Source organism: Danio rerio, chromosome 13, assembly GCF_052040795.2.
Source record: "Danio rerio strain M-AB ecotype USA chromosome 13, GRCz13ab, whole genome shotgun sequence".
Lineage (NCBI taxonomy): Eukaryota > Metazoa > Chordata > Actinopteri > Cypriniformes > Danionidae > Danio > Danio rerio.
The window spans coordinates 20743339-20887517 of NC_141033.1; the positions used below are offsets into that span (position 1 = coordinate 20743339).

General features: G+C 41.1%; 3 protein-coding genes and 2 long non-coding RNA genes across 10 annotated transcripts; 3 read left to right on the top strand and 2 right to left on the bottom strand.

Moving 5' to 3' along the window:
• Positions 1–11894: 11894 nt before the first annotated feature.
• On the bottom strand, positions 11895–72511 carry LOC147834182 (uncharacterized). Of its 2 annotated transcripts, XM_087279183.1 has the most exons (5): positions 72310–72492; positions 15133–15243; positions 13710–13755; positions 12832–12983; positions 11896–12246 (listed from the first exon to the last, which is right to left on the bottom strand). In XM_087279183.1, exons 2-5 carry the CDS (start codon positions 15140–15142, stop codon positions 12209–12211), a joined length of 246 nt encoding a protein of 81 aa, XP_087135309.1. In that variant the 5' UTR covers positions 15143–15243; positions 72310–72492; the 3' UTR covers positions 11896–12208. The 2 variants fall into 2 exon arrangements, 1 of the variants encoding a protein (XP_087135309.1); XR_015505861.1 differs by having other exon boundaries at positions 11895–12246; positions 12832–14362; positions 72310–72511.
• A 15659-nt stretch (positions 72512–88170) lies between these two features.
• Positions 88171–108953, top strand: LOC141377006 (uncharacterized). The gene is made up of 4 exons (XR_015505895.1): positions 88171–88252; positions 88348–88510; positions 90180–90863; positions 107900–108953. It is a non-coding gene; the product is annotated as an uncharacterized LOC141377006 (long non-coding RNA).
• LOC147841032 (G2/M phase-specific E3 ubiquitin-protein ligase) lies at positions 91557–101061 on the top strand. 4 transcript variants are annotated; one of them, XM_087279161.1, is made up of 17 exons: positions 91557–91602; positions 92370–92403; positions 92504–92649; positions 92959–93184; positions 93278–93353; positions 93458–93538; positions 93614–93735; positions 94272–94373; positions 94851–94933; positions 95165–95221; positions 95304–95509; positions 95633–95732; positions 96092–96239; positions 96385–96482; positions 98780–98924; positions 99023–99143; positions 100031–101061. In XM_087279161.1, the coding sequence occupies exons 1-17, from the start codon at positions 91577–91579 to the stop codon at positions 100333–100335; spliced, it is 2076 nt and encodes a 691-aa protein (XP_087135287.1). In that variant the 5' UTR covers positions 91557–91576; the 3' UTR covers positions 100336–101061. The 4 variants fall into 4 exon arrangements, with proteins under 4 accessions (XP_087135287.1, XP_087135286.1, XP_087135289.1 ...); XM_087279160.1 differs by having other exon boundaries at positions 93458–93735; XM_087279163.1 differs by lacking the exon at positions 92504–92649.
• LOC147841033 (uncharacterized) lies at positions 99793–107207 on the bottom strand. Of its 2 annotated transcripts, XM_087279175.1 has the most exons (7): positions 107162–107207; positions 105254–105937; positions 103326–103371; positions 103148–103239; positions 102661–102771; positions 102300–102576; positions 99793–101420 (listed from the first exon to the last, which is right to left on the bottom strand). In XM_087279175.1, exons 1-7 carry the CDS (start codon positions 107185–107187, stop codon positions 101214–101216), a joined length of 1443 nt encoding a protein of 480 aa, XP_087135301.1. In that variant the 5' UTR covers positions 107188–107207; the 3' UTR covers positions 99793–101213. The 2 variants fall into 2 exon arrangements, with proteins under 2 accessions (XP_087135301.1, XP_087135302.1); XM_087279176.1 differs by lacking the exon at positions 102661–102771 and having other exon boundaries at positions 101056–101420.
• Positions 108954–110715: 1762 nt separating the features above from the next.
• Positions 110716–113324, top strand: LOC147841034 (uncharacterized). The gene is made up of 3 exons (XR_015505919.1): positions 110716–111387; positions 112553–113144; positions 113200–113324. It is a non-coding gene; the product is annotated as an uncharacterized LOC147841034 (long non-coding RNA).
• Positions 113325–144179: the final 30855 nt, after the last annotated feature.

Sequence of the window (144179 nt, forward strand, 5' to 3'; positions counted from 1 at the left end):
ATTAGTTAACGCTTTCCTAATGTCTGTTTCTAAATTAATAACTGAGTCCATTGTACCTCTTCCATTTCTGAATCCACTTTGATAAGGGGAGAAAAAGTTATTTTTCTCCAAGTGATACCAAAGTCTGTCAGTGATCATTTTTTCCATTAATTTACACATGGACAATATTAGTGCTATTGGTCTATAGCTTAAACGATTACTAGGGTCTTTACCTGATTTTTTATGGGTTTAATTAATGACTCCTTCCATTCTAGAGGCAATTTCCCTTCTTCCCACACCCTGTTATAAAATTCCAGAATTTTCCTTTGTGACTCTTCACTTAACTTTTTTAAAATCACATAGCTTATATCGTCTTGTCCTGGAGTTGATGTCTTGGTGTATTTTAATGCCCTTTTCATTTCTGAGAAGGTGAACAAGACATCTAATGTACCTTCGGTAACTTTCCTTTTTTCCATTATATTACAATTCCCGGATAACACTCTTTCTCTCATATTCTTACTTTCATTTGTCAAGTTATTGGAGCTGTTTACTTTTAAGAACTGATTTTTAAACATTTCTGCTTTATCTTTATCATATACTGCATTCTTGCTTCCTACATTTAATACTGGGTATTCATATTCTCTTCTAATACCACTCATTTTTCTTATCATATTCCATACTTCCTCAACCGGAGTACTTTTCCCAATTTCATTACAAAACGATCTCCAATATTCTTTCTTCTTTTCTCTGATTATTTTCCTAGTTTCTGCCTGAGCTTTCTTATATTCTATCAAGTTTTGCAAGTTATGTGTTCTCTTTAGAATTTTAAATGCCTTCCTTTTTTTTCTTACTGCTATTGTACACTGATCATTCCACCATGGGACCATTTTCCCTACTCTTTTTCCTGAACTCTTTGGAATACTTTCATTTGCTGCATGCCGAATTACATTACTTAACTCTGCATATAACCTTTCAATTTCAATATCTTCATTCATCTTAATTTTTTTCAACCCTTCTTCACTTATTTCTTTGAATTTCTCCCAATCAGCTTTCTCATACTTCCATTTTCCAGAATTACCTTTATTAACATTCTTATTCTCACTATTTATAATTGAACTAATAATAGGAAAATGGTCACTTCCAATTGAGCATTTCCTTATGACCTCCCATACTGTAATTCCACCCAGTGAATTTGACACAATTGTTAGGTCAAGTGCTGATTCTTTGCCTGTATTTACATCCATTCGTGTATATCCTCCATCATTCATGCATAACAACTTTTTCTTTTCTATAACCTCCTCTATTACCATACCATTTCTATCTGTTATTATTCCTCCCCATAGTGTATTATGTGCATTAAAATCACCACACCATATAACCCTTTCTTCATTTAGACCTTTAATTTCTTCCATACTATCCATTGTTAGTTTTTTACATGGGTTATAAAAATTTATTATAACATACTCTTTTATTCCATACCATATTTCTATCACTATATATTCCAGGTTTACTCCTTTTTCCAAAATTCTATAAGGCATTCCTTCTTTTATAAACGTGACACAACCTCCACCTATACCTTCTTCCCTGTCCCTTCTTACACTTACATATCCATTTAAAACAAAATCTAACCTTGAGTTCAACCAAGTTTCCTGAATACATATTACATTAGGTTTTTCTTTCATTTTACTTAAATATCCCTTAAACTCTTGTCCATTAGCACAAAGACTTCTAGCATTCCATTGTAGGATTCTCAACATAACCCTACTAACCTATTCCTATCTTCTGACTCTCTTGAAAATCTGAACTGAGGCTTCTTCTTATATCATCACTCTTCAGACCCTTTATCTCCAGATACCTTTCTGCTGCTTTAATTATTATTTGTATCTTTTTTGTTCTTCTTTCTGTTTGGGCAGTGCAGTTAATTACTTCTACCATGAAGAGTACAAAATTTTTCTCTTCGCCAAATCCTCTGATGACCTACTTTCACCAATTCTTTCTTCTCCTTCATTTTTCTTACCTGAATCCAATCTTACTGTTTCATTTGACTTCCTCTTTTCCCTCACTACCTTTACTGCTTCAGTGTAAGTTAGATTGTTTTTTTCTTTTTCCTGCTGAACTTCCACTGCCCTTTTCCTTGCCTCACAACCTCCATATGCAGCATTATGTCCTCCTCCACAGTTGCAACATTTCACCTTCACTCCTTCTTAACACTTTCCAAATTCGTGTTTCCCTCCACATCGCGCACATCTTATTTTTGATTTACATAAAGCTGCTGTGTGCCCATACCTCTGACAGTTGTAACATCTCATTGGAGGTGCATTGTATTCTATAACAGGGTAGCTAATGAATCCCATTCTGACTTTATCTGGCATTTCTCTTCCTTCAAATTTAATGCGCACTGACAGACTGTCCAATCTTCTTCCTTCTCTATTCATCTTCAATCTAACTGCGTCTATGACTTTACCTCCATCAAGATTCTTTTTTAATTCCTCCATTGTTACCCCAATAGGAACTCCTTTTATCACGCCAAATATCCATGAATTCTGACCTATGATCTTACTACTCGTAACAACCTTCTTCCCCACTGTTTTTACTTTCATTGCCTTATTTTTCTGTTCTTCGTTTTTGCACACAATCATTAACGCCCCATCCTGAAGCACCTTTGCGAATGCGATTTCACCTACTTGTTTCTTTAATTCATGTGTCAACATCATTGGATTTATTCCTGAAACTCCCATTTCTTCCTTGAATTTTAATATTATCTAAATCCTAATTTGGCTTTTTCTCCAACCCCTTCCTCCTCACTTGCTAGCGAACTACTTTCCGATGCGTCCTCCTTACCTTTTTTTCCTTTTCCTAGATGCTTTTTTCCCGTATCGTCCTTCTATTTGTGTCCATCCTATATCCATATCATCCTCTTCCTCCTCTTCACCACTATTCTCTACTCTTAGAGTCTCCGATCCATTCCCAACTTTATTTTCTTGATTTCTATTCTTTGGATTATTTTGATTGTTTGAATTCGCCGCCATTACTCTGTCGACGTCATCAACCCGCACCTCCTTCACTGTTCACAACCCTCTCCGTACTTTGCCGCTCTGCCTCTTTATAAAGCCTGGAAGCTCAATCAACAGCAACCGATCCGATTTGCTCTGATTGAAAACAGGTGCGGCTGGTTTGGAACGCTGCTCAATGAGAGAGAGAGAGGCAGAGAGACAGAGAGAGAGAGAGAGCAATTAATAAAACAAAAGGGGAGAGCAATAAGCTGCCACTCACACCAGCAACTTATTACCTAAATACATCATAGGATGTAACATTAAACATTTGAAATTTACAGTTGCAAATATTTCATAATAATAAACTTAATGTTTATTTTACAGTGTGGGAATGCACAGAGAATTGCTGTTTGCCAGAGGGATGACCAACCATGAGGACTTCTGCATTGTCTTGGAGGATGAGTGAGTCATGGCTGGCTTGGAAAATCTAGAATTGCTGAACTGAATTTATACAGGTATTCCTTAAAATAAAATCACCCCAAAACAAACTTATAATACGTTTCTGACACAAATTCAATGTTACAAACTTTTGGGGGAATTTTTACTGCATTGACTGGTTGTGTTGCTATTATGTTGAGATACAGCTTTTATACTGGTTTTGTATGTTGTGCAATTCTGTCAGATTTTGTCTAAAATTTGACTACCTACAAAATAAAGTTGAAATAATATTTTTTCCATGTGTGGAGAAAGGACTTTTTTTAGAGCTTCACATTGCTGTAAATTTTAAATAGATTTGTTAAACAAATTGTATGTACCATTTTGTTATCAGTGGAACATGTAATAAAATGATATTTGGCAAAAATGCATTGTGTATGTATTTCATTAAATGATATATATATATATTACATTTTATGAATGAGTAATTTTTATAAATAAATATGAGTAAAATGTGTTTAATTTGCTTAAATTATAAAAGCACATTTCCCTAATAATATTAAAATCATCATCTATCACTCAAAAAAGTTTTCACATGATTCATTCAAGTGTTTTTGCTAAAAAAATGAAGTTTTCAAATTACTTAAAACTAATAGTGTTACCACAATTTTTTTTAAAGTAAATAGCACATAAGATATTTTTACAGTGTATTATTTAATATTACAGTCGTTTGTTTCACTGGTTTGGCGACCGTCAAACGTCATTAGGGAAACGGTTTGAATTTCCGCTTAGTAAAAAAACATTAGTGTGCCATTTGGGACGACACTACATACATATACTATCCTGTTGAGTGTGTAAGTGCATAAGTACATAGTGCATGAGTGCATAGTGTATAGTGTGCCATTTGGAACGCAGCTATAGTCTTTCTCCCCTGCGGCTGTGTTTGTTTTTCCCTGATGAAAATTAGTGATGGGTCATTCATGAACGATTCGTTCATTTTGAACATCCGCGTGTGCGCACATTTGTGCAGGTAGTATCGTTAATTTCAAGTCTACAGCACATTGGCAGAAGCCAATCATATGCGTTTAGAGCCGGAAAAAGAATTAAACTGCTCACCACGAGTCACTCGTTCATCACGGGCCAATCATATGCATTTAGAGCCGGAAAAATAATTGATCCGTTCATCTCTCGAGTCCTCTATCGGGTATGAGTCACTCGCTCCTCACGGGCCAATCATGCGCGCTTAGAGCTGGAAAAAGAATTGAACCGTTCGTCTCTCGATTCCTCGGGTTTGAGTCATTCTGTCACGTGATGAATTTGAAGACATGAAGAGGTGAGCTGAGCAAAGAGACAAAAATGCCTTCATAGTTAAAAGAGCAGGTAAACAATTATTATTTTGTCCTTCTTATATTCTATTTATGACTTATTTGTCGTACAATCAACATTTTGGGCTATGACAACCAATCATTTTTGGAAGCAATTCGTAACATTTTAATGATATTTTAATGATATTTTGGCAAATTGAACCAAATGAACGAAATGACTCGGAAAAAAGATTCGTTCATCTTGATGAATGAGACTAAAAGATCCGAGTCAGTAAAATGATCCGAACTTCCCACCACTAGTGAAAATCAGCGCGTGCCCAAGTGGGAACTCCCATTTTTATTAAAATCCTTCCCCTTTTCCCTCCCCTAACACTCCCACTCAAACAGAGCTTGACATACCCACTTTCCTGACTTTTTTCCAAACTAGAGGTGTGAAAACACCCTGCTGAAATGAGGGTTTCATGGCCCTTTTAAGTTGTCCTTGCGCAGCCACCGTAGTTCAGCAGATTATGACTAATGCTACTACTGGTAAGCGTGCTCAAAACACAGGAGTGAAAACATAGTGATTAAATTGTATCACATTATTATTTTTGGATATAAAGAGTGATTAAGTTGTCAACAAAAACTTATAATGCAGATTAGACATTACAGATAGATTTAAACGGCGAATATGTATTAATATATGCAATATTATTGAGCTTTGTGTTTCTCATGCTATGTACACACAAGACGCGGAAGGCGGGTCAAGCGCAAGTGATTTACATGTTAAGTCAATGCAAACGCGCAAATAGACATCCTGCGTCGCTATATGTGCAAATGGTACGGGGAGAATGACGTGAATTGCACGATACACATGAATGACGCAACGCGAATTGAGCATTTTGCGCAAAACACTGGAGTTCAAAAATCTGAGCTTAAACTAACATTCGCGCCGCGTTAACGGATCAGGAGCTTGCACTTGTGGGGGCGTGATTGTGACATAGGGCCTGTTGCTGGTGTCCCGGGGGAAATCCTCCAGCTGACACCGACAACAGTTCATTAAACTGGGCTTGGCTAATTCAGAAGCACCGCTGAAAGCCTCCGTAATCCAGGTACAGTTTCTGGAGGAGTTCATGATCTCACAAAGCTGGATGCACTTCTGAAAGGATCTGGTCGACTTAAACGGCCCTAAACGTATCAATGCTGTTCTTTAGCCTTCATAAAGCACATAAACACAACTATTTTCTTCATAAAATCCATGTTAGCCATTTAGCAACAATGCTAAAGTCACCGGGCAGACAGAAGCCCTGCCCATCACAAGAATCCGTGTCTGTTCTGAAGTGAATTTGACACACGAATAAGGCAAGTAAACTAAAATGTTCAAATGGCTATTTACGCTCGAATATCATGATTTGTACGCGTGTTCCGCATCTAGTGTGAACACAGCATCATAGTAAAAATCTTATGTTGCTATCATAGCATTGAATTAAGGAATGACGCAAGACCACATTTAAAGTGAGAGTGTTGTTTATTTTACATCTTTTCTTTATTTTAGTTTTGTCTGCAGTATATTGCTCTGTGTTACATGTGATATGCAATTTATATCAATTACATGTGATATGTTTCTCAGAATGAAGAGACACTGAGAATCACTTTTGGAGGGTTTCGTTGCTTTAAGTTGGTGACAATTGCAACATAACACAACGCAGAGCTCAACAATGGTTACACTGGTCAAGGACAGTCTGTCCCAGTGATATTTGGGAATGTTCTCAGTGGGATTAGCCTAAACCAATTCATCCAACATCCACTTTTGTGATATCACACAAGCTCAATACAAAACTACATAGCAGTGAATAAAAGACATAAACATACTCTTAAACTCAAAACCATCTCAAAACTGATAGGAAAATACCTGAGAACTTCAAATGAGAAAGAGGAAAAGCATTTTCACTGTTTTTCTTCAGATGCCGAAAGATGGATTCTAACTGGAACCTGCAGAAAATTGGCAGAACATACTGTATAATGAAGACGCAACTAAAGAAGAGATAAAGATATGGTGCAGTGGGAAAGGCTAGTTTATGTCTGTCTACAGTCAAGGTGATAGGATCTAAATTGAGGAAGTTGGACACAAAGAGTCGTCTCTGATGTTATTGAAATCCACAGTAAAGACAGAGATAATGCTGCACTTTATCATAGAATGAGGCCCAATCCAACTGCATCTCACCAAACACTGCCACTAAACACATAAGCTGCGTCCCAAATGGCACACTATACACTATGCACTCATGCACTATGTACTTATGCACTTACACACTCAACAGGATAGTACATGTATGTAGTGGCGTCCCAAATGGCACACTAATGTTTTTTTACTAAGCGGAAATTCAAACCATTTCCCTGATGACGTTTGACGGTCGCTTAAATCAGTGAAATAAATGACTGAGGTATCAAGTAATACCTGCCGCGAGTATTGCCGCATTCACCATCGGGAGGCGCTATAATCACTCTCGTAGGAGAATTTTGGTTTCACAATCCAAAATAAATAAAGTTATTCAACATGTGCATCCGATAGCTCCGCCCCTTCCGCTATGTAAGCAAACCTGCGGTCGTTGAGTGCGTGAAGTGTCCATCATTACACACTTCATTTTAGCGGATGAATGAGTGCATCATCTGGGTAATTAAAGTGCACTTATTATTTTTAGAGTTTTCAGTGTGAACACACTACTTACACTATTTATACTACAAAATGGTGTAGAATAGTGCACAAGTATGCGATTTGGGACGCAGCTATACACACACACTTTTCCTGCTTGTGTTTCATGAGCAGGTGTCAGCATTGGGCCATAATAACATTGAGCTTGCAGCCTTCAAACAAATACAAGTGCATGCAGGCATTGACAGCTGTTAACAGAGTGTAAACACAAACTTTCAGCCGTTTGCATGACTACTGTGACATTTTTAACTCGCCAAAGGGAAAACTCAAGCCATTTCAAGCTTTATTATCATCATCATTTCCCTACTGTCGATGGGTTTAGAATTCTACACAGTGCAGGCACGCTGTGGGCTTTAGAGAAACAGATGATTGGTGAGTGTTTGTTGTCACAATATTACACTTTCTTATAGAACATGATAAGATTTTACATTAGAGCATTCACAAGTACTCCTATTCTGTCCCACAAGCTTGATAACTGTACCTATTTTCTTCCATCATATTTGTTTTTCCTACTATGCGTGTCAGTGGTTACTGGTTTGCAGCTTTCTTTAGATTATCTTCTGTTAGTTTTGACAGAAGAAAGAAATTTGGCCTGGCTCCAGGGTGGGGCCCCGGCTTCGCCATACTGAGTAACATCACAGTCCTCAATGTTATAAAACTTATAAGGGGTTTTGAACCGCACTTAGTCTGACCTGTCACCTAAACCCTGACAAACATATCTCTCAGGATCACTCAGGCACTTAAACCCTTCCACCACGATAAGGTGGTGGTCTATGAAGGTGCCTTCGTGTATATCAATTAGGAAAAATGTATATATGCATTTAAATATCTACTTACTAATTTAACTTTTCTCTTTTGTCAGATGGGTTCAGGTAATGCCTCTGTCCTGCTGCACTTCATCAGAACTCAGCATTACAAGCAAGATGACCACCTTGTGTCATATATATTGACCAATCAAGGCAGAATTTCAAATGCAACCAATCATTATCAACAGAGACATGGTTAAACAAATTAAAATGTTAAGTTTAGAGAACTTAAAATATGAATACAGTTTTTTGCTGCCTAATGAGTGTCACACCCACAGCTCGTTTATACTCTCCCAATCATCGCTCTCCCTTGCCAAACACCTGCACTTGTTTCCTTAATCAAAGTCCCCTATAAAGACTCACCTTTTCCAGTTGTACACGGGCTGGAATCTAAGTCATATGGTTCACCTCACCTTTTCCCTTGCTTGGCTTCTTATTTGGATATTTCCCTTTTCCTGTGGACGCTTCTCCTAACCTGTGGATGCACATGCTGTGATTAAGGGAGGTGACTTTATACATTGATGGTTAAATGAAGATACTTGTTTACAGATAATTGTGAACAACATGCATCCAAGAACATCACTTACCTGCTTCTCCTGTTGAACTATCCACTGTGTTTTGACTAAATTGATGAAAAGAGATAACCATCCTTGTCTTCATTGTGTGACTGTGACAGGATTCCAGGCCAGAAGACAAACACAGACAGATATGGAAGCTAACTCTTTGCTAACTGTTAGTTCATCAGACCCACAAACGCCCCTTGCTCACCCTATGAGCTACTCAGGCGATTCTAATACCTGCAATGGTTTTCTATGGCAATGCTCACTCTATATATAGGCTAATGCTAACCAGTTTCCCAATGAGATTTCCTAAGTTACTTTTATAATCTCCCTTCTTGCAGGACAAGCTCTACAGTAGGCAAATGCTCTTTAGCATTTAGAGTTCCAGCAGTCCAGTGATGGCCACCTACAAGTAATTTCTAAGTCACTTCAGAGAGATGTTAGCTGATTTATTTATCCCCCTCTCCATACATCCAGCTGCAGGGAGCGTATTCCCCCGCGGTGTATGAGCCATCGCCAGCTAGAGTGACAGGGGGGAATACCACAAAGCTGGAGAAGCTCAACGATACGTCTAACCAGGAGCGTGAGCCAGCAACATCACTTATAGTAGGAGTGTTGATGGATATCATTGGACCGAGTGAGGGTCCCCACCAACCCCCCACTGCTGAGAGTGAGCTGTACCTGGACAGAGACCTATTGCTCATTGACTTTAGGAGCGAAACCAAACCCCTTCCGTTGTTCCCAGACAGCAAAGATCCTACTTCATGTCCATTGTTTATAGACAGTCACCAAGTCCCCCTGATTCTCACCCACTCCTCTGTAGTCCGTGATAAGACCTCCAGCCAGTCAACCAGCACTAGCTATTCTACTGGTAGCCTGCCCCACAGCTTACCCTCAAGCCCCAAGTGTGGAAGCTTGGTTGTGGGTCTACCAACCAGCGCTAGCTTGCAGAGGATGTCACTTGGCATCATCTCCTCTACCCTCTGAGCCACAGACTCCGCCTCCTTCTCCGCCCTTTGACCCAACGGCTTCACATTGGCTCTCTCCTCCATCTCCTCTGTTTACCGTCAGCTCACCAGCTCCACCAGGCTCCATCATTCCCCCGGCTCTGCCTTGGTCAGTTGTCTTTCTGCCTCCACCGCTTCTCCGGCTGTGCCTCGTCCATCCATTCTGCCCGCTCCATTGAGCTCCTCCTTCACTCCAGCTACGCCTCGGTTCTCTGTCCTCTGGTTTGTCTGCACTCACTTAAAACAGTTGGGTTAATAATAACCCAACAGGTAACCCATTTTAACCCAAACCATTGGGTTGTTAAGGTTAACCCAACAATTTGGGTTACAAAAACAACTAATTTGTTGGGTTATTTGGCCAAAAAGTGGCTTAACCACTATGTATTAATAAATTATTATTATTATTATCATCATTATTATTATTATATGTAACAGAAATTAGCTCTTTTTATGAAGATTAATAATCAACAATAACGGTTTATTCTTAATTATTAATATTCCGGCTCAGTCAATTTGATCAAACAAACACATGATTGTATGTAATCTTGCCCGCTCGACCGAGCGAACCCTCAGATTATGAATATTAATTATCAACAATAACGAATTGTTATTAATCATTAATATTCTGGATCAATTTATTGTCAGTTTGACCAAACAAACGCAAGCAGAGCCGCTGCTCTTCCGAGCGGACACGGTAATGACCAATTCATTTAGAAAAAGGGAATTTAATTGCTACTTCTTGCAAAGTAGATTAATCATTCAAAAGTTTTAAACAACTTATAATAGCTAGGCAGGGGAATCTGTATTTCAGTGACATTTTCTCGTGAGGCAAACAATACAATTCATTTGATTATAATGGAATTTATTGACTAGTCAGACGGATAACGAACAAATGCACAAACATACATTAAACACAGAACAAAAGGTAAACCACATGGAGATATCGGGTCTATAGAACGTGTAACAACAAAGAGAAATAGTAAAGCGAGGAAATAGAGATTTCAGGTAAAAGAGTGACAAAACTTTCAGTTCCACACGCACCATTAAGGACATAAAGATTATAAAAACAAAAACACCTTTTGTGATAAAAGGGGCACAGCTTAATCGCATAACTAAAATACCTGGTCTTTCATGTCTGGAGGTCTCTCTTATGCGTCTCTCTTCCGTCGTGATGAAAACTCCTTTTGATGTCCTCCTTGATGCGTGGAGTTTATAATGCAGTTCGGACGAACACGATCGCAAACTTTAAACTGAGTTTACTTTACCGGAAAATAAAGAAAGCGTTACGGGAAAAAGTCCATGCGGCGTAGAAAAGCCGCGTAGCCCTAAAAGGGCCACGTTTTGATGGGTTCTTTGTTTGGACCTTCTCTTTCTGCTCAGATGTTTGGGAAGAAGTCTGGTTATACCTGCGGGTCACGTGACAACCCGTTCAGCATTCTGACCAATGATTTCAGGAGAAAATTTGACCGCGCGAACCTTCCTTTGTCTCGAGGCTGCTCGTATGCAAATTTGAGTGTCCGCCCAAAGCATGCGGACAGGCATTTAATACAGGGGATTAAAGAATAAAGCAATGCTAGTTATGATCTTGCTCTATGCATCATGTGTTGTAAAATGTCAGCAGAAACCCATCGGTACCAAACATGGGGGGTTTAAAACTACATCAACATAATTTTTCACATCCTCATAATATTTATGCTTCAAAAAGGCCTAAAAGGAACAGGCATACAGGTTATAAGAGAGGTTACACAGGTAAGAAAACTCAGAAATGAGATACAAAGTTTACAAAATATAACACTTTAGTTTTGTGCTGTTTTAGGATTTCTGAGTGCATTTTCTTTCTGTCAGAACAGCCTCGTGGGTGTGTGTGTGTGTGTGTATTTGGGCAGGAATGTGTTTGAAGCTCTAGGCTTAGTAATCCAGGGACACTGGAGAGATAAAGTCTGTTGGGGGTACCCAGACTTTTTGGAGCCAGGAGTCGTAAAATTGTCTTGTCGACTGAACCCAGATCGTGATAAAATCAATAAGTAATTTTATCTGTGGACTGTACGCTACATATAGTAGTAATCTTTATTATGTAAAAAAAAATACACAGCTTTTAATACATTGGCAAAGCTTTATTTAAATCCATGATTTTAGTGCCACTCAATAATAACAAACAACAATAGTGCAACAATAACAAACGTCTCAGAGCAGTTTAGTTCATCCCCAAGCAGCAGGACAAGAGGATTCTGTATCTGTTGCTCCTCTAAGTATACAAACATGAATGTAATAATGTCCAACATTTATTGTCATAAATAATGCACCTAGAGGTCGCAAATCAACAAATGTTTGTTTTGCCTCCTAGTATAAGGGCTGAACCATCTTGCTGCAAAATCTGTATGGCAGTGGAGAAAGGATAGCTGGCTGAGCTGTTAAAGCACCATCTCCAAAGTGGGATCGCCAAGGCTCTCTTTATATCAAACAGAAAAAAACACAATAGTTAAATTCAAAACAAGCTCCTTAAGCGTGCCAAACCATGCTTGTCCCCCCTCCCATCTCCCCTGACGGCCTGCACTGACACCACAAATGGGCCTCGGCACGCTTACGTCATCGCTGCTGCGCTGTTCAGTGAGAAGCGCTCTCTCACTCAGCAGCACAGTGGAGATTTCTCTAGTTATATCATTTCAGTCGTTTGTTATGCAATGACATGCAGTAAAATATTTCGCCAAACAGTCCTTAGGGATGCGGTGACACGCAGTCAGATATTTTGCCGAACAGATCCGCCACTTTTGGCGCTCATAAACAATCATAAAGCTCTCGTGCTGCAGGAATGAGGAGGTCTGCTAAAGCCGTGCAGCTGTCGTGCTGTGAGGAGTTCTCGTCTTTAATAAGCTACGGCAGTTTGCGTTCACTGAACAGAAAAAATGATTAATAAATCCATATGAAACAGTCCCTTAAAAGTCACGTCTTGCTTTCAGTTTCGGGCTTTGGCGCGTTTTGCACTCACACACAAGCATACCGTGCCAAAGCACAAGTGAACCACGCTCAGGCTCACCTCTTCCAACCGGGCCAGGGCCGGCCAAGTGAACCGTGCTTGAGCCCGATTCAGCGCACTCACACTTCTCAAACGATCCGGGACACGGGCCTGGGTACGGTACGGATGGCATAGTGTGAGTAGGCCCTAAAGCTCGCTCTGTCCAGACCAACCTACAATGAACAAACAAACAAAAAAATAATAAACCACAAATGAACATGAGCTGACAGACATTTATTAGTTCAGTGGTCACAGCATCACTAAAATTTCACCTGAATTGAAAACTGGGCAAGGACAATGTATGTTTAATTGCTTTATATTATTGTTTATTTGCACATATTACTACTATTATTATTATACCATGCTAACAGATGTTACAATTCTTATATGAATATATAATTTTTAAGGCTTATATTTAATTGCTGTATGACATGTATACCCGATTAAACATTTCTCATAGCATCTAACATTATCAGGGTGTGCTTTCATCCCTGTAGGTTAGTATAAGATGTTGGAAAAATGCAATTTTCAGGGCCTTTAATATAGTACACACAAACAGTAATAACATTTAACTTTCAATAGTTAATAATCAAGTACTTTGAAATGGAAAATGAATCCTATTCTGAGAAAAGATGATATAGCAAACTGGTCTTGTCCAGGTTCAAGGTTGACTTCTTCTTGACTAAGTTACAGTCTTCAGAAAGAAACGTTACGATCCATTCAGCGCCCTCTAGCGGCGAATAATAACCAATAATATAAGGCTCCGATTCCGTACTTCTTGGGAAAAAACAGCAACTTCCTGAATAAAATGTAGCATATTTATTTGTCTATATTAGCATTTAGATGTTACTGTATAGTTTCCTAGCGAAAGGGCAGTTTTTTAAGACAACATAGCCTACCTTAACCAAGACTGGACACGACTCGGTTTGATGCCTCCGCTGGGTCCTAAAAGTGAAAATGATGGCGAAATATCTCAAATACGTGTATCATTTCCTCCAAAACAGCTGTATAGATGGACACGGAGGTAGAAAAAGCGTTTTTATCCGCATATAGATCAGCTATGAAGCGCGAACGCTTGTATCATTAATAATTAAGAGTCCAGGTGAAACGGATATATATATATAAAAAAACAGGACATGGAAAGGCAATTTGATTAAAAAAAAAAAAAACATTAACTTACTGTGTTGGAGCTCACATAAACTTTAGAGCGCAAAACCATCATCACGTATGCATATTGATACAGCTGTCCTGTGTCAGCTCAGTTAAAATTCAAATATTTTTAACCCAACTGGTTGAGTTATTAAATAAATAACTCAATAAAGGTTTAAAATAACCCAACAAAGCACCAAATATTTTTAACTCAACCATTAGGTTAAATAAATAACCCAACGTTTTTTAGAGTGTAGGCCTCCAGACCTGTGTCGTCACTTCAGTCGGGCGAGCTGTCTGCTCCACCTCGGCCCTCCAGGACCTCGACTTTACCTTCACCCTACAGCTCTCCGTCTCCTCCTTGGGCTCCATTGAGTAATCCCATATGCATCCATAGAAAATACTGGCATGGCACAATCAAAACCCAAAAAAACTTATCAAAAACCATGCATTTTTGGAATTAAAAGGACAGTTCACCCAAAACTAAAATTCTGTCAAAATTTACTCACCATTTAAGTCATAAACCTGTTGGACTTTATTTCTTCTATTAAACACAAAAGAAGATATTCTGAAGAAAGCTGGAAACTTGTAACCATTTATTTCCATGGTATTTGTTTTTCATACTACTGATGTCAGTGGATACTATTTCCAGCTTAAAATTTTAAAATTAAAATAAAATTATTTTAAAATAATAAAATGTAAAAAGAATAATAATTAATTAATTAAAATTATGACTTTGAATATTCGACTTCAGAAAAATCTTATTTTAGATTCAGCAAAGGCTTAGATCCAACTGAGAGTGTGTAAATTGTGAGTAGGTTTTCATTTTGGGATGAAACTGTAGGAATTTACTTATTCATTATTTCCTGGAGAGTTTCTGATATAACAAATTTTCTCATTTAGAGTCAGGCCAAGTCCAATAGTGAGTTTAGATTGTAAATATATGCTGGCTTGTGCCATGAACTGTTCAATTAAGTGAACTGTTTTTTTTTCTACTTTCTAAAATGAACCAGCACAATAAACTGTTTTGTGGCAGTAGAAGTGGAAGAAAGTCCAATGGATTTTTCCTGTCTTGCTCATTCAGCAGCAGTATAGACAGCTTTACTCAAATTACATGGGTGGATTCATCAAAAAGTGATGTAACAGTTGGACTAAAATGGGCTAAGCACTTACCCGCTTCCATGCTGTGGAGCACAGGCCTGTATTGTGCCACTGGCTGAACACTGGCCTCCCCAAATTCAACAGGGGAAAGAATGAAGGCGGGATCCTGAGCCACCACAGCAGCTGTGGAAATGTTATGCTTGGCTGAGACAAGCAGCAACAGCCAAAATTTCCCATGGATGATGCATTGATTCTGCACAAACATGGTCATTATTCACCTAAAATGGCTTTCCACTTCTTCACCTTTTTAACTAAGCTACAGGAAAGATACAGTAAGTATACACATTTCACACATTCATTCATTCATTTATTCATTCATTCATCTTTTGGTTCATTTTTAGTTTGGACTAATTGAACATATTAAATTTGTAGTATATATATATATATATATATATATATATATATATATATATATATATATATATATATATATATTAAGGGTGGAGCCAAACCCGAATACAGTATTCGGAAAGGCACGAATAGCGTGTTTTTTTAAAAATTATTTGTATTCAGGAGCAAGAAAAACACTATATCAAAAAGCAGCGTTTCCTCATGAGACCACAGTGCATGCGTGAGTGAGTGAGAGAGAGAGAGAGAGAGCGAGAGAGAGCGAGAGAGACGCTCAGTCGGAGGGCGGGGCGGAGGTGTCTGGCACAATCTTCTCCACAGATACAGACAGAGAAGGCTCGGCTGAGCGAAAAAAATACTTATCTGCATCACTATTTTTGTTAAATAGATTTTTGTACCTTAATTGGGTTCCAGATAAAAAAACGTGTAGCGGAGTTTGATCGGGATCGGGAAGTTTGCAACCGGGTGCTCTGTTTACGCAACGTTAGCTCTGTTAGCGCGGTAATTTAGACAATAGACTGTTGACAGAGTAACATTAACGTTCGTTTATAAAGGTTAAAATGATGCTTGTGCTGTTGTGTCGAATAGTATGCACTTATGGGAGTTATATGGTACGTCTACATTACTGTCTTTTGCAGACAGCAAGATATATGCTATAGGCTAGTTAACCTTAGCATAGCTTCCCGTCACTTTTTATTAACTTGAAACTCCTCAAATACATTTGGGCACCCGAATAGAAAAAGAGTGAGACTGCTTCTGAGCCATTTCTCGGTCCTCCACCAGTCAAAAAAAAAACAAAAAAAAAAACATGTTCTTTGTGGAAGAATTTTACAGTCAGTGGTGCTGCAGATAAAACAAACTGATACTGTAACGTTGTGATGTGTGCAAAAGTGAAATCGGCAGAGATATTAAACATCTGTCAACATCTCCTATGCATAATCATTCATTTCTTTTCGGCTAAGTTCCTTTATCAATCTGGGGTTGCCACAGTGGAATGAACCACCAATTTATCCAGCATATGATTTACACAGTGGCTGCCCTTCCAGCTGCTACCCAGCACTGAGAAACATCCATACACTCTCTTTCACACACATACAATAGGGACAATTTAGCTTACCCAATTCACCTGTATTGCATGTGTTTGGACTGTGGGGGAAATCGGAGCACCCGGAGGAAACCCACGCCAACATGGGGAGAACCCAGTCATGGCTCGAACCAGCAACCTTCTTGCTGTGAGGCGACAGTGGTACTCACTGTGCCACTGCACAACCTTCTATGTAATGTATTATCACATGCACTAAAAGCATCCTCTCCTGATACTGTCTGTGAACCCCCCACAAGCATCAATCCCCTCAATCAGCACAGCTATGTTCTACTAAATCCTCCACATGCACCAAACCATCAACACAGCCACATTCTGCCCCAGCAAGTCAGTTTCAAACATAAAAAACAAAAAAAACAAACAAACTTTGTGTCTGTTTTGTGGCAGGCAGATGACAATAGCAGGGCTGTATCTTTTAGTATTATATAGAATACTTTTGTTCTGCCAGATCTCCCAGGCAGGGTTTTATTTAGATTTATTTAGTTAATATTAGTTTTTGGAATTCTGTCCATTGGAAAGAAGTTCTTTCAGAAGAAGAACAGTTTTTTGAAATATTATTTGTTTTTATTCTGTCTATTCAGTATCCTTCAACAGGAACGGTGGTGGTGGGGTTCATAATATTCACAATGGTATTTTATTAGTTGTTGGTTTAACCATGGATGAGATAATGGCTTCTAGGTTATTTTCTTTTCAATGACGTTTCTTGTCACATGTTCAAAAACAACAACCAATATTGCATGTCTATAATTTATATAATGGGTATAATTAAACAATACTTTCACTATAACGTAAATTACAAGTGTAATAGAAAAAATATATATTTTTGCGCCATTTTGAATTTTACTCGAATACAAATACAAATACAAATACAAATACTTTTCCCCCCTCAACAAATACAAATACAAATACTGGCTGCTCCGCACATCCCTAATATATATATATATATATATATATATATATATATATATATATATATATATATATATATACACCCCCTTAATTATATATTATATATATATAAACCCCCTTAATTATTAGCCCCCCTGTTTATTTTTTCCCCCTATTTCTGTTTAACGGAGAGAGGACTTTTTTCAACACATTTCGAAATATAATAGTTTTAATAACTAATTTCTAATAACTGATTTCTTTTATCTTTGCCATGATAACAGGTCATGATATTTTACTGGATATTTTTCAAGACATTAGTTTTCAGCTTAAAATTTATAGGCTTAACTAGATTAATTAGGTTAACTAGGCAGGTTAGGGTAAGTAGGGAAGTTATTGTATAACAATGGTTTGTTCTGTGGGCTATCGAAAAAACTATAGCTTAAAGTGGCTAATAATTTTTGCCTTAAAATGTTTGTTTTTTTTTAACTGCTTTTATTCTGGCCAAAATAAAACAAATAAGACTTTTCACGAATCAGTTCAATTACAAATTTTGCATTGTCATTACATCTCAGAGAGAGTGATGATTTTCTGAGATTAAATGAATTTAGTAACAGCCATTTCAATGAAATACTGTTCCACTTGGTAGAAAGTTTCAATTGCAGTTGTACTTCTATCTTAACTTTTTAAAAATGTTAATTTTTTTGCAAAGATATTCAATATGTTAAACATATTAATATATAATAGTGTTAACAATATATACAGATGAGCCATCACATCATGAAGATCACATAAAGCATAGACAAATGAGTGATGCTGCAGTGACTGCAGGGCCACAGTGCAACAAATCACCAGCAGTTACAACAGTAGTGACCAGAGCAATATGTCACAGCCCAAAGTTAATCAAAGACCACTGTGTAGAGCACAGCAATGGACTAGCATTGTTAGCATGCTAATTGCTAAAGAAAGTGGCTTGGTCTAATGACTCAAGACTTTCGTTATCTAATCAACGACCAAGCACAGATATGGCAAATTACTAACAAAGGCAGTGGAACTTGGATGCATAGCCCTAATGATTTCTTGAGTCATTTTGTGCTCTATTATCCCAACACCACAATTTCTGACAGCTGGGACCATGTGCCCCCATTCATGGCAACTGTGTACACTGTTAGGTATGTCTTTTACTAATAAAATAATGCACTCTACCACATTTCCAGAATCATCAAGGTTCTGTTTGGGAACATACTGTTAAATGTCTGTTAATGCCTAGGCCTCCAAATTGACCTGACATGAATCCAAATGAACATAAATGGTTTGACCTGAAAAAGTCGATTTGCACTGTAAGTCTTTTCAGTGTTTTTGATTGAATAAACTCTAGGGACTACCAACTCACATACACACAGTGTATTTAATGCTCAGTGGCATTTTGGTGAGTGACCTGTAAAGCACCGTCATTATCCGGAGTGCTAGAATCGAGCTAAATGGGGCAAACTCCCTAGAGCCAACACAAGCTTTCAATCTCTGACGAGTAATTCAGTGGGTTGTGTAAGGACAGTTGAGGACAGCAGTTAGCTTCTGTGTAAACTGAATATTTTGACTGGTGATGCTTAATCATAGTTGCTGAATAATATAACTCAAGCTGTGCTGCTGTCACTGATAGTCGCCATGACTGTCATTGTTAAATAAACATAAGGCCATGGCCAATCAATTACATTTGTTTTATTAAAATAAAATTTAAAAATACGACTTTTGAAAATTCAGGAAGCAAATAAGTACCTGACAACTTTGATGTCAAAATACTTACATTGATCTTGCCTGTGTTTGGAAAATCAATCCTAAACAAAGACATAGTAGTCAAAAATGTGAATTAAAAATGCGCTGAAATATTGCATAAAAGACATGTGAATAAAGCAGCATTTCCATCCAACAAGTCAAGACAAAAACCTCACTTCCTGATTAACTGGCGCCAAATATCAAAAGTGAAAAAGGAATTCGATGTGGTAGGAGAAGCTACCTGAATCTTTTCTAAATTTAGAAGGCCTCAAAAGATGATGCCAACATGTAATAAACGTGTGGTGGCGTTTGAAGGCATGAGACGCCAAGCACAGACTCTCTTGACATTTCTTGTCGCATCTTTTGTTATTGAATAAAAAGTTGATCTTACTCAATTATGTGCATACATTTTTTATCTGCATTTTCAAAACTTATGCGCATCACGGCGTTTCCGTAACGTCGTTTTTTTATGCACATATTCAAAATGCACATAAAAATAGTTGTATAAAAAACATACTCTTAAATTTTTTAATCAATTGGCATTTTGAAATGTTGAACAAATGGTTTAAACAAAACTGACTTATAAGGCCTTTTGTTCTTTGCTGAGTTAATCAGGTTTTAAATTAATCAGTTAAATAACTCTTTGACTCATTCTGTGACTCTCTGTTTCATTCTAAAATTAAATGGCAGCAGTGGTAAATAAATAATGAATAAATCAGTAAATAATAAAACATAGAGGTATGGAGACATGAAGGCATGAGTAAATCATAGGTTGCTTTGCCGATTTACCCATAGGTTGCTTTGCCGATTTACATGTCATCCTGATGCTAATCCTCTCTATCAATCATATTTTAGTATATGTGCCACATACAAATGTATCCAGTCTACCTTCATGTAAAAGATTTTTAAAGGCAACTTAGATGTATCTCTCACTGCCAATGAAAGCTAAGTTAAGAAATGTAATGGTGTACAAACGTTTGCTTCAAATCATTTCATTAAGGAACGTAATGTAGCGCAACCAGTCAGATTCAAACTATACTATGCAGATAGACAGACAGACAGACAGATAGAACAGGCGAGAGACTAAGGGTAAAGGTATATTAAAGTCTTTGAAGGACACTAAGACTCAAGGGAAGCTGTCATTCATTCAAGACCATAGAATTTAAATCTCAGCACTGCTATGTTTCTAGAAGCTTACCAGAGAGTGTGCGGATGATGTTCAATGCTGGAGTAAGTGCTCTGATAGTTCACTGCACTGATGAGAGGAGATGCTCAGAGACATGGGACCATTTGTTTTTAGTGGTTTACCCCTCTGTTTCACCTCCTTGTCCTTCCACTTTAGTACTTTAGTACTAAACCAGTGAAGGAGCATCCAAGCTCAAGTCTCAAAATAAAAAAAAATTGAGATTTTATTGCTGCTCTTAGGTAGTTATTACTTTATTTAAGTGTTGTTTTTGGGATACATGAGTTATATATCTATGTTTTAATATATACATGTTTTATATATTTTAATTAAACTACCAAATTTAATTTTAAGTTAACAATGTCAATTTATTTTACTTTTTGCAAAATGTGATTAGTTCCAGTCATTTATCTTTGTGAAGTGATGGATAATCCGTTCATTCATTCATTTTCTTTCAGCTTAGTCTTTTGTTACAAGAGGTCGCTACAGTGGAATGAACCGCCACATCGTCAGTTGCCATAGCACAATTTAGTTATATTAAAACATTTCAATAATAAGATATAACTATCACTAATGATGAATGAACCCAAATCATAGTGAACAAGGGCAAAAATCAGAATACAAGCAGCTTAACAAATGGAAACAACTCTAAAATCAGCTTCGGTCAGAATGTAGGATTCAACTGGACATCTGGTGAGACAAGCTGCATCTAATTTGACTATTGTTTAAGTTTCTTATTAGTTAATGAGAACTTCTGCTTCTGATTGAATCAGGCTGTTCCCAAAGTGAAAATATCATTTTCTTTTTATTCTTAAAAAAAGTATGTTTTTGACTAGATGTGTAGATGTGTAAACAAGATTTTAACACATTGACAACATCTACTGGTATACTTGTATTATACATGAAATCATTACTAATATTAAATGAATATTATTATTACAATTATTACAATTACCATTGCAAATGTACACAGAGATTGTACAGTAAAAACATCTACACTAATATACTTACATTAGCTTAGGTTCTTACACAGTGTACAGTTGAGGTCAGAATTATTAAAATCTGAAACATTACCTCCAGTAAGTTATGACATATTCACAACTCAAAAAACTTTTTATCATGTTAGTTTTTTGTAAATCAATCAAATGTGTTGCTGAATGGCAACACGGTGCAACAGTGGAACTTGTAATATTGCAATGAGTCAGCTAGATAGCAAGGTCAGCTGTGAATTTTAAGTTGTAACAATAACAACATGAAAGCTAGTAAATTAATGTTGAATAGTTGTAAGTTAATAGCATTTGCGTTATGGATAAAATCTGGTTTTAATGGCAATACTACTTTTGGTTAGATATAAATACAGAAAACAGTGTATTAGCGAGCACCACCATGTTTTATGGAAACAAGAAAAGGACAGAACTGGCTCTTCCTGCAGATGAAAGTGAGGATGAGATGGGTTTTTAGTGACCATGATAATGATGCAGATTGGACTTTTGATAAGTGCAGTAATGGAGACAGTTCAAGTAAGTTAGCTCTGAGGCAGATAATACAGGCGTTGTAAAATATGTAGTATAATATATAAATATTGTTAGCTAGTAGCTACATTATTTTGATGCATCTGGATATACTATACTTGTTATTTATTTGTTATAATATTTACCGGAGAAAATATTCATATTTACTGTATGTTGTATACATGTTAATACCATATTATGTTTGTTTTCAATAATATTCAGCAAAAAGAATGGAATAAATGAAAGCTGTAGGAATACCAGTTGTTGCAAAGTATGTATATGGTGTCGATTATAAGTTTTGTCTTAAAGCTTATAATACTGCAACACCAATTAAATAATTTCAAACAACAAAATTAATAATTATAATGAAAATTCTAAATTAGAAAGTTAGATCCACTGTTGGCCCGTAGCCAGCCTGGTGAAAGGGGTGGTTCTTTTTTTCTCCAAAAATTGACCTTTTCTTAGTTATACGCTTCAGTTTCTATTTAACTATGAGATTTAAATACTGCATTTTAGTGACTTTTTTTTTGCTGGATTAGCTAGCCAGATGTCATCATAACCACACTTTTTTGATGTACTAAAAATATTTACTAAAAAATTAAAACAAGACAAATTTTTAAAATACAAATTTATTACATCATACATCATTAGGAAAAAAAATAGCAATCAAAGTTAAAGTTTTAAAGTAAAAACTGAACAATTCCTCTTGAACTTTCCTGACAAGGAGTGGGTCCTCCTGATTTTCCCTGAGAAACGCCAACTGAGCCGAGGTTAGAATCAGCAACCCAGCGACCTTCTTGCTTTGAGGCGACAGCACTACCTACTGCACCACTGCGTTGCCCTTATCCATAATACATTATAAGCATTAGTCAGTGATTTCATGTGTAGTGCACTTAACTGTTTCATAATCTGGAATACACTTGTATGTTATTTTACATTTTTCATACACTTGTATGCTATATAAAATTATATATTGTATGTTAATGTTTGTTTAATACTCACATATTTTTTTACATATTTCACTACATAAGTTTAACATTTTAAGTAAATCTCTAAATCTAAAATAAATCATCTTGAAATCTTTAACCATTATCAAAATATCAGTATAAACTGCAACAGTATCAGCACCAGCTGCAACTGAAATTACAATTATTTACTATTACCAATAAAGTATACAAACATGTACTAAATATATTTTCTAATAAATCTACAAACACGTATTAAAGTTTTATATTACAGCAAATAATCAGTTACGATAAGTGTTTCAAATATATACGTTTGAATATGTACAAAGTGTGTGTGTGTGGGGGGGTGGGGGGTATATATACATATATAGTAATTAAATTTATTCATTCATATCAAATGAGAAAGCATTTTTTGAAATAATAAAAATAATATATTGTGATTTCTTAGGCAAGTAACTGCTGCAATTAAGGAGACACATGTGAGCTCATGGTTATTCTTGTTAAGTTGTTGCTCTTCTCCTACGTAGTCAAGAAAAGTTCAACAGGAGTCCATTGTTTTATGTTTTGTTTTGTTTATGTGTAATAAAGTCACAGAGAGAAGGAGTGTGCATCTGCCATAGTGCTATGTTGCTTGTTATAGCTGTCTGTAGCATCCAGCTTGTTTTTTTAGAGGTTAAACCGCTATACATTTTACCTTCTTTGATGGCCCAATATAACCTCACCGCACACTAAGCATGGGCCGGTATAGGATTCTGACGGTATGATAACCTTGGATAAAAATATCACGGTTTCACGGTATCATGTTATTATGATTGCTGCTCTAAAATATATATTTTTAAATGTATAAAAACTGTATTTAGAGTAAAAAGCTAAAACTTTTTTTCTCCTTTAAACACTATACATTTTATTTTTTTGAAAGATGTATAATATTTTGGATCAGTAAACATGTCAGGCTTAATAATTCAAATTAATGATTGACTTCTGCTATCTTCATTAGTTTCAAAAATACAGACTTCTTTACACTTTAAAATGGCATCTTTGGAGATCTTTTCTGCTGGAGATATTGTTGTTCTAAAAACAACAACAACAAAAAAGTAAATAAAACACCTTCGGAACAGTATAGCAGAAAATTTTGCCGGTTTTAAAATCTTGACTTCCAAACAGCGGTATACCATGAAAATGGTTATCATCCTATGCCTACTGCGCACACACACACACACACACACACACACACATATATATATATATATATATATATATATATATATATATATATATATATATATATATATATATATATATATATATATTTATATATAATAGTATTGCTAAAATATTATAATAAGGCTGTCATGTACTGGACAAATCAATAAATATACATGATGTCTAGGCCAATGCGACCAGTTAGCCCAGAACCTCATGGATAGGGACAGATTCTCATTGGAAGTAAGTAACATTAGCCTTACCCTGTTTAGCAGTCTTTTTGAACATATATTCAATAGTTTGCGATAAACACACCGCTGCCTGCTTTCTTTTCCGCCTCTTTGGCTTTTTTCGACCCATAGTGTTATTCAGCATGGATGAGGATTTCACATCAAAGTTTCAAACGTTAGTAGCACTAGGTGGGTTATGTCACATGACTCGCGTCACATTATTGTGGCTTTGAGGCTCTATGGGATTCGAATTACTGGCTAGTTATTTAAAATTACACTTTACCTTTTCGTTCGAACCACCCGAACCCCCCCCTGGCTACGGGCATGTATGATAAATTACCTTAAAATTACCTAAAATTACCTTGCTCTGACACCCATCTTCAGCAAGTTCTTTGAGAAGCTGATTAAAAAGCACATCTGCTCTGTACTGCCCGCCCACACTGATTTCAGGAGAGAGAAGAACACACCCCCATCACAATCTACGGGACACCAGTGGAGAGAGTCAGCAGTTTTAAGTTTCCTGGAGTAAGGCACAACAACTCCTCTTCTTCCTCAGGCGACTCAGGAGGTTTGGAATGAGCCCCACATCCTCTGCTCGTTCTACACCTGCACTGTGGAGAGCATCCTGACTGGCTGTATCACCACCTGGTATGGAAATAGCACCAGCAGCAATCGCAAAGGCCTACATAGGATTGTGCGAACTGCTGGATGCGTAATAGGAAGTGAGCTTCCCTCCCTCCAGGACATCTACACCAGGCGGTGCATGAGGAAAGCCAAGAGAATTTTCAGTGACTCCAGCCACCCAAGCCATAGACTTTTCTCTCTGCTACCCTCAGGCAAATGGGTCCGCAACATTCGGTCACGCACCAGCCGGAAAGTTTCTTCCCTCAGACTATTAGGCTGATGAACACTTAACACACCCCACACAGACTCTTCCATACACCTCACTGCACACCATCAATATGTAACATATATGCTGGAGATAAACATTTCGTTCAACATTCCATGAAAATGGTCTGGTTTCAATTTCCCGGGAAATTTAGATCACTCTGTGACAAAAAGTCTGGCCTAAAAAAAATTCCTGCTGACAAGTAACGAGTTTATGACGTTCCACAGAACAGTCCTAAAGTACTCTCTGCCGTCTTCAAAGGGACTTGGCAGATAAGATAAGAGGTAAAACCCATCTAGCAGCCCTCTCCTCACAGAAGAAAAAGACATTCCTCTCCAATGTTTTTTATTTATTTAAACAAATACATTTAGAACCCAAATCTCTTGTTTAATTACACTTAACTTTTGTAATGTGTACCATTCCTCATAGTTTATACAAATGCGTACATTTTAGGCCTTTGTAAAGCATAAATAATACGAGGATGTGAAAAATCATGTTGATGTACTTTTAAACCCCCCATGAGGCGGACACTCAAATTTGCATACGAGCAGCCTCGAGACAAAGGAAGGATTCGCGCTTAAACTTTCCCCTGAAATCATTGGTCAGAATGCTGAACGGGTTGTCACGTGACCCGCAGGTATAACCAGACTTCTCCCCAAACATCGCGGAGAACGTCTGAACAAAGAACTCATGAAAAGGTGGCCCCTCGGGCCACGCGGCTCTTCTAAGCCGCGTGGACTTTTCCCGCCACGCTTTTCTTTATTTTCTGGCAAAGTAAACTCAGTTTAAAGTTTGCAATCGTGTTTGTCCGAACTGCATTACAAACTCCACGCATCAAGGAGGACATCAAAAGGAGTTTTCATCACGACGGAAGAGAGACTCGCATACAAAGAGAGACCTCCAGACATGAAAGACCAGGTATTTTTAGTTATGCGATTAAGCTGTGCCCCTTTTATCAAAAAAAGGTGTTTTTGTTTTTATAATCTTGGTGGTCCTTAATGGTGCGTGTGGAACTGAAACCAGATTTTGCCACTCTATCTGAAATCTATATTTCCTCGCTTTGCTATCTCTCTCTGTTCATACATGTTTTATAGCCCCGTATAGACCTGATATCTCCAAGTGGTTTACCTTTGTTCTGTGTTTAATGTATGTTTGTGTGTTTGTTTGTTCGTTATGTCTGAATAGTCAATAAATTCCATTATAATCAAATGAATTGTATTGTTTGCCTTACGAGAAAATGTCCCTGAAATACAGATTCCCCTGCCTAGCTATTATAGGTTGTTTAAAACTTATGAATGATTAATCTACTTCACAAGAAGTAGCAATTAAATTCCCTTTTTCTAAATGAATAGACCATTCCCGTGGCCGCTCTGCCGTGCCGCGGCCGCTCTGCCGTGCCGCGGCCGCTCTGCTTGTGTTTGTTTGGTCAATTTAACAATAAATTGATCCGGAATATTAATGATTAATAATAATTTGTTATTGTTGATAATTAATATTCATAATCTGAGAGTCCGCTCGGTCGAGCGGGCAGGATTATATACAATCATATGTTTGTTCGACCAAATTGACTGAAGCTCAAGCTGGAATATTAATAATTAAGAATAAACCGTTATTGTTGATTATTAATATTCATAAAATTAGCTAATTTCTGTTACATATTGGTGAAGAGAATGCGGGCAGTTTTCCAAACATTTTCTGTGAAACAAACTTTCCAATTCATTGTGATTTATGGAGCGCGCTATAGAAGAAAAAAAAGGACCACGAGAAGCGAATTTGTTTTCTTCAAAGCTGGGAGGACGAAAAGCCTCCTCTAGCACTTCTGTTCACTAAACACAGCAGAGAGCTGCCCTGTGTTGAGTGTAACAATTAAACTGCAGTTCATAATATTTTAAATCGATTTTTGCAGAGACGCACGTTCCGCAAATCATTTAAATATATTATTGTGCCTGTCGGAAAAGTGACTTTCCCTCAGCACTTGTAAGACAGTTTGGAAACCCCAAACCTGTCCGTTTAAAAGGCCTTCTTATAGCTAGAAAACCTCTAGACTATTTCTCCTGTGGTTTCAAACTGTTAGATTATGAATGACGTAGCCACCACCCTAAAGCATCAGACCCGCCTTCAGGAGGCAGAGTGAGTGTCGCGGCTTACGTCACAGGGCAAAACAACTCGCTAGCTTCTAACTAGCCTTAAGTAAACTAACCCTTCGCGTCTTAATATTACCAAACTGTTAGCACAAGGCTAACCGGATGTGAAGCGTAACTTGTAACAACTTGCTAGCGGCTAACGCCAGCTAAAGGTTAAGCAAACTAACCCTTCACATTTTGTAACATTAACAAACTTTAGCACAAGGCTAACCGAATGTGAAGTGCAACTCGGAAACATCTCCCCCTGTCTCCTTCTGCTCTTCTCACATCAGTTCCGCCCACCATTGTGTCTCAAGTGGTCTGGAATGCTCAAATAGTTTGGATTTAATTTGTTTTAATTTCGATTAAGCATTTCATTTTCCCTGTTATCATTTTATCCGACCAATATTTTAGTTACCTAAGTATAGATCATTGGTCTGTTTTTATTTCTTTTGGTATTATGAATTATTTTGTTACTTTCAATTTTGTTATTAATTTTTCTGCCTTCTGTCTCTTTCATTTTAATACCGTTGTACAGGTTATTTTGTTATTATTTTATTTTAACTCAAGTTCCCAATAATCTATTCTAAACTTAGGTCATATTTAATTTAAATTTAGTTGGTTTTGCTATTTGGGGAATAGCCTTTATTCTTTCTATTATTATCATTAATAAGCATAATTTTTCTTCCCTTTTGATTTTTTTTTATTCCATCTTTTCCTCATGTCTTATCTATTCCCTCGCCGGTTAAGTTATAAGCTGCGTCCCAAATGGCACACTATACACTATGCACTCATGCACTATGTACTTATGCACTTACACACTCAACAGGATAGTATATGTATGTAGTGTTGTCCCAAATGGCACACTAATGTTTTTTTACTAAGCGGAAATTCAAACCGTTTCCCTGATGACGTTTGACGGTTGCCAAATCATTGAAATAAATGACCAAACTATCAAATAAAACCTGCCATGAGTATTGCCGCATTCACCATCGAGAGGCGGTATAATCACTCTCGTAGGAGAATTTTACTTTCACCATCCAAAATAAATAAAGTTATTCAACATGTGCGTCCGATAGCTCCGCCCCTTCCGCTACGTAAGCAAACCTGCGGTCGTTAAGTGCGTGAAGTGTCCATCATTACACACTTCATTTTAGCGGCTGAATGAGTGCATCATCCGGGTAATTGAAGTGCTCTTATTATTTTTAATGTTTTCAGTGTGAACGCACTACTTACACTATTTATACTACAAAATGGCGTAGAATAGTGCATAAGTATGCGATTTGGGACGCAGCTAATGGGAAAGTATTACTTTACATAAGGGCTCAAGTATTTGTCTGAAGCTAAACTCAGAGATATTAATCTATAGATCCCACATCTGATCAAAACATTTTGGGCTAACCCATTAATGTTTGTAGATGCCGCTGAATACTAAGGCACTCTTTCTACTTTTTCTAAGCCGTCCTGTACTGCTTTTACCTATAGAGGATTATTATGATTATTCTTTTCAATTCTTTTATGCCGATTTAATTTTCCTTTAGCCTCCCTCCATCACAGAGGATAACCTTCTCTATCCATCAGATACTACAGCATACTAAGATTCCTACTCCAACTGGCTTGCCCAGAATAGTAGATCCATAGTACTGCCCGTATCCGGACCCGAGTCCTCTGTGCTTGTGTGGTTAAGCGTACAGGTCATTCAGGTTGCAGATCAAAAGATTGGGTTCATCTGTCTGACATAACTGACCCCTGCTGAAGGATGCGTTAGATACCTTGCCGTTTTGTCACTCCGGCTTGTGTGGATCACTGTGGCATCAGCAATCGTACACCAAGAAGCACCGTCCGTGTCAACTGGCATACGGTCAATCTTGGTTAATTACCCTGTCATGATTCCACACACATGCCCGCCTAAGTGAGATTGGCCACCTCATTCTACAGGCCTACAGCGGCACCGGAATCATAAGGCAAAACCCAATTTTGAATCATGCCAGGCGGTCAGTGACTTCCTTGAGTGCTACGTATTGTGCTAAAAGCCTACGCTGTGTGAGTTCACAACCGAGTTACATTATGGGCAAGTAATCTGATAGCGGCTGCAGTAGGAGTTGGGGAAAGTCTAGCAAGATAGCACGCTCTTGCGATTTTCATCTGAATGCCTTTCACTCACCACCAAGTGTAAATAGCATGTAAAACCTAGTCTAAACCTAGCCCACGACAGGACTATAAAACGAACGTTTTAGACATGCCCATAGGTTTTGCTATTCTCTCTCTCTCTCTCTCGCTCTCTCTCTTCTCATCCTTGTCTGTCTTTTATTTTTATTTTTATTCATATTTACTGATATCCATATTAGTATTTTCTTTCATTTTTCTTTCCCTGTACACTCGTTCATCTGAGCGAGGTGCCTTTTTGTCTAACTTATCGTTAGTATTATTTATTTATTTTTGTTTCTGGGTTACTGTTATTTTTATTTACTTATTTATTTTTATTTACTTTGACCTGCTCAGAGACCACGCTACTGAGAACCACCAGGGTGATTTAAATAATTGATTGATAATTTGCACAGCCTGGCGCACAACTAAAAGCCTTGAGGCCCGTACGTAGATATCAACTGTTATCTAGCCACCTAAATTCGACATCCGAATTGTCCGGCCCCCAGTGGATCCTTAGAAGGACCAACGTCTAGCCGGCACATACCCCCTAGCTGACAACCCTGTCAGACTAATAATATAGCACAATGCTAACATCCACTCGATTTGGCCATGTGGGTCTCTCTCTCTCTCTCCCTTGTGATCTCTGTCTCACCCAACAGACCAGCATGTCAAGTGCGTCCAGCCCGCTGCTCACTGGGACCAACTGGAGGCCTGGTTAAGTGCTTAACCCACAACCTCCTGCCCAACGACACCATAGAGCTACAGCGGCCAAGCAGAGAACGGCTGGACATCTGCGTTAATCCGCTGAGGGCGAACGACCTAGCCCGGAGCCATAACAGTCAAACTCAGACTCAACTCTCCAGGGTCCTGACACACCTCACCCTTGCACCGGCCAGACCCATAGGAAAGGGGTCTCAACCAGCTGGAGCATCGAGCCCAGGACGCCTGCAAGACGACGAGGGAAAAGGATGCCGAACTTCTGGAGCAAATGGACGGACTACAGCGTGCCCCGATGGAGCTACAAGCGGACAACGGACACAAGGAGCGACGAGAGGAGAAAGCCAAAGATGAATTGAGTGTAAAGCTACAAGCTGAAACACTATTGTAAAGAGCAGAACTAAAGACAGTGAAGCTCGGGTCAAAGCCTCTAAAGTCAACGGCTGAGGGCCCGAGCAAAATTCCAACACGGAACCCAACCAAGAGACTTTAAGCATGAACTTGACCGAGTTCACCCAGAACTGTCACATTCCTACAACCCATGTGACTACCCGAAAGGGGAAGCGCCGCAGTCAGCCCCAAAAGCCAAGACTGGATAGACCAGCAGAGGGGGTTGAATCCAACTCATACTGCCCCGCCAGCCAGCATTCCAGCAACGCCCGTCAGCAACACAGGGCCAGGACTCCCTCCAAAGGGGTCCCCCATGACAGACATCATCTGTCAACCAAAGACTCGAACCAGCTGGCCAGGGAAATGCCAACTTTCACCCCAAACCCTGCTGGAGGCGACGACACGCACTCCTAATTCTAAGACATTGACTTTTACACAGACGAGGCCAAGTGCCACTCTCTGTGACAAATTGTATCTGCTAAGAATTACTTCGAGCGTGAGGCAAGAAGTTTCCTGAATCAACAGCCCAGTGCCATCAAAGCAGATTACGAGCCGATGCAAAAGCTCTTACTAGAGTGTTTTACCTGACCCTGTGTCAGAGTAAGGACTGATTGTCGCCATGGGTCTCAGAACAGCCACGAGACCTCACAAGCATACTGCAGTCGACTACACTAATCCTACTTCAAGACAGGAAATGAGCCACGGACGGAGGAGGATTTCAACTTCCAGATCCTCTCTCTCCCAAAAACCTGCTTTCTGTGGTGAGTCTGCACCCGGGCAATGCCCTGCCCGCACGCCTTGACCACCCAACAGCGGCAGAGTTTAGCTCATAAAATCTGTTTAAAACAAAGACTGCTTTAAAAAACTGTCAAACACCTACAAGCTACCCTGTCTCAGAATCTCATCCGGAGCTGACTTTAAAAGGCACGATACTGTTTCCCAGCCGCAAGACTTCCAAACAGTGAGTTAAAGCCTTTTTCCGCCAGCAGAGGACAGCACCGCCAGGAAGGCGCATGTCCCAACACCAGACAGGATGCTCAGAGACACACTGGGACAAGCCACTCTCCACAAGCAGCCCAAAAGGAGCCTAACAGCAACCAATGAATGACCAACCTGCAGTAGCTAGGAGCTCAAGCAACCAGCATCCAGCTAGTTACACGCCAGAGAAGCCAAAGGTGAAAACCTGACACCAAACAACAGCACAGTGGCGTCAGGAGCAGCAGAACTGCTGAAAAACTTGAAGGGGGCCCCACAAGAAGTCAGGCCAGACTACTTATGACTAGAGGGGGGGTCCAAAACCATTTACCCCCCTGAACACCTGCTTTCTGCTCCATCCCCGCAGAGTACTGCGAGTCCAATGTAACAGGTGTTATATTATTTTTATTAATTTCACTCAAAATTCTCCTTGTTATTCATCAATTATTTTTATTTAATTGTGTATTTTCAAAGTTGTTCTTTATATATCTTATATTTCAGAGTTAATGAAATCATAGTTGTGTTTGTTTTCAATGTATTGGTGTATTTTGGAAAATTGCGCGTGGCCCCTTTAAGTGTCGTTTTCCGGTTCCGCCTGCTCTCACTCAGTTCGCGGCAAACGCGATTGAGGAGAGGTGAGTTTTACTGAAGCTCCGGTTAAAATATAACATATTAGTGTTGTTTATCATAATAACACATGTAATGGTGTTCTAAATTGCATTACATTGATGTTTAAACATGTATGAGAGATTGAATGTATATGAGGCATGTATTGTGGGTAAAGTTTATAAGCATGAATGTGCAAGCTTTGTAGTGAGAATTATCCCTTTCACTAATAGGTTGGTGAGCTCCTAAGGAAGGCACATATACTCAGCTTTGCCATTTGTTTGCTTTATTCATACAGGTATGTGTTTACATATGTGTTTATGCTTCTGTTATGTTTTTGAATTTATGTATAATGTTTCTTTTTTTTTGGTGTATGTTAAACACACTTCAACTTTATTTATGTCAGTTCGCGGCAAACGCGATTGAGGAGAGGTTGGTGAGCTCCTAAGGAAGGCACATATACTCAGCTTTGCCATTTGTTTGCTTTATTCATACAGAATAAAAGCCTGTTAATTCCCATATGACTGGTTCCTTTCGCCTAATCACAACACAACGCAGAGTAAAGCGAGGACCGGTCACATTGGTGCCGTGACTTTCAACTGATGTGTCATCATGGATTCTGCTTGATCAACGCCAGTTTGGTCGCCGGGGTATACTGCATCGTTGGACATCTGATTTCTGCTGGTATCTGTGTCAAAAGGGAAGAGGTTGGACATTAACCCGTGCATACAAAAAAAAAAGAAGGCTGAAAGTTTGAAATTAATCTTACCAAAGACAGTAGAAAAAATATAAAGGACAAAAAAAAAAAAAAAAAGAAAGAAAAAAAAAAAAACAATTACTTGTGAATTAATTTTACGTTAATGATCTGACTATTCTTTTTGTTTTATCAACTGTTTATTTTTGGTGATCATTATTAATTAAGATGTCACAAGAGGGTGAGAAGACAGATCTTTCAGCTAGTAATGGGTTTGAATTGGGTTTTGCTAGGGGGCGTATCTTTGGTGAACTTGAACATACCCCACTAAGAACAGCTGTTAATTTTGGTAGTCCCAATTTTTGCTCTACCCGTACTTCTGATAGGGTGCACAATACTGAACAGTGTGTAAATGCTGAGTCACATGATAATAAGTGCAGTAACACTGACCTGAGTAATTTGATCACACAGCTGGCTCAACAAATAGGTCGGTCAATATCTGATCAGCTGAAAAAAGGTAGCGAAAAGAACGAAACTATTGATAATCAACCACAGAGCATAAGAACAAGCCAGGTTCTCACTGAGTCACCGTCTCTCAATTTAACTGGTATGAAGCTGGTTATGAAGCCTGATGTTAAGGCACCCCCCTGCTTCAGAGGGGATGGATCTGACAAATTGACAGTACATGAGTGGGAAGAACTCATGAACGTTTATCTGAGAAAGAAAGGCATCCCTCTACCTGAACAAGCTGATGAAATTATGTCGAACTTAACAGGCAGAGCCAAAGATATAATAAAGATTACTCTTCGTAGCAACCCATTATTGCAGCCACAAAAAGACCCAAGAGTTGTCACAGACATACTAAAGCAACATTTCAGTGACTTGACATATTCTTCGATGCCGCTAGCTGATTTTTATGGTACCTTACCTGTTTCAGGAGAAACTGCTATGGAGTATTGGATTCGGCTTAATAAAGCTGTTGATATAGCAGATGAGTGTTTGAGGAGACAGGGACGAAGTATTGAAGATCCCAACCGTGAAGTGACGATGATGTTTGTTAAATACTGCCCTGATCATTCTCTTTCTGCCATCTTAAAATTTAAGACTGCTGATAAATGGACTGCAGCTGAAATACAAGAACGCCTTGATGAATTTCAAGCTGAGAAAAGAGCGCAGATGAAGGCACAGTCTAATCGTTCTGCCTTTATGAAGCCTGTTGCCACTTATGCTCAAGCACCGACTTTGGATGTTGAATTGTCTGGGAATGAACCAGATGTATCAGCAGGTCAAAATGTGTCACCATTACCACCATCAGTTCAGTCAAGCGACAGTTGCACACAGTCTCTTATCAATTTGCTTGATCGTGTGCTGAAACAAAATGCACAGACTCCATCTGTACCTGAAGATTATAGACATGCGAATGCGAGACGGATGTTTTGCAAAGTGTGCAGAGCTACTAATCATTCTACAGTAGCGCATTGCAGAAGAGAAGGTTTGTGCCTGTCTTGCTTTGAATATGGACACAGAAAGAGAGAGTGCCCGAACTGGAGTAGTCGACACAGTCCAGACGTAAACTACTCCTCACAAGGAACTGGTCCGTTAAACCATTAGACCCACATTCGGTGAGGGGATGTGTGGGTGATGATGAAACCCTCATAATGGATCTGGAACGACAGTATGAGAATGCATGTAATGCAGTTTCTGATGGTACTCATGTTATATACACACAAAATATACAGAAAATAAGGCCTTTTGACGATTTATTCTATACCTCTGTGATTGTGAATGATCACTTCCACTTGAACGGAATGCTTGACACCGGCTCTATGTCCTGTACACTAAGTGAAGCAGCCGAACAAAAGTTGCTGTCTGAAAACGCTGTTTTGGATAAGAGAGCACTCCCGGAGAATATTGTTCTTGTGGGTGTTGGAGGTAGGACGGCGCAACCAAAATGTTTGTACGAAGTTAACATGAAAGTTTATGGCATTTGCTGTCGAGTTCCAATTCTTGTGGTCCCAGGTCAGCACGATGATTTGATTCTTGGTACTAACTTGATAAAACACATCGTGAGCAAAATGAAGAACACTGATGAGTACTGGGATTTCATATCACAGAGTCCCACACAGCTATCACAGGAAGGGGAACACTTTTTGGATGTGATGTCAAATATCACACGCTGGCGACATGATGAGATCCCTCACAAGATTGGAACAGTAAAACTCCAGCGTGCTGTTACTCTTGCTGCTAGACAAGAACATTTAGTGTGGGGTCGACTGCCTAGTAAGACTCCATTGTCCCTAGGGAGCACTATTTTGGTTGAACCAACAACTTCCAAGACTATGCCAAGAAACATCATGGTTGCACGGGTGATAACATCTATGTGGGGTGATAGGTGGGTTCCTATGAAAATAACCAACTTATCTGACCTACCTGTCACACTGAGAAAAAATCGTAGACTGGCAGATGTTTCACCTTGTCTGGCTGTCGAGGATTTCCCCATCTTGCAGGGCACTGGAAAGATACAGATGGTTAATTCAGAGACACAAGCGAATACAAGTTGTACTTCAAATTCAAAACTAAATGATGTTGGATTGGATGAAATTGACATTGATCTCTGCAAAGTCACGGATGCATCTAAGGAGAAACTTGTTCAGTTATTGATCAAGTACAATGATGTCTTTTCTAAACATTCGTTAGATTGTGGCGAAGCCAAGGAATTTGAACACTGTATACGACTTACAGATGAGAGGCCTTTCCGATTACCATATCGTCGGATTCCTCCTGCCCATTACCAAAAACTGCGGCAAGCGCTAACTGAAATGGAGGAGCAAGGGATTATTAGAAAATCTGTCAGCGAATATGCATCACCGTTAGTGCTTGTATGGAAAAAAGATGGAGGTCTTCGCATTTGTACAGACTTTCGGTGGCTTAATGCAAGAACGCTCAAAGATGCTCACCCACTCCCCCATCAGTCGGACTGCTTGGCTGCTTTAGGAGGTAATAATTACTTCAGTACGATGGACCTAACCTCAGGATTTTATAATTTGCCTATGAGGGAACAGGACAAGAAGTACACCGCTTTCGTTACTCCTATGGGGCTACATGAGTACAACCGCATGCCCCAGGGTTTGTGCAACAGCCCAGCTTCATTCATGCGGATGATGCTTAGCATTTTTGGAGACATGAACTTTAGCAGCTTACTCTGCTACTTGGATGATTTACTTGTATTTGCATCTACTGAGGAAGAAGCTTTGAACAGGCTGGAAATAGTTTTCCACCGGCTTAGGATGCATCGCCTAAAGTTGAGTCCCAAGAAGTGCCAGTTCTTGCGTGATTCAGTAAAATTTTTAGGCCATATTATTTCTGGAAGTGGCATTTCTGTGGATTCTGCTAAGGTAGATGTTATATCTAAAATGTCCAAGTCACAGCTCATGGAGGAGGATGGTTGCACTCCATCACCAAAGAGAATTAAGTCGTTTTTAGGAATGATTTTTTACTATCAACATTTCATTCCTAATTGTTCTGCGATTGCTAAGCCCCTATTTGCTCTAACTGCAGGTCAAAAGAGACGAGGTAAAGTGAGATCTGGGAAGCATGTTGGCACATTTCGGAAGCTGAATCCTAGTGACTGGGTAGATGAGTGCGATGTTGCTTTCAGCATGCTTAAGGAGAAGTTGTTGAAATGTGCTGTTCTAGCACACCCTGATTTCTCAAAACCACTCATTCTCTCTATCGATGCATCTTTGGATGGGCTTGGCGCCGTGCTTTCCCAAGTTCCAGCAGGGGAAGAAATAGCCAGACCTATTGCTTTCGCCAGCAAGACCTTGAGTGTGTCACAGAAAAAGTATCCTGCTCACAGGCTTGAGTTTTTGGCTTTGAAGTGGAGCGTGTGCGAAAAGTTCAGCCATTGGCTCAAAGGGCACACCTTTACAGTTTGGACTGACAACAATCCGCTTACTTACATAATGTCAAAGCCAAAACTTGATGCCTGTGAACAAAGGTGGGTCTCAAAACTAGCCCCTTACTCTTTTGACATTAAACATATCGCAGGAACAAAGAATGTGGTGGCTGACACTTTAAGTAGAGACCCGTTTGCGAGAACAGTTAGTCACAGACTCATGAATGAGAGCTACAACCATCTCCTGACTGAAGCTGATGCCGTTAAGGAAGATGGTATACAAGATGCATTTCGATTAAAGGTTGAGTGCCACAAGTGTAATGATCGTGTGGAATGTCTATCCAGATATGAGCAACCATGTGACTCAGTAGTCATCAAGTTACTTTGCCAAGTCCATGATGAGTGGGAAACTGCTACATTTACTCGTGCAGTCCAGTTGGCACAATCTGTCTGTCAGGTTGCAGCTGCTAACCAAATCTCTTTACTTGGATTTTCTCATGATGAGTTGCAAAGGAGTCAAGAGCTTGACAGTACTATTTCGAAAGTTCTCCCTTTAGTAATTCGGAAAAGACGCCCTTCTCGACGAGAAAGAGACCAGTTGGATATCAGAGCTCTAACACTCATAAAGCAGTGGGATCGTCTGAAAATCCAGGACGGGATCTTGTATAGAGTGACAAAGGACCCAGTAAGCAGACAGAAACGCCACCAGTATGTTCTCCCTCAATGTATGAAGGAAAAAGCTTTGAGTGGTCTCCATGATCTTGCTGGTCACCAAGGACAGGCTAGAACAATTCATTTAGCAAGACAGCGATTTTTCTGGCCCAAGATGGACCATGAGATTAAGGAGTATGTCAAGTGTTGCAGGAGGTGTATTCTGGCTAAAACACCTGAGCCAGCTGCTAGAGCCCCACTGGAAAGCATAAAAACTTCTGCGCCAATGGAGTTGGTTTGTCTTGACTTTTGGAGTGCAGAGGATAATAAGCAACGTTCAGTGGATGTGTTGGTCTTGACAGATCATTTCACTAAGCTCGCACATGCTTTTCCTTGCATTAACCAAACAGCTAAGCAAGTCGCTCGGAAGTTATGGGATCATGTGTTCTGTGTCTATGGTTTCCCTGAGCGAATCCATACAGATCAAGGCACAAATTTCGAGAGCGAGCTTATCGCTGAACTTCTGGCGCTTTCTGGTGTCTCCAAGTCTCGCACGACTGCCTATCATCCTATGGGCAATGGCATCACAGAACGGTTTAACCGAACATTGGGGACCATGATACGTTCATTGCCCTTGAGATCTAAGGACAAGTGGCCACAACAGATACAGACTCTGACGTTCGCCTATAATTCAACAGTACATGAAACAACTGGTTATGCCCCTTTTCAGCTTATGTTTGGGCGCATACCACGGTTGCCTGTGGATGTAATGTTTAAACAAGTTTTGAATGATCCTGTAACTGTTGATTATAGCAACTATGCTGCTGCATTGATGTCTCACCTTTCAGAAGCAGCTGAAATTGCCCAAAAACATGCCACACAAGAACAAAACAAACAGGCTGAGATGTATAACCGCAGGATAAAAGGGGTACATCTACACTGTGGAGACAGAGTGCTGATTGCCAACAAAAGCGAAAGAGGCAAACGGAAGTTAGCAGATAAATGGGAACCTACCGTATATACCATCGTGGATAGTGACCCTAAAACACACATATACAAGGTGGAGGATGATAAAGGACTGACCAAAGTGGTTCATCGGAACATGCTCTTGGATATTAGTTTCTTACCTGTAACACTTCCAGAGGAGACATCAGACGAATCAGCAACTGAGGAGTGCTCAGATGACTCAGAGTGTGAGAGCCTATTATCCAATTCCACTGATTGTCTGGAGGATGAGACTTCTAGGAACAAAACATATTCAGGGGCATTAAACAGAGAACATTCACCAAATTCACTGTCTGTTGACGAACCAATACAACAAGATGTTGATAGTAGTGACACTTACCATGGTGATTCCAATTCAGGGAGTCAAATCCAAATCCTTTCTGATGAGGCTTCGGGTCCATGTGATTCTAACAGTGACAGTCCATCTGCGAATCCTGTTATGTCCAATCCAGACGTTGGTGATTCAATGATTGTAGATGTGTTGTCGTCAGATCACGAACAAGGCAAAATTACAACACGAGCTGGTAGAGTCGTAAAGAGAGTCAACCGTCTTATAGAGACCATGGCCCAAAAGCCATTCAAAATGCCAAACTTGTCGAACAGTTTTCTAAAAAAGTCTCAGTCAGTTTTAAGTTTGTTTTGATGACACTATATTTTGACAAGTCTACTTTTTTTTTTTTTTTTGGTCATTTTGGCAGATAATCGATGCTGTTAAATTGCATATAAGACACTTTATTTGAGTGAGGATTTCACACAAATGATTACATGTGGTATGGTGTATTTGGCAACATACTTTACTAAGAGGTTTTGAGGCCTGATCAACCTCAAATTCCTCTGTATCTGTCAGGACAGATAGCTTTCAGTGCTGTAATTATGATGTTCATGTAATGGGATTTCTTGAAAACTCCTCTTCATAGATGTGCAGAAATTTTGATGAAATTAGGGGAGGTGAATGTAACAGGTGTTATATTATTTTTATTAATTTCACTCAAAATTCTCCTTGTTATTCATCAATTATTTTTATTTAATTGTGTATTTTCAAAGTTGTTCTTTATATATCTTATATTTCAGAGTTAATGAAATCATAGTTGTGTTTGTTTTCAATGTATTGGTGTATTTTGGAAAATTGCGCGTGGCCCCTTTAAGTGTCGTTTTCCGGTTCCGCCTGCTCTCACTCAGTTCGCGGCAAACGCGATTGAGGAGAGGTGAGTTTTACTGAAGCTCCGGTTAAAATATAACATATTAGTGTTGTTTATCATAATAACACATGTAATGGTGTTCTAAATTGCATTACATTGATGTTTAAACATGTATGAGAGATTGAATGTATATGAGGCATGTATTGTGGGTAAAGTTTATAAGCATGAATGTGCAAGCTTTGTAGTGAGAATTATCCCTTTCACTAATAGGTTGGTGAGCTCCTAAGGAAGGCACATATACTCAGCTTTGCCATTTGTTTGCTTTATTCATACAGGTATGTGTTTACATATGTGTTTATGCTTCTGTTATGTTTTTGAATTTATGTATAATGTTTCTTTTTTTTTGGTGTATGTTAAACACACTTCAACTTTATTTATGTCAGTTCGCGGCAAACGCGATTGAGGAGAGGTTGGTGAGCTCCTAAGGAAGGCACATATACTCAGCTTTGCCATTTGTTTGCTTTATTCATACAGAATAAAAGCCTGTTAATTCCCATATGACTGGTTCCTTTCGCCTAATCACAACACAACGCAGAGTAAAGCGAGGACCGGTCACACCAACACAAGCTAAATACTGTATATCTAACTGCAGCATCACGCTTCCCCGAAGAAGCAGCCAGTGCCACCATGCTTGCAACCTCAGGTACCAGAAAACACTGGTCTGGTTGTCTGTTTACCTCCTGAGTCACAGCCCACCAACCAGCCACACCTGCGTACAAACAACTGCTCAGGCCCCTGCACTTCAACTCTTAGGGAACCTGACCGAAATGGCGTGGCAATGATGCGCTACTTGGCTGTAACCATGGAGATGAAAGAAAGATGAAAAACGCGCGTCAGCACGGGAGCAGACCTCACATTAATGTCATCTTTCCTGTGTGAGTAACTCAAAGCAAGAGCTCAGAGACTAAAACGAACACTTAAATGCCAACCAGGCAGGCTGATGGTGCAAATCATACAGCCAAACTGAGGTTCAACTCACATACATCACTCCCATTCAAGTAACTACTGTCCCCATGACTGCAGTGCACCCCGTGTACCTGTCGCCAATGGGTACACACCTGCTGCTGATTGTAAGATCCGCTGGATATGTTTGAACCTCTTTTGAACTTTGAACCCCTTAAAATCTGGTCCCAAGTGCGAGAACTCTCTCAAGGCCGTCAGGTCAACCCCAACAGACTTTCAGGTCACTGAGGTTGTGGGAAACTGCTGGAACCCGCGAGAACCCAAACTCAACAACATAGACGGGGTCAAGGTCACTACTCTGCAGCCTTCAAACCAGCTAGCAACCCCAACGCTTGCTGCCCCAGGCCTCAAAGGGCTTAATGTTAAATAAACGGACTGTGAACGACACTGTACTTGCACTATGAGCAGACAACCCAGCAGCCATCAGCCTCGCACGGTGCGACACTCCGCCTGAACACACCCCAGACCTTTGTTCAATTAACAAGCATACACACTACTGTCCAAATGCTGAACTCTCGCACATGACAACTGCCAACAGCATTTGCACATTGAACTTGAACCGGAATGGCAGATGGTTTCCTCCAACCAACAACAAAAGGCATAAAACTGGGCCTCAACCTGGAAGCCATACCCTAAATTGAACTGTCCTCAAGAAAAGTATATGTCTTGTGTAATAACTGCATGGCAACTGACATTAAAATCCCCAAAGACTACCTACTGGGACGATTGGTCAGCTACGAGTTTCATGACTTTGAACTTTTGGGCCAATTAGTGGCCTCACCCTACATGCAACAACACCAGAGGGGAGCTTAGAAAACACAGACTATACTGTTCCAGTCAAGCTCGCCACACTAACGTCTGTCTTACCAGTAAACAAAGAACAGGCAGGCGGAAGTGAGCTCACCGAGGACTAACTCCTTGCCGTGTGCCCAGCCACTAACAAGGATGCAGACAGGGCACTTTCCTTAACAGGACGGACATGCTGAGGCCCCGCAGGATGATGTCAACCGACAAACATAAGCACATCCTGTATGATTACAACGGTGCCCTCTCTAAAGACTCTTTAGACTGCAAGTCCCACTGACCTTCACATGAAAATATCCAACTCCATGCTGGGAAAGGGACATCTGTCTACACAACAACACCATCTCGGCACCCATCTGGGCCGTCCTCAAGCCAAACGTCAAAGGGTACCTGACTATAGAAAGCTAAATCAGCAAATGCCATTGTCACAAGGGCCAATGACACCACTGGAACAGGAAGTGCCAAGAATTCAAGGACCAACCATCTTCTCAACGCTTGATGTGGTCCCCGCCTTCTGGACGATACCTGTACATCCAAATGACCAGCATAAGCTAGCTTTCACCTTGAACGACAGACACTACACGATCATGAGGTGTCCCGTCGGCTAGGCCAACTCACCAGCTGAAAGCAACACCCTCCAGAACAAAGCATATCCCGATGCTTATGTCAGAGGCAACCTCATCTAAGCCATCATAGACACCTGCCACCAACCTGTCATGTTACTGAACAGTCAGCACATCCGGGATGGCATAAAGACTAACGCCAGTACGACCATGCGGCCGATGGCCCCCCAGGGCCACTGTATTGACACGCGTTAAATCTTAAGCCACAAACCCATGCTGGGCAACGGCCTAGCTGTTTACCTAGACTGTACAACGGGCAGACCATTTGCAACGCCATCGAGGAGGAACCCCAGCCACCTCTGCCAACCTGTCATTCAAGTACTCCAAGAACTGGGATAAGAATGCGTGCCAAGGTATGCCCACAGCCCGTGTCGCTGGATGCTCCCACAAACATTGCAGTATGCAGAAATGGCAGTAATCATTGTAACCCTTCAAAGCACAGCAGCCCATGACATCAGAGTGCACTTAGCTGCACAGACTCCAACTTGTTTCACGTTCCATATCACAGGGTGGAAACAAAGGGCTTCAGAACTACCACAAGCCCGTGAAACATCAACACTTTTTCTTTTTCCCAAGTAGGCGACCACAACACTGACAATCACATCATGGTCAGCTACAGAAAAAAAAAGATAAGAATAGTTCAAACTTTCAGGCACTGACAAGGACCTGAATGACTGGACTGATGTCCTTACCAAGAAGGCGCATCACACAGTGGACCATGGTCACCACCCAACCAAAGCCCAGAGATCTGGCAGCTGTAACCGGCAGCCAACAACCCTGCCTAACCGAACACAGTTGCCACATCCAATCTCACCAGCCCGACAAATGTCGACAAACGACATTGCGAACACGTAGGCGTCTGACTCCTCATGTCAGACCAGTTTTATTTTTACTTTTATTTTGTCTCTTGTTTTGTTTGTTTTTCCACCACTCACCCCACCTACCACCCGATCCTTCTGTCTGACCTCAGCTTCATCGCAGATGTCACTCAACACCTCCTACATCTTAAAAAACAGGTGCGTGTGAATAATTTTGGGTTGTCCCTGAAGACCCCACAACACCACAGTTCGTGCTGCCTCAGAGCCAGAGGAGGGTAATGCTAATTTACTGACCAAGGGCGCTGATTCACCGGGCACCACAGCAACACAGAGAAACCATCCTTTCATGATCAGACACCCAAATGGATCGGGCGGGACACTTCCATGGGCTCACAAGGAGCAACAATTTTTTTTGTGTGTGTTTTTCTCTCCTTCGCTTTCTCTTCCCCTTGAACTCATATGCTAGTACACCAAGTGGGTAGAGTGTCTCTCAGCACCGATGACACAGCCCAGACCATGGCATATCTTCTGGTGATATAAACAACTTGGACCAAGGCACCCCCCTGCACTACCAACATCACACTGGAGGTGCAAAGACTCCTGGTCGTATACGCTCAGCTGCATAGCAGCCAACCCTCAAACCAACGTATCACAACCAGAGTAACAAACATTGGGCCACAAGCCAGGAAAGGTGGTAGAGACCCTGCAACCAGTGTCACAGTGAAATGCCCAGCCAAGCACAGTCATCACAGAAACCACCTACTCTCTCCCCTGTTCCCTTTTCCTCTTCCCACGCCGCGCCCACGCTGATCAAAACCAAACTCCGTCCAGCTGACTCAAGAACAGACATCGAGGGACCCTCACCTCCAGCCCAACCAACAAGTTAAGCTAGATCCCAACCAACCGGGTTTTCTCCAAACCACGTTGTCTGGGAAGAGGGGGGACTGTAACATATATGCTGGAGATAAACATTTCGTTCAACATTCCATGAAAATGGTCTGGTTTCAATTTCCAGGGAAATTTAGGCCCCGTTTACACTAGTGCGTTTTAGTTTTAAAACGGCGTTTTAGAATGAAAACGATCCGCGTCCACACTCGCGTTTTACCCAGCGTTTCTGAACTGCTCTCCGTCCACACCAAAACGCTGAAAACGCACATCACGTGACCACACTCACACTCTCGGGCAAGCGCTGCAGCCCATATACCCAGATAAGAGCTCTGCTAGTCGGACTTCTCATCAAGCATCTCCCGCTGGATCTAATCTCACTATATTTATTAAACGTGATATTTCATTCATCTTGTTGTCTTTATCTAACGACATATTCCCTGACTTTGGGCATTGGAATCTATTACTTTTTCTCAGGTAACGTGTTTTGGCTGAGCGCAAAGATAAGTTAATGATTAATGTAAGCACGTACATTCTGTATATTGACTGATCGCTTGCCTTTATTTCCTATAATGTATAAACTTATTGTATGTTATACTTTTATAATGGCCATTATCAATTATTAAAACTGATATTCAGCAAAAGAGAGGGTGTGTTTCGTATTTTCACTGAAATTGAAAGGAGGCAGTTGTTATCGGCTCCGTTTTGTTATAAATATCCACACAGTGAAGATGACGCTCATATATGCAGCACGAAGCCTCAACATGTCTGCTGTCTAAGTTGCTAATATTAAAATGAAAATAGGCAGTTCCTTAAATCATGTTTACATTTTATTGTTGAGAAAGTGAAACAACGAAGCCAGGGTGATGTGAATGAAGTTATAAAGTACACTGTTCCCTTTGAAGATATACCCGTGTCCTCGGTATAGTCTGCTTTTCCATATCAAACTGAGAAGAAGAGACTGCAGCCTTGATCAAACTTGCGAAGTCTGAACTTACACGGAGAGAATGCAGGACTGAACTGTGCGTGTTAGGCTACTTAATATTCAGTAAAAGCCCCAATCAGAGAGGCGAACGTCTGCAGCCCCGCCTCCGTTTTCAGATGTCTCCGTTTTCCATCATCCACACTGAGACGGAGCAGCAGCATTTCAGAATGAAAACGGCCTCTCCAGCGTTTTCGAAACGCTCCGTTTTCGGCGCTCGAGAACTCCGGCGTAGTGTGGACGGTTGGCAGATAAGATAAGAGGTAAAAACCCATCTAGCAGCCCTCTCCTCACAGAAGAAAAAGTCATTCCTCTCCAATGTTTTTTTTTATTATTTAAACAAAGACATTTAGAACCCAAATCTCTTGTTTAATTACACTTTTTACACTTTTGTAATGTGTACCATTCCTCATAGTTTATACAAATTCGTACATTTTAGGCCTTTGTAAAGCATAAATAATATGAGGATGTGAAAAATCATGTTGATTTACGGGTTTCTGCTGACATTTTACAACACATGATACATAGAGCAAGATCATAACTCGCATTGCTTTATTCTTTAAATCCCTGTATTAAATGCCTGTCCGCATGCTCTGGGCGGACATTCAAATTTGCATACGAGCAGCCTCGTAGGGAAGGATTCGCGCTTAAACTTTCCCCTGAAATCATTGGTCAGAATGCTGAACGGGTTGTCACGTGACCCGCAGGTATAACCAGATTTCTCCCCAAACATCGCGGAGAACGTCTGAACAAAGAACTCACAAAAAGGTGGCCCCTCGGGCCACGCAGCTCTTCTAAGCCGCATGGCCTTTTTCCGCCATGCTTTGCTTTATTTTCCGGCAAAGTAAACTCAGTTTAAAGTTTGCGATCGTGTTCGTCCGAACTGCATTACAAACTCCACACATCAAGGAGGACATCAAAAGGAGTTTTCATCACGACGGAAGAGAGACTCGCATACAAAGAGAGACCTCCAGACATGAAAGACCAGGTATTTTTAGTTATGCGATTAAGCTGTGCCCCTTTTATCAAAAAAGGTGTTTTTGTTTTTATAATCTTGGTGGTCCTTAATGGTGCGTGTGGAACTGAAACCAGATTTTGCCACTCTATCTGAAATCTATATTTCCACGCTTTGCCATCTCTCTCTGTTCGTACATGTTTTATAGTCCCGTATAGACCCGATATCTCCACGTGGTTTACCTTTGTTCTGTGTTTAATGTATGTTTGTGTGTTTGTTTGTTCGTTATGTCTGACTAGTCAATAAATTCCATTATAATCAAATGAATTGTATTGTTTGCATCACGAGAAAATGTCCCTGAAATACAGATTCCCCTGCCTAGCTATTATAAGTTGTTTAAAACTTTTGAATGATTAATCTGCTTCACAAGAAGTAGCAATTAAATTCCCTTTTTCTAAATGAATTGACCATTGCCGTGGCCGCTCGGAAGAGGCTCTGCTTGTGTTTGTTTGGTGAAATTAACAATAAATTGATCCGGAATATTAATGATTAATAATAATTTGTTATTGTTGATAATTAATATTCATAATCTGAGAGTCCGCTTGCTCGAGCGGGCAGGATTATATACAATCATATGTTTGTTCGACCAAATTGACTGAAGCCTAAGCCGGAATATTAATAATTAAGAATAAACCGTTATTGTTGATTACTAATATTCATAAAATGAGCTAATTTCTGTTACAAATATGTAGCATGCACTGCACTTTAACAAATCCATATTTGATACAATACTACCTACAACTATGTGGACACCTATTCATTGTACATATTGCTGTCAATTTCACATTGTCAATGTATTTGCACTGTCTGTATTTTGCACTGTCATTTTATTTGCACTGTCTGTATTTTGCACTGTCGCTATACTTTCACTGTCTGTATTTTGGTACTGTCTGGAGCCAGCACCTAAGCTTTTCACTCATCATAGCATACATGACAATAAAAGTTATTCGATTTGATTTGATAAAAAAAAACAAAAAAAAAAAACATTTTTCTAAATTTTTTAAAGCACTTCAAGTTAGCCATTTTAAGAAAAGAAAAACAATCAAATAGTTTGTTTTATAGATCTATCATAATGCTGGCAGTAGAGGGTTAATAAATGTCCTTCTGTAAAAATATTAAAATAAAATGTATTTTATACTTAGTATACATTGATAAAGGGGTGGTCCACTACAATATCATATGTTAAACTTTAGTTGATGTGTAATGTAGTTGTGTGAACATAAACAACATCTCTGAATGTAAGATGCTCAAAGTTCAATACGTAGGAAGACATTTGCTTTTACAGAGTTAGCTTAGCAAAGCCTACAGCAAACTAAGTTTGGGGACTAAAAAAAGTACAACTGGGTTAATGAGATCACAAACGCTTCAGTTTACGTGCTTTTACCACATGCATACACCCCTTGCAGTGAAGGGGTGTGGCCAGTGTAATGTTATACAGAAAATTAAAATGCTGTCCAAATGCTGCTATTTCCACAGAGCTTCTTCTGTTTCTGTATTTGGGTTTCCAAAGGACACAACACAAAGGGAGAAGTGCTTACAGTTTAATTTGAATTTTGTTCCAGAGAATTATAATTATAATGTAATTATAATGTATAATGTTATAATTATAATTTATAATCTATCTATCTATATATATGTATATATATATATATGTATATATATATATATATATATATATATATATATATATATATATATATATATATATATATATATATATATATATATATATAGCATTTGACAAAAGGACTGCATCCAGAATCTTTCTCAGTTTAGTGCTGGATTGGGCTAAATACTCAAGAAAGAAGGAGCAGTTTAACCATAATACGCTTATTTCACGCGGCCGCCATTTTCAAGAACCAAAGCGAGGCTGCGGTGGGAAGAAACCCGGAAGTATAGGACCAGCACTGTAAACATTGCAGTAACATGCCGTGTACTATAAACCTCCAGCTGTTGCGGAGATTTCAAAATGCAAAAATTATGTAACCATCACTTTAATGTTATTCAGTAAGTTTATTTTAAACAATTAAAAGCAATTTAGCATCAAACAACATCACAATCTCAGTGATATGCTTAAGTGTCCTCCTAGGTTTCAGTTCATGGCACCAGTTTAAGACCGTGAGGACGCTTTCCTGCTTCAGTCTAGGTAACCCGGTGAGCGATAAAACACTGCAGGCCTCTGCAGCACATCTTTGTGTTGTCTGTAATAGTGTTGTCCCAGTACTGACGTTTTAAACCCGGCTATTTCCCCGCTAACATGGAAGCGCTGCTGAGCGCGAATGACTCGACTGATCTCCACAGCTTCACGCTTCAGTCTCTGTGTATCCGTGTTTGGTTTGCACTCAGCTTACTGCTCTTCATCCAGTGCAAACACAGACACACGGAGACTGAAGCGCGAAGCAGCCGTGAAGTTTAGTCGAGTCATCAAGCAGATCGCTCCTCTGTGTTGTGTGTGTGCTCGGTAAACAGCGGAGGGTGAACTGATGACCTTCTCGGCCAATCACAATCATTTCTGTTGAACACGTGACCACAAGGGCAAATCAGCGCTGTTTTAAGAAAAGAATCAACAGTGCCTTAATGTTCGCAGGAAATTTATGTTTTTTCTTTTAATTTAATATCATGACGAGTCTAATAAAATGAAAGAATCAGTTTATTAACTCGAGTTTGATAAATAGCATCTAAAACGTGTGTTTGGGAAAGAAAACATTAGCTAACTAGTGCCATTTCCCTTAACTTAGCTGAAAATGAGCTCTGATATGCCTTATTTTATTCACCATTCATTCAGAACAAACCTCCGGTTCACCTGGAAGGCGGTGAAATTATAAAATTGTGTCACTTTCTCTTCGCTGATAAGCTATATAGCCAGTTACACAACATTCCTATGTAACTCCCAATGATACTTCTGTGTTTCTTACCACCTCAGCCTCGATTTCGCTTTTGAAAATAGCGGCCGCGTGAAATCTGTCTATAGCAAAAGCTGTAGCCAGTGAGCCACAACCTGTAAGTAATTAAAATTTTTTTTGGTTTAAATTAATCTATAACATGCACAGTGTCTAGTGTTAACAGTATGTTGTAACAAGGTTGTAAACAAGAATGTAAGCAATAGGAAATGCTGTTTGGCAACAAATTCAAATTTATCTGTTAAACCACTGTAAACACACACTATCTTTAGCAGCGCTAAGCAATTTCTGAAGGCAAGTTTCAGTATAAAACAATTAATGTCACATTACTTATCCTGCGTTTCCCAGAATAGAGTTTCATCTATTTCCCTATGTTTCTTTTTAATCTTTCGACTTTTGTTTTAATGGAATTTGATGCAGCGTGGCAAACAGAAAGATAAACCTCCGCATTTCGTGACTCGATGGTCCTTTAAGGTAATTAACAATCGCTGTTTACATGGTAGACTCTAATTAAGAGTATTATCTTAATCATATTAAAATCGGAGTATTGGTGTCCATGTAAATGTACTCAGAAAGTGCCAGATGATGTCGCAAGCAATTAAAGAGCCCAGCATGAGCCCTAATTTTTCATTAGGTTTTAAGTGTTCCCCCTTAAACGCAACTTTTGTAAAACGTATGATTTACATTGTTGTGACAAAATCCTTGTGAAATAGGCTACAGCCATACTTTAAAACGCTTAGATTAAGCGAATTTGATGAACATGATCATGCCTGTTGAATCTGAAGGGAGTCGCTCCGGCTGCGCTGTCCTGCGAGCGTTGTGTGTGTGTGTGCGCGTGTACGTGTGCATTTCCTAGCAACAAGAACAAATAGCTAAACATCGTTGTCCGTATCGCTTAAAGTAGTTTAAATGTTTAGAGATGCTAAAAGTCCCTGTAAGAATTATTCTTTGGTGTGACTCAACGCGTACCTGTGGGTGCCTTTGATGTATTGCTTGATGCTTCTTACGTCCTTGTCGCAGCACCAGTGGCCACAAAATTAGGCACTAAAATGCATATACTGATTCAGTGATCCTGCTTGTAAAAGACTGTTCTCACGCTTAGCTCACATCATTCAAAAGAAAAGGTCCACATTGTTCCCTGATAATGTTAACAAACTGGACTGTTTTAGCAACTGGCTTAATGTAAAGGAGGACTAAGCAAAATTGTTTCTACTTTATATTTAATGTACTCAACTCACAGCAATACAACTTTACAATGAGTGCAATTGTTTGGATTTAATACTTTATTATTATCATAATTTTCCTATTTCCATATTTGCAATGCCTGTATTTTGGCATTTATATATATATATATATATATATATATATATATATATATATATATATATATATATATATATATATATATATATATATATATTATTGGCATTGATTGTTTTGAAATTCAAATCTCATTAACATGCCTGTGTTTTTATTTCTGTAATAAATATGGCTGTGAATCCAGGATTTTGATGGTTTATTGTGGGTATGTTGTTTACATGAAGAAATCTGTGTTACAAGTTAAACAAAAATTCTAATAATGAGTTATATTTTGAATTCAAACAGTATTTGTCTTGCGTTTACATAAATTTTACACTCGAATAGCCAAAATTACAAGTTTTAGTCTTTTAAATGCGATTAATCACGATAATTTTTTTTTAAAAAGTGCGATAAATTAGTTAATTTTTTTTAATCGATTGACAGCACTAATATATATATTGGGTTGCAGTAGGAAGGGCATCCACTGCGTAAAACACATGCTGGATAAGTTGCCGGTACATTCCGCTGTGCCGACCCCGGATAAATAAAGGAACTAAGCCAAAAAGACAATGAATGAATGAACATATGGTCAGATCTTATAACAAGTCATATGATGCATAAATCATAATTTAAAAAGAAATTTTCATGGTTTTGTGCTTCTTATTATTAAATGTATAAGAAACAAGACAACATCACATGTTTGTAAAATTGTGAAAAAGCTACAGTAACTATTCATGGCTGTAAGAGGCTAAATTATCATATGCATTTGTTTATATGACAAAACATGTCTTTTTGACTCAAGAAGGTCCATACTGACTACAAAGGCAGATACTGATAAGATCAGGGCCTGTTGTGTGGACTTTGGGGGTTTTATGATGTGGTCATATGTTGATTGGTCAGTTTGAATATCTCAGCATTTGGGCTTTAGTCACATGGTCAAGAAAGATACAAAATAGGTGGTAAACTCGAGCTCTGCCTCTTTTCCTGGCCCTCTCTTTTCCTAGACTGTCTTTTTCTGCTCTGCTCCTCTCCTCCTCTGGATTCTATCTTCTCTGCCTCTTTGAGGTCTACTTGTTGCTCTCTTTGTCTCTCTCCCTCCCCCTGTGTCTCTCCTTCTACCTCTGGTAACTTTAATTTTACATTTAAGCTGGGTACAATTTATATCATATGTTTTATTATTTCATATTTTATAATTTTATACAGTTATTTTATAATTAATTCAGTTGTTACCATAGAGAATTATTGTCATTAAATCATCTCATTTTCAAGTATTTGTGAATTACTTTTGATTTAACATCAACATTTAATTATTACAATATTGCAATACAATACAATCACCAGTGTTGGGAAGGTTACTTTGGAAATGTAATAGATTACAGATTACAAATTGCCCTATTTAAAATGTAATAAATTACTGTAATTTTCGATTACTTTATAAAAGTAAAGTAACTAATTACATTTGATTACTTTTTGATTACTTTTAATTTTCTAATAAACATTTTCAACTAAATAATTTTCAAGCATTTATACAGAGCAGGAGTGAGCTTACAGTAGCTCTGTTTACTGTTAGAATCTCAAAAGCTTTCATCACTTAAATAAAATTAATTTAATTTATTCAAATTTAAAGTAGAGCCACCACAAAACCAGACCTTATCACAAAAACATGTTTACTGTTGTTACAAAATCACAATGTTAGTTAGTTGTGCAGGTAATTTATGTGGCATTTGCAATAAAAAAATACATCTAATTTTTGAAATTTTCATTTTTAAATCGAAGCCACTTAAATCCAAATCAATCACATCTTAGTGATCAATAAAACTGCCAATGAAACATATGAGGCAGAACTGTTCATTTCAATTATTTACTGTAAATAATATGCTGTACCAAACAGGAAACAGATTATAGTACATAACAACAAAAACAATAAAATCCAATAAAACCAGGGGCCTGTTTCAGAAAGGAGGTTAACTGAAAACTCAGAGTATTTTAACCCTGAAATAAGAGAAACTCTGGGTTTTCCGTTTCAAAATGGCAGGTTTGTTAAACTCGAGAAAGCAGGGTAAGTCAAGCCTGTTTCTGAAAGAAAGGTAACTTTAACTCAGAGTCAGTTACTGTGGTAACTTACTCTGTGAATCTAACCTGGTCAGGCGCAGGTTTTATTCTCTAAACTCAGAGGTTCTGTCGGTCTCCTCCCCTTTTTAAAGATGAAGCGGTATTTCTCGCATTAGTCTTACATTTTACACACCTATTATAGAGCTCATTTTGGAGATGTACATAAAAAAGATTGATGGAAACGTCATGATTCACATAACTTTTGAAAATACGCATAATATAACATGTGCATAACTGAGTAGGTTAAACTTTTATTTGATAAGATGCATATAAACTACGAAGTGCACTTAACAAATTACAGTATGTACATTAAAAAATGGTTTGTTAGAGATGATGATGAAAATGTGTGGGAATGGACAAACCAGCACACTGCAGAACATCTTTAATGTTGTTTTAGTCATTCTAAAATGCCTTTACTGTTTCAGTATTAGTGTATATTATTAATTACCTCCGAGCGTCTGGAGCGTGTCAAGATCTTCGCGTCTGGCTTCAAACGCCCCACGTGTTCATTGTGTGTCAATTGTCTTCTGAGGCGCAAGGACATTAATTAAATAAAAAATCATTGACGCAGCTTCTTCTACCGCAGTAATTCTGTTTTTACAGTTGATATTTGGCGCAAGTTAATCAGGAAGTGACGATTGTGTTCTCTTCGACTCTTTGGATAAAAACGCTGCTTTATTTTATTCCAGTGTTGCACAAATTTATGTAATTTTGATGGAAACATAGCTATTGCCTACATTTTTGTCACACACAGAACAAAGTCACGCACGAGGCTTGTCCTTTTTTTCATAAATAATTAGCTTAACCTTCGACATGTACTGTTAGAGATTAATGGGATTATTATTCTGTCTAAAAATAATTTTATTACTGCTTACCTTCTTAATGTTATATAAACCTCTATCACTTGATCAATAAAAAGGCAGACACACAACAAGTGCACTGTTAAATCTATTAAAACTGATAAAAGTGTAGAAAAGTTTAGAAAAAAAGTATAAATGTCAAACATTACATTACTTATTTTTTTATAGCTACTTAAATGTTTAAATAATTAAAATTAAAAATTACGCATTAACTTGAGCAGCTGTTTTCCCACGCTGTCTCTGTTTCACTGATGGCTGCTTCTTATTAAATATATACGCTCATATTTGCTATAACTTTGCATGAGCAGATCAAATTCAGCTGGAGAAAGAAATGCTGATCTCTTTTTTTAAGATGTTGCCATAGTCACTCGTAATGTCTGCGCTCCATTGATAATGCCTTTTTAAAGTCACGGTGTGCGCGCTTAACTCTGAGTTGGTCTACTCAAAGTTGATTGACCCAACTCAGATCAGCTGTTCTGAAACCGAAAACTCAGAGTTTTTAATCTCTCGGTAAATCAACTCAGAGTTCAAGTTTAAACTCTGAGTTGTTTAAACCTCCTTACTGAAACAGGCCCCAGGTGTTACTCATTTAAAACAATATTGATCCGCGATCGGTAAATGTAGCTTGTGTGGACACTACTGCGCTACTTTACTAATAAAATAGCTTCGCTACTGTGAAAAGCTATTTGATTTTTTAGCGACGCTACCGTCACGCTACTGGGAAATTTAGTTAAACTAGCTATACTGGTAATGTGATAACATCACTTTGGCCAGAGGAGTCTGCTGGTGCCCTGAAATTCACAAATCGATAACTTTATAAATCATAATATATCATTAGAAATGAAAGGGTCTGTTTTTATTTCTGTACACTCACGATAACGACAAAAACATTTGCTATTATAAAACAAAGAAACGCTAGCTTACATACCTGCAGATGCTTCCTCATGCTTTTCAATGGCAAGGAGGATTAGACATGGTGCGCCCATGGCCATTAATTTGATTTAACAGTAGGGGGGACAATAAATATAACATTTCTTATGAGCAATTTTTTAAAGATTTTTTGAAGGGGACACAAATAATACAGCCGATATGTACTTATATGTCTCCGCAGTTAAAAATGGTTTTATTGTTCATATTACAGCATGGAGACTACATCATTATGGTTATCTTCAAAGTTTTTCTCAGGTTCAATGACAGCAAATTTTTCTTGAAAAATTTTTCTTGTTGTGTTGTTTACAGTCAACAGACTGACTCTTGAAGCAGAATAAATGCAGGAAAAGACATTTTCCATACTCATAATAACTAACTGGTTGACATTACACTTGTTAAATTGAGAGATCATATTGTAAATTGGTGAGCCTGTGAGGTTCATCTGCTAAACAGCCACAACTCAGAAAACATTTTAAAAAATTGTTCACCCCTAAAAGAATAGTCATTATCCCTTCAATAAAGCACAACACCCTTACCTGACAATGTATATCCAGCCTGATCTCACGAGAAAACGTAAGTATTTTACGTTTTGCCAGTTTAGTAGCTAATTCATACGAATTCGTACGAGTTCAGTCGTACGAAATGGTACGATTTTAAAAAGGAGGCGTGGCACCTGACCCCACCCCTAACCCCAACCGTCATTGGGGAATAAGCAAATCGTACTAAATTGTACGAAGTAGATCGTACGAATTCATACGAATTAGCCACTAAATGAAAAAGTTACGAATTGCCGTGAGATTGTGTTGCTATATCTGACTGACCCTGCTCTGCCTGATCCTCAATCATTTGTTTCTCCTCTGCCTGTGATTGATAATGTGACATTAGTATTTTCATAAGCACTCATTCTGAAAGCCAAATTTCTTAATATGTGAACTTTTTGTACTTGGAGTTTTGCTGCACTGAAAAATTATCTTATGTCCATTTTCCTTTTCTCTGTCATTTTATCATTGAGGTAAAGTTGGTTTTATATTCACACATTCAGTCTCTCATAATATAACCTCAGAAGAGTATTCATTGGAAATTCTAAATAGTAAAATTATATTAGCAGCCAACAACCATCAAAGTACAGCATTGTTTACAGTTAGTGTTAATATTATCTTGGTTTACCTAAAGGTTCTATAAAAACGTTGCAACTGATACAAAATACAGCAGCCAGAGTTTTATTAAAATTGAAGACACAAGAACATATCACAGCAGCATTAATAGAATAAATTTTAGGATTCTTTTATTAGTTTATAAGGCACTACACAACATGACACCTTTCATACTTTTCTGACTGCTTATCAAAATATAATCCAAACCGTTTGCTACGCTCTTCTAGCACTCGACTTTTAGAATTTCACTTTGTAAATCTGATGTGATCTGGCGGCACTTCTTTTAGTCACTATGCTGCAAAATCTTGGAATTGTCTCCCAAATGAAGTAAAAGAATCCCCCAGAATTTATTTTTAAAAAGCTTGTTAAGAAGCACCTTTTTAAAATTGCGTATGAATATAAGTTTGTGAAGTTTATGCAATTTATCTATATCGTGTAGGTTTATGTACATATGCATGTACGGTGTGTGTGCATGTATGTAAAGAATATTGTGTGTGATTGTGTAGAAGTATGCATATATGCGTCTACATGTATGCTTTTATCTGAGTATTTTGCTTTAGTTGTCTCATATACATTATTTTGTATTTGGTTTATTTTACAATGTCTGTTTGTTGTTTGTGAAGGGCCTGAGTTCCGTGTATGTAGGAAAAGTGCTATACAAATAAAATGTATTATTATTATTATTATTATTATTATTATTATTAATGTTGTTTTGAAGTCAAACTTGCATGAGATTTCAGTTCAAATATTCAAAAGTACCATGGTAAACAATGTATGGAGCTGTCACTGAATGAATGTGCGAATATAAAACCAACTTTACCTCAATCGTTTTATCTAGTCCATGACACTGCAATGCAAGTTTATTCTGTAGCACATTTTATATACAATGCTAATTCAAAGTGCTTTACATAAAGAATGAAAAACTATCATAAAAATCTGAAATTCAATATTGACCTGTAGCCACACACCTAACTTCTGCGTCTGTCTGTCTGTGTGTGACAGGCTGCGTGTACGTGAGGAGTAGGTGGATCAAACAACTATGAGGAAGCGGGGGTGAACTCTTTCTAAATGCATTTTAAATAATAAATGCGTTTTTTTCTACTTAGACAATGATTTTAGGTATACACACATATATTTTTCAAAATAGAGAGTGCGTTTATATATATATATTTATATATTTTATTTGGTGAGGAGGACAATGAACATGTTCCCCCCGGGATGTACGCCTGTGGTTGCGCCGCAAATCAAAAGCATCAGCGCTTGAATAAATGGCCTTAGCAGAAGCCATCGTGCATATCAAAAACAGGCAAAGCAATAGATTATTATTATTCAACATATCACAGAGATTTAAAGAAAAATATTAGATGTAACCCCATTTGTAATTTTTAACATTTTCAAAAGTAACTGTTATTTAATTAAATATTTTTCTTAGTAACTGTAACTAATTACTGTTACTTTTATTTTGTAATTAAATTACGTAACGGCGTTACATGTAACTAGTTACTCCCCAACACTGACAATCACATAATATCAACACTCTCCCACATTTATAACTATTAATACTGCCCTTATTTTCGTTTTTTGGTATGAGATTGCAGAAGAATGGTTTGACTAAAAATGTTCAGTTTTTTACCATCATGCTGATAACTTTTTAGTCACTCGGTAGAACTACAGGTCAAACCGCTGTGGTTTAAAACCCATTCTTATATGGCAAACATAGAAGGAACCAAGCAATTCATCTGTGTCTAAAAGATATGCATGGGCAAATACTGTAAATAAAGCATTAGCTTAAACCTGCTTAGAAAGTGTGCAGAATCACAAATGATCAAAAGACAGGAATAGAAGTCGAGAGCTGCTCCATGGAGAACATGCACGTGCACTCACACTATCCAGCAGTAAAAAAACATGACTAATTTAGGCACTGTGCATTTAAAGCAGCATTGCTTAATCTGCCACTGTGCCTAGGTTCATTAGACACAACACAAAAAAAAAATCTAATAATTGTGTTTTAGATGTTGTTTACATCAGGGGTTTTCAAACTTTTTCAGCTGAGGGCCCCTTTGTGTAGGGCGAATTCTTTTGGGGACCCCCCAAAAATAAAAATGACGCCACCCCCTCAAATTAACAACTGTACTTAATTTTTTTTATTGTATTATTCAATACATTTATATTATTATATATTATTCAATAAATTTATATTATTCATTATCTGGATTAATTTTTGTAAGATGTTAGTTGAGTTGACATGGTTTTAGTGCTTCAATCTATTGATCAAATCTTGATGCGCAGTACTCATTGTGGTCTGCTCTCACTGGATTATTCCATCAAGCCATATTTTGTGTACAAGTCGTCACTTTACACAGTTTTTATGCCATTTTTATGCTTTTTTTCAGCCTATGCACAGCTAGACTCTTCTGTATTTACCCTTACAGCTGAGAGTGTAAATGTATCTAAAGATTTAAAGCTTTAAAGTTTTAAAGAGTTTTGTCATTCATCAGCCTGTTAACAGTTAACTGTACTGTTGTAACTAGCAATCCTACAATGGAGGCTGTGTGTTTTGTTTATTTTTATTCCTTTTTTTGTGTACATCATAATTTACTCAGGTCGACAATCCTGACTTACACTGATAAAAAAATAATTTCCTAAATGCAATCTAGAATTGGGTATTCAAGTTCAAAGAGCCACAAGTTTTACTTTGCATAATTTTAGAAGCTTTGCTGACTTTAAAATGTTCATACCAGTTTGTTCTATTAATAATAATACTGAACATTACATCTAAATTAGTTACACAAACAAATATGGGAAAAGGTGGAACAAAAATGCATTTATATTCAGAGTATTAAAATTTGATCAGGTATGTTGAGCTCCATTAAATACAGAGCACTAATACATTTTAATATTTAATAATTATTAGCCCTATAACATAACACAAACAGATACATTATAATTTTTAAAGGCTATAGTGGTTTTACTCAGTGTGTATACAATTTAGTTTTTTTAATCATCCAGTTATGAACCAATGTGAGTAAGAGGTCCACTGCAGAGCCCATCCAGCTGTCATTAGTGTAACAGGAGTGAAACTGAGAACTTGCTGATGTGATGACAGCTCCATTCATTGTTATTGCAGCACTTTTTGCTTTACAATTTTAATATGTTTGTTTGCCATGCTGCAAAGAGGACCGTCTGATATTTGTACAATGCAAAGTGTAAAAGCCTGTCGCGCTGTGGACGAGGTGCAATGTTGTGGCGTGTCTTTAAAATGCTATTTGTTCCCTATGAGTGAAGCCTGCGCAGAGAGGCGCGTACTCCACAGCACCTCGGTTACTTAGGAACGCAAGCCATAAACAGGGTAGTGCTTTCAGCCACCGATAATGTTCTTATTGATCATGTATTTTAACTGAAATATAGTCAGTCAAATCTGAGCATTCATTTAGTTGTTTAGCGTAAAAGAGGTAAGCTTAAGTGAAAGGTAAACGCCGTCAGGTGCAGCAGACAAGCGCCAAAAATCACAGTCAGGAAGCGCCTGGCCAGAAGCGCTTATTCAATAAAAGTCCCCGTCCACGGAGGCGGGCCGCTGCGCTTCTTTTCCTGTGTCACGAAAGTGTCAACTGCATTTAAATGACATAAGCATAAAGCTTCATTTTTGCAGTACTTTTGAGCTCAAATTATAATAAAAATATTTTAACCTTCAGAATGATGCGGGACACAAAATTCATCCATGTGGGCTCATTGATCTAAAATTTCTTTGCGGCCCCCCTAGCGCCATCTGGCGGCCCCCCGGTGGGCCGCAGACCCCAGTTTGAAAACCCCTGATTTACATCACTTGGAAATTTATATAACTTTTACAAGTTATAACCACCAATAGTTACATGTTTGAATGTATGAAAACATTATTTTATGTTAAAAGGACTTTATAATACAGCAATTTAAGACACAGCGGTGCAATAATCACCACTATTTGCCTCAGGTAGTGCAACACTTCTCTTTTCCACAGAGCCGATAAGGTGGTTGATTGTGGCCGGCGGAATCTTGGTCCACTCCTCTTTAATAGTTGTATGAAGTTGATATTGGCAGAAACTAGAACACACTATCAATCTCAAACATGCTCAATGAGTGATATGTCCACTGAGTATGCTGGCCATGCAAGAACTGGGATGTTTTCAGCTTCCAGAAATTGTGTATAGATTCTTGAAACATTGACATGAACAAGCCGTCCATTATCATGCTGCAACACGAGGGGATGTTCAACAATCTTGTTTTTTGAACACAAAGTGCCAGACGTCATCGAATGTGAACATTTAATTCCCAACCAAATCAGCTACGACTATGAACTGCAGTCAATTCGAGAACAACGAGCAAGCAGATGATCTTCCTTGAGAGGGTTTTTGACAGCGCAAAAATTCTTTGGTTATGCAAACTAATTGTTGCAGCAGCTGCCTGGGTGGCTGGTCTAAGACAATCTTGGAAGAAAAGATGTTGGATTTGGAGGTCCTGGGCTGGTGTGGTTACTCGTGGTCTGCGGTTATGAAGCTAGATGTACTGTCAAATTCTTTGAAATGTCTTTGTAAAAAACTTATGGTGAAGAAATTAACATTCAGTTCACAGGCAACAGCTATGGTGTACATTCCTGCAGCCAGCATGCCAACTGCGAGCTCCGTCAAAACTTGCAACAACTGTGGCATTGTGATGTGATAAAACTGCACATTTAAGACTAGTCTTTTATTGTGGCCCACCTAATGCACACCTGTGCTATAATCCATATCATAATGCATCTTGATATGCTACTGTGCAACATGTGAAGTGGATGTATTATCTCTACAATGGTGCTGCTCATTAAAGGTGCACTAGGTGATTGTCTTCAGAAACATTTTTTGTTGATCTGGTTGAAAGTCTCTTTACAGTCCAATAGTAATGATTACAGTAAATGATTTAATGTGTTTATATGTATTTTTATATTCTGGGTAAAGCATAAAACTAAAAAATGTTCATCCAATTAAATAGAGTCAGACCGTCATCTCCCATAATTCCGATAAGCAGGCCAGACTGTTTGTCAGCAAATGTAGATTCGGACTTCTGCACATCTGTTCACGCAGATCCGCCATTAGCGCGTTCCCGTCTGAAATCAAATGGTGAATTGAAACTTTTAAAAGCCTGAATCTATATTGGAGTTACTTTAGCACGCTGGAGGAAAGACGACACCATGGCTGAAGTATTACTTTTAGACAGGTAACGTTCTGTTTTAAAACTATTTTAATCAGGCTAAGCTTATGTTAGATTGTGTTCTGTTATGAATGACTTATATGCACAGACGTGTTGTTCAGCCACTGAAATCTCCTGGTGAAAGATTTGTGTGATTATTTTCAGTTTCATAAGGTCCTTTGACAGCATCTATAATGTAGATTTATGTTTAGTTTAACAAAAAACCATCAGTAAATAGCGCCATTCCACCTAACTTGCTTTATTGAGCTGAAGTGGCTTTTATATTCACATTGGGTCATTTTTTGAACAATGACAGCCTTCCCATACAGTTTACCATGCTACTCTGAATATTTGCTCTGAAATAGTATGTAAGTGTGGCTAAGAAATAAATGTAATTCCTGCATGGCGGTGGCACTAACTGGCGAATGACATGAACTATTGGGTTGCCTGTCTGCTGTTGCGACGCGGTGCGTGTTCGCAATTTCAGGGGGTGTGGCTTTAAAACACAGTCCCTCCCCGCTGTCCAAAGATAATATGCTAAGCGGTTAGCATTTTGCCAGATCACCTACTGCACCTTTAACAAAGATTTAAGCTGCAGTCACACTAGAGTTTGAGCTTGCAAAATTCTGTAGTATGGCACTGCAAAAAGGGGCGGGATTTAACAAGATGATTAGACATTTAAAAAATGGGCAATTGGCTTAAAAATGTCTAGTGTGACTGCAGCCTTTAGGCAAATGTCTGATCAATATTACAACAATGTTTTGTACCCAGTTTTAATGTTTTGCACAAAGTGTAATAACTTAAATAAAGCACATCCAACCAATTGTTTTCGCATTGGATAAGCCTGCTGATAAGCCTGTTAGGCTTGTTCTAGCAATAACATCTGCCTGGTTGTACTTTATTTCTTACTTACTTACTTATGCCTATAACACTATTAGGGCTTGGTCCATCAACATGGGATTTCTAAAAGTTTCTGTCCTTAGCTGTCTTTTCAAGTTGGTTCCAAGTCATATTCATGCTCTTAATATCTGCCTCCAGTTCTCAGTACTATGCGTCTCTTGTGCTGCATTCCAGTCCAATTATTTATGCTTCCACGTCATTGATGAGGTTAGTATCCTACTGGCAGATCATCTCAATGGGCTTAAATGGAATGCCACAAACACTTGAGCACTTGGCAACTAGACTGTTGTCACAATTGCATTGCATTCTGGGACATCTAGGTGCTGGTGTGAAAATTAAGCTTTTTTGCCTAGTTCAAAATTGAGGGATAAAGAGTATGTCCATCTAAACTTCCTTCAATCATTTGATGAAGTGGAATGCACTTTAAAAGGCCAGCAGGGATTATTCCGAGGGAACAAGTGAATGGAAGTTTGTGAGTGCTTATTTAAAAGTGGACTGGAATGCAGCCTTTGTCTGCCATTTTCCTCTTGCCTTGCAGGTTCCATGTTAAAGCTTGCCTGGTGATGATATCTGGTGGCATACGTAAGGTGTGCCCTATTCATCTCCAATGCCATTTTTTTATTTCATCCTCTGGCTGCAGATGGTATGTTTTCTGCAGTAGTTTGCTGTTACTGGTGGTCTCTAGCTAATGAATATGTAAGATCTTCATCAACAAGGGATTTCTAAAAGTCTCTGTCCTTTCCTGTCTTTTCAAGTTGGTTCCAAGTCATATTCATGCTCTTAATATCTGCCTCCAGTTCTCGTTACCATTAGTCTCTTGTGCTGCATTCCACTCCAATTATTTATGCCTGTGACTTGCTAACTTGCTTCCACGTCATTGATGAGGTTAGTATCCTACTGGCAGATCATCTCAATGGACTTAAATGGAATGCCACAAACACTTGAGCACTTAGGAACTACACTGTTGTCACAATTGCATTGCATTCTGGGACATATAGGTGCTGGTGTGAAAATGAAGCTTTTTTTGCCTAGGTCAAAATTGAGGGATCAAGAGTATGTCCATCTAAACTTCCTCCAATCATTTGGTGAAGTAGAATGCACTTTAAAAGGCCAGCAAGGATTATTCCAAGGGAACAAGTGAATGGAAGTTTGTGAGTGCTTATTTAAAAGTGGACTGGAATGCAGCCTTTGTCTGCCATTTTCCTCTTGCCTTGCTGGTTCCATGCTAAAGCATGCCTGGTGATGATATCTGGTGGCTTACGTAAGGTGTGCCCTATTCATCTCCAATGCCATTTTTTAATTGCATCCTCTGGCTGCAGATGGTATGTTTTGTGCAGTAGTTTGCTGTTACTGGTGGTCTCTAGCCAATGAATATATAGGATCTTACATTACAGGATCTTATAGTTTTTGGTAAACAGAATTTTTGTGGTGGTGGCAGCTGTTGTTCTCCAAGTTTCAGTTCTGTATGAAAGAACTACCTTGACAATAATAATGAAGACCTGACTTTGGTCTTGACTGACAGTTCCCTGGATCTCCAAATGTTCCACAGTTGTATAAATGCTTGCAATGCCTTCCCTATTTTCCCTATTGCCTTGCCTAGATTTTTTAATAACTGGATATGACCCCCCTAGTTTGATAATACTGCCCAGACAAGTAAAGGTCTCCACCTCCTCCAGATCCTCCTCGTTGAGGGTGATTGGATTGGTGATAGCTTTGTTAATCTTAAGGATCTCACTCCTGCCCTCATGGAAATTGAGGCCTACTTGTACAGAGGCAGATGCTACATTTAATGTCCTGCATCTGCTGCCGATAGTGTGATAGTAGCAGCAAGTCATCTGCAAAGTCTAGGTCAGTCAGTTATGTCCAAAGTGACCACTGGATTCCATGACTACTCTGAGCTATGGAGGTCTTCAGAAATGGTGACATCCTTGTCTGACTCCAGTCTTCACTTGAAATGTGAAATGTGTAAGCTGCCCTCCATGTACCACATTTAGTCCTTCGTAAGAATTACTTATAATGGTGACAATTTTGTCAGGTATCCGATAGTGTCGGAGTAACTGCCACAAAGTTCCTAAATATACATTGTCATGGTTTCTCGTAGTCCAATAAGTAACTATAGATGGGTTCCACTCTAATGCCTGCCCATCAATGATTCACAATTTAAATGTATACTCAAAAAATTGTTGTTCCTCTTCAGATGGTATATGCTATAAGTGGATTTAATCCACACATGGGGATTTCGTTCAGAAAGCCAATCATTTGAAAGAGTATGTAAACGGGCCAATGAAATGCCAAATAATTTGGCAACATCAGCTTGCACACCTGATGCTTGTTGCAATCAATTTAGCATAAAAGCACAGTGAAAGCAAGAAGACACTAACCTTTTTGCTTCAGAGACTTCAACACCCTTCTGAGAGAGTCAATGAGGGTTCCTCCTGCTTATATCCAGTGATTAAACGCAGCGGCAGACGGTCGAGCTGGGCTTCTCCTTTGCCTGCTGTTCTTTGGGTCCGGTCCTCCAGAGCGGTGGGTATAAAATTGCAACTTTTCTTAAAAAAGCATCACAGTCATGCAGCACTTCCTTTTCAGGATGGTGCTCGGACTGTGCATTTCTGGATGCGGTGCTTCCTGTCCCCAGATCATGAGCATGAGCACTGCATTGCATGTCTGGGGGTCTAGCATGTTAATGCGGTGCTCGCGGGCAGTTCATGTCATCATTTTGATGCCATTTCTGTTGTGCATTTAAGATCTCGGCTAGCCCTAAAGGGCGAACCACCCCAGCTGTCCCCTGCACTGCAGCCGGCACTCGTTCTGCAGTTCTGAGGGTTCCAGTGGGAGATTATCCGTCGCCTCCGGGCCAGTGAACCTCCCGCTCCTCCAATCCCTCCATCCAAGCTTCGAGTGGAGGAAGCAATCCGTCTAACCAGATGGTAGCCCTTACACTTGATGACACCGGGGACCAGACGTTCATTGCGGCATTGGAGGGTGGGCTTTCATTGTCCGATGATGATACAGACCTGCTTGCCCCCTCCGGGCAGGTGAGCGCTGTCAGAACGGATCCTGAAATGGATATGTTAGCCATGCTTTCCCAGGTTGCTTCGGCTGTGGGGTTGGAGTTGGTTTATCCCCCAGCTTCCCGACTGGATTGACTAGATGGGTGCTACGTAGAGGACCAGAGGGCCAAGCCTTTGAAGCCTCTCGACCCCTTCCTCCCGGAGGTGCACAGTAGGCTCACGCAGTCCTGGAGACCACCTTTTTCTGCCCATGCTGCGTGTCCCTCTGCCCTCACCACTCTTGATGGTGGAGCAGTCAGGGGGAAGGAGGGGATTCCTCAATTGGAGCGCGCCGTTGTGGTCAATCTTTGTCCGAGTGGTGCCTTTTCTTGGCTGCGGACCAGGCTGCTTTCACCTTGCATGCTATGGCCACCTACCATTGCTACCAAGCGCAGGCACTGGTCCAGCTGCACAAGGTTAAATCCGACCCAAGCTTGCTACATGAGCTCCGCACTGCAACCATCTATGCTCTTTGGACCACTAAGTCCGCTGCGTGTGCATTGGGGAGGACAATGTCCACATTAGTGGTCCAGGAGCACCACCTCTGGCTAAACCTGGCTGATATGGGCGAAGTCGACAAAGTCCATTTTCTTGACTCCCCATATCCCAGGCTGGCCTGTTCAGCGACACCGTCAGTTGATACACCTAGGAATTTGTAGGGATGGTGTACAGTTTGACCCAAAGAATGACCAGTCTGTCAGATGAAGAGCCGGAGTCAGAGATTCAAATTAATAAATGAAGTTTACTAAAGATAGTTTGCAGTTTCATCAGCAGAAGCCAGCTTTAACACTCGCAATGAGTTCCTAGGCCTCTCTGCTTACAATCACCAATCAATGACAATTATACTCTAAAATGAAGCCATTAACAGCGTCATACATATAGGTGTTCTAACCTGATTGGTTAAAACACAAATAGACTAGGAAAATTTCCACATGGGGTTTGTGCGTACAATTCTGAACACAAAATCTTAAGCATAAACGTCAGGCAACCATTAGACTTTTTAGAGCTGACTCTAGACCTGTGAAACAGATCCACATTCAAATAGAACACACACACTTAAAGTATAATCTGTTTCTTATCCAAGGCTGAGTGTAATCTCAGCCGTCTTTATCAAAAATAGTTAAAAACTGGTATGATCTAAATTCAGGCAGTTTTATCCTTACTACACAAAGTCTATCTTGAATAAAAAGTAGAATCGCTTAAAAAACATTACTGTAAAAATAGCAAAATCATTTTAGACATTTTAGATAGTATAAAGTCATAGAAAAAACAATAGAAACAGTTGCTTTCAGTGCTATGCCTTCCAGCTTGCAGGTTCTGTGCATTTTGCCAGTGGCTCACATGCATTGGGAGGACGGTCTCCTTTCTCCCACATTTCGAGCCCCCCCTCCTGAGCTTGGGTGCGAGGTGAGAGTGCATCTCTTGCCTTCAGCTCTTCCGCGGGACCCTCACGCTTCCCGGATCAGCACACCCACTCCGCGCTGCCCCACTGCTGGTACGTCAGCGATTGTAGCGATGAGTCCATTAGCGAGAGCTCTGGCTGCCTGGTTAGCGCGGACCAGCCCTTTGCTGTGGCCTATATGCACAATCAAACTCAGCTACGTGATTCAATTCGCAAAACGGACCCCCGAGTTCACGGGTGTGTATTTCAGCAGGGTCAGCCCCCTGTCCACCCCTGTCTTGCGAGAGGAGATTGCTGTCCTCCTGGCAAAGGATACAATTGAGCCGGTCCCTCCAGCCGAGATGGAGAGAGGGTTTTACAGCCAATACTTCATCGTGCCCAAAAAGAGTGGTGGGTCACTGCCAATCCTAGATCTGTGTGTTTTGAACCGCACAAGCTGCCGTTCAGAATGCTCACGCAGAAGCACATCCTCCTACTTCCATGTCTCCATTCTTCCTCGCTACCGTCAGTTTCTACAGTTTACGTTTAAAGGGCGAGCTTGGCAATAAAAAGTCCTCGCCTTCGAGCTCTCTCTGTCACTGCGGGTCTTCACCAAGCTCGCGGAGGGTGCCTTAGCGCCCCTTCGGTTTATGGGCATCCGCTTACTCAATTATCTTTTCAACTGGGTGATTTTAGCCGAGTCACTGTTACTGCGATGTGTCGCCGCGCCCTTAGCCCTTGGAACGAGCCCTCCTTCCTAGAGGCCGAAGTGCCTCTAAGACAGGCATCCAGTCATGTTGTTGTTTCAACAGATGCTTCCAGCATGGGCTGGGGGGCTGTGTGTTGCAGGCATGCAGATGCGGGCCTGTGGAAAGGAACCCAGTTGCATTGGCATATCAATCGCCTAGAGTTGTTGGCAGTGTTCCTCACTCTCCACCATTGTTTTCCGGTGCTGGAGCAATAGCACATGCTGGTCAGGACGGACAGCACGGCGGCAGTGGCGTATATCAACTGCATGGGGGGTATTCACTCTCAGCACGTATCTCAGCTTGCCCCCTGTCTGCTCCTCTGGAGTCAAACGCTGCTAAAATCGCGGCACGCCATTCACATTCCAAGCGAGCTCAACCGTACAGCTGACACACTCTCAGTGCAGCCTTTACGTCCCAGAGAATGGAGACTCCACCCCGAGTCTGTTCAGCTGATATGGGCGCGATTCGGGGAAGCCCAGATTGATCTGTTTGCTTCCCCCGAGAACACTCATTGCTAGTTGTTCCTTTCCCTGACTGAGGGCTCTCTCGGCACGGATGCACTGGCCCACAGCTGGCCTCGGGGCATGCGCAAATATGCGTTTCCCCCAGTGAGGCTGCTCGCACAGATATTGTGCAAGGTCAGGGAGTTTGAGGAGCAGGTTTTGCTAGTTGCGCCCCTCTGGCCCAACCGAACCTGGATGTCAGAGTTCTCCCTCCTCGTGACGGCCCTCCCCTGGCAGATCCCTTTGAGACAGGACCTACTCTCTCAGGGACAGGGCACCATCTGGCACCCTCGCCCCGATCTTTGGAACCTCCACGTGTGGTCCTTAGACGTGAGGAAGACTTAACACAAACTACCAATTGCGGTGGTTAATACCATCACTCAGGCTAGAGCCCCCTTCACGAGGAGCGCCTACGCCCTTGAAGTGTAATCTATTCACTGTATGGTGCGTCTCTCGCAGAGAAGACCCCCGAAATTACCAGATCAGCATTGTGCTTTCTTTCCTCCAAGAGAAGCTAGGGAGCAGGCTGTCGCCCTCCACACTTAAGGTTTACATGGCTGCCATCTCCGCTCATCCTGACGCGGTGGCTTGCGGCACTGTGAGAAGGCATAACCTCATTATCCGGTTCCTCAGAGGATCAAGGCAAATTAATTCACCTCGCCCCCCTCTCATGCCCTCTTGTGATCTCGTCCTCGTTCTCTTGAGCCTGCGTACAGATCCCTTCAAACCATTTGACTCAGTATCTTTAAGATTTCTGTCCCTGAAGACAGCTCTATGTAATGTAATGTGGTCGCGTTTGCATCGATTAAGAGGGTCGAGGACGTGGAGGCATTTTTGGTCAGTGACTCGTGCCTGGAATTCATGTCGGCTTACTCTCACGTCAGCCTGCAAGTGCTGCCCCCGGAGGAGCCAGACCGAGCTCTTTCATTACTTTGTCCAATTCGCTTTGCAAATTTATCTGGACCGCACTCAGAATTTTAGATCATCTGAGCAGCTCTTCGTCTGTTATGGCGTTCAGCAGCAGAGAAGTACCATATCGAAACAGAGGTTGGCCTACTGGATAGTGGATGCCATCTCCCTTGCTTACCAGAGCCAGGGCAAGCCGTGTCCCCCAGGAGTGCGTGCGCACTCCACTCAGACCATTGCATCTTCTTGGGCGCGTGCACACAACGCCTCTTTAACAGACATCTGTAGAGCTGCGGGCTGGGCGACACCTAATACATTTGCATGGTTTTACAATCTGCAAGTGGAGTCGGTTTCCTTAAGGGTATTATGTAACCCTTGGTGATTAAGGAAACAACTCGCTTAAGGTGTTGAAACACGCTTGCTGCGCCATTCTCCCTAACACAGGGATACGTGCGCTTATTCACTGTGTCAGTAAAATTCCCTGCTTAGGTGAGCACTGCAGATTCCACCGAGGCCCCCAGCACTGACTCAGCGGAGGAGTCACTCGCTGGCCCACTACGTTGTAGGTCTGCCATCTGGTCAGCCCGCATTTGTGGCATAGGTGCCCGCTATACGTGATCCCCACTAGGCAATCCCATATGCTTATTCAGCCACGGTGCAGTCCCCCCTCATAGGCGGACCCGTGTCTTCCCTCTCCGCTAACCATCTTATTATATGCATACTCCCCCTTCTCAGGGCTAGACCATATATTGTGCTATCATATCTCCCCATTGGGTAGCAAGTTGCATCCTCGGGATTGCACGCTTTCACAATGTACTTTCAAATTAAATTCCTAGAATTATCTAGATGATTGCGGCTGCTGAAATATATATATCTAAATCCATAAATCTTTAAAAAATTCTTTGAAGTGGGATAAGTAAGGGCCAGGAGTCACGTTGGAAGACCGCACCTCTCTATGATGCAGGAGCGCTCATGCTATTCCTGGCTATCCTCTCATCGAAGGTGAAGGTAAGGTGCAGTCATTATGGCGTTTTCCAGACATTTCCTCATGCGTGGATTAAATCCACTTATAGCATTTAAGTTCCCCAGCCGAAGAGGAACGCTCTGGTTACTAACGTAACCCTATTGCATTGCCACGATGATTGTTCCTTAGGTGTAAGTATCAGTCTTTTCATCTTAAAAAGGTTAGTGTCTTCTTGCTTTTGCTGTGCTTTTATGCTAAATTGATTGCAACAAGCATCAGGTGCGCCAGCTGACGCTGCCAATTATTTTGGCATTTCAATAATCCATTTACATACTCTTTCAGACGATTGGTTTCTGAACGAAATCCCCATGCATGGATTAAATCAACTTACAGCATTTCCGTTCCCTGAGGAGGTACGTTAGTAACCAGAGTGTTTGTTCAAACTACTTATTTAAAATGAGCAGAAACAACACAAATTTTGAATTTGATTGTGAAATCATTTGATAGTGTGGAACTATATTTACAGTGTACTTTATAACTTACATAAAATTAGTCTGAATGTACATCATCTCTAACTTAATCAAGTGTAAAGTGTTATCTTTTACATTGACTTTTTTCCTTATATTTGATTAAAGCCCAAGCCACCAAAAGGGCACATGTAACACATCTTTCCTCTCAATACATCTTATGTAAGCACAAAATGGGAAAACTAAAAAGGGAAACACATTTAAAGTCTTGCTGAGGATGTGGAGGGACGGCCTGTTTCTGAAGGGGAATATGCAGTAAACCAAAAGCACAGCCCTGCCTTATGAGTTAACAAATAGTTATTTGTGTGTTTATGAGTTTACATATGCGTGACTGTGCTCACATTTGTTTATCTGCTGAGGTTAACAGCTGTGCGTTCATCATCGCTGGCATTATTCATCCACATGGGAAGAAAAGTCCAAGAAGACTTCTGCACATGCAGCTGTTTGCTCTGTCTTTTTCTTCCTCTCTCTCCAGCAACCTTTCATCGGGAACAAAAACAAATCCTTCCTCCCCCGCTTAAAAGCTTTCTTTTGCAATTATGAAGGAGTCCAACTGATATGCGACATGTGGAAACGCTGAGATAATAACATCCTCAAGCTGAATCTTAAGTGCTGTATTAAAAAAGCCATCATGGCACATTGCTGTTTTCACTTTAAGCTTCTTTTCCAAAAGTCGCTCACTTTAATATCACAAACCTTTGTCCTAAATAGCATTGAGATCAAATGAAAAGTTTGTCAAAAGTTCTTATATTTTTGCTTCTAAGGAAAAGATCTTATAATAATTTTTTTTCATCTAGAGCAGTGGGTTTCAGCCATGATCCTGGGGCCAATGTAGAAAAAACTAAGGATGTGTTAGAGCAGGAGTGCCCAAACTTGGTCTTGTAAATCTGGTGTCCTACATAGTTTAGCTCTAGCACAGGGGTCAGGGGTTAGTTGAGCCAGGTAATGAAGCTCTTACTGTACATTCACACCAAAAGCGGCGAAAACATCACAGTAGCCAGAAGTCATTCAGTTTCAATGACAGCCGGTGGCAATAAGTGGCGAGAAGTAGCACGGCGCATGTTTGCCAGTCTGGGCGTCGAGGTGAGTTGAAATCAAGTCAACTTTATTGTAATGAGTTATGACATGGTTCGGCGGCAAGCAATCAGAATGTAGAAGTCCACCACTAGAGAGGAGCCCAGAGAACACAGTTGCTGTAAACTTTGGTTCCGACCACAATATATCCAAAGATGCCATTTGAAATTGTAAAGAAATCTATTTTTTAAACAAATGAAGAGAGCAGAAGGCAATGATTTATTTTCTTTTCATTATTCAGCCAGACATGTTTACTGCGACAAAATATTTTAAATGCTTCTCAAAATAAAATATACTGTGTTCAAAGTTTTTGTTTTTACCCAGACATTTATATATATATATATATATATATATATATATATATATATATATATATATATATATATATATATATATAGTTGAAGTCAGAATTATTAGCCCCTCTTCAAATTTTTTTAATATTTCATTAAATATTTTCCAAATGGTGTTTAACAGAGCAAGGAAATTTTCACAGTATGTCTGATAATATTTTTTCTTTTGGAAAAAGTTGTATTTGTTTTATTTCAGCTAGAATAAAAGAAGTTTTACATTTTTTAAACACCATTTTAGGGACAAAATTATTAGCCCCTTTAAGCTATATTTTTTCTCGATAGTCTACAGAACAACCCATCGTTATACAATAACTTGCCTAATTACCCTAACCTGCCTAGTTACCTTAATTAACCTAGGTAAGCCTTTAAATGTCACTTTAAGCTGTATAGTAGTGTCTTGAAAAATATCTACTAAAATATTATTTACTGTCATCATGGTAAAGAGAAAATAAATACATTATTAGAGATAAGTTATTAAAACTATTATGTTTAGAAATGTGTTGAAAAAATCTTCTCTCTGTTAAACAGAACTTGAGGAAAAAATAATAAACGGTCTAATAATTCAGGAGGGCTAATAATTCTGACTTCATATATATATATATATATATATATATATATATATATATATATAGATAGATAGATAGATAGATAGATAGATAGATAGATAGATAGATAGATAGATAGATAGATAGATATATGATTAGCCCTCCTGTGAATTTTTTTTTTCTTTTTCAAATATTTAACAAATTATGTTGAACAGAATCAGGATTTTTTTTTTACAGTATTTCCTATATTTGTTCTTATGGAAAAAGTCTTGTTTGTTTTATTTCAGCTAGAATAAAAGCAGTTTTTAATTGTTTTAAGCCCATTTTAACGTCAATATTATTAGCCCCCTTAAGCAATATTTATTTTGATTGTCTACAGACCAAACCATCATTAATGATTTTCCTAATTACCCTAATTTGAAATTTAAATTTTTAAATTTCATTATGTAAAAAAATAAAAGAAATGAGTTATTAGAAATTTATATATATATATATATATATATATATATATATATATATATATATATATATATATATATATATATATATATAGATGTGGCCGGGATACTGCTCTTCCTAATTGAATAAATCAAGCATCCTCAATCATCTATAATCAAACGGTTCTTTATTTGTGACCACGTTAAATAGAAAAATGTGGCATTAAAGTTGCAGATTTCCAACAGTGGGCAAAAACAAGAAATGTAAAATGTTCTGTGGACAATAATGAAAGAATTACAATATTTACAATAGGTTAGCTCAGATCAAACAATGTTTCAAAATTACTACTTAAAGATCTCCTCCTTTCAATTGACACTTATAATGTCCACACATGTAAGTAAGTAAATAAAACAAAGTGATTTTGCTTGTGTCACTGATAAGGACTAATAAACACTAATAAGACTAAATAAATCTAAATAAACAACGATAGTGGCTTATTATGTATCTCTGCACAAAACAAAAGCATAAACAATTTTAAGCACACAAGATAATAAGCCAAATACACTTCCATGTCAAATAAACACATGTAAATTTCCCCTTTCACATGTATAACATCAGTATCAACATTCTAATATTAAAGAGTAAATGGTTGCAAAATGTAAATTAGCACCGGTCATAAAAAAAATAACACCCTGTTCATTAACATTTCTTTGAATGAGCATAAAGTATTGTTCAAGACATGTAAATCAATAAAACTCACTGTTGAATGTTGAACCGCACTCTGAATGATCCACAATGATCACATGCGCACTCGCGTGTACTCGCTCTCCCCTCTGATATAATAAGGCCAAAAATAAAGAGAGGTACAATAAACGATCACCTCACGTTTACTCAAATAATATACTAGCATACGATCATCAACCAGTATATGAACAGCATCAATAACTACACATGCTCAATCTTCGTTGCTGGAGATTACACAGTCTCACCACGTGAATATTTTGGCACCCAAAAGCATGCAAAATCCAACCAATCACCAGTCAAACATGAAGAGAACCAGCTGCTCTATAATCTGCAGCGAGGACTTCCTCTTTTTCCTCTAAATAAAACTATTAGAGTACCTATCTTGCAGGCTCAAAAGACAACTGGCCGTTTCTCAATATGCGTTCTTTAGCGGTCTTGCGTCCTCATGTTCTCGTGCAACATCATCATCAGCTGCCTAAGTTCAGTTCCAATACTCAAGACTGCAAGTACGAAGGGCGCGTGAAACTTCCCGGATGTGATCTTGATATCGAGGACGCACTAATGCAGACTTGAGCACCGAACTCGCTCTGGAAGTCCCAGAAGTCATTGTGACTGGAGGTTGGAAGCACAGCATTTAATCTAGATTTATTATTAAAGTTCAGAGATTTAACTAATTTACCTCAGGAGTTTCCCTAAATGAAACGGTGAAAGTAAACAGTAACATGAATATCTTAATAAAGGAATAAACACATTAAGGGTTTTGTTTACTGAAATTCATATTAAAATTTGTTTTATTTATATTTCACAGAGTATATTGATAATGTTTTTATGCAAAGTATATATTTTGAAGAGGGGAAAAACAATAAATCGTTGTATAAGTTCTGTAATGTTTAAATCATTTCTATTTAAAACGCGTGAAGGTCACGTGACCATCAGGAAGAACCAGTGGCGTAGCGCAAAATGCGGAGGCCCCCCTGCAGGGATCACCGACGGGGCCCCCAGTTGAAGGGGGGGGGGGGTTGGTATACACATAGATATACACATATACAAATATATCTATGATCGGGAGTTTTCCTGGATGTTAGTATGCATTTTTTTTAATTATGAAAATTTTTATTTGACATCACTTTTCTACATTGATGGATCGCTTATCGCACGGGCATTCCTGACAAAAAGCTTGTGTTTGTGTGTATGGAAATGTACTAGTCACTCTCCCTGTTAAATTTGATCTAATCATGTGCTGAAATACACCTCCTCTCCTGCTTTCACTTCTCAAACTGACGGAGGGAGCAATTCATTTGTGAATGAATCTCCGTTATGAACGACTCGTTCGCTAGCCGACAATAATACAAGTTTCTGGCACCACAGCATCTCTTTGTCATATTTCTTTTGCATTGTTTGCTGATTTATTCAACAAACCTAGCATAAACCGAGTGTTTAGTGCGAGTTGGTGCTACTTTGCCTTATGGTGAATGCAGTAAGTGACTATAGCTATTATTATCAATAACGTGACCTGTTTAGCACAAATTTCAAAACATACAAAAAAACGTATGTTAATCCTATGAAATGTTCTGCCTTTGTGCTTTGTTTTCTTTGTTTGCTCATTACTACACTCGTAGACAACGCTTAAGTCCAGCATCTTCACGTAATAACACTGTCTTGACTAGTGCGGTTGAATGACATTTGTCCTGGGAGCACTGTACCAATGTGGCGGCGCTATAGACGCATGCTCAGAGTCCCTATGCGATATCTAGTGTATATATCTGTCACAAATTGAGGAGCGGGGAAAGGAGGCGGAATGGCGTGACAACCCGGGGAATCCTTCACAAACTGAGGAGCGATCACAAATCGAAAGTGGCGAGAGCGTCAAAGTAGCCAGAAGTCATTCATTTTTTAACGAGAACCGGCAGCGAGAAACAGCGGCGCATCTTCATTGGCTATGATGCGGTTCGGCGGCGAGCAATCAGAATGAAGTAGTCCACCGCATGAGCGGAGTTCAGAGAACACAGACCTGTAAACTTTGGTTCCGACCACAGTTGTTCCCAAGAGTTTGATTATTGTGGTTCCTGGATTTTCAATTATTAAAAATCGCGACGACGTGGGGCCCCCTAATCACGCGGGGCCCCTCCACGGTGCGTGCCCTGTGTGCCCGTCCGCTACGCCACTGGGAAGAACGCAGCATCCCATTTCTCAAAGGACGTGTTCTCTGCCCTCGCGGTCTAATGAGTTCGTTCTTCCGAGGACACTTGGCAAGACTGGTCTCCACAAGGAAGCAAGACAATTTAGCTTACCCAATTCACCTGTACCACATGTCTTTGGACTGTGGGGGAAACCGGAGCACCCGGAGGAAACCCACACGAAGGCAGGGAGAACATGCAAACTCCACACAGAAACGGCAACTGAGCAGAGGTTCGAACCAGCGACCTTCTTGCTGTGAGGTATGCGATGAATTTTTAAAAATTAACGCATGCAGGTTTTTTTTAATTTTCAATTTCTGTATTTTGGCATTTTTTGCAGTCCACTTAGAATCCAACATGGAAATCAATGTTTTCTTTATTGGCATTGATTGTTTTGAAATTTAAATGTCATTAACATGCCTGTGTTTTAATTTCTGTAATAAATATGGCTGTCAATCCAGGATCTTGATGGTTTATTGTGGGTATGTTGTTTGCATGAAGAAATCTGTGTTACAAGTTAAACAAAAATTCTATTAAACAATTATATTTTGAATTTAAATAGTTTTTGTCTTGCGTTTACATTAACTTTACATTTAAATAGCCAAAATTACAAGTTTCAGTATTTTAAATGCGATTAATCGTGATTAATTTTTTTAAAAAGGTGCGATTAATTAGTTATTTTTTTAATCAATTGACAGCACTAATATATATATATATATATATATATATATATATATATATATATATATAATACTAATAAATAAATAATAATAAAAGTAAAATGAATAAGTAAATAAATGAATAAAAATAAATAAATAAATAAGATGAAAATAAATAACAAATATGTGTTTATTCATATATTATTGCTCAGTTTAAGAATCAAGAGTTCGCCAGTAGATTATCTAAAAAGGGGCACCACAATTTGTCAAAGGTCTTTAAAGAACCAGTAAGTGATGGCCTAATCTTTTCCAATTTAATACAAGTAAACACTTTTTTTATCCATGCATCAAAAGATGGTGGAGAGACATGTTACCACTTTGAAAGAATGAGACGTCTCGCTATTAAAGTAGTAAAAGCTAAAGCCTTCTGGACCATTACTAAAAGGTTAGCATCTACTGCCAACCCAAAAATGGCCAGAAGTGGATTTGTATCCAGATCTATGTCGAATGCATCATTCAGAGTTTTAAATATTTTAGTCCAATAATCAAATAATTAAGGGCATTCCCACAACATATGAATAAGATCCGCTGGTGACTGTTTGCACCTATTACATGCATCGCTGACAGAGGGGTATATTTTAGCATTAGTGTAGTAGACCCTATATAGAATCTTACATTGTATAAGCCCATTTCTTGCACATATAGAAGAGGTATGGTGAGCTCAAGAACATGCTCCCAGTGTTCCATCAGAGAACTCAAAACGTAAGTTCTCTTCCCAAGCACCTCTGGCTTGATTTGCAGAGCTTGGATTAATATTGTGATTCAGGTTATAAATGGTAGAAATGCAATGTTTTGAGTGTGGTTCATTTGATTTGATTTTTGCACAAAGTGTCTGATTTGGAAAAAAAAAAACGAAATAAGTGTCAATTAGGTAGGTCAAATCTTTTAGAAAGGTTATTAAAGGATGAGAAAATGCCACTCTCATAGAGGTCATCAACTGTTTTTATGCCCTTATCAAACCACATTCTGAAAGCTGCATCTGTATTAGATGGTGCAAAACAGTGGTTTTCAAATATTGGAGAAAGGATGGAGGACCTATATAAACCTGTGTGTTTCCTAAATTGAGTCCATATCTTAATTGATTGGGATACTTCTAAATTTGAGCTGACCTTTGCAAGTAAAGGTAGTTGAGAGGATAAAACAGAGCTCAGAGAAAGGCGAGCTGAGGACTGTTCTAGATAAGCCCAACAAGGAAGTCCAGAACTTATATTGTTCCTCCAATATAAAAGCTTTTGAATATTGCAAGCCCAATAATAATGTAAGCAATCTGGAAGTGCAAAACCCCCTCTGTTTTTAGGGAGCTGCAAAATAGATTTCTTAATTCGAACTGGTGTATTTCCCCATAAAAAGGAGGTGATGCATTTATCCAAATCCATAAAATACTTTTTCTTAAGGTAAATTGGAATGTGTTGAAATAAGTACAAAAACTTGGGAAGAAAAGTCATCTTGATTAGGTTTATGCGCCCAGCAAGAGAAAAGGGAAGTTTATACCAGCGTTCCATGTCAGATTCACAATTTTTAAGTAAAGGGATAAAATTAGAGACATACATTCCACTTAAAGATTTGGTCACAACGATACCTAAATACTTAAATCCATCAACTGCCCATCTAAAAGGAAAAAGTGAGTGTGTAAGGTTTTTTGCCAATGGATTTACAGGGAATTGCTCACTCTAATGGAAGTTAATTTTGTACCCCGAAATTTTACTAAACTGGTTTAGAATGTTTAAAATAATAGGGACAGTAACCACTGGGTCAGAAATAAAAAGCAAAAGATCGTCAGCATATAAGGATAATTTAAAGAATACTCTTTATCTAGCCGTTTGATACCTTTAAAATTAACATTCTCACGAGGGCCAGATTGCTAAGGGCTCAATGGCAATGGCAAAATGCAAAGGCGACAAAGGGCAGCCCTGTCTAGTGCCCCTCTGGAGCAAAAAAGGAGTTGAAAATACACCATTAGTTAACACAGATGCTTGCAGAGAGACATACAACAATTTGATCCAGGAAATGAACCCATCATCAAAACCAAAATTCTCCATTACACGAAATAAAATATCCCCATTCCACTCTTTCGAATGCCTTCTCCGCATCAAGAGCCAAAACTACCTCTGGCACATCTGAATCAGGCATATTGAGAATATTGATGAGTTTAGGTGTTTGTGTTAAAGAAAGAGTGTCTTCCATTTATAAAACCTGTCTGATCATCTAGAATTATTTTGGGTAGCACTTGTTGTAACCGCAAGGATAAAATCGGGATAAAAAAGGGGATATTTGTCTTTCTTGGCAATCAGAATAATTGTTGCTAATGATAAGGTGGGAGGTAAGTAGCTCTTAGAAAAGGCCTCGTTAAACATGTTCTGTAATGCAGGTGCTACTGATGTAGTAAATGCTTTATAAAACTCTATGGTGAACCCATCAGGGCCTGGTGACTTGCCGCTTTGTAAAAGTTTGATAGCTTCTACCACTTCAGAGGTTGATATTGGATCTCCAAGGGTTTTACTGTCAATTTTACTGAATGTGATCTTATCCAAGGGCCACTCCCCACAGTTACTATCTGATGGAAGCTCAGAGGTGTAAAGATCTTAATAAAACTCAGAAAAAAAACCTATTAATTTTATTTGTGTCATGGAAAAATTCTCCTTGTGGTGACTTTATTCATGTAATCAGCCTTGATGTTGCTGAGGCTCTAGCTTGATGCGCTAGTAATTTAAAAAAGTTTGCTTAGATTTAAGCAGTTGAACTTCTGCATTATTCGTGGTTAAAAGATCAAATTCCATTTGAAGACGAAACCGTTCCTTATACAGATCTTTGTTTGGATTAGCAGCATACTGATCATCTAAGTTTTGTAAATCCTTCAAAATTGCATCTAATTTCAGCTTATTGGCTGTATTTGTGCCAGATATATAGGAAATTATTATACCATTTGCCTTAAATGTTTTCCAAAGAGTCCCTCTCCTAATAGCTGGCATGTCATTAATTTCAAAAAACAGGGTAATTTGTTCTGACAAAAATTGTTTAAATTCCTCTCTAGTCAAAAACAGAGGGAAAGCAAAATTTCGATACTGTGACAATCACAGCTCGATATATTGGAAAGAAGTCTATTGTCTACTAAGAAAAAATCTATTTGTATGAATGATGAACGTTAGAGAAGAAAGAATAGGCCTTGTTAGTGATCTGTTTTGATTTTCAAGGATCCGATAGCCCTAATCGTTGTGCAAGTGTGTTTAAAATTTTGGCTGAGTTGGTTAATGAACATGTTTGGCTTGGATCTATAACTGTGTCCTGGACAAAGTTAAAATCACCCCCTAAAATAATACGTCTACTGTATTTTCAATATCAGGAATAGAGGTAAAGAGGCTCGCACCAAAAACTTCCATAAGCAACTCTGTGAAAAAAGTGGAGGGTTGAGGGCCTTTAATCGTCTCAGGTAGGCCGAAGATTCATTTATTGTTCCTCCTACTTCTCCCTTCTAGATCCAGCCCTGCTGAAAAATCCAGCTTAAACCAGCTTAGGCTGGTTTTAGCTGGTCAACCAGGCTGGTTTTAGAGGGGTTTTGGCCATTTCCAGGCTGGTTTCTAGCCATTTCCAGCCTTGTCTTAGCTGGTCAGGCTGGAAAATGACCAGCTAAAACCAGCTTGACCAGCCTGGTTTAAGCTGGACATAGCTGGTTTTGGCTGGGCTCCCAGCCTGGCTAGGCTGGTCAAGCTGGTTTTAGCTGGTCATCTCCCAGCCTGACCAGCTAAGACCAGGCTGGAAATGGCTGGAAACCAGCCTGGAAATGGCCAAAACCCCTCTAAAACCAGCCTGGTCGACCAGCTAAAACCAGCCAACCAGCCTAGGCTGGTTTAAGCTGGATTTTTCAGCAGGGAGAACTTTAGCTTTGAGTTTAGCGTGCTGGTCAGCCAAAGTTGTGTACTCCGACTCCAGTGTTCTGACAGTCACGCTGCTGGCATCCACATTTGCTTCAAGTGAAAGAAGTCGATGTACGTGGTCATTCACAGTGGTGTGTAATGTATCTATTTTTGCTTCCAAACTGGAAAACGGCGATTTAAATTCGGAAGATAGTTCCGCTCTGTGCTCTTTCAGTAGCATCTTTAAAGTAGTAATGTCGGCTAAGCTCCCGCTAGCCTGTGCTTCATCTTTGTTAGCGTCATCTTTCTTCGTGTTGTGTTTTGCTCACAAAGCCATTATCCCACAGAACGTTTCACAATTGTAGACCGACTAATATACTGGGAAGTTGATATCTGATGGGCCAGAAAAAGGAAGTTTTATAAAGAAAACTGTGGGAGTGTGAGCGAGACGCAGCTACTAAACCCGCATGTTAACCTGAAGCCTCAAGAAATAATGTTTAAATGTAACATTTTATTTATTTTTTTGTTAACAGTGTAAATGACTAATATCTGCAAGGCTAATCAGTTATTCCATTAAACAGCAGTTTATTTAATTATCTTATAGTTACTAGTAATGAGGTTCAAATTAGGATTATTTTGCCACTTACCACTACGTGTTTTTTCAGGTTAGAACTGTCATTCATGTGTATGTTGCGATGTCAGTTTGATGTGTGCATTTGTAAAGGGTCAATAAATATGTAATGTGTGCATATATTTAAATGATGAAAAAAAGGACCCCCCTACAAAAATTTAGCTGATTAAATGGATTTATTTTGAAAACATTAACTATAATGTATTGTTGGGCTAATCCCAAAGTTATTTTTTTGTATATCCTGTAGAGGGCACTTCATGCATAAAAGATGTTGAACAGAGCAGCTCGGGTCAGAGTTCATTAAAGACCGTCAGAGCTCGTATTGATTTGTGTCTTTACTTCTCTGCAGGTAAGAGAAATAATAGTTTGCATAAACACTTAAAATTAAGTTAAATGAATTAGTATGGGTTCGTTACACAAGTGAATGCAGATTTAGGCAGTCTTGTGTGATTAAATGGTTGTTTAGTGTGATTTTAGTGAACTAGTAATTAACTTGTGTGATCTGTTAATTAATGTGCAAGGAGACATTGCAGTATATGCAAGTATGTAAACAAAATGAGTTTGTGAGTGTGTTTGAAAAGTGAAAAGTGTGAATAATTGTAATTATAGTAAGAAATCGTCGTAAGATGAATGGGTGGTAAAAGTAGCAGTGTTGAGCCAAAATGGCGACCACAGTATGTGTGAGTTAGAGCCAAAATGGTGGCGCCCATGTAAAACAACATGAAACAAAAAGGCAGACTAGTTTAAAGAAATATTAGCTTTAAGTTTCATGTTTTTGCTGTTATATTAATGTTCATGTTTTGTCATATTTTTCATATATGTAAATTAAATGTGTGAGTTAAAAAAAAGAAGCATTTGTAACAGTATAATGTGAATGGTTACATTTATCCAGTATATAAAATGCTGAAAAATGAACAGTACATATGCCATCGTATCACAAAAATACAAGGACTTTATTATATAGATGGACATTCAGTTACATAGAGTTTATTGCACATTTATTGTTTACAATGTGTCATCCTTCATGAGGTCATCATGTTTCATTCAGTCGAAAAAAATGGTTTTGTAATTCCTTTTGAAGAATTCAGAGTTCATTAAAGACCGTCAGAGCTCGTATTGATTTGTGTCTTTACTTCTCTGCAGTTTAAACATTTCACTTACCCGTTTGGGTCTCTTCAGCCTGAGGCAGGTAACAACTTGGGGGCTCGTCCGGGATCAGCGCCACCTGGTGGTCAGGTGCTGATCATTAAAGAATCATTAAAGTGGTTAAACTTCACCCAGGAACAGCGAGTTGAGTTGCAGACATCAGCAATCCAGTCATGGGTACCCTTCGAGAACTACGGCGGGAGATCGAGAGGCAGCTCCACCTTCTGGTTGGCCCTTCTAACTGCGAAGCACTCTTCAAGGTAGCCCAGTGTTGTGCTGAGGAGGAAGGAGTGATGATCCCAGGCATGGAGGCCACAGAAGAGGAACTCTACGACTTCATTGTTGATTTCATGCGTGGAGAACAAATGCATAGTCTAGAGGACCAAGGAATGGCTCGCTTGCTGAGCCTTCATGACATTGTTTGTGAGTTGACTACTACAGATCAAGGTTCTGCTTCTAACGTCAACGAAAATGAAGAGACTGTGGGACTATTGACATCTGCATCAACATCAACAGCTGTCAGGGGGCAGGTAGCACAAACTACAGGTCTTACATCACATGTAGCAGCCGAACAAACTGTTCCACTATCCAGAGTATCAGAACAAATGACTGGGTTAATCAAATTCTCTGATGTTGCATCCTTTTTGCCACGTAAAGAGTTCAAAATTTATGGTGGCCAAGCAGGGCATCGAGCTGTGGGCTGTCTCATGAAAAGTCGTTCGCCAAAAGAGAGGAGGTCACTGGGAGGGGACCACCAGTGACCGAAAAAGATCTTGTGTCCCAACCTGTCTCTAATGCTTCTAGAGGTGAGAAACCTGTAACACAAAACACATTCAAAAGAGCTATTGTGGAGAAACGTGTTGCACAGCTGATTGGTGGTCGCTGCATGATAACTTGCAATTTAAATGGTGTCAAGACTCAAATGCTTTTGGACAGTGGCGCCCAGGTCAGTATTGTTGGGCAGGCCTGGCTGAAGAAAACTTTACCAACAATTGAAATCCAACCCTTAGAGTCTTTATTAGCCGTCAATCAGCTTTCTGTCACTGCAGCAAATGGGACAGCTGTACCCTTTGATGGATGGGTTTAAGTTTTGTTAGAAATCTCAAATGATAAACAGAACAACATCACCATCCAAGTACCCCTTTTGGTGAATCAGAAGTGCATAGATTGTCCCCTAATTGGATTCAATGTAATTGAAGAGATCATAAGAGAGAATAATGATTGTGTAAGTAGCGTCAACCTCATTGACTTGCTTTCAGAGACCTTGCAGATGCAAAAGGACACAGCTGAAATCTTAGTTTCCACAGTAAATTGTAACCAAATCAAAGAATATACTGCAAGCACCAAAGTGAAGACTGGGAAGCTTAGAGTTATCATTACGGCAGGTAAAATTCTAGAAGTGAGGTGTCGTGTAAAAGCAGGGCACAAGAGTGGAATCATGATGTTTGAACCAGCATCAGAAAGTTGCCTCCCTGAGGGGCTGGAGTTGTTTCCAGCTGTGGTAAATGTGTCCCCTTATGCCTCAAAGACAGTGAGAATACCTATTCAAAATTGTACAAATCATGATATTCACCTACTTCAGAGGCTTGTGTTAGGTGGGATAGAATCCATCAGTGAAATGAGACCAGTATGCCCATCTTCCAGTGTTGAACAGTCAGATAAGCAGATCAGCAGTGCACTTCGGTGTTCATCCCAAGTTCCATCAGTAGATGATGTCAGTAGCAAAGAAGAACATCAAAATCAGACAATGGATGAAAAATGGCACCCACCTGTTGATCTGGGACATCTCAATAAACAGCAACAAGAGGTGGTGAGAAAATGTTGTTTGAGGAATTGGACGTGTTTGCTCGGGAGGAGGGAGATAATGGATGTATTCCTGATCTTCAGCTGAAAATACGCCTATAATAACTGATAACACACCAGTTCAAAGATGTTATAATGCCATCCCCAAACCCCTTTATAAAGAGGTTAAAGACTATGTGCAAAACCTCTTGAATAGAGGATGGATCAGAAAGTCGTCATCTTCATATTCATCACCTGTGGTATGCGTTCGAAAAAAGACAACAGCCTGCGGTTGTGCGTTGATTTTAGAGACCTTAACCGTAAGACCGTACCTGATCGACATCCTCTTCCGAGGATTCAAGATCTTTTAGACAGCTTAGGAGGAAATTCATGGTTTTCTATTTTGGATCAGGGGAGCGCATACCACCAGGGATTTGTGAGCGAGGACTCTCGACATGCCACTGCCTTCAACACTCCATGGGGATTATACGAGTGGGTTCGTATTCCTTTAGGATTAACGAATGCCCCAGCAGCATTTCAACGATGCATGGAAGGAGTGTTGGAGGGAATTCGTGATGAATGCTGTGCTCCTTACTTAGATGATGTACTTTGTTTCTCAAAGTCCTTCAGTGACCACATAGACCATCTTCGAAATGTGTTTCGCCAAATGCGAGGGCATGGAATTAAACTCCGTCCACAAAAATGTGAGCTGTTTAAAAGACAGGTGCGATACATAGGTCGTTTGGTATCAGGAGAGGGAGTTCAAATAGATCCAGCATATTTGGAAGCTGTAAGGGCCCTAAAAAGCAAAGAACCACGCACGGTGGGAAAAGTGCGTGCACTGCTTGGATTTCTAAGCTATTATAGGTCTTATATTCAAGATTTTTCTAGACTAGCCAAACCACTCTTTGAGCTTCTCCAAAGACCTCCTGAGACAAGTGAGAGTAGACAAAACCCAAAGGTTCACAGTCGTTCTGGTGCAATAAGATCAAAAGAAAAGGGACAGCTTCACTCCACAACCCCAGTTGTTTGGACAGTAGAGCATGGGAGTATTGTTTCCAAATTCGTGGATGTGTTGACAAGTCCGCCAGTGCTGGCTTACCCAAATTTTGACCTACCTTTTGTGTTACACACGGATGCTTCCAATGAAGGTCTGGGAGCTGTGCTTTATCAACATCAGGGCAACAAACTCCGAGTCAATGGGTATGGATCCCGCACTTTAACACCAGCGGAAAAGAACTATCATCTACATTCGGGTAAACTGGAATTTTTGGCACTTAAATGGGCCATCTGTGATAAGTTTAGAGACTATCTTTACTATGCTCCAACATTCACAGTTTACACCGACAACAATCCACTGACTTATGTTCTCAGCACAGCCAGGTTGAATGCGGTAGGGCAGCGCTGGGTGGGTGAGTTAGGGATTTTCACTTTGACATCAAATACAGACCGGGAAGAACCAATGTTGATGCCGACACATTGTCAAGGCACCCTCTGAAACTGACAGACATCATGGAAGAACACATCAACACATTGTCACCTGAAACTGTGTCTGCTGTTTGGCAGGGTAGTAAAGCATCAACTGAAAGGGATGTACTTTGGATTGCTGCTTTAGAGCTTAACACTCCAAGTAAAGAGATGCTGTTCAATGAGGAAAATTTCGCCACTGTCACCCCTGAAAAAGTTAAAGCAGCACAACGAAATGATCCAGCCATAGGTGAGGTAGTCAAATTAAAGGAACAAGGCTGGACACCAAACTGGAAAGACAAGAATTCCATGAAAAAGGAAACAAGGAAATTACTCTTTGAATGGATGAAGTTGGAGATGAAGGATGGAATTTTGCACAGGAAAGCGGGACAACACTGGCAGTTAGTTCTTCCTCTGCAGTTTAGAGCATTAGTGCTTAAAAAGTTGCACAATGAAATGGGACATGTAGGAGTTGAGAAAGTGCTTCATCTTGCACGTGAACGTTTCTATTGGCCTTCAATGAGAAAGGAGATTGAAGAATACATAACCACAAAGTGTGCATGTATAAAACAAAAACATCCGCATGTCCATCAAAGAGCACCCATGGGTTCTATCACATCCAGTTCCCCATTTGAGTTGGTGAGTGTGGATTACTTGCATCTTGAACAAAGTAGGGGTGGTTATGAGTATATTCTCCTGCTGGTAGATCACTTTACACGCTTTGCACAGGCCTATCCAATGAAAAATTAGTCTGGCAAAACTGCTGCAGAGAAGATCTTCCAGGACTTCATTCCTCGGTTTGGGTATCCTGAGAAACTACACCACGACCAAGGGAAAGAATTTGAGAATCACCTGTTTCAAAAGTTACAACAGCTGTCAGGAGTTGCCCACTCGCGAACCACACCATATCACCCTCAGTGTAACCCTGTGGAGCGACTAAATCGTACAATTCTGCAAATGCTCAGGACTCTAGAGGAGGAGAAAAAGAGTAATTGGAAAGACTACTTGCCTCACGTTGTGCATGCCTATAATTGCACAAGGCATGAATCGACTGGTGACTCTCCATTCTTTCTCTTATATGGCAGATCACCACGGTTGCCTGTTGACTTGCTGTTTAACCTGAAAAACAAAACAGAAAGCTCAAACCAACATACATTTGCAGAACAATGGGAAGACAGAATGAGACAAGCATATCAGATTGCAAAAGAAAATAGCCAAAGGTCTTCGGCAAAGGGCAAGAAATACTATGATCGAGCAGTAAGAGGTGCCATCCTTCAACCAGGCGACCGAGTGTTGGTCAGAAACCTCTCGGAGAGAGGTGGACCGGGAAAGTTGCGTGCATACTGGGAGAAAGATGTACATCGAGTGGTAGAGCGCATTGGCGATGAACCGGTGTATAAGATCCAACCTGAGATTGGCTCGAAGACACTTTATGTGCTACACCGCAACCTCCTGCTGGCTGTCAATGACCTACCTTTGGATGAATCAATGGCTAGAACAAAAGAGACAAAGAAAATAAAACAAAACAAACAGATGAGAAATCAACCAGAGGATGAATCTGAATAAGATACCTCGGATGAGGAGACACATACTTACCATTATGACCTTCGTAAGAACATACCTTGCTACCAATTTGTGTCTATTCCAGAAAACAAAAGAGAATTGGTAAATCAAATGGCCCAAAGTCATTCTCGTCTACGTCCTTCTGCAACTGAATTTTCTCCTGACCAAAACCCTAAGTCCTTGGAAAACCAGATTCAAGAGTTTGACCAGGAACATGGAGAGACACAAAGAATGGTTGAAAACCCACTACCTGTGACACAAGATGAAGATGATGAGGAGCGAAGGAACGAAGCAGAGACAATCAGAAATGTAGAAAGTGAGATGACTGAGGAAGAAAATGTGAGAAGGACACAAAGAGTGGGAAAACCACGGAAATTGTTAACGTATGAAGCTCTGGGTGAACCATCTTATCAACCGTGGAGGGCTGGAGAGAACACACTTTGGTCGACACAGCAATACATGCCTCAAGAAAATGCATTTTACTACCAGAGTATGCCCACTCATCCTTGCTGTCATTGGGGTTATAATAGATTTTGAGGTTAGAAAAAAATTAGGAAGAGATCAAAGCAAAATAAAGGGTAAAGAGGTTATTTAGATGTACGGAGCCATCTAAAAAAAAAGGGGGAGAGTGTAAAGGGTCAATAAATATGTAATGTGTGCATATATTTAAATGATGAAAAAAAGGACCCCCCTACAAAAATTTAGCTGATTAAATGGATTTATTTTGAAAACATTAACTATAATGTATTGTTGGGCTAATCCCAAAGTTATTTTTTTGTATATCCTGTAGAGGGCACTTCATGCATAAAAGATGTTGAACAGAGCAGCTCGGGTCAGAGTTCATTAAAGACCGTCAGAGCTCGTATTGATTTGTGTCTTTACTTCTCTGCAGGTAAGAGAAATAATAGTTTGCATAAACACTTAAAATTAAGTTAAATGAATTAGTATGGGTTCGTTACACAAGTGAATGCAGATTTAGGCAGTCTTGTGTGATTAAATGGTTGTTTAGTGTGATTTTAGTGAACTAGTAATTAACTTGTGTGATCTGTTAATTAATGTGCAAGGAGACATTGCAGTATATGCAAGTATGTAAACAAAATGAGTTTGTGAGTGTGTTTGAAAAGTGAAAAGTGTGAATAATTGTAATTATAGTAAGAAATCGTCGTAAGATGAATGGGTGGTAAAAGTAGCAGTGTTGAGCCAAAATGGCGACCACAGTATGTGTGAGTTAGAGCCAAAATGGTGGCGCCCATGTAAAACAACGTGAAACAAAAAGGCAGACTAGTTTAAAGAAATATTAGCTTTGAGTTTCACGTTTTTGCTGTTATATTAATGTTCATGTTTTGTCATATTTTTCATATATGTAAATTAAATGTGTGAGTTAAAAAAAGAAGCATTTGTAACAGTATAATGTGAATGGTTACATTTATCCAGTATATAAAATGCTGATAAAATGAACAGTACATATGCCATCGTATCACAAAAATACAAGGACTTTATTATATAGATGGACATTGTTACATAGAGTTTATTGCACATTTATTGTTTACAATGTGACAGTCAAAACTGTTATGTTTCATTCAGTAGAAAAAAATGGTTTTGTAATTCCTTTTGAAGAATTCAGAGTTCATTAAAGACCGTCAGAGCTCGTATTGATTTGTGTCTTTACTTCTCTGCAGTTTAAACATTTCACTTACCCGTTTGGGTCTCTTCAGCCTGAGTAACACATTGCGTTATGAAACTATTCTTGTTGACATCTAGGAATGAAAATGATAAAACTCACTGCACAGACAGCGTGGCCGTTCTTCACAAAAACGCAGATGGCGATATGGCGGGACAGCAGTAAAGAATGAGAGATGAGCCTCCTCATTCTTTACTTTCACTTTCAATCTCATGAATAGGGAAAAGTTGTAAGCACAGAAATCCATTAGCCCAGGGATTCTCAACCGGTGGGTCGCGGCCCATTAGTGGGCCTCAGCGATCCTGCAGGTGGGCCGTGAGATTAAAATTAACTTAAATATTATACTATAATTATTTGATTTCATTATTAAGTATGTCATATTAAATTTATAGTAGTAATGGCATTTCCTGTTTTCTGAGATTGGATTGAACAGGCTAATTCAGACTCAGGCTAATTTCCAACCACTGCATATCTTATGGGACAGTAACTTCTCAGTTGTATAAAGCAAAGTCATGCAAAAGTAAAGGTAACGACGATTAGAGTTATATAAACCAGCTCGCGTGTGCATCATGTCTGCGACTCAAACTGTATCAGAGTCGCACAAGTCCGTTGATTCGCAAACTGCGCATGCTCTCTTTGTGGACACTTTAAAATATCCGCATAATTGTCCAAATTAACGTTTAGGGTTAGGTTGCTTATTTTAATGGATATAGATCAATAGATTGTAAGTTTTCCTGTTACTATTTGAAAAATCTACCTGTAGTAGCTATCTCACCCATTAGAGGGCGATCTAGGTAGTAAGTCTCCAATCTGCTTAAAAGGAGGTAGAGAAGAAGCAGTAGGCAGGAAGTATGGTGCCTAGCACATGGAAAGGCTTCTTCACTGCGCTGTTGTTTGTTGATGCCCTTATTTGAGGAACATTTTTGTTCTTATACCTCAGATGTAAGTAGGCCTGTTTTTTTGTATATATTTCGGTTTTGTACATATGTTTTGTGTGGTGTTGGCAAGGTTTTGATTGTATGTTTGTTTATATGCAGAGGGTTTTTGGGTATACACTTTAAGTCATCAAAACAGGACCTGGACAATCCATCCTCATATCCACAGACTTTTTTCATCCACTTTCCTACTGATTCCGTGGCCAACCATTGATGAACTGTTTGCTGAACTTGATCTTTCATGTGATTCACTTAAGGACTGCTGGTATCTTTTTTGATTGCTATAAATACTGGATTCAATGAGAAAGACACTTATCAAATGCTTATTTCTGTCTAATAGTGATCATTAATGAGTTGACTGCTGATCATTTCATATCCCCAGTGTGTAACAATAATTATTCATACCTGTTGTCATATACATTTATTCTAAATACACATGAATCTCTGAAAGTTGTTTTGTGGTCTCTCAATTTCTTTAATGTAGCTTAAAAAAAAAGTAGTTGTTACAAGATGAATAGAAGTCAGTCTAATTCAAAGCATCAGCAGTTTTTTTTAAATCTCCTGTAGTCCTGTCAAGTTCTTTTACTGAAGTAAAGAATTTAGAAGCTTTGAACCTGTCTGTGTTTTTTTTTTTATTATTAAAATCTATATTGTTATATTTTATATTAAATATATATTTATACACATGCACAATGTGAAATAAGCACAAAAAATATAAGAGAATAATAGAAGGCAAAATAAATATTTTGCTAATAAATAAAGCTTTAAAATAAGTATTTTCTCTAGACAATCAGTTTGGGCCTTAAAATTTTGGAGAAAAAGGTGGGCATCGAAGTGAAAAAGGTTGAGAACCCCTGCATTAGCCTATACATAATACATTTTGTTTATTAAGCATAAAGATTTGTTTTAAAACTATTTCTAAATTCAGTTCTAATATCCAGCAAACTAATAAATGAACAACATTTACGAAATATGGTTATTTCCAAATACACATGCAATGCCCCAAATGGTCTAAAACCTGACAGGTGGGTAAATGTAAGCTTCTTTTTAACAAAATATAATATAATAAATACATATAGTAAGTAATACTACTACTAATAATGACATTATACAAAAGCAAATTGTTATGAATAAACTGAAAAAGCCCCCGAGATGGAGAAGGCATGAAAGTATGGTTTTTATATTTATGTAGGCTAGAAAATAATAATTCATTCATTCATTAATTTTCTTGTCGGCTTAGTCCCTTTATTTATCCGGGGTCGCCACAGCAGAATGAACTGCCAATTTATCCTGCTAGTTTTTACACAGCGGATGCCCTTCCAGCTGCAACCCATCTCTGGGTAAGAAAATAATAATTTTTAAAATATTTTAATCCTTAAGTTATTTTTTCTTTTGTAAAAATATTTGCGTATTGCTGTATATCCTGTGTGTAATCGATTGTTAAGCAATGCGTAAGCTAGGTGCACAAATAACGCACTCTGTGCTGGGCTAAAAACCTGCTCTAATCTAGTGTATTGAACAAATTTTGATGCTCTCGCCACCGGAGCTTAAGGCAGACCGCTTTGTCGCTATGGCAGCCAGAAGGACATTTGATGCTCTCACCTCCTTCGGTGTGAATGCACAGTTATTGTAGGCTTCCTAGACATCCTGACTCGTGTTTTTAGGCAAGTTAGAGCTAAAATCTTTAGGTCCATCCCTCACACCATCCCTTCAGGACCAGGAATTTGGGAGTTTAAGAAATTAAAATGACACATTACTATTTAAAATACTAAAAAACTGTTATTGTTATTAAAATGCGTAATTAAATAACTATTAGAAATTGTTTGATTAATTAAAATGCATTAACTCTACATATGAGAAAATTCATTAAAAAAAATTATTGTTATTTTCAAGGCTTCTGTTTGATATCAACATTGGCATTTTGCTTTTTATAGTGATCGGACATTTGCCATAGCAGGAGGTGAAGTGGAAAAGACAGGTGGTACATATTTTAGAGCTGGCACTCAATCTCAAGAGCACCTTTGGAGCACTGCCGATGAGGCTGTAAGGACTCCGTTATGGACTCCAATATTGTGGTGGACAACAGGGGACTTCTAACATAAAAAAACAGGTGTTTAAAAATGTTTGTAATGTTCGGTGTAAGCTACATGATTGTAGTTTAGGGGAAACAAAAAATCTTTCAGTATTTCTTTGCTGGGACAGTACATGGACAAAACCCAAACTAATCAATAAAAACCTTTTCCTGTTTTTTTTTTTTTTTTTTTTTTTTTTTTTTTTGTGGATACCCATCAACAGGAAATTTTGTTACATTCTACAACACTTTCCTTAAAATTGGTGTAAATGGTAGCATTGTTGTTACGGTCCCGTCTGGTGTTCTTGTGTCTTATGTCATGTGACTTCCCAGTGTTATTCCATGTGCTTTTTATGCTCATGTGCTCCTTTCTTCTGTTTTTTTCTACTTTGTTCTGGTTAGTTCCATGAGTTGCACTTGTGTTCCTCTCTTTGTGTTTGTTATCAGAGTAAAGCTGCGGTCACACTGCACTTTTCTCCCCATAGACTTCTATTCATTCACACGAGATTGCGTCAGAATGGAAACGCAAGCTTGTGTGACAAGTTTCGTATGGAGCTAGTTTTGTTTCTTTATTATTTAATCCAAAATATTTACTTTAAAGGAAAAATTAGGCACATAGTAATTAAAAAATAAAAGATTGCAAATAAAAAAAATTTCATTCAAAAAAAATATGTCAGTGATAATAAAATGTTTTGCATCGTAAAAAATAAACTATGCAGTAAGCACAATTTTCATTGCACACTCATTAATTTTGCTCTCTGTTCTGCTGTCATTTATTGCACACCTAGAATCTTTTCTTGCGAATTGAAAGGTTTTGCTTGCATGTTGAAAAGTTTTGAACCACTGTATGCTAGAGTAATTTTTGTGTCTTTATTATTCAAACAAACATATTTAGTATTAGACCAAAACTAAGTACATTGTAATTAAAAAATAAAAGATTAAAAGAAAAAAAAAAACATTTAATTTAAAAAATGTCATTGGTTAAAAAAGATCTGCATTGCAAAAAATAAACTTGCCATTTTATTCAGTTACCAGTAGGGTTTTTATTCATTTTGCTTTCTGTTGGGTCAGATTTTTTTGCGGATCTTAAATTTTTGCTTGCGAGTTGAAAAGTTTTGAACTCTTCAGCACAGGGGGCGGTATCTTCCCTCTGGGATGAGAGGCCTTTTTCCATTGGTCAAACTGGATTGACGTCACATGTTGGCCACGCCCACTACATTTTCGCGCGATTGGACTCCCTAACAGTTAGATGAACGAGCGATGGCGAGCAACAGGTCTACTTCGAGGTAAGTTAACAAAAACTGTATAACTTGTATATTATTATCCACATGTCCCATCGAATAACATAACGACTGCTATTATTAGCTCGGAGTACTTCGTAATATAGATGAATAATCTCGATTAACTTACATTTGCTGTCGGCCTTCAGTAGTGCACAGCTGCAATAGGCAACGGAAGGCCGCTGTATGTTATTTTGGAAAATATACATTAATGTACCGTCACTGTAAAAACAGGCTTTGCTTATGTCTATAGATGACAGCTTTAAAATCACTGGTTTTAGTGAAGCCGGACATCAGAGTAAATAAACATTTGTGAAAGCTAATGTTAATATGGTGCCGCAGGGGCGGCCTGGTACTAGAGGTCTGCATTCCCGTGCAGATCTCTACCTGGGACAGTATTTTTGACCGGGAGAGATTGAGGTAAAATAGGTTTGATATTCGTACATTCGTTCCTTTAACAGCCCATATATTGTTTACCACGCTAAGTTTAATATTGAGTCTGATATAGCATGCAAGGATAACGTTAACTTCAAAACAATGTTAGCACTATGTAATTGACTGTGAACAATGTTGTAACCTTACTTTGATATTCATTAACTGCTAATATGATTTCCTTTTTAAAATTTGCAAAAAAAAACTTTTGTGAAAGCCAGATTCACAGTGGCAGGCCAGGTAGACTATTGGGTCCGTCCCACCCTTTGGCCAGTCTGCCCCTGTTGTGTCTATTTAAAGATATATAAATTGTCAATCTCATTTTCTTTCTATTCTTACAGAATGGAAAACCAAGCAGGCAGATCGCAGCAACCGGTAATTATTACCTTATTCCTACAAAGTAATCAGATGATAATTTTGTAATTTGATCGGTATTGTGATAGTAGTGCTTTGCATCAAAACCTTTTTCCCCTAGTATGACCAACGTGCCATTACGGAAGCTGCACAGCATTTTATGTCCTTGGTGGCAAGAGTTATACCAGATGAAAACTCAAGACAGGGCCAGACTCAGATCCAACCCCAGCAGTCAGAAAGGGCCACAGTGGAGCATGAAATGGCTAGGTAGAACAGTAAGCATATTTTAAAGGGCCAGTTCAGGTGTTGAATATTCCAAAAAAAAAAAAAAAAACATTATATATATATAAATGTGTGTGTGTGTGTATATATATATATATATATATATATATATATATATATATATATATATATATATATATATATATATATAAATTTTTTGTAGTTACATATTTGCTGTTTAGTCATGACAATGGAAAACAGACTTGAACCTGTTCTTATGTTAAGCACAGAATGATTGTATTGTCTGATTCTTACAAAAAGTATACATAGTTTTACCTGTTCTGTCATTTCCAGATCCTTTCCTGGTTTTTTTAAAAATGCTGGCAAATATAAACGACAGCTTGCTAAAAGTCACAAGCCTGTAATCCCAGCAAAGGCACAAAAGAGATTTGCTTTCTCTGTTTCTTTGCTGGGATCTAAATCAGAAACAACCCCATCCCTGTCGGAAGAGCTCGAGTTAATGCAAGCAGGTTTAGGGAAGAGGACCCTGTCCTTAACTTCAGATTCAACACATCCAGAGGTGAGGAGTCTTAAGCAAACACATTCAAAAAAAGCAATATTTGTTGTATTAGTTGTTAAACAGTTTGTTTACTTGAAGCTTTTATTATTGTAGTTGTCAAATTTGTTACGGGAAACCTATCCAAAAATGAATGATTTGGAAGACAGATGGCTAATTTTCAAAGCGGCAGGTCTGGTTTCATTAAGTGTTCACATTCTGAAAAATAACTTGAGATTTAGAGACCACAAAACTTTTGTCATCCTGTTTCTTTTGTTGTATCACCCAACAATGTAGGTGGAAATGGACGAAGGAGACTGTCCGCTGTACCATTGGATTCAGAGGGGTATACAGGATCACTAATCAAAAATGCCTCAGGTGGAGGAAAAAATTTACTCTACATCGTACCACTTCAAGATGAGCTTGATTTGACGCCACTGTTGATGCCACCAGATGCACCTGAAATTGCAAGAATGCCAAAGGCTCATTGTAAAAAATGCAATACTTTGATGCCTCTTCAGACATTGGCTTTGCATGCTGAACAGTGTGACAACTTGGAAACTTCTGAAAATGAGGTAAAGTTCAAATTAAAATATAAAAATAAATTAGGGCTGCACAATATATATTTCAGCATCAGTATCACAATGTGATTATTTGCAGTAGTCACATTGCAGGATATATGCAATGATGAGTTTGTATTTTAATTTATCATTTGCGGGTGTTTTTCATGCCTGTCACTGTGTAATGATTTTAAAAGCATTTAGGCATAAGAAATTTACCATTTGTGACTTCAACAATGATTCATTTTTATTTTTAACATTCAATTACTGTACTCAATTACTATTACTGACTCGAAAACGATAAAACACTTTAGTTGTATCTTTTTCTTGATTTGTATTTAGGTTGTTTATTAGACTTTATGGAGATGCATTCCCACTGTAGAATCATTCCAATCAATCTAATGTCATACATTTTGTAAATAGAGATATTAAGTCATTTGGTGAAGTTGTATTCATATCACAGTATATATATATAAAAAAAAATATATATCACAATCTTAGAATTCTTAGCCCAGAATTGCATGAGACAATTATTATTATTTTGTTCACAGGAAGATGATTTGGTGTTGATAGAGGAGACAGCGTCTTCAAGGCAAAATATTGCACCTTCTAATGATGCAACATCATCCAATGTTAAACCATACGCTCAGGAGGTACACTGCACATGCTAAAACTACACATTCATTTGTGACCTTGGAACACAAAATCAGTTAAAAGTGTAATTTTTGGAAACTGGCATTTAAACATCATCTGAAATCTGAATAAAGTTTTCCGTGGTTTGTTAGGATGGGATAATATTTGGCTGAGATACAACTATTAGAATATATGGAATCAGAGGTTGCATCACTTTTAAAGTAATTCAAATGAAGTTTTTAGCAATGCACAGTACTAATCAAAACTTGATTGCTAATGTATTTACCGTAGGAAATTTACTAAATAGCATAATGAAACAATCTTTATTTTAAATTATAATGATTTTTGACAAAAATCAGAAAGTCATTAATTGTTTAGCTTTTGCCAAACATGCCTGTGCAATATAAGACTGGCTTTGTGTTCCATGGTCACAGTTAGTAATTACTTTTTTATAAAAAAAAATCACTCCAGCATACTTTTTTTGTATATATATTTAGGCACTTGAGGCCCAGTGCCCAATTTGCACAGACACATTTCTTGTTTCAGAACTAGAAGTACATGCCAGCTTTTGTGGAGAAAGGTAATACTTGTAGTTACTCACTTTAAAGCTTAAAAACAATGTTTTCTATATAACAAAAAGATTAGATCGGAACTATGTTACCTATCCTTTCTCAATTTTAATGTAATATTGATAACAGTCCTCATAACAAATCATTAAACTACTTGTGTATTTTTATGGGTTTAGAATGGCAGGAGGTTAAATAAAAACTTTCCATTTTATTTAAACACAATTTCTTTATTTGATAAAAAGCAGTCCATATGAAGTGAGAGAAGAACAACCCTCCTTTGGTTTTGATAACATCTCATGGTAAGCTAGTAAGCGGTAATCTAATTATTGTCTTGTCAAAACAATACACTACAGAGGTTGTAAATGTTTTTTTTTATTACAGTGAGGAGGACGTAATTCAATATGCAGCAGCACAGATAAATGCCACAAAAACATTTGAATTATGCGTGTCACGAGAAAATATGGTTGAGAGAGGTCTAAAGATGTGGAAACGGCAAAAAACAGGAAGCCCTGTCAATCCCTTGAAAATTAGCTTCCTGGGAGAACCCGGAGTTGACACAGGGGCACTGAGGAAAGAGTTTCTTACCAGTGTGTAGTATGCTTTTAAATATACCCTAAAATTGTTTTCAACCCAACCCCTATATATTTATATACACAAGCTGTTCTGTCACTTTGTTGCTTAAAACTTCCCTTTTCCTCTCACATATTTAGCAATTGTTGCCGGTATTGAAAAACGTCTCTTTGAAGGTGATTCAAAGAACGGAAAAATGCCCAAGTACTCCCTCAATGATCTCGATAATGAGCTGTTCAAGTAAGTGTCTTACCTTTTGGTTTAAAGCTTCACTTCATATTTACAAAATTCATTTTCAATAATTTAACGCTTGGTAAATAATGGCTGGATTTTAATTATAGCAGTAATTTTTGTGTTGATAAATGTGTATTTGAAGTGAAGCACTACAAACAAATGTCATCTGTATATGGAATAATTATTGATGAATCATTTATATAAGTACTCTGGTGTGGAGTATTTCTTGTAATTTAATGCCCTTTCATCAATTATTGCTAACATATATATATATATATATATATATATATATATATATATATATATATATATATATATATATATATATATATATATATATATATATATATATATATTTGAACTAGAGTTGCAGGTGAAATATTTGCTGTGAGCATTGCCCAAGGAGGACCAGCCCCACGGTTTATGCAAGAATGGTGTTATGAATACCTTGCAACTGGTAACATCAGACGGGATGGAGTACATGACACAGAGATATCACCACTAATTAAAATGGTAGGTCTTGTCGACAGAATTTCATTTGATACGTTTGCTGGAAAAATTAATCATCTTATCAATTATTGTATATTTTTGCTAAAATTGAACCATGCTTATTAATTAATATTGAATACAGGTAAAATGTTGCTTCAAATTGATTTAGATTGAAGACGCATCTGACCTGACCACTTACACAAAAGAAATCTTGGACTGTGGCTACACTGGACCAGTCAACACTGAGCATAAGGAAAGCATATTAAGGTATGTTATGACACTGAAATCAAGTGATCAGCATAGATCAGTAAAAGGATGTTTTAAATTCTGGGATTTGGAAAACAGGTTCATTGAAGAACTTAAATGTAGTCTTTAGCCCATCCAAATTCTTGTAAGGAAGAAAAAAATGTATTCGGTCTCTGTTGTTGTCTATACTGGTAGATTCATAGTTTGTAGTTACATAACAATTTAATTACATTGATATTCTCCCAGGAAATTTTTATGTTTTTCTAGACAGAAAATAATAATTTCAAGTTAGAAATGTGTTACTGTACCATACGAATAAAGTTTGGTGGTCTTTATAAAAGTCGAAAACAAAGGATTGAAAAACTGAAAACACTGAAAAACTAAAAACTTTTTTGTATAACTGTATATGTGTTTAAAATTGGTGTCAGACCAGATAATAGATAATAATTTTACAAAATAATAAAATAAAATACAGTTGGGGAGAGTGGGTATAAATGCAAAACGGGAGACACAAAGAAATCCCATATTCATAATCAAACACTATTTCATTATTGTATAATATTGAAAATTATTACTGCATACATATATACATATGTATATATCTGGGGTAGAAAGGTGTAAAGAGGTAAAACAGATTATTTGCATTATGGACAGAGAACAACCTTGTCTTCTGTCCTAATGATACTTTATACATTTTTAAATGGAATCTGTGAAAAAGTATATGATTGTTTTACAGGGATAACACACTTCTATGGCTATAAATTTGACCTCTATCACATGTAATTAGCATTTGTAATGATACATATGATTTTTTCGACTCCATCTCATAACTCTACAATTCATTTTCTTTTAAGCTTAGTTCCTTTAATAATCTGGGTTTGCCACAGCGGAATCAACCGCCAACTTATCCAGCATATGTTATATGTCAAAACAACACCGTTCCCTCAGCTTAACACATACAGTGTAAATAATGGACTGAACACGGAGACTGTAAAGCTTAATAAAACTCTATGCATGAAGGAAGTGCATCAAAAAGCTGGTGCTAATACAAGCATCAAAGTTGTGTCTAATACATACAAAAATATTAATACGTTTTCTATTTTTTTTTTTTTTATGTTTGTATGATGCGCTTTGGTCCACTCTCTCACGCTTTTGCAGTGCTGCCTGATGAAAGGGTTTACATCCAGACTAATGCAACGATTAAAGCACAAGTTGATCAACTTGATCTAGCAACATCTATAAAGGATGTAAAAATCTGCAATGTGAAAAACTATGTTGATCTTAGTTTGGTTTTAACATGAAGAGGTGAGCAGCTGTAGTAGTAAAAAGTGAAAGTAGGTAGCAGCCAGCATAATACAGATTGAACCAAAGCACATCAAATGATCGGTAACTAAAAAGGAAACATGTAATAAATATTTTTTTATATTAGATAGACATCTGATGCTTGATGCTGATCTGTTGAATGCGTTTTAATTTAGGCTGTTCAGTCTCTGTATTCAGTCCATTAGTTCCACTGTATCTGTTTAGCTTAGGGAACAACACCAACACTGTGACTTCAGACAGTGATATTCCAAGATGGCAGCACCCTAGCTTTAAAAACTATAGTAAAACATGCTTATTGTAATGGTTACATAAATCGTATTTGTTTAATATATTTTCACTGAAGTGGAAATCAATTTACAAAATAATATAAACTAGACTGGGCACTTCATTTCCACTTCTGTGTATTAAATAAGTATTAAATATTAATGTTTCAGATCAACTCAGAGGAAAATATTACTAATTACCGATTACTAAAAACTAGATCTCACACACACATAAATATCTCAGCTTCAACTATTGACTTGACTACTGTTAAAACAAAACTGCAGAGCTGCAACCCTTCAGGAACTGAGTTTGGCAGCTGTGGTCTAGTTGATAGATGATTGACATGGAGAGGTCAATCCCATACTTGATTCTAATATAAAGATTTAAAATGAATTATAAATAGTTCTAATTATTGATAATTTAATTTTGATACATGTGATACATATTACATAGATAATATAGCAGAATTGGTTACATTGAAATTAGCATGAGTTGTAAAGTAAATGTACTCTAGATACAAAAATCTACATTTTATCGATGTTAAAAGATCCTGTTATGTTGCCACAATAATTTGTGCTTAGTTCTGCCTTGATGTTGGGTTGCAGTTTACGGTCTTTTTCTTTAGCACTTTGTTTGCTTGTTGAGAGAGGATATTGTGTTTGCAATATGTAAGAAATAATTATCTGTCTTATGTGAGGTTGATACATTACATAATATTTTTTGTCTTTCAGAGCACTTGCTCTACATATCACCACAAAACGCATTCCAATGCTGCAACAACTCCGTGAAGGCCTTCAGATTTATGATCTAATCAAAATCATCCAAGCCAAACCACATGAGTGTCATGACCTGTTTGTTATAGGTCATGATGACAAAGTATGTACAAATAATGTGATGTTCATTCATTCACTTAGCTTTTTTTTTTTGTATGGCTTAAATGACAGATATTAAAATCTATTTTTGACTTTGTTTAGGTTGATGCCCATTACATTTCATCCCACCTAGCCCCAGAGATGAGCCCCACTGGTTCACTTAAACAAGTAAATGAGTCCAAAATCTTGGAATTCTTCCAAGATTTCTTACTTGAACTTGAAGGTATGGACAACCATTAAATTTTATTTGCTTATATTGAAGTCCAGAGGCCTGTCCTTCTTGCCTTGTTCAGTACATCTTATTCAGTACATCATATTGTTTATGAACATAACTGTTCTCTGATAATTACATAGATATGTGGCTTAGGTAAGTGCTTATTTTAAAAAGATGCACAAGTCAAGAAACCGGCCATAGAATGGAAAGGTCTTATTAATTGGAAGGGTTGTGAACACTAATGATCTCTGCTCTTAAATAAGAATTTGCAAATTATTCATACTTTAGTTGTCAATAAATATTTAAACAAACTAGGTTATCAAGAAGATTTAATCACTAAACTCTTATTTAGAAGATCTAAATAACATCTAGAAAATATGTAGATTTTTTATAAATAAACAAAAAATAAATAAAAAAAGCTTTTTAATAAATAAACAACAATTTTTACATTTGTTAAATGATTCTTCACATATTCTTATTATTTGTACAGGCTTTACACTATTTATTGTCAAGAAACCTGTATGTAGAAATTACCCTGCTATGCAAAAACACCTGTCAATTGCATATTGCAAAACAAATTTTTGTTTTATAGAGCCAAATTCATTAGTAAATTCTTGTAAGAAAACAGTCATGGCCAAAAGAGACTTTAAGTATCACATTTACTTAAAATATTAGTTTAATTCTGTATTGTTGAAAAACTTTTGGGCAGAGTAAATCCAATTCTATGAGGATGAGCTTCAAGAACCTAACAATCCTTGATCATGTTAAATAGTCATATGTACAGTCCAGCCAAGTAATCCATGTTGTAAGAACAGGCCCTGGTACACAAGTTCACATTTTAAAAGTGTAAAAAAAAAAAAGTTCATTCTAAATATATGTCTTTATTTGTTTTGAAGACACACAACCAGAAGATGATGTTGCAGGGGAATCTGATGGCATGTCTGTATCTCAGATTATGCAGTGGATCACTGGCCAATCTCACAGGCATCTACTTGTGTCCGAAAGGCAGAAATTTAAAGTTTCAATTAAGTTTGATCATTGTTGTCTGCAACATACTCCTAACCACAGTGTGTGCTACCCAATTGTCAGTGCTTGCACAAATACCATAACATTTCCTGTAGCCCACATGGCCGATTATGAATCTTTTAAAACACTCTTGCAAACTGCTGTTAAATATGGGTCAGCCTTTGACAGAGTGTAAATAGTACTGACTTGAGTATCAGTACTAATGAAAAAAAAAAGACCTGCATTTTAAACACCGCTGATTGACCATTATGTTCACATGCCCACAACATATAACTATGATTGGCTACAATGATCATCACTTCATAAAACATTTGGACTGATACACGGACACTAGAACATTTGAAAGCCACATATCAGTTAATCTTTTAGCAGATTCTTCTCAGATAAATTCTGACAGACATGGATTTCAAACGCTCCAGTCTCCGTGTGTTGGTGCAAATGCTTGGTAAAAAGTGTGAAGCAATGATCATTATACATGAGCATATGAACATGATGGTCAATCAGCAGTGTTCAAGAATCCACTTAACAGCACTTAAGATGCATTATCATATTTTGTACATTTGTATTACTGATACCAAGGTTACTTTTGACAACGGTAGTCTACTGTAGAAAATCAGTTCATGGATTCCTGGTTAACATTATCTTTTCTGCACTTGGGACGTTAAGTTTTTATTTGATGCATGTTTAAATGCATTTAAGCCTAAATGTTTTTGAGTAAACATTTGTTTCCACACATTGACACACCTTTTGTGGGGGTAAAAAGTTCTAATGGAAAACAACTTCCTGTTAGCATACTGAGATACTTGTAATTGATAACTACGTCTTAAGTCTACGTCACAATGTAAAATTCATCAGTTTCAATAATTTCCCTAATAAATTACACTTAAAACAAACCTAAAAACAAGACTTTTTTATGTTTTTTTTTCATGCAGCAAACATTGACAGTTTTTACTACATAAATATTACTATAAACTATCAACAGGTCTATAAAAACAGCATATACAGAACATAACAAAGACAAGCACTTGTAGCTATTTCAATGTCCAAAAATGTTTATGTCATTAAATTTAATGCAAATTCGCGTGTTTGCAAATATATGTCATAACCAAAGGATAAGGACTCAGTGGTGGGGTTCACTTGATTCTGTAGACTAGCAAGCCCAGCCGGTGACAAGGGACAATGTACTTCTGGGACAATGACTCCACTGTTAGAGTGAGCTGTGTGTTGATTGTTGAACAGCATCTCCTCAGCTTGCAAAATCTGGCATTGGAAGAGAGGATAGCGGGTGGGGAAGGCCATTAAGATATTAATTATAAGAACAATCAGCATACAAAGTATGACAGTATGGTTTTTGATTACAGAGTTCCCACTCTAAGCTAAACAAAATCAAATTCAAAATATTTTTCATGACCTAGTATGATTGGTAATACCAGGCTGCTGTTGTGTTTTGCATAACATTAAAATAGTTTTGGATGGAACATAACTTTGCAATGATTTAATTGCCACTATGAGACCAATGTTAGAAAATGCAATTTACTTATTTTTTTACTGTTTGCATGGCTGTAAAGTGCTCTCTCTCTTACTTGTAAACCTCAATAATAGATTACAGACTTTACTTTTAGCTTTTAGGTCATCTTTTTAAAATCCAGACTTTGGAGTAGACATTTGGAAGACAAAGCTACTAAGTTATATTTTCCTGGCTTGTTTGCCCTAGTTAGCAGGTAGTCTGGTGATTGCATTTGACTTCAGAGACTGGTTGTTGATGGGCTTGAAAACATTCAATATCTAATAGGAACAGATATTCCATTACATGACTTTTCCAAAATTCCATGACCCATGGAAACTCTGTTTTGCACTTTCATACATTAAACCTTCAATTCATATAAACTCCAAAGGTTTTTTACTGATGGATATGTTTATACATAATTTATCTGATTGTATACATTTTTTTAACAAAAATTGTGAAAATTTATTTTTGTACATTTTTAAAGATAATGATGAAAATGTATAATGTATGCACTTAGCATACTTAATTAGGTAATGACTCATTTGAAGCTAAGTAAAACTGGAGAAATAAGATGATATCTATTAATTGTTGTTGTAGTTCAAGTGTATTGCCTTAAGAGGCATATACTATACCTCTGAAAAATCAGGCTCTGAGACAGGTGCTTGCAACATCCCGATATTCCAGAGCTCATTGGGTGTCAAGTTTCCCTCTGTTCGCAAGGGATGACAATTCCAAATATCTGTAAAATGCTGCAAGTCTGCATGAATTCTGGGGATGAAAACATATCCTACACAGAAAAGGTCAACATCACTGGACAGATCAATGAATCTCTCCTCTTCTAAGGTGTGGAGCACATTGTAGTAACTTGATGTTACAGAGGTCCAAACATCTCTCCACAACCGTTCCACTCTAAAACAGACAGAAAATGTATAAAGTATGAAAAAATGGTTAATTGCAAAGCATCTTTCAAGTTTATTTTGTTTACTTAACTACCTCTGATTGTGCACACTTTTGCCAGCAATAAAACTGCCACGGCCAGTTCCTCTCACAGTAAACATGCACCGAGCAATGTCTACATTCTCAACCCCTTGGTCTGCTCGGACTCTTTTAACAGAAAAGTCAGAAAGAGTTTTTTATTCATTCAAATATATGACTTTGCTTTTTTATATTAAATATATATTATAAAATTTTTTACAAATTGTAAAACTTTAGATTTCTAAAGCAACAAAACAATGACTTAACTAATCTCTTAAACTAATGTTTTGTAGATAATAATAAATTAAATAAATATGCTTAAACAATAGGCCCTCCAAATCTTTTTATTTTTATTTTTGTTATCTCTTCTCACCATCTCTCTCTACCAGCCAACAGACAGTGGTTCTTTTAAAATTTTTGAAAATGTTTAAATGTTCAAACTAGTACTATGAAATCACACCATTTGTCAAAAAATTGTGGCCATTATTTAGTGCAATGTGCATACCTTGATGGCCATCCATTTTTGTTCACTCCATTCATGAAAAATCCAAAAGCTGTACTGGCTTTGTTATTCCCAGCAACATCCAAGTAGAAGACCTGTTCAAGAAAGAGACATGCAAAGTCTAATTTTGTGCAAGAAATGCAAAACAAATTGGTATACAGATAAAATGATTAAAGATTACCTTCCGCGAAAAGCCATCAACAGCCCCAAAAACCACTATATTGTACCTATTAAAACAAGTGTATAATGAGGAATTAAAATGAGATTACAAAGACAACTTTTCCTACACAATAAAAACCGACAAAAGTTTGATAGCTATAATTAATTGTACTAAAATTTTTAAGATGGAAATAAATTTATATATATATACAGTATTTATACTCCAGTTCTGTCTGGTTCTTGAATCTGATTGGCTGATAGCCGTGCAATATTATGCAATATCAGAACTTGTACCGCTTCCTCAACCTTTAACCTTTTGTATCAATTCACCCACATAGACTGACAGCAGCTCAATAAACTCACTACAGTTTGACAAATATTGCAGCTGTTAGGCACGATGTAGATTTGAGGCTTTTTTAGTCAAAAATATAGTTTTTTATAGATTGCAACTATGCACTTTATTCAAGGATAGTGCCTATTTTAAATATTTATAATTTTAGAGATACAGCACCATCCACAAAATGGCTACAGAGACTGCATAATAAGCCCTGAAAGGAGAGGAAAAATTTTAAACTACAGCTGATCAAATCATTATTAAACTGGTGAGTGACTTTCTGAGTCGATCTCTCTCTGTTTTGTATGTTGTAGTGCTGTATTTATTCTATAGTAATTTTAGTGTTTTGAGTGTGAGATGGGACTTGCATATCAGGAACATGTATTTTGTGTTGACCATGCTTTGTATAACCCTGAGTTACTTTTTTGGTTGGCCATCTGTTTGTTTCTAATTAATCTCTTGTTTTTGTTACTGCAGACTTGTTCAGTAAACAGAGAGAATGAAGAAATGCCCACATGTTTTTAGTGTTTTTCCTTATAGCAATCACAACAGTAATCTGGTAGTGATTGCGCTGCCTTTATCTGAGTTAATTATTGTGATCTACCAACTGCAACAGAGAAATACTGGGAAAATAACACTCGAAGCAGTGTGATGTGGTTGTATATCATCACTGGTGGGACACTAAAGCACTCGGCCTGTGGCCTTGTGCCAACGGACGCCTCCCACCAGTGCTGGTATACAGCCACATCGCACTGTTACAAGTGTAATATTGTGGCATGAACAGCATGAAATGAGAAAGAAAAATGATAAACACATATGGGCATTTCTTTTTTCTCTCTGTTTACTGAACCAGTCTGCAGTATAGAAAACAGGAGATTGATTAGAAACAAACAGTTGACCAACCAAAAAACTCAGGGTTATACAAAGAGTGGTCAACACAAAATACACACATTCCTGATATGCGAGTCCCATGTCATACTAAATACACTACATTTACTAAAGTATAAATACAGTACTACAACATACAAAATAGAGATCGACTCAGAAAGTCACTTACCAGTTTAATAATGATTTGATCAGCTGTAGTATGAAATTTACACTGGGTTTCCTCTCCTCTAAGGGCTTATTATGAGGTCTCTGTCGCCATCTTGTGGATGGACAACATCAACCCTCTTTGCTCTGCTTAATGACAGGCTGATGGCCACTGACAGTGTCTCTCAGAAATTATAAATATTTGAAATAGGCACTATCCTTAAATAAACTGCATATTTGCAATATAAACAAATACATTCTAGCCTAAAAAAGCCTCAAAAGTACATCATGTTGCCCAACAGCATCAGTATTTGTCAAACTGTAGAGCGTCCTCTGCTTGTCGCTGTATGTGGGCAGAGTATTACACAAGGGTGAAGAGGTGGAACTAGTGCTGTTATTTGCAGAATATTGCATAGATATATCAGCCAATCAGATTTAAGAACCAGACAGAACTGTTGTGTATGTGTGTGTGTGTGTATATATATATATATATATATATATATATATATATATATATATATATATATATATATATATATATATATACATATATCTGTGTGTGTATATATGAATACTTTTTTTACCTTATCAACTTGTGATTGGTGTCTATGTGGAGAAGAGACAAGGGAGCAGGAACAGAGTATACACGTCTTGCAATGCAAGACAGCTGGACCATTCTTGAAAGTACCCCAGCACCATCTACACGTTGCATAGACATCTTTACTTGTCTCCATGTAACTCTGTGTCCCATTGCTTGTAGAGATCCCTTTACAAGCCTATATCCAGCATGAGGCATTCTTCCTTTTATAGATCTAACCTTCTGATCAAGCTCATGATCTGAAATATCTGAATAGCTTTTCCTTACTGACAGATTTTCCTCCTTCATTCGCCTGTATAAGGTAGATCTTGAAATACCATGCACTTTAGCCAGAGAGGCCAGTGGTAAGTGCATGCTGAGCAAATCTTGAAGTGTTTCTCTTTGTATGCTTAACTTGGGACGCCCCACACTTCCAAAACTTTCAGCCACAGCTACATTTTCTAAAAGTGGAGGGACAAAACTCTGTGAGAGGTAGCTAGAGATGACCTCAGATAAGTGTTCAAGAGCATCCACCACGCACTGTGGAATTTCTAAATATGATGCTCCTGTTCGAAGAAACAGTAGCTCTTGACTGCAAACCAACTGCAGATATTCAACATCAATGGGCTGCCGATCAATAACGTGCCCCAGTCTATCAGCGGACCTACGCAAAATCTCCCACTGAAGAGATCTGTAAAGATAAACAATATAGCTATTAACAATATTACTTGAAAAGGTAACATTCATGGCATTCAGAAGCATTGCATAGCATTGCATCAAATGTGAAGGAATAGGTGATATGGACTTGAAATTAATTCAAAATATTTTCTGGTATGTTGTTCTACAAAATAATGGTTTCTTCCTGATTATGTGACATGAAATCATGTTCCTTCACAAAAACAAAAGATTTTTCAAAAGGTAATCTTTTGAAAAGAAATTGAATTAAGTAAAATTGAATGATCTACTTTAGCACAGACTGCATGGTACAACCCTGACCGAACCTATTATCACTGGAAGACTGGGTATGATTTTTACTGGTAAGTTGTCGACAAAATATTGCCATTTCTTTAACTTCAACTTTGACTGAACAAAAAATGTTTATTTAAAAATATATATTTTATTTTCTTACAGTACTTTATCAAATGTTCAGTTTCAGAGATTATGTATATACAATAAAAAAGAGAACAAATTCTGTAGTCAATAGATCTAATTTGGATTTGGAAACGTGTATTTTACGTTATATCTGCATTTGATTTAATTTCAGATTTGATCCTTAAATATTTTGATTGTCTGAATAGAAAATATCACCTAACGTTACTACAGTAACAGAAGTAAAGCAAATAAGCATCAGCATAAACTTATTTGAATGTCATCATGCTTGGAATAGTGAAGATTTAACATAAATTTAATTAAGAAAAATAAGGTTTTTAAACAGTAATCAGTAAACACAAAAAGAAAAAAACGTGTATAAAAATTTTATATAAAGCTTAGACTATATATTACATAATTAAACAAGATATTTAATTTAAAAATGTGAAACTTTATATATTATTCTTACATGTCTAACATTACAGGTAAAAGAATGCTTCGTTTTGTGAACCTTGATAATTTACTACAAAAGTTTCCGACCGGAAGTTAAGGTACACCTGGCCTTCATCTACAGACATCATACAGACATAAGCAAAGCCTGTTTTTACAGTGACGGTACATTAATGTATATTTTCCAAAATAACATACAGCGGCCTTCCGTTGCCTATTGCAGCTGTGCACTACTGAAGGCCGACAGCAAATGTAAGTTAATCGAGATTATTCATCTATATTACGAAGTACTCCGAGCTAATAATAGCAGTCGTTATGTTATTCGATGGGACATGTGGATAATAATATACAAGTTATACAGTTTTTGTTAACTTACCTCGAAGTAGACCTGTTGCTCGCCATCGCTCGTTCATCTAACTGTTAGGGAGTCCAATCGCGCGAAAATGTAGTGGGCGTGGCCAACATGTGACGTCAATCCAGTTTGACCAATGGAAAAAGGCCTCTCATCCCAGAGGGAAGATACCGCCCCCTGTGCTGAAGAGTTCAAAACTTTTCAACTCGCAAGCAAAAATTTAAGATCCGCAAAAAAATCTGACCCAACAGAAAGCAAAATGAATAAAAACCCTACTGGTAACTGAATAAAATGGCAAGTTTATTTTTTGCAATGCAGATCTTTTTTAACCAATGACATTTTTTAAATTAAATGTTTTTTTTTTCTTTTAATCTTTTATTTTTTAATTACAATGTACTTAGTTTTGGTCTAATACTAAATATGTTTGTTTGAATAATAAAGACACAAAAATTACTCTAGCATACAGTGGTTCAAAACTTTTCAACATGCAAGCAAAACCTTTCAATTCGCAAGCAAAGATTCTAGATGTGCAATAAATGACAGCAGAACAGAGAGCAAAATTAATGAGTGTGCAATGAAAATTGTGCTTACTGCATAGTTTATTTTTTACGATGCAAAACATTTTATTATCACTGACATATTTTTTTTGAATGAAATTTTTTTTATTTGCAATCTTTTATTTTTTAATTACTATGTGCCTAATTTTTCCTTTAAAGTAAATATTTTGGATTAAATAATAAAGAAACAAAACTAGCTCCATAGTTTCGCAGTTCGCTGCATTGGAAAATTCAAGCTCCCAACATCGTGTGACTTTGCATTTTGTTTGAAAATAGAATATCAGGTTGAAATCAGAACCAAATGTCAGGCCGACATCAGTGTCCAATGTTGGACAGACTTGCATTTTGGTCACTTTTCAACACAACCTAAAAACAACAAAATATCAGTTTCTAATGATGTTACAGCTTAATGTTGCATCAGCTATACCAATATGGCATTTTAGAGACGTTGGATTTTGGTTGCTATATCTGAATAAATGTCAATATGACATCGGTTTAAGATGTTGGCTCGATGTTGGATTTTGGTCACCTTCTAACACAACCTAAATTGAACAATCTATCAACTTCATTATTAAGACCTCAAAATAAAATTGTCCTTAGATGCTCACAACCTTAATCTAACCTATTATTAATTTCTTATGACATTGTGTGTCTGCTGGGTTAATATAATACAAGATTGTCTAAAACATGAAAATGTTTTGAATAATTATAACCAAAAAATGAAAGTTAATAGGTTGTCTAAAATCATTCAATAACTTTATGCAACTTAATATGGACATTAAGAGAATGTTTTAGAACCTAAATATGTACCATCCAAGAGCAAACACAAAGCTTTCAGACAATCCACTTGTTCTTTACAAAAATCTTCTGATATTTATATTAAAGAGTAAAAAAAAAAAAACTGCAGAGTCAATATGCTTTTTATGAATCGACAAAGGTTATAGAAAAAGTTTGTATTTTCACTTTTAAATGTGTGTGTTTAAAACACTGTATCTTTGTTTACTGAAAATGTTTGCGATAACATTGTTCAAAGAGTGGACAAGAGGAAACAGAAAAAAAGTGATGAAGGGCTTAACAACAGACCCTCAAGTTTATCTGATCTGACTGGAACTGAAGCCGTGTAACTAAGAGTGAAAACAAGTGCACATATAGCATGCTGTAACGAGGAGACTGACACGGAGGGATCCATTATGCAGTATTTATTAGTCACACTCACACATCCAATACGCACAAAGGTGCGTACACACAACAACAGTATCAAAAAGGGTTTTAAGGCTGGCGGCTGACAGACTCAGAGTGATTTACCAGGCATGGGTCAGAGGCAGGCGGCGTGGTTCAGAGTCCGTGTATCAGGCTAGGGTCGTGGGCAGGCAGCGTGTATCAGAGTCCGTGTATCAGGCTTGGGTCGTGGGCAGGCAGAAGGTAAATCAGAGTCAGAAACAGTCCGGAGTAATGCACAGGAGATCAGGCAGGAAATAACGCTCAGTAATGCTGGCCGGGGCTGAACAAGACTTCGAGTTCAGGTTTGAGTGTGGCTTAAGTAGGTAGCGTGGGTCATTAACTGGATGGAGATTCCTCACAGCACATTCACATTTTAATCTGAAAAACAAAACTGAAGTTAACACCTTGTATTTGTATTATGTTGTCTTTTCCATTATTAGCCTACTAAAAGGGCCTGTATATATATATATATATATATATATATATATATATATATATATATATATATATTAGGGATGTGCGGAGCAGCCGGTATTTGTATTTGTATTTGTTGAGGGGGGAAAAGTATTTGTATTTGTATTCGAGTAAAATTCAAGATGGCGCAAAAATATATATTTTTTCTATTACACTTATAATTTACGTTATAGTGAAAGTATTGTTTAATTATACCCATTATATAAATTATAGACATGCAATATTGGCTGTTGTTTTTGAACATGTGATAAGAAATGTCATTGAAAAGATAATAACATAGAAGCCATTATCTCATCCATGGTTAAACCAACAACTAATAAAATACCATTGTGAATATTATGAACCCCACCACCACCGTTCTTGTTGAAGGACACTGAATAGACAGAATAAAAACAAATAATACTTCAAAAAACTGTTCTTCTTCTGAAAGAACTTCTTTCCAATGGACAGAATTCCAAAAACTAATATTAACTAAATAAATCTACATAAAACCCTGCCCGGGAGATCTGGCAGAACAAAAGTATTCTATATAATACTAAAAGATACAGCCCTGCTATTATCATCTGCCAGCCACAAAAAAAGACACAAAGTTTGTTTGTTTGTTTTTTTCATGTTTGAAACTGACTTGCTGGGGCAGAATGTGGCTGTGTTGATGGTTTGGTGCATGTGGAGGATTTAGTAGAAAATAGCTGTGCTGATTGAGGGGATTGATGCTTGTGGGGGGTTCACAGACAGTATCAGGAGAGGATGCTTTTAGTGCATGTGATAATACATTACATAGAAGGTTGCGCGGTGGCACAGTGAGTAGCACTGTCGCCTGACAGCAAGAAGGTTGCTGGTTCGAGCCCCAACTGGGTTATCCCCATGTTGGCGTGGGTTTCTTCCGGGTGCTCCGGTTTCCACCACAGTCCAAACACATGCAATGCAGGTGAATTGGGTAAGCTAAATTGTCCCTATTATATGTGTGTGAAAGAGAGTGTATGGATGTTTCCCAGTGCTGGGTAGCAGCTGGAAGGGCAGCCACTGCGTAAAACATATGCTGGATAAATTGGTGGTTCATTCCACTGTGGCAACCCCAGATTGATAACGGGATTTAGCCGAAAAGAAATGAATGAATGATTATGAATAGAAAATGTTGACAGATGTTTAATATCGCTGCCTCTGCTGATTTCACTTTTGCACACATTATACAGTATCACTTTGTTTTATCTGCAGCTCCACTGACTGTAAAATTCTTCCACACAGAACCTGAAGGTTTTTTTTTTCTTTTGACTGGTGGAGGACCAAGAAATGGCTCAGCTCAGCTCAGTCTTTTTCACTCTTTTTCTGGGTGCCCAATTGTATTTGAGGAGTTTCAAGTTAATAAAAAGTGAGGGAAGCTATGTTAAGGTTAACTAGCCTATAGCATATATCTTGCTGTCTGCAAAAGACAGTAATTTAGACGTACCATATAACTCCCATAAGTGGATACTATTCGACACAACTGCACAAGCATCGTTTTAACCTTTATAAACGAACGTTAACGTTACTCTATCAACAGTCTATTGTCTAAATTACCGCGCTAACAGAGCTAACGTTGCATAAACAGACCACCCGGTTGCACACGTCAATAATGCAGCGTAATAGAATATCCCGATCAAACTCCGCTTCAACTCTGCTACAAGTTTATAAACTGCCCTTGGAACCCAATTAAGGTACAAAAATCTATTTAACAAAAATAGTGATGCAGTGAAATATTTTTTTCGCTCAGCCAAGCCTTCTGTCTGTTGCTGTGGAGAAGCTTGTGCCAGACACCTTTTATCTCCGCCCCGCCCTCCGACTACTGACTGAGGCCGTACTCACACTAGGTACAGTTGCCTCGAACTGGGCCAAAGCACGCTTGTCCCCCCTCCCGTCTCCCCTGACGGCCCGCGCTCACACCATATCGGGCCTCGGCAAGCTTACGTCATCGCTGCTGCTCTGTTCAGTGAGAAGCGCTCTCTATGGCAAGCCTTTTTAGTAGGGATGTAACGGTATCAGAATTTCACGGTACGGTAATACCTCGGTATGAATGTCACGGTACGGTATTTATTGAATCATTTACAGGAAAAAAAAAAAACTTTTGAAAATACTCCAAAAAAGTGCCAAAAGTGTCAATGACATACAAATTAGCCATCTATCTGTTAGCTTTGAAACAGGAACTTCAATTTTAATAACAAAAAATTATTAAACCATGTAAAAAAAATAAAGTTTCAATTTAGTATTGTTAAAAACTCATCACATTTAACATTTAATCACTCACTTAGATAGAGATGGGTTTAAAGGAAAATTATCATATAACTATAATCTGGTAAAAGCTGGTATTTCTGGGTATTTACAATGTCCCCTGCAACAGAAAAAACCCCTCTCATTTGGGACTGAGGATTCTGGGACAAGAGAGATATGACTTGGCCCATGTTGACAGCAGTGGGGTAACGTTGTGCATTGTCTTTCCCCCACTTGAGAGGACAAACCATGAGTGAGATAGAGATCTCTTTGCGGTACAAGTCAATGTCTGCATCAATCTGAACAGTGTGCTGTGTTTCTGCAGTCCCCATGACTGTTATTAGTCGTATTCCCCAACTTGCAGGCACGTGCACACATAGGGCTCAACCTGTGCAGTGTACATGCCCTTTTTAGTCTTGGATAGAAAATGCCCTTCCAAAACGATCAAAAAAGCCCCCGCGACGCGACACAACCTCCGTCCAGTCCAGCCCTTCAGTAGGCGCGCGATAACACCTCTCTTGAGTATGCGCGCTCAACCCCCCCCTCGGCGCTTTACAATACGCGCGCCACAACACAGCTGATCAGAACGCGCGCGACAGCACCGCTATTCAGCACGCGCGCGGCGACAACACCCGCTTTAGGTTCGATCATTTCCATCTTTTTTTCATCTCCGCTACTAGCAGCACACTCCATTTCCGCATTACTGGATCTGTAGCGACAACAGACCGCAAAGGATTATGGCCACGCCGGGGCTGATGGGAAATTAAGTTTCAGCTACCTCCCGTTCGCTTCATTCGCCTGAGCAAATTTTCTCAGAAGACCTATAGTTTTACCGAGTCATGCGACTTCGGTAATATCGAAAAAATTTAATATTGCGGTATGATGGTATTTACAATACCGTTACATCCCTACTTTTTAGCATTTAAATCTTTGTTCTGACTCCATAAATATATTAGAGATATCTCTAATTATATTTTGACTAGTCATAATTATAATTCCACTACTCAGAATGACAATTAGACATATCTGCAATTACAATTGTGCTAGTACGAAATCAGATGAATTTTGACTAGTAACAATTGTAATTGATATCTCTGAGTTTTTACTAGTCATAATACATTTAGAGATATCTTTAATTCATCATATTTAGAGATATTTACAAATATATTTTAAGATATCTCTAATTAATTTACTAAAAGTCTAATTACAGTTGTAGATATCTTGAATTGGATTTTTGACTAGTTAAAATTCATTTGGAGATATATCTAATTACAATTGTGACTAGTCAAAACTTATTTAGAGATATCTGCAAATATTTTTCAATGGAAGTCAATGGAGGAATATGACTAGTCAGTCATAATATATTTGCAGATATTTCCAATCTGACTAGTCGAATTATAATTATGACAAGTCAAAATATAATTAGAGATATCTCTAAATATATTTATGGATAGTCTGAACAAGGTTTGAATGCTAAAACGGCTTGCCATACGCTCTCACCCAGTAGCACAGTGGAGAGTTCTCTAGTTATATCCTTTCAGTCGTTTGTTATGCAGTGACATGCAGTCAAATATTTCGCCAAACAGTCCTTAGGGATGCGGTGACACGCAGTCAGATATTTTACCGGACAGATCCGCCACTTTTGGCGCGCATAAACAATCATAAAGCTCTCGTGCTGCAGGAATGAGGAGCAGTGACGTGCAGTGAGAGGTTTGCGTCTTTAATAAACTACGGCAGTTTGCGATCACTGAACAGTAAGAATGATTAATAAATCCATATGATACAACCCCTTAAAAGTCACGTCTCGCTTTCAGTTTCCGGCTTTGGCGCGTTTTGCACTGAGCGTGTCTCTCTCTCTCTCTCTCTCTGTCTCTCTCTCTCTCTCTCTCTCTCTCTCTCTCTCACTCACTCACTCACGCGGGCATGCACTGTGGTCTCATGAGGAAACGCTGCTTTTTGATATAGTGTTTTTCTTGCTCCCGAATACAAATAATTTTTCAAGTATTTGTTCAAATCAAGTATTCGTAAAAACACACTATTCGTGCCTTTCCGAATACCGGGTACGGGTTCGGCTCCACCCTTAATATATATATATATATATATATATATATATATATATAGGTGGACATAGATTCATTTAATTTATTTGGAATTAATCTATATTAATCTAAATAAAATGGCTTATTTGAATCCTGCAGAAGGCATTCAGAATATGTATGCTGCCCAAATCATGACTGAAAGTAAGTCTTAGAGAACGGGTTTCTCAAGCCAGGTGGCGCATTAGACCAGAGGCTCATCTCCTGTTTTCAAAATGCATCACAAACTGCTTGTGAAACTGTTCTACTATGATAATTGTTGATGAAAATAAATGATGTTCAATAAGATGTACTTGTGTTTACTAACTGTTTATTCAGTTAAACATGAATTTTGAACTGTAGGCCTATATAAGCTCAAAACGGCGATTTTTGATTTCTTTAATCTGACTAAAGTCATAACTAAACTAAACAGAAATTGAATTAAGACATGTGGAGTATCCATATACTAAGGGCATTATTGAAGTAAACACTGCGATTAAACTACAAGAATCACACATGGTTGTAAGTAAAGGACCACGCATGCATACACACACTCACACACACACACACACAGACACATTGCGAAATTCGGAAGTTTTTTTTTCCATTCTGTGTTTATTCTGTGTTAAATAAATTCCATAACACTCTCACCAGTCCTTACTCCTTATTTGCTTCTAAAACCCAAGTTTGTCATTGGGGTATGAACGAAATGTTCCTGAGTGAAGGTGAAACTGTTGAACTGCAGTTAAAATCACCCAAAAAACAGGAAACTCTTACATGAAAGCACTTCACGTAAAACACCTTAATTATATTATTGTCTATTAATGCAAATAACTAGATTACAGATGTCTAGGTTATTTATGCTAACCATATGCAAAAGACAAAGGAATCATTGAATAAGGGTGTTAAAAAAAACAAAAAAACTCACCTTCCAGGTCACCTATAACTTTACTGACCAATAGTCAGTGCACAATAAGCAAATATATTATAGTAAGCTGGGTCTGTCACTTTTATTTCAATTCATCCTCTTGCTGTTTGCATGTGTTGTAAAGATTAGCAGCCTGTTTTTTCTATTCGTGTTGTAATAAATTTGGCCGACCAGACACATAACTATTTTGCTTTTTATTCCACAACCGAGCCAACTTTGCCCAGAGAAGACTCGAAACCTGATTCAAAGGTATTTATGACCCAAAGGAATGTGCCATGCAGCATTAAACACAGGAACGACTTACAAAGGACGGAAAGGGTTAATCGCACCGCGCTCTGACATTTCACTGTTCAGAACTTTTGTGGCTTCAGCTTCAAACATTACAACCCTTGTGAGAACAAAGGATCAGCCAAACAACCACGTGCTTAACAACGGACATCACGAACAGACCGCAAGTATCACCTTTCTCCCAACATCTGAACTGGTGTGAACTAAATTCAAACCTAATGGGTCAATAGAAAGGTTATATTGAATTTGATTAAGTTTGGTTTGCTTGGTTTGTGCTTACAAACTCAAAGGTTTCCTATCATTATATCTTCTCAACCTCTTCACGTTTGTTACTCTTCCCTATGCTTGTATGAATGTGTGTTTGTGTTAGGTGTTAGTTTCTATAGATTAGTCAATAAAGTTTAATTTTGTATAAAGAAAGGTGCCTGTGTATATTAATGAATCTAATGTCTTGAACTTTGATCTTGCTACCCTACTCAAACTTTATGTTAATAGCATTGCTGAACGATTCGTTTGTTCGGATCAAAAGAGTCGATTCATTTGAAGCCCCGTTCCAATGAATCTTCCTCCCACTAAGCTAGTCCGCTATATATTGTTCCAGAAGGTACGCGAGCATTGAAATCTAAATCATAACTCGCAACATTATAACGGCGGGAAAGGCGTGGGAAGAATAACCTTGAGCTTATTTACTACAGTAATAATGGTGTAGATATGCGAGCACTTTAACCTACATTATAATTTGTCAGATTGTTAATGTGGATATGCGTGCAAGTTAATCTACATTATCATTATAATTTGCTACATTATTATTTGTGGAGAATAAACAAAGCATGAAATATGTAATTTTACAGTGTTGTGTTTGTAAAGACTTGCAGCTGGTTTTCTGTTTGTGTTGTGAGGATTTGGTACACACGTACTGTCAAACTGATGTTTGTTTTTTTTATTTATTTGCTGGTGTTTTTGTTCTCAAGTTGCAGCACGTTAAGCTCTCTTAGCCACCAAAATTCACTTTAAAGGGTCACGAAACACCAAAACACATTTTTTAAGCTGTTGACAGTCGTATATGTGTCCCACACTGCTATAAACACTATTAGGACACCTATATTTCACTAAAAAGTGTAAATTGGTTGTTTTTGCGTTATTTCAAGCAAATTCATACTTCCGGTTTGAAACAAATTTTTGAAGCTGCGTCACGGTCATGACATAATAGCGTTGTATTCCAGCTACAGACTGGGCGTCTGTGCCAGAGTGAGTCTTATTACGTCTTACAGTGTGATGCATTAATGCATGAGAAAGGCTTGGTTCAAACCAATCAGCGCGCTCTATTGTGCAACTTCATTAATATTCATTAGTGTCACAGTGTTTTCACGACAGAGATGCCATGTTGTGTTGGCAAAACAAGCGTGAAGTGTTGCTTTTATAGTTTGCTGCCGTTAAGTTTTGTTTTCATTTTCTCTCTGTGAGAGCGCAGCTGGCGTCACGTGTGGATTAACAGTGTACGCCACGCTCGACAACAATAACTTACGTGTCTAAGGAGGTTTATTGTTTACCTGAGAGCTGTTCTCATCTCCAAACGCTGAGATCTGGATTCGCTTGTAGTCTTCTCTTAATAAAGACGCGGCTCTAGTTACTGGTTATTGTCCTGTCTCTACAGATTTGGTAAGTGAGTGACCAGTACTCTTTGTTTATTTAGTTTGCTCGTATCGAACTAAGTTAACTATTGCACCGAGTCACCGAGTGTAAACACGTTAGCATCACAACCAAACTTTAACCTCGTGTAGGGTTTTTACCGCATTTAATGACCGGAATAACACACGCGGCTTTCTGACGCTACCTGCCGTGTGCATCTAAGTTTCCGGGAAATGCAGAGGTTTTTTTTCTCTCATTCGCCGTGCGGTATCAAACATTGCATGAAAAATACACGCTTAGAGCAGTTCATCGAATCAAATATCTCGTTTGTCGCGAGGGGCATGAATGAATTCCCTGAATGAAAGAGCATGAAATGAAATGAAATGAAATTTTCATTCTTAAATGAATGAAACTGCAGTTAAAGTCCAACATTTAATAATTTGGCAAATAATTCGACTACAAATGTCCATGTAGGTTAAACAACATCACTTTCTCCTGTCTGTGTATTTTGACTCTGAAACTCGCGCGTGACCAAATAGACACTCCCACACCATCCCACTTTAGTTCCTCCGACACTCCCCCCTAAACAGAGCTGGACACGCCCACTTTTCTGACTTTTTCCAAAGTAGAGGTGTGAAAACACCCTGCTGAAACGAGGGGGTTTCATGGCCCTTTAACTCTTGGCAGTACAAAGCGTGCACTCACACTATGCTATCCAAACCGTGCTGAGGGGCATTTTTCAGTTTGTTTGACAAATGAGTGCTATAAATTAGGCTTAGGTGGGGTTCAGTTGGCCGGCCCGGTTGGATAAGGTGTGCCAAAGCACAGTACGATTGTTGTGTGAGTGCAAAGCTTGCCTGAGCCCAAAACTGAAGACGCAATGTCCCTTTTAAGGGACTGTTTTGTATGGATTTATTATTCATTCCTACTGTTCAAAGAATGTGAGCTCGATAAAGCTGGTTTTGGGTTTAACATTGGTCGGACATTCTTGCACACAAATTTAAGAATCATATGCGAATTACATAGACAAAACCAAAACGCACAGCAAGGCAAAAAAAAAAAAAAACAGTATTTCTAGAAAATTCCAGTAAATGGTTAGAGGCCAGGTTGAGTTACTACAGGTAGCAAGGTTACAATATCTCTAACTATAGGGTACTTACAAAGCAGAAATAGGCAATATCTATTGTCATAAGCATACAGTACACATCAGCTAAAGCACTTAAATGTTATTTTCTCACTGTTTCCCCTTTTGCGACGCGGTGCCGCAGTGGGTAGCGATGTCGCCTCACAGCAAGAAGATCGCTGGTTTGAAACTTGGCTGGGTCAGTTGATGTTTCTGTGTGAAGTTTGCATGTTCTCCCCGTGTTTCTCATGGGTTTCCTTTAGGCGCTCCAGTTTCCCCCACAAGTCCAAAGACATGTGGTACAGGTAAATTGGGTAAGCTAAATTGTTCGTATATGTGTGAATGTGTATGTAGGGATGTTTCCGAGTGATGGATTGCAGCTATAAGGGCATCTGCTGCATAAAACATATGCTGGATAAGTAAAAAAATTTAAAGGGTGTAGTACATTCACAGAGGCCAGACTGCCTTACTACTACCCATATTTTCATTTATATTTTTACATTATACAAATATTTAGGAAAATTATTTACAGTAAATCACTCTACTATAAATATATAATTTAAAGGGTGTAGTCCAATTACAGAGGCCAGACTGACCTACTACAGGTGAGATTTTACCCTTAATTTCATTCATATTTGTACAGTACATAAATAATGAAAAACAATATTTACAGTAAATCTCCCTACTGTAATTTTATCATTTTAAAGGGTGTAGTACATTCACAGAGGTCTTGGTGACTAACTACAGGAAATATTTTACCAATATTTTATTCACATTTAAACAGTATAGAAATATTAGTGATTAACAGTTTTTATTGATTCTCAGGCAGGTTTCAGCATGGAATACAAAATACAACTCTGAAAAGAATCAACATTTTGTTTTGTTTTTTGTTTTTGCCCTATTATTAACCCACCCCAAACTAATCCCTACTACTACTTTAAGGTTCTGGCTTGGCTATCAGTAAATATAATTAAGGCCTCTATCTTATATAATGAAGAAAAAATTAAAATAAAATACAAAAGAAATTAAATGAAACAAATGAATGGGTAAGTTTAGTCAATGACATATCAAATTTACACTGTTGACATCAGTATATTTCTCATACATTTATTACTGTTCCATTTCCAAACAGTTTAAGTACTTGGATCATTTTTTAAAGTATAGGTTTAGCTTGTCCATTTGCTTATAAGACATTTTTTCAAATGCGGCCACTCTAACAAGTTCTACTGCCCATTCTTGGAAGGAAGGGGCCTCCTCTGATTTCCAGCTCCTAAGAATTATTTGTCTGCCAATCAGTAAACTGGTTTGGACCCAAAATTTTATGTTTTTATCTTTTATTTCGTTGTCTGTCCAACTACCTAGTATAAACAGTCTACGGCATAGTGAAATGTGAAAGTCTAAAACTGAACAAATGTGTTCATGAACTCTTTTCCAGAAATCCTGAATTTTTGTACAAGACCATAGAGCATGAACTAAATCACCATCCTCGATCTCACATCTCCAACAATAAGGTGTATTTTTTAACCCGAGCTTAAACAGTCTGGAAGGAGTCCAATAGAAACGGTGTATAATCTTAAACTGTATAAGGCGTGCTTTAGCATCCATAGATGCTGTTTTAACATTCTTTAAAATTCCATGCCATTCTTCATCATCAACTGTCAAATTCAGATCTCTCTCCCATATTTTCTTAAGGGCCTGTGAAGTTCCATCACCGAGATTTTGAATCAACCAGGAGTAGTACATGGATACTTCATGACCCTTCCCATATATTGAAAATATCATACAGTGAGCATCTGCTGATACAGAAAACTGTGTAATAGAACCAAAAGTTATACAGAGTAAATGTCTTAACTGTAGATATCGGAAGAACTGGGATCTAGGTATATTGTACTGCTGTTGTAAATGTTCAAATGATTTCAAACTACCATTTTCATAAAGATCTCCTAGTTTAACAATGCCCTTCTTTGCCCATTCTTTCCAAAAAAAGGAAACTTTATTAATACATAATTTAGGATTAAACCATATGCTTGAGCTATCTTTTAAATAGGGGTCAAAGCTACACAAACGCAAAATCTTTAGCCATATTATCTTCAAATTTGAAATAATCGGATGATTTTTCACCTTTCCATGCAGTTTAGTGGACAAGCGCTGTAAAAGTGCGATTGAAGGCAAGGCAGACTGCTCTATCTTATACTAAGGGGGAGCTCGCTCTGAGGGAAGTGACCAGTGAGCTAGACCTAGACCACCTTTCTCTACAGGCCTCTGTAACTTATTAGAATGTAATCGAGGTCGCTTACCACTCCAAATAAAGTTCTTACAAATTCTATCAAACTGTTTAAAATAAGAAAGTGGTATTTGTATTGGAAGAGACTGTAATAAATAGTTAAGTTTGGGTGTACAATTCATTTTGATTACATTAACTTTCCCAGCCATTGAAATGGGTAATGGAGCCCACCTCTCCATATCACAGGACATTTTTTTAATTAAGGGGTCAAAGTTAACTCTCACTAAATCCTTCAAATCAGGGGGAAATAAAATGCCTAAATATCTTATACCTAACTTAGGCCATTGAAATGCACCAGGGTGAAAAACTGCTGTAGGACAAAATGCGGTTAATGCAAGAGCTTCTGTTTTAGACCAATTCACCCTATAACCTGAAAATTTTGAAAAAGCATCAATTGTTCTAAAGAGACAAGGTATAGATCTGCTAGGATCAGAAACAAATAATAAAATGTCATCAGCATAAAGCATAAGCTTATGTATTTCTCCCCCAATTACAACCCCAGGAAAATCATTGTCTTTTCTTATTGAAGCAGCTAATGGTTCCAGAGCAAGACAAAACAATAATGGAGAGAGAGGGCAGCCTTGTCGAGTTCCTCTGCCCAAAGCAAAATATTCTGAAATTAAACCGTTTGTTTGCACTGCCGCTAGGGGTTGTTTATATAGTAACTTAATCCATCTAATAAAAGTATTGCCAAAACCATAAACTTCCAAAATTTTAAAAAGGTACTTCCACTTCACCATGTCAAAAGCCTTCTCAGCATTTAATGAGATGGCAGCAATTGGGGTCTGTTTCTCCATTACTGACCACCAAATGTCAATGAACCGTCGGATATTATCAGAAGAACTTCGACCGTTAATGAAGCCTACTTGGTCCTCATGTATAAGTGATGGTATAACTTTGTTTAGGCGAGTAGCGATAATCTTTGACAAAATTTTTGTATCTAATTGAATCAATGAAATTGGACGGTAGCTTTTACAGTCACTTGCATCTTTATCTTTTTTAAGTATAAGACTAATGAGAGCTTGCGACATTGTTGCTGGTAGTTCATCCCTCCCAAGCGCCTCTTTATAGACTTCTAACATTAATGGAGCAAGTTCTGTGATATAATCCTTAAAAAACTCTGCGACAAAACCATCAGGTCCAGGAGCTTTCCCTGCAGGTAATGCTTTGATAACCTCCATTACTTCCTCCTGAGTTAAATCTGAATCGAGGAGTTGCTTTTGCTCACTAGATAACATAGGAAGGTCTAGAGGTTCCAGGAATTTATCAATATTCTCCTCAGTAGAAGATGATGTTGATTTATAAAGGTCTATATAAAATTCTTTAAATATCTTGTTTATATCCATAGCAGCAGTAAATACATCTCCTCTGCCAGATCTAACAGCTGGAATAATAGAAGAACTTTCCTTGTGCTTAATATAATTGACTAAAAATTTCCCTGCCTTATCCCCTGACTCAAAATAAGTCTGTCTTGATCTAAATAACAAAAACTCAATTTTCTGTGACAGGATGGTATTATATCTATATTTTAGTTGCGTTAAGTCCCTAAGACCTTTAGATGTCACATGACGTTTCATCACTGTTTCAGCCCGTTTAATACTACTTTCCAATTCTAAAAGTTCTTTTTCTTTAAGCTTTTTGTAATGACAAGCAAATTGAATTATACGTCCTCTAATAACTGCCTTTAAGGCATCCCACGCCACTCCCACTGAGGATACAGATAACCAATTGGTTTCTATGTAATAATTAATTTCTGTTTTTAACATTTGTTTAAATGCTGGATTTTGTAAAAGTGATATATTAAGACGCCATCTGAATGTTTTCTTCCTCTCAATATATGGTCTCATCTGCAAACAAACCCAGGCATGATCTGAAACTGGAATATTGCCAATATTGCATGTGATAACAGAATTGATAAGTGATTTTGATAAAAGGAAAAGATCAATTCTAGAAAATATTTTGTGTGCATTTGAAAAAAAGGTATAATCCCACCCTTGTGGATTCAAAAGTCTCCATATGTCTATAAGGCCTAAATATTGACACATCCTAAGTAAAATTAATCTAGCCTTAGATGTAGTTTACACTTTCGAGCCACTATGATCAAGTAATGGGTCCATTAGTAAATTAAAGTCTCCACCCAACACAATCTCATAATGATTTCCAGCAGCTTGCAATTTTGATTCTAAATCTATAAAAAAATTGTGATCCTCAAGATTGGGGGCATATACATTAACCAACAGCAGATTTTGACCCTGTATTTCAGCCCAGACCAAAATAACTCTTCCTAATGTATCTTTTACTTGTTTTACAAATCTAAATTGTACGTGTTTTTTTACTAAAATTATTACTTCCCTACTGCTACTAGATCCTTCACTACAAAATATGTAGCCGCCGACTGCCCTGCCAAGTTTTTCAGCTTCCTGGTTGGAGAGATGTGTCTCTTGAAGAAACATTATATCAAATTTATGCCGCTTAAGTGAAGACACCACCTTCTTCCTTTTAATAGGGTGCCCCAACCCATTTACATTCTAAGTACAGAAAGATAATTGACCTAAATCAAAGAGTGACATTCTTCATAACACAATCACATATAGCCAGGCCCATTTTTTCTGAATCAAATTTAAGCAGTAGTATGACCTTAAAGTCCCGAACAACCCTTAAAACATCCCCCCCACCCCCCAAAGAAAAAATAAATGCGCTTTAACTCGAACACAGTGCGCATTATAATCTAAAGTCCATCCCACCATAATCCAGTGGTCCATGACTCTCATTGAAGAGGTGTTCCGCGACACTTCTGCTACTCCAAAAAAAATAAAATTAAATTAAAATAAAAATCATGTCCAGTGAAAATATATAACCTCTCCTCACTTAAACCTATGCAAAATTCAAATATAACATTTTCGACATGCGGGAGGCCAAAGAAAAGGCAATATCAGAGTTTACGGCATTTTTTCTATGAAAGCCATTGCCTGTCGCGGGCAGGAAAAAGTCTTGCGACCATCCTTTACTTCGATTCTCAGTTTAGCAGGGTAAAGAAGAGCGAAGCTCACCTTCTTCGAGTGAAGAATTTTCTTACATTCCTTAAAACGTTGTCTCTTCTGCTGTGTTGATCTTGCAAAATCCGGGAAAACCATGACATTGTTGTTTTCCCAGTTCAAATTGCCTTTAATCCTCGCTGCACGTAAGACGAAGTCCCTGTCAGCAGTGTGAAGAAATCTTGCCAATATTGGCCGGGGTATATCTGACAAGTTGGGACGCTGACTGGGAGATCGATGTGCGCGCTCTAACTCCAGTTGCCGGCCCAGCGGGTCGATCAGATTCGGGATAAGACCGTTCAGAAACCTCAGCATATCCTGGCCCTCTATGCCTTCAGGTATTCCGACGATACGGATATTGTTGCGTCTGCTCCGATTTTCCATGTCTTCTACTTTATCCCATAACTGGTCCAGTTCTGCCTTTGTAGCAGGTGGATTGGCTTTCAGCTCCTTCTCGGCCCCTTCCAAAAACTCCACTCGTTTTTCAACCTCATCTAACCTTGTTATAATGGCGGATAGTTTAGCCTCCACCGACGCTGTAGTTTTCCGTATCTCCGCAATGCCGTCCATATCACTTGATATTTTTGTGAGGATCGTATAAATGTTGGCGATGTCCTGGCTTCCATCAAGAGGCTCGGAGGCGGAATCAGGGTAGGTTAGGCCTCGGCCATGTTGATCCTGAAAAGCGTCGGTCGTGTTTGAGCGCAAATGCTTTTTTATATCCCCACAGGCTGTGGACTTCAAATGTTTTGACATGATCTCGTTCAAATATCCCTTGGATGTCCGGATAGTTACAACTTTCACTAGTACAAGATAGTTAACAGGATAAAAGTAGCAAATTGAAGCGGAGCTCGCTGTCAAGCAGCCTCCTCTTGCATCGCGTCACGTGACTCCAGTATACAGTATAGACAGTATAGAAATATTGAAGAAAAAGAGTTACAGCAAATCAACCTACTTTAACTTAATGATTTTTAAGGACACATAGTTTATGCCTTTTTTATGATTTAATATTAATATTATGGTTCCCCTTCGGGAGGAACTCCAGCACTATAAGTGGATTTGATTGTTAAAATCCACGCATTGGGAGGTTCGGTTCAGAAGCTACTCGTCTGAAAGAGTATTGAACGGGCCAATTAAGAATGAATTGGCAGCGCAAGCCTGCGCAGGTGAGCGGCATAAGCAATCAACTGAGTATATAAGCTCACCTGGCGCCAGCAGGCGCTATCCTTTTCGCTTCAGAGACTTTTCTGATCGAGCTTCATGAGGGTTCCTCCTGCTGTCTACAGCCACTTCGAGCGAACGAGTGTCTCCCGGTCCAGAGCGAGTCCACGCAGCGGCAGATGGTCGAGCTGGGTTTCTCCCTTGCCTGGCGTCCCTTTGGGTCCGGTCCTCCAGAGCGGTGCGTATTGTTGCAAAGCATCCTAAAAGAGCAACACAGTCGTGCAGCACGTCCTTTTCAGGACGGCGCTCCGACTGTGCGTTTCTGGTTGAGGGGGTTTCCTGGCTCCGGATGATGGGCACGATCACTGCATTACATGTTTGGGGGTCCAGCATGTTAATGTGGTGCTCGGGGGCGGTTCATGTCGTCACTACGATGCCATGACCGTCGCGCAGTTGAGATCGCGGCAAACTCTCGTGAGAGGGCGAGCCACCCCAGTCGCCTCCTGTTCTGCAGCGGGCGCTCGGGCAGATCTGAGGGTTCCAGCGAGAGATAATCCGCCGCCTAAGGGCTCGCGGACCTCTTGCTCCTCCAAGCGCTCCATCCAAGCTTCGGGCGCTGGGAGTGATCCGTCTAATCAGATGGTAGCTCTCACGCTCGCTGTCACCGGAGATCAGATGTCCTCCGCGGCATCAAAGGGTGGGCTTTCATTGTCCGACGATGATCCGGACCCGCTCGCCCCCTTCGGGCAGGTGAGCGCTGTCAAAACGGATACTGAAACGGACGTGTTAGCCGTGCTTTCCCGGGCTGCTTCGGCCGTGGGTTGGAGATGGTTTATCCCCCAGCTCCGCGGCCGGACCGACTAGAGGGGCGTTCCCTTCTTCCCGGCGACGCACAGTAGGCTCACGCGGTCTTAAAGAGCACCTTTTTTCTGCTCGTGCTGCGTGTCCCTCCACCCTCACCACTCTTGGTGGTGGAGCAGCCAGGGGGTATGTGGCGATTCCTCAGGTTGAGTGTGCGATGGCGGTTAATCCGCGCAGCGCCTCTTCTTGGCGGGGTCTGCTTCGTCTCCCATCCAAAGCCTGTGAGTTTTCGGCTCCCTTGGAGCTAGAGCTTACAAAGCTACGGACCAGGCTGCATCCGCCTTGCATGCGATAGCCACCGTCCAGCGCTACCAAGCGCAGGCGCTGGCCGAGCTGCACGAGGGTGGGTCCAACCCAGGCTTATGAGCTTCGCACCGCAGCCGACTAAGCTCTTCGGACTACTAAGTCCGCTGCGTGTGCTCTGGGGAGGACGATGTCCACACTAGTGGTCCAGAAGCCCCACCTCTAACAAAACTTGGTTGATATGCGCGAAGTTGACAAAGTCCGCTTTCTTGACTCGCCCATATCCCAAGCTGGTCAGCGACACAGTCTGCGAATTCACCCAGGAATTCGAGGCAGTGAGAGAGCAGTCCGATGGGTGATGTCTAATCGGCGGCCCCGTAAGCCCGCACCGCCCGCCGTGCCATCCATACCTGCTCCTCGCCGAAGGCGCCCGCCTACGAGAGCTGCACCGCCCCCGCACTCGCCTCTGGCGGAGCGAGCACGTCGAGCACCTCGGAAGCAGGCCACTCCCCCTGCCCAGAACGCCGCTAAGTCTGGCAAACGGACCGCGAATCGTCCCTGGGACAGGTCATCTGGAGAGGAGGGAACTTGCTCTTTCCCCGCTGGAGGGCGGGGCGCCATTTCCAACGGCACTTTTTACTGCCATGAAATGAATACACGCCACTGCCATGAAATGAATACACGCCACCGTCAGTTTCTGCGGTTTGCGTTCGAAGGTCGAGCATGGCAGTACAAGGTCCTCCCCTTCGGGCTCTCTCTGTCTCCGCGGGTCTTCACCAAACTTGCGGAGGGTGCCCTAGCGCCTCTGCGGCTTGCGGGCATCCGCGTACTCAATTATCTCGACGACTGGCTGATTTTAGCCCACTCTCGGGAGCAATTGACTGCGCACAGAGACGAGGTGCTCCGGCATCTCCGCCTATTGGGGTTGCAGGTCAACTGGGAAAAGAGCAAACTCGCCCCGGTGCAGAGGATCTCTTTTCTCGGGATGGAGCTGGACTCGGTCACCATGGTAGCGCGCCTCTCCGGAGAGCGCGCTCGCCTGCTGCTTAACTGTCTGAGGGAGCTCGACAGCAAGTTAGTGGTCCCACTGAAATATTTTCAGAGGCTCCTGGGGCATATGGCTTCCGCTGCGGCCGTCATGCCGCTTGGATTGCTCCATATGAGACCACTTCAGCACTGGCTTCAAGATCGAGTTCCGAGACGCGCATGGCATGCGGTCACACACCGAGTCTCTGTTACTGCGCTGTGTCGCCGCACCCTCAGCCCCTGGAACGACCCCTCGTTCCTGCAGGCCGGTGTGCCTCTGGGACAGGCGTCCAGTCATGTTTTTGTTTCGACAGATGCTTCCAGCACAGGCTGGGGAACCGTGTGTCGCGGGCATGCAGCTGCGGGCCTGTGGGTAGGTGCCCAGCTGCATTGGCACATCAATCGCCTAGAGCTGTTGGCAGTGTTCTTTGCTCTCCGCCGTTTTTCTCCGGCGCTGGGGCAGCAACACATGCTGGTCAGGACGGACAGTACGGCGGCAGCAGCGTATATCAACCGCATGGGGGGTATGCGCTCTCGCCGCATGTCTCAGCTCGCCCGCCGTCTGCTCCTCTGGAGTCACCCGCGGCTGAAGTCGCTGCGCGCCATTCACATCCCAGGTATGCTCAACTGTGCAGCCGATGTGCTCTCACGGCAGCAGATTCACTCTGGAGAATGGAGACTCCACCCCGAGTCTGTTCAGCTGATCTGGGCGCGATTCGGGGAGGCCCAGATTGATCTGTTTGCTTCCCCCGAGAACGCTCATTGCCAGTTGTTTTATTCCCTGACCGAGGGCTCTCTCGGCACGGATGCACTGGCCCACAGCTGGCCTCGGGGCGTACGCAAGTATGCGTTTCCCCCAGTGAGCCTGATCGCGCAGTTAATGTGCAAGGTCAGGGAGGATGAGGAGCAGGTTTTGTTAGTTGCGCCCCTCTGGCCCAACCGAACCTGGATATCAGAGCTCTCCCTCCTCGCGACGGCCCTCCCTTGGCAGATCCCTTGAGAGAGGACCTACTTTCTCAGGGACAAGGCACCGTCTGGCACCCTCGTCCCGATCTCTGGAACCTCCACGTGTGGTCCATAGACGCGAGGAAGACTTAGGTAACCTGCCGCCCGCGGTGGTTGATACCATCACTCAGGCTAGAGCCCCCTCCACGAGGCGCGCCTACGCCCTGAAGTGGAGTCTATTCACTGAGTGGTGTGTCTCTCGCAGAGAAGACCCCCGATCTTGCCAGATCAGTGTTGTGCTCTCTTTCCTTCAAGAGAAGCTGGACAGCAGGCTGTCGCCCTCCGCTTTCAAGGTTTACGTTGCTGCCATCTCCGCTCACCATGACGCGGTGACTGGCGGCACCGTGGGAAAGCATAACCTCATCATCCGGTTCCTCAGAGGCGCTAGGCGAATTAATTCAACTCGCCCCCCTCTCACGCCCTCTTGGGATCTCGCCCTCGTTCTCACGAGCCTGCGATTTGATCCCTTCGAGCCACTTGATACAGTATCTTTAAAATTTCTGTCCCTGAAGACAGCTCTGCTGGTCGCGTTGGCCTCCATTAAGAGGGTCGGGGACCTGGAGGTATTTTCGGTCAGTGACTCGTGCCTGGAATTTGGGCCGGGATTTTCTCACGTTATTCTGAGACCCCGCCCGGGTTATGTGCCCAAAGTTCCTACCACTCCTTATAGAGATCAGGTAGTAACCCTGCAAGCGCTGCCCCCGGAGGAGGCAGACCCAGCCCTGTCCTTACTTTGTCCAGTTCGCGCTCTGCGCATTTATGTGGACCGTACTCAGAACTTTAGATCTTCTGAGCAGCTCTTTGTCTGTTATCGCGGACGGCAGCAGGGAAGTGCCGTGTCTAAACAACGTTTATCCCACTGGATTGTGGAGGCCATTTCATGTGCTTAATTGAGCAGAGGCCAGCCGCGCCCCCCAGGAGTGGATGCGCACTCCACTCGGAGCGTTGCATCCTCTTGGGCGTGTGCGCGTGGCGCTTCTTTAACAGACATTTGTAGAGCTGCGGGCTGGGCGACACCCAACACATTTGCAAGATTTTTTAAACTGCGAGTGGAGCCGGTTTCCTCAAGGGTGTTAGGTACCTTTGGTGATTGAGGAAACAACTTGGTAGGTGTTGTACACGCTTGGGGTGCCTTTTTTCCCTAACACGGAGAGATGTGCACCCTCCTGTCTGTCAGTAAAGTTCCCCATGTGGTGAGCCCTGCAGATTCCTCCGAGGCCCCCAGCACTGACTCAGCGGAGGAGTCACTTGCTGGCCCATTACGTAGTAGGTCTGCCCGCTGGTCAGCCCGCGTTTTGGGTATAGGTGCCTGCTATGGCAGATCCCCGCTGGTGATCCCCATATGCTTTTTCCGCCACGGTTAAGTTCCCCCCCTGGGCGGACCCGTGCTTTCCCTATCTGCTAACCACCTTTTATGCGCACTCCCCCTTTTCAGGGTTAGTCCATATGTAATGCCATTTGTTCCCCCTATTGGGTGCGGATGGTCTCCGCAGCGTCCTCCCTACTGGGATGGCACGCTTCCCAACGTACTGTCGTGTATTCCTAGAATTATCTAGACGCTAGCGACTCCCAAAAAAGATACCTATTCCGTAAAACTTCTTTTGAAGTAGGATAAGTTAGGGCCAAGGGCACGTTGGAGGACCACGCCTCTCGTGATCTGGGTGCGTCACGCTTGCCTGACCGCTCTCTCATGGTGGGTGTTGGTAAGGTGCAGTCATTATGGCGCTTTCAATGGGCTCCCAATGCGTGGATTTTAACAATCAAATCCACTTATAGTGCTGGAGTTCCCCCCGAAGGGGAACGTTCGAGGTTACTAAGTAACCCTTCGTTCCCCGAGGAGGGGAACGGAAGCACTATACTCCGTCGCCATAATGACTGTCCCTTAGCTGTTAAAAGTCTCTTCAGCTTAAAAAGGATAGCGTCTGCTGGCGCCAGGTGAGCTTATATACTCAGTTGATTGCTTATGCCGCTCACCTGCACAGGCTTGCGCTGCCAATTCATTCTTAATTAGCCCGTTCAATACTCTTTCAGACGAGTAGCTTCTGAACCGAACCTCCTAATACATGGATTTTAACAATCAAATCCACTTATAGTGCTTCCGTTCCCCTCCTCGGGGAACGAAGGGTTACTTAGTAACCTCGAACGTTCTTCTGAGTGTGCCAGTTTAGGTTCAGTTCAACACACAGTTCAGATGTTTTTATTATAATGTGTTAAAAAGTGTCATGTTGGGGGCATGTACACAGTTTGCTGTTTTAGGGGCGTGTTGCATCACAGTTTCAGGCTTCCCACCCAAAATAACAAGGGGGCGGAGCCAAGAGCTCCTACGCTCTGTGTTTGCAGCAGACAGGCTGACAGACAGAGAGGGAGAAGCTAAGCTGAGCTAGGATGAGCATTTAGCCATACATGTATGGACACAGACCAAGCAGAGAGTACAAAATCATTTGTGTCTTTGTATAGTCTCTGTGTACAAGTGCCGAGCTTGTACGCCGAGACTAATAACCACACACACTGAATTAACTTTGACTGAGGCACCGAATTGGCTGCGACATGGCAAACCAGACACACTCAGTGACGTGGCAGAAACATGAAGTGTCCCGAATCGTCGCTCCACGCATTACAGAACTCCAAACACAGACCTCCACCAGGGCAAACACAACGGCGTGGCACCGAGTTGCTGACCCGAAGCTTCGCCGCGTGCACCCCGACAGAAACCCGCACCGAGCCGCTGACCCGAAGCTCTGCCACGTGCACCCCGACAGAAACCCACGCCGCACCAAGCTGCTGACTCGAAGCTCTGCCGTGTGCACCCCGACAGACACCCACGCCGTGCCGAGCCGTTGACCCGAAGCTCCGCCACGTGCACCCCGACAGAAACCCGCGCCAAGCTGCTGACCTGAAGCTCTGCCACGTGCACCCCGACAGAAATCCACGCCCAGAACTCTGAAATGCACGGCGCCGCGCCACGCAAAAGGTACAAGCAATAAATCCGATTACAGCGATAATGTGGAGAATATTGATCTTGTGTTGAGCCCAATGAGCTTTTCATAGAAAAAATAGAGCAAGAGTGTTCCTTTAATGATATCGCTTTGACTCACACACTTAAAATGGCGGATTTGCAACAAGAAACTGAGCATATGATCTTGACGCAAGGCTGTCAATCAATATTGGTGAGCGGGGGGACCGCACTCCTACCTAAAGTTGCGGTCGGTCTGAAAACCGCTCCAATTGATCCACAATTTTTTTGTTGTTAAATTGAAAAAAAAGGACTGTGTGTTTATATCACCCCAGTATGACAGTCTATACACTATACCTACACACATGTCTGTCCAAACAGCTTAAAAAGTAGATTTTTCACCATAGGTCCCCTTAAAAGGATGTAGTACATTCGGATAGGCAAAACTGATCTACTACAAGTGAAATTTTACCAATTTTTTTATTCATGTTTTTACAGTACACAAATATTTTAAAAAAATATTTACAGTAAATCATCCTACTTTAATTTATGATTTTTATTTAATGATTTTTATTTATTTAATTTATGATACTTTAATTTAAGGTTTAATACACTCACAGAGGCCTCTTGGAGTAGCTACAGGAGAGACTTTATTTTATTCATATTTTCATTCATATTTTTTACAGTATTCAAATATTGAAGAAAATTATTTACAATAAATCAGCCTAGAGTAGCTTCACACATATTTTTAGTCATATTTGTACAGTACACAAATATTGAAAAAAATTATACACAGTAAATCAACCTACTGGAATTTTTAGATTTAAAATGGTGTAGTACATTCGTATAGGCAAAATCGACCTACTACAGTTGATATTTTGCTCATATTTTCATTCATATTTTTGTACTACACAAATATTGAAGAACAATATTTACAGTAAATCACTCTACTTGAAGTCCAGGGATAGAGGCTAGCCCCTGGGTATCTTCCTGGGGTCAAGGACCCCTTAGGTGGAGGGCAAGAGGGCCCTCTATGGCCCAGACTGCAAGCCCTGGGAGAGTGGATCACCCCTGGACAGCTCACTGGGGTCAGACACCCTGGAGAAGGAGGGAAAGGGGACCCCCTGGGGCCCAAAATGCAAGTCCAGGAAGAAAGGTTGGCCCATGGGTAGCTTCCTGGGGGCAGGGACCCTTTAGGTGGAGGGCAAGGGGCCCTATGGGGCCCAGACTGCAAGTCCTGGAAGAGAAGTAGGCCACTGGGTAGCTTGCTGGGGTCAGGGACCCATTAGGTATTGGGCAAGGGGATCCTCTGGGGCCCAGACAACAAGTCCAGGGAGAGAGGTTGGCCCCTGGGTAGCTTGCTGGGATCAGACATCCCTAGGTGGAGTGCAAGGGAGCCCTCTGGTGCCAAAACTGCAAGCAAAGGGAGAGAGGTGGGCCCCTGGGAAGCTTGCTGGGGTCAGAGACCCTTTAGTTATAGGGCAAGGGGGCCCAAAGGGGCCCTGACTGCAAGCCCAGGGAGAGAGATTGGACCCTGGGTAGCTTGCCGGGGTCAGAGACACCTAGGTAGAGGGCAAGGAGGTCCTCTGGGGTCCAGACTGCAGATCCAGGGAGAAAGGTGGGCCCCTGGGTAGCTTGCTAGGGTCAGAGACCCTTTAGTTATAGGGCAAGGGGGCCCAATGGTTGCCCGACTGCAAGCTCAGGGAGAGAGGTTTGACCCTGGGTAGCTTGCTGGGGTCAGGGACCCCTAGTTGGAGGGCAAGGAGGTCCTCTGGGGCCCAGACTGCAAGTCCAGGGAGAAAGGCGGGCCCCTGGGTAGCTTGCTGAGATCAGAGACCCCTAGGTGTAGGGCAAGGGGGCCCTCTGGGGCCCAAACTGCAAGTCCAGGGAGAAAGGTGGGCCCCTGGGTAGCTTGCTGGGGTCAGAGACCCTTTAGTTATAGGGCAAGGGGGCCCAATGGGGCCCCGACTGCAAGCCCAGGGAGAGAGATTGGACCCTGGGTAGCTTGCCGGGGTCAGAGACACCTAGGTAGAGGGCAAGGAGGTCCTCTGGGGCCCAGACTGCAGGTCCAGGGAGAAAGGTGGGCCCCTGGGTAGCTTGCTGGGGTCAGAGACCCTATAGTTATAGGGCAAGGGGGCCCAATGGTTGCCCGACTGCAAGCTCAGGGAGAGAGGTTTGACCCTGGGTAGCTTGCTGGGGTCAGGGACCCCTAGTTGGAGGACAAGGAGGTCCTCTGGGGCCCAGACTGCAAGTCCAGGGAGAAATGTGGGCCTCTGGGTAGCTTGCTGAGATCAGAGACCCCTAGGTGGAGGGCAAGGAGGCCCTCTGGGGCCCAAACTGCAAGTCCAGGGAGAAAGGTGGGCACCTGGGTAGCTTGCTGGGGTCAGAGACCAAAATATGAAGGGCAAGGGGGCCATCTGGGGCCCAGACTGCAAGTCCTGGAAGAAAGGTAGGCCACTGGGTAGTTTGCTGGGATCAGACACCCCTAGGTGGAGGGCCAGGGGGCCCTCTGGGGCCCAGACTGCAAGTCCAGGGAGAAAGGTGGGCCCCTGGGTAGCTTGCTGGGATCAGACACCCCTAGGAGGAGGGCCAGGGGGCCCTCTGGGGCCCAAACTGCAAGTCCAGGGAGGGAGGTGGGCCCTTGTCTAGCTAGCCGGAGTTAGAGAACACTAGTTGGATGGCAAGGGGACCCTTTGGGGCCCAGACTGCAAGTCCAGGGAGAAAGGTGGGCCCCTGGGTAGCTTGCTGGGGTCAGAGACCCCTATGTGGAGGGCAATGGGATCCTCTGGGGCCCAGACTGCAAGTCCAGGAAGAAAGGTGGGCCCCTGGAGCTTCGGGTCAGCAGCTTCACGCGGCATGGGTTTCTGTCGGGGTGCACGCGGCAGAGCTTCGGGTCAGCAGCTCGGCACGGGTTTCTGTCGCAGATTCGGTGCCTCAGTCAAAGTTAATTGAGTGTGTGTGGTTATTAGTCTCGGTGTACAAGCTGGGCATCTATACACAGAGACTATACAAAGACACAAACGATTTTATGTCAGAGACCAATAGTTGTAGGGCAAAGGTGCCCACTGGGGCCCAGACTGCAAGTCCAGGGAAAGAGGTGGACCCCTGGGTAGCTTGCTGGGGTCAGAGACCCCTTGGTGGACTGCAATGGGATCCTCTTGGACCCAGACTGCAAGTCCAGGGAAAACGGTTGGCCCCTGGGTAACTTGCCGGGGTCAGAGACACCTAGGTAGAGGGCAAGGGGGCCCTCTGGGTCCCAGACTGCAAGTCCAGAGACTATGGTGGGCCCCTAGGTAGGTTGCTGGGGTCAGAGACCCTTTAAGTTTTAGGGCAAGGGGGCCCAATGGGGCCCCGACTGCAAGCTCAGGAAGAGAGGTGGACCCTGGGTAGCTTGCTGGGGTCAGGGACCCCTAGGTGGAGGGCAAGGGGGCCCTCTGGGGCCCAGACTGCAAGTCCAGGGAAAGAGGTGGGCCCCTGTCTAGCTTGCTGGGGTCAGAGACCACTAGTTGGATGGCAAGGGGACCCTCTGGGGCCCAGATTGCAAGTCCAGGGAGAAAGGTGGGCCCCTGGGTAGCTTGCTGGGGTCAGAGACCAAAATATGGAAGGCAAGGGGGCCCTCTGGGGCCCAGACTGCAAGTCCAGGGAGAGAGGTGGACCCCTGGGTAGCTTGCTTGGGTCAGAGACCCCTTAGGTGGAGAGCAAGGGGGCCCTCTAGGGCCCAGACTGCATGTGCAAGGAGAAAGGTGGCCCCTGGGTAGCTCGCTGGGGTCAGAGACCCCTAGGTGGAGGGCAAGAGGGCCCTCTGGGTCCCAGACTGCAAGTTTATGAAGAGAGGTGGGCCCCTGGGTAGCTTGCTTGGGTCAGAGACCACTAGTTGTATAGCAAGTGCGCCCTCTGGGGCACAGATTGCAAGTCCAGAGAGAGAGGTGGACCCTTGGGTAGCTTGCTGGGGTCAGAGACCACTAGTTGTATAGCAAGTGCGCCCTCTGGGGCACAGACTGCAAGTCCAGGGAGAAAGGTGGGCCCCTGGGTAGCTTGCTGGGGTCAGAGACCACTAGGTGTAGGGCAAGGGTGCCCACTGGGACCCAGATTGCAAGTCCAGGGAGAGAGGTGGACCCTGGGTAGCTTGCTGGGGTAAGGGACCCTTTAGTTAAAGGGCAAGGGGGCCCAATAGGGCATCGACTGCAAGCTCAGGGAGAGAGGTTGGACCCTGGGTAGCTTGCTGGGGTCTGTGGCCCCTAGGTGGAGGGCAAGGGGGCCCTCTGAGGCCCAGACAACAAGTCTAGGGAGAGAGGTGGACCCCTGGGTAGCTTGCTGGGATCAGAGAACCCTAGGTGGAGGTTAAGTGGGCACCATGGAGCCTTTAATGCAAGTCCAGGGAGAGAGGTGGACCCCAGGGTAGCTTGCTGAGGTCTCTAGGAGGAGGGCCAGGAGGCACCCTGGGGATTATACTGCAAGTCCAGGGAGAGAGGTGGACCCCTGGGTAGCTTGCTGGGGTCAGAGGCCCCTTGGTGGGGGGCCAAGATTACTCTGGGGCCTATACTGCAAGTCCAGGGAGAGAGGTGGACCCCTGGGTAGCTTGCTGGGGTCAGAGGCCCCTAGGTGGAGGGCCAGGGGGCACCATGAAGCCTAAACTGCAAGTCCAGGGAGAGAGGTGGACCGCTGGGTAGCTTGCGGGTTGATAGCCCTCTAGGTGGAGGGCCAGGCAGCACCCTAGGGCCTATACTGCAAGTCCAGGGAGAGAGGTGGACCCCTGGGTAGCTTGCTAGGGTCAGAGGCCCCTAGTTGGAGGGCCAGGGGGCACTCTGGGGCCTACACTACAAGTCCAGGGAGAGAGGTGGCCCCTGGTTAGCTTGCTGGGGTCAGAGGCCCCTAGGTTAAGGACCAGTGGGCACCCTGGGGCCTATACTGCAAGTCCAGGGAGGGAGGTGGACCCCTGGGTAGCTTGCTAGGGTCAGAGGCCCCTATTTGGAGGGCCAGGGGGCACTCTGGGCCCTACACTACAAGTCCAGGGAGAGAGGTGGCCCCTGGGTAGCTTGCTTGGGTCAGAGGCAGCTAGGTGGAGGGACAGGGGGCACCCTGGGGCCTATACTGCAAGTCCAGGGAGAGAAGTGGACCCCTGGATAGCTTACTGGGGTCAGAGACCCCTAGGTCGAGGGCCAGGGGGCACCCTGGGGCCTATACTGCAAGTCCAGGGAGAGAGGTGGACCCCTGGGTACCTTGCAGGAGACAGAGACCCCTAGGTGGAGGGCCAGGGGGCACCCTGGGTTCTATACTGTAAGTCCAGGGAAAGAGGTGGACCCCTGGGTAGTTTGCTGGGGTCAGAGGCCCCTTGGTGAAGGGCCAAGATTACTATGGGGCCTATACTGCAAGTCCAGGGAGAGAGGTGGACCCCTGGGTAGCTTGCTGGTGTCAGAGGCCCCTAGGTGGAGGGCCAGGGGGCACTATGGGGCCTAACCTGCAAGTCCAGGGAGAGAGGTGGACCCCTGGGTAGCTTGCTGGGGTCAGAGAAACCTAAGTGGAGGGCCATGGACCACCCTGGGGCATATACTGCAAGTCCAGGGAGAGAGGTGGACCCTTGGGTAGCTTGCTGGGGTGAGAGACCCCTAGGTGGAGGGCAAGGGGGCACCTTGGGGCCTACACTGCAAGTCCAGGGAGAGAGGTGGACCCCTGGGTAGCTTGCTGGGGTCATAGGCCCCTTGGTGGAGGGCCAAAATTACTCTGGGGCCTCTACTGAAAGTCCAGGGAGAGAGGTGGACCCCTGGGTAGCTTGCTGGGGTCAGAGGCCCCTAGGTGGAGGGCCAGGGGGCACCATGGGGCCTAAACTGCAAGTCCAGGGAGAGAGGTGGACCCCTGGGTAGCTTGCTGGGGTCAGAGAAACCTAAGTGGAGGGCTATGGAGCACCCTGGGGCCTAAAATGCCAGTTCAAGGAGAGAGGTGGACCCCTGGGTAGCTTGCTGGGGTCAGAGGCCCCTAGGTGGAGGTCCAGGCGGCACACTGGGGCCTATATTGCAAGTCCAAGGAGAGAGTTGGATCCCTGGGTAGCTTGCGGGGTGATAGGCCTCTAGTTGGAGGGCCAGGGGGCACCCTGGGGCCTTTACTGCAACTCCAGGGAGAGACGTGGACCCCTGGGTAGCTTGCTGGGGTCAGAGGCCCCTAGGTGGAAACAAGGGGACAACCCTGGGGCCTTTACTGCAAGTCCAGGGAGAGAGGTGGACCCCTGGGTAGCTTGCTGGGGTCAGAGGCCCCTAGGTTGAGGGAAAGGGGTCACCCTGGGGCCTATACTGCAAATCCACGGAGAGAGGTGGACCCCTGGGTAGCTTGCTGGGGTCAGAGACACCTTGTTGGAGGGCAAGGGGGCACCCTTGGGCTTATACTGCAAGTCCAGGGAGAGAGGTGGACCCCTGGGTATCTTGCTGGGGTCAGAGGCACCTAGTTGGAGGGCCAGGGGGCAGTCTGGGGCTTATACTGCAAGTCCAGGGAGAGAGTTGAACCCCTGGGTAGCTTGCTGGGGTCAAAGACCCCTAGGTGGAGGGCCAGGGGGCACCCTGAGGCCTATACTGCAAGTCTACCCCTGGGTAGCTTGCTAAGGTCAGAAGTCCCTAGGTGGAGGGCCAGGGGGCACCCTGGGGATTATGCTGCAAGTCCAGGAAGAGAGGTGGACCCCTGGGTAGCTTGCTGGGGTCAGAGGCCCCTAGGTGTAGGGCAAGGGGGCGCCCTGGGGCCTATACTGCAAGTCCAAGGAGAGAAGTGGACCCCTGGGTAGCTTGCTGGAGTCAGAGGCCTCTAGGTGCAGGGCCTGGGGGCACCCTGGGGCCTAAACTGCAAGTCCAGGGAGAGAGGTGGACCCCTGGGTAGCTTGCTGGGGCCAGAAGCCCCTAGGTGGAGAGAAAGGGGTCACCCTTGGGCCTATACTGCAAGTCCAGGGAGAGAAGTGGACCCCTGGGTAGCTTGCTGGAGTCAGAGGCCCCTAGGTGGAGGGCCAGGGGGAACCCTGGGGCCTATAATGCAAGTCCAGGGAGAAAAGTAGACCCCTGGGTAGCTTGCTGGAGTCAGAGGCCCCTTGATGGAGGGCTAGGGGGCAGCCTGGAACCTATAGTGCAAGTTCAGGGAGAGAGGTGGAACCCTGGGTAGCTTTATGGGGTCAGAGGCCCTTAGGTGGAGGGCTAGGGGCACCCTGGGGCCTATACTGCAAGTCCAGGGAGAGAGGTGGACCCCTGGGTAGCTTGCTGGAGTCAGAGGCCCCTAGGTGGAGGGCCAGGGAGCACCCTGGGTTCTAAAATGCAAGTCTAGGGAGAGAGAAGGACCCCTGGGTGGCTTGCTTGGGTCAGAGGACCCTAGGTTGAGGGCCAGGGGGCACCCTGGGACCTATACTGCAAGTCCAGCGAGAGAGGTGAACCCCTGGGTAGCTTGCTGGGGTCAGAGGCTCCTAGGTGGAGGGCCAGGGGCACCCTGGAGCATGTACTGCAAGTCCAGGGAGAGAGTTGGACCCGTGGGTAGCTTGCTGGGGTCAGAGGCCCCTAGGTGGAGGGCCAGGGGTTAGCCTGGAACCTATAGTGCAAGTTCAGGGAGAGAGGTGGACCCCTGGGTAGCTTTATGGGGTCAGAGGCCCTTAGGTGGAGGGCTAGGGGCACCCTGGGGCCTATACTGCAAGTCCAGGGAGAGAGGTGGACCCCTGGGTAGCTTGCTGGAGTCAGAGGCCCCTAGGTGGAGGGCCAGGGAGCACCCTGGGTTCTAAAATGGAAGTCCAGGGAGAGAGAAGGACCCCCTGGTGGCTTGCTTGGGTCAGAGGACCCTAGGTTGAGGGCCAGGGGGCACCCTGAGACCTATACTGCAAGTCCAGGGAGAGAGGTGGACCCCTGGGTAGCTTGCTGGGGTCAGAGGCCCCTAGGTTGAGGGCAAGGGGGCACCCTGGGGCCTATACTGCAAGTCCACAAAGAGAGGTGGACCTCTGGGTAGCTTTCAGGGGTCAGAGGCCCCTAGGTTGAGGGCAAGGGGGCACCCTGGGGCCTATACTGCAAGTCCACAAAGAGAGGTGGACCCCTGGGTAGCTTGCAGGGGTCAGAGGCCCCTAGGTGGAGGGCCAGGGGGCACTCTGGGATATATACTGCAAGTCCAGGGAGAGAGGTGAACCCCTGAGTAGCTTGCTGGGGTCAGAAGCCCCTAGGTGGAGGGAAAGGGGGCACCCTGGGGCCTATACTGCAAGTCCAGGGAGAGAGGTGGACCCCTTGGTTGCTTGCTGGGGTCAGAGGCCCCTAGGTAGAGGGCCAGGGGGCACCCTGGGGCCTATAGTGCAAGTCCAGGCAGAGAGGTGGACCCCCGGGTAGCTTGCTGGGGTCAGAGGCCCCTAGGTGGAGGGCCAGGGTTCACCCTGGGGCCTATAGTGCAAGTCCAGGAAGAGAGGTGGACACCTGGGTAGCTTGCTAGAGTCAGAGGCCCCTAGGTGCAGGGCCAGGGGGTACCTTGGGGCCTATACTGCAAGTCCAGGGAGAGAGGTGGACCCCTGGGTTGCTTGCTGGGGTCAGAGGCCCCTAGGTGGAGGGCCAGGGGGCGCCCTGGGGCCTATAGTGCAAGTCCAGAGAGAGAGGTGGACCCCTGGGTAGCTTGCTGGGGTCAGAAGCCCCTAGGTGTAAGGAAAGGGGGCACCCTGGGGCCTATACTGCAAGTCCAGGGAGAGAGGTGGACCCCTGGGTAGCTTGCTGGGGTCAGAGGCCCCTGAGTGGAGGGCCATGGGGCACGCTGGGGCCTATATTGCAAGTCCAGGGAGAGAGGTGGGCCCCTGGGTAGCTTGCTGGGGTACGAGGCCTCTAGGTGGAGGGCCAGGGGGCACTCTGGGGCCTATACTGCAAGCCCACAGAGAGAGGTAGACCCCTAGGAAGCTTGCAGGGGTCAAAGGCCCCTAGGTGGAGGGCCAGGGGGCACTCTGGGGTCTATACTGCAAGTCCAGGGAGAAAGGTGGACCCCTGGGTAGCTTGTTGGGGTCAGCGGCCCCTTGGTGGAGGGCCAGGGAGCACCCTGTGGTCTATACTGCAAGTCCAGGGAGAGAGGTGGACCCTTGTGTAGCTTGCTGGGGTCAGAGGCAGCTAGGTGGAGGGCCAGGGGGCACCCTGGGGCCTATAGTGCAAGTCCAGAGAGAGAAGTGGACCCTTGGGTAGCTTGCTGGGGTCAGAGACCACTAGGTCGAGGGCCAAGGGGCACCCTGGGGCCTATATTGCAAGTCCAGGGAGAGAGGTGGACCCCTGGGTAGCTTGCTGGGGTCAGAGGCCCCTAGGTGGAGGGCTAGGGGCACCCTGGGGCCTATACTGCAAGTCCAGGGAGAGAGGTGGACCCCTGGGTAGCTTGCTGGAGTCAGAGGCCCCTAGGTGGAGGGCCAGGGAGCACCCTGGGTTCTAAAATGCAAGTCAAGGGAGAGAGAAGGACCCCTGTGTGGCTTGCTTGGGTCAGAGGACCCTAGGTTGAGGGCCAGGGGGCACCCTGGGACCTATACTGCAAGTCCAGCGAGAGAGGTGGATCCCTGGGTAGCTTGCTCGGGTCAGAGGCTCCTAGGTGGAGGGCCAGGGGCACCCTGGAGCATATACTGCAAGTCCAGGGAGAGAGTTGGACCCGTGGGTAGCTTGCTGGGGTCAGAGGCCCCTAGGTGGAGGGCCAGGGGGCAGCCTGGAACCTATAGTGCAAGTTCAGGGAGAGAGGTGGACCCCTGGGTAGCTTTATGGGGTCAGAGGCCCTTAGGTGGAGGGCTAGGGGCACCCTGGGGCCTATACTGCAAGTCCAGGGAGAGAGGTGGACCCCTGGGTAGCTTGCTGGAGTCAGAGGCCCCTAGGTGGAGGGCCAGGGAGCACCCTGGGTTCTAAAATGGAAGTCCAGGGAGAGAGAAGGACCCCCTGGTGGCTTGCTTGGGTCAGAGGACCCTAGGTTGAGGGCCAGGGGGCACCCTGGGACCTATACTGCAAGTCCAGGGAGAGAGGTGGACCCCTGGGTAGCTTGCTGGGGTCAGAGGCCCCTAGGTTGAGGGCAAGGGGGCACCCTGGGGCCTATACTGCAAGTCCACAAAGAGAGGTGGACCCCTGGGTAGCTTGCAGGGGTCAGAGGCCCCTAGGTGGAGGGCCAGGGGGCACTCTGGGGTATATACTGCAAGTCCAGGGAGAGAGGTGAACCCCTGAGTAGCTTGCTGGGATCAGAAGCCCCTAGGTTGAGGGCAAGGGGGCACCCTGGGGCCTATACTGCAAGTCCAGGGAGAGAGGTGGACCCCTTGGTTGCTTGCTGGGGTCAGAGGCCCCTAGGTGGAGGGCCAGGGGGCACCCTGGGGCCTATAGTGCAAGTCCAGGGAGAGAGGTGGACCCCCGGGTAGCTTGCTGGGGTCAGAGGCCCCTAGGTGGAGGGCCAGGGTTCACCCTGGGGCCTATAGTGCAAGTCCAGGAAGAGAGGTGGACACCTGGGTAGCTTGCTAGAGTCAGAGGCCCTTAGGTGCAGGGCCAGGGGGTACCTTGGGGCCTATACTGCAAGTCCAGGGAAAGAGGTGGACCCCTGGGTTGCTTGCTGGGGTCAGAGGCCCCTAGGTGGAGGGCCAGGGGGCACCCTGGGGCCTATAGTGCAAATCCAGAGAGAGAGGTGGACCCCTGGGTAGCTTGCTGGGGTCAGAGGCCCCTAGGTTGAGGGCAAGGGGGCACCCTGGGCCCTATACTGCACGTCCACAAAGAGAGGTGGACCCCTGGGTAGCTTGCTGGGGTCAGAAGCCCCTAGGTGTAAGGAAAGGGGGAACCCTGGGGCCTATACTGCAAGTCCAGGGAGAGAGGTGGACCCCTGGGTAGCTTGCTGGGGTCAGAGGCCCCTGGGTGGAGGGCCATGGCGCACGCCGGGGCATATATTGCAAGTTCAGGGAGAGAGGTGGGCCCCTGGGTAGCTTGCTGGGGTACGAGGCCTCTAGGTGGAGGGCCAGGGGGCACTCTGGGGCCTATACTGCAAGCCCACTGAGAGAGGTAGACCCCTAGGAAGCTTGCAGGGGTCAAAGGCCCCTAGGTGGAGGGCCAGGGGGCACTCTGGGGTCTATACTGCAAGTCCAGGGAGAAAGGTGGACCCCTGGGTAGCTTGTTGGGGTCAGCGGCCCCTTGGTGGAGGGCCAGGGGGCACCCTGTGGTCTATACTGCAAGTCCAGGGAGAGAGGTGGACCCTTGTGTAGCTTGCTGGGGTCAGAGGCAGCTAGGTGGAGGGCCAGGGGGCACCCTGGGGCCTATAGTGCAAGTCCAGAGAGAGAAGTGGACCCTTGGGTAGCTTGCTGGGGTCAGAGACCACTAGGTCGAGGGCCAAGGGGCACCCTGGGGCCTATATTGCAAGTCCAGGGTAAGAGGTGGACCCCTGGGTAGCTTGCTGGGGTCAGAGGCCCCTAGGTGGAGGGAAAAAGGGCACCCTGCAATCTATACTGCAAGTCCAGGGAGAGAGGTGGACCCCTGGGTAGCTTGCTGAGGTCAGAGGCCCCTAGGTTTAGGGCCAGGGGGCACCTTGGGGTCTATACTGCAAGTCCAGGGAGAGAGGTGGACCCCTGAGTAGCTTGCTGGGATCAGAGACCCCTAGGTGGAGGGCAAGGGGGCAACCCTGGGACCTTTACTGCAAATCCAGGAAGAGAGGTGGACCCCTGGGTAGCTTGCTGGGGTCAGAGGCTCCTAGGTGGAGGGCCAGGGGCACCCTGGAGCATGTACTGCAAGTCCAGGGAGAGAAGTGGACCCCTCGGTAGCTTGCTGTGGTGATAGGCCTCTACGTGGGGGGGGGGGGGGGGGGGGGCAGGGGGCACCCTGGAGCCTTTACTGCAAGTCCAGGCAGAGAGGTGGACCCCTGGGTAGCTTGCTGGGGTCTGAGTTCCCTTGGTGGAGGGCCAGGGGGCAACCCTTTTGCCTATACTGCAAGTCCAGGGAGAGAGGCGGACCCCTGAGTAACTTGCTGGGGTAAGGGGCCCCTAGGTTGAGGGCCAGGGGGCACCCTGGGGCCTATACTGCAAGTCCAGGGAGAGAGGTGGACCCCTGGGTAGCTTGCTGGAGTCAGAGGCCCCTAGGTGGAGGGCTAGGGAGCACCCTGGGTTCTATACTGCAAGTCCAGGGAGAGAGGTTGACCCCTGCATGGCTTTCTTTGGTCAGAGGCCCCTAGGTTGAGGGCCTGGGGGCACCCTGGGCCCTATACTGCAAGTCCATGGAGAGAGGTGGACCCCTGGGTAGCTTGCTGGAGTTAGAGGACCCTAGTTGGAGGGCCAGGGGGCACCTTGGGGCCTATTGTGCAAGTCCAGGGAGAGAGGTGGACCCCTGGGTAGCTTGCTGGGGTCAGATTCCCCTAGGTTAAGGAAAAGGGGTCACCCTGGGGCCTATACTGACAGTCCACGGAGAGAGGTGGACCCCTGGGTAGCTTGCTGGGGTCAGAGGCCCTTAGTTGGAGGCAAGGGGGCACACTGGGGCCTACACTGCAAGTCCAGGGAGAGAGGTGGACCCCTGGGTCGCTTGCTAGGGTCAGAGGCCCCTAGGTGGAGGAAATGGGGGCACCCTGCGGCCTATACTGCAAGTCCAGGAAGAGAGGTGGAACCCTGGGTAGCTTGCTGGGGTCAGAGGCCCCTAGGTGAAGGGCCAGGGGGCACCTTAGGGTCTATACTGCAAATCCAGGGAGAGAGGTGGACCCCTGAGTAGCTTGCAGGGGTCAGAGACCCCTAGGTGGAGGGCAATGGGGCAACCTTTTGGCCTATACTGCAAGTCCAGGGAGAGAGGTGGACCCCTGGGTAGCTTGCTGGGGTCAGAGTCCCCTAGGTGGAGGGCCAGGGGGCCCCCAAGGGTCTATACTGCAAGTCCAGGGAGAGATGGACCCCTGGGTAGCTTACTGGGGACAGAAACCACTAGGTGGAGGGCCAGGGGGCCCCCAGGGGCCTATACTAAAAGTCCAAGGAGAGAGGTGGTCCCCTGGTTAGCTTGCTGGGGTCAGAGGCGCCTAGGTTGAGGGCCAGGGGGCACCCTGGGGCCTATACTGCAAATCCTGGGAGAGAGGTGGACCCCTGGGTAGCTTGCTGGGGTCAGAGGCCCCTAGGTGGAGTGCCAGGGGGCACCCTGGGGCCTATACTGCAAGTCCAGGGAGAGAGGTGGTCCCCTGGGTAGCTTGCTGGGGTCAGAGGCCCCTAGGTTGAGGGCCCGGGGGCACCCTGGGGCCTATACTACAAGTCCATGAGAGAGGTGGACCCCTGAGTAGCTTGCTGGGGTCAGAGGCCCATAGGAGGAGGGCCTGGTGGCACTCTGGGGCCTATACTGCAAGTCCAGGGAGAGAGGTGGAACCCTGGGTCGCTTGCTGGGGTCAAAAGCCCCTAGATGGAGGGAAAGGGGGCACCCTGGGGCCTATATTGCAATTCCAGGGAGAGAGGTGGACCCCTGGGTAGCTTGCTGGGGTCAGAGGTCACTTGGTGGAGGGCCAGGGGGCACCCAGTGGCCTATATTGCAAGTCCAGTGAGAGAGGTGGACACCTGGGTAGCTTGCTTGGGTCAAAGGCCACTAGGTGGAGGGCCAGGGGGCACCCAGGGGCCTATACTGCAAGACCAGGGAGAGAGGTGGTCCCCTGGTCAGCTTGCTGGGGTCAGAGGCCCCTAGGTTGAGGGCCAGGGGGCACCCTGGGGCCTATACTGCAAGTCCAGGGAGAGAGGTGGACCCCTGGGTGGCTTGCTGGGGTCAGAGGCCCCTAGGTGGAGGCAAAGGGGTAATTATGTGGCCTTTACTGCAAGTCCAGGGAGAGAGGTGGACCCCTGGGTTGCTTGCTGGGGTCAGAGGCCCCTAGGAGGAGGGCCAGGGTTCACCCTGGGGCCTATAGTGCAAGTCCAGGAAGAGAGGTTGACACCTGGGTAGCTTGCTAGAGTCACAGGCCCCTAGGTGCAGGGCCAGTGGGCACCCTGGGGCCTATTTTGCAAGTCCAGGGAGAGAGGTG

What these genes read in the sequence shown, in the direction of transcription:
- LOC147834182 (XM_087279183.1), bottom strand. An exon ending in CGTGTCCAGTCTTGGTTAAG is followed by an intron (nt 12,984 to 13,709) that starts GTAGGCTATGTT and finishes TGTTCATTGTAG; the next exon opens with GTTGGTCTGGACAGAGCGAG. An exon ending in CCCTGGCCCGGTTGGAAGAG is followed by an intron (nt 12,247 to 12,831) that starts GTGAGCCTGAGC and finishes TTTGATATAAAG; the next exon opens with AGAGCCTTGGCGATCCCACT.
- LOC147841032 (XM_087279160.1), top strand. Translation starts at nt 91,577, where the DNA reads ATGGCGAGCAACAGGTCTACTTCGAG. An exon ending in GGTTTTGATAACATCTCATG is followed by an intron (nt 95,222 to 95,303) that starts GTAAGCTAGTAA and finishes TTTTTATTACAG; the next exon opens with TGAGGAGGACGTAATTCAAT. An exon ending in CTCGATAATGAGCTGTTCAA is followed by an intron (nt 95,733 to 96,091) that starts GTAAGTGTCTTA and finishes TATTTGAACTAG; the next exon opens with AGTTGCAGGTGAAATATTTG.
- LOC147841033 (XM_087279175.1), bottom strand. Translation starts at nt 107,187, where the DNA reads ATGGCGAGCAACAGGTCTACTTCGAG. An exon ending in ACCAATCACAAGTTGATAAG is followed by an intron (nt 103,372 to 105,253) that starts GTAAAAAAAGTA and finishes TTGTTTTAATAG; the next exon opens with GTACAATATAGTGGTTTTTG. An exon ending in TTGATGGCTTTTCGCGGAAG is followed by an intron (nt 103,240 to 103,325) that starts GTAATCTTTAAT and finishes TTTCTTGAACAG; the next exon opens with GTCTTCTACTTGGATGTTGC.